At 59.6% G+C, this 104,690-nt stretch overlaps 16 protein-coding genes and 1 pseudogene across 36 annotated transcripts; 8 read left to right on the forward strand and 9 right to left on the reverse strand.

Annotated features, from left to right (window-relative positions):
* The first annotated feature begins 3,666 nt into the window (after positions 1 to 3,666).
* On the forward strand, positions 3,667 to 20,661 carry ZNF335 (zinc finger protein 335). 12 transcript variants are annotated; one of them, XM_079321562.1, is made up of 28 exons: positions 3,667 to 7,831; positions 8,302 to 8,533; positions 8,881 to 9,154; positions 9,532 to 9,609; positions 9,842 to 10,171; positions 10,316 to 10,447; positions 10,524 to 10,679; positions 10,793 to 11,051; positions 11,130 to 11,307; positions 11,387 to 11,499; positions 11,672 to 11,690; positions 11,896 to 12,012; positions 12,099 to 12,175; positions 12,255 to 12,415; positions 12,540 to 12,769; positions 12,845 to 12,953; positions 13,038 to 13,132; positions 13,253 to 13,533; positions 13,640 to 13,781; positions 13,852 to 14,238; positions 14,328 to 14,470; positions 14,816 to 14,949; positions 15,233 to 15,336; positions 15,459 to 15,536; positions 15,731 to 15,814; positions 15,978 to 16,043; positions 16,230 to 16,311; positions 19,925 to 20,661. In XM_079321562.1, the coding sequence occupies exons 2-28, from the start codon at positions 8,333 to 8,335 to the stop codon at positions 20,644 to 20,646; spliced, it is 4,752 nt and encodes a 1,583-aa protein (XP_079177688.1). In that variant the 5' UTR covers positions 3,667 to 7,831; positions 8,302 to 8,332; the 3' UTR covers positions 20,647 to 20,661. The 12 variants fall into 12 exon arrangements, with proteins under 12 accessions (XP_079177688.1, XP_079177694.1, XP_079177684.1 ...); XM_079321568.1 differs by lacking the exon at positions 19,925 to 20,661 and adding an exon at positions 16,656 to 17,376 and having other exon boundaries at positions 13,643 to 13,781; XM_079321558.1 differs by lacking the exon at positions 3,667 to 7,831 and adding an exon at positions 7,863 to 7,952.
* Positions 20,662 to 20,819: 158 nt separating this feature from the next.
* On the reverse strand, positions 20,820 to 22,760 carry LOC306809765 (E3 ubiquitin-protein ligase RNF182 pseudogene; annotated as a pseudogene). Its single transcript, XR_013777846.1, has 2 exons — positions 22,576 to 22,760; positions 20,820 to 22,132 (listed from the first exon to the last, which is right to left on the reverse strand). The product of XR_013777846.1 is annotated as an E3 ubiquitin-protein ligase RNF182 pseudogene (transcript).
* A 1,477-nt stretch (positions 22,761 to 24,237) lies between these two features.
* PCIF1 (phosphorylated CTD interacting factor 1) lies at positions 24,238 to 35,681 on the reverse strand. 2 transcript variants are annotated; one of them, XM_079321572.1, is made up of 17 exons: positions 35,535 to 35,681; positions 35,192 to 35,300; positions 32,402 to 32,540; positions 32,098 to 32,222; positions 31,561 to 31,698; positions 31,271 to 31,401; positions 30,895 to 31,049; positions 30,523 to 30,670; positions 30,276 to 30,359; positions 29,453 to 29,552; positions 29,125 to 29,287; positions 27,828 to 28,000; positions 27,318 to 27,404; positions 26,650 to 26,834; positions 26,461 to 26,554; positions 26,089 to 26,264; positions 24,238 to 25,363 (listed from the first exon to the last, which is right to left on the reverse strand). In XM_079321572.1, the coding sequence occupies exons 3-17, from the start codon at positions 32,523 to 32,525 to the stop codon at positions 25,111 to 25,113; spliced, it is 2,136 nt and encodes a 711-aa protein (XP_079177698.1). In that variant the 5' UTR covers positions 32,526 to 32,540; positions 35,192 to 35,300; positions 35,535 to 35,681; the 3' UTR covers positions 24,238 to 25,110. The 2 variants fall into 2 exon arrangements, with proteins under 2 accessions (XP_079177698.1, XP_079177699.1); XM_079321573.1 differs by lacking the exon at positions 35,192 to 35,300 and having other exon boundaries at positions 35,535 to 35,647.
* A 104-nt stretch (positions 35,682 to 35,785) lies between these two features.
* PLTP (phospholipid transfer protein) lies at positions 35,786 to 42,312 on the forward strand. The gene is made up of 16 exons (XM_079321576.1): positions 35,786 to 37,540; positions 38,294 to 38,409; positions 38,581 to 38,680; positions 38,752 to 38,880; positions 39,007 to 39,162; positions 39,305 to 39,368; positions 39,540 to 39,603; positions 39,707 to 39,798; positions 39,937 to 40,113; positions 40,263 to 40,322; positions 40,421 to 40,582; positions 40,754 to 40,821; positions 40,894 to 40,936; positions 41,090 to 41,153; positions 41,239 to 41,315; positions 41,409 to 42,312. The coding sequence occupies exons 2-16, from the start codon at positions 38,301 to 38,303 to the stop codon at positions 41,547 to 41,549; spliced, it is 1,506 nt and encodes a 501-aa protein (XP_079177702.1). The 5' UTR covers positions 35,786 to 37,540; positions 38,294 to 38,300; the 3' UTR covers positions 41,550 to 42,312.
* CTSA (cathepsin A) lies at positions 42,043 to 55,443 on the reverse strand. 2 transcript variants are annotated; one of them, XM_079321574.1, is made up of 15 exons: positions 55,308 to 55,443; positions 45,883 to 46,046; positions 45,700 to 45,811; positions 45,531 to 45,581; positions 45,159 to 45,245; positions 44,903 to 45,058; positions 44,509 to 44,600; positions 44,126 to 44,210; positions 43,918 to 44,009; positions 43,644 to 43,722; positions 43,357 to 43,505; positions 43,211 to 43,286; positions 43,013 to 43,102; positions 42,795 to 42,896; positions 42,043 to 42,652 (listed from the first exon to the last, which is right to left on the reverse strand). In XM_079321574.1, exons 1-15 carry the CDS (start codon positions 55,413 to 55,415, stop codon positions 42,569 to 42,571), a joined length of 1,527 nt encoding a protein of 508 aa, XP_079177700.1. In that variant the 5' UTR covers positions 55,416 to 55,443; the 3' UTR covers positions 42,043 to 42,568. The 2 variants fall into 2 exon arrangements, with proteins under 2 accessions (XP_079177700.1, XP_079177701.1); XM_079321575.1 differs by lacking the exon at positions 55,308 to 55,443 and adding an exon at positions 46,260 to 46,375.
* NEURL2 (neuralized E3 ubiquitin protein ligase 2) lies at positions 46,879 to 49,312 on the forward strand. Its single transcript, XM_079321579.1, has 2 exons — positions 46,879 to 47,576; positions 48,988 to 49,312. Exons 1-2 carry the CDS (start codon positions 46,901 to 46,903, stop codon positions 49,101 to 49,103), a joined length of 792 nt encoding a protein of 263 aa, XP_079177705.1. The 5' UTR covers positions 46,879 to 46,900; the 3' UTR covers positions 49,104 to 49,312.
* On the reverse strand, positions 50,726 to 54,101 carry LOC306809876 (zinc finger SWIM domain-containing protein 1-like; the record flags this gene model as incomplete). The annotated part of the gene is given in 8 exon segments (XM_079321780.1): positions 50,726 to 52,639; positions 52,642 to 52,741; positions 52,745 to 52,998; positions 53,001 to 53,071; positions 53,131 to 53,174; positions 53,253 to 53,586; positions 53,588 to 53,669; positions 53,891 to 54,101. Coding segments are annotated over 8 exon segments (1,191 nt in total). The 3' UTR covers positions 50,726 to 52,544.
* Positions 54,516 to 57,901, forward strand: ACOT8 (acyl-CoA thioesterase 8). The gene is made up of 7 exons (XM_079321578.1): positions 54,516 to 54,979; positions 55,577 to 55,863; positions 55,950 to 56,086; positions 56,290 to 56,515; positions 56,766 to 56,923; positions 57,233 to 57,424; positions 57,522 to 57,901. Exons 2-7 carry the CDS (start codon positions 55,646 to 55,648, stop codon positions 57,638 to 57,640), a joined length of 1,050 nt encoding a protein of 349 aa, XP_079177704.1. The 5' UTR covers positions 54,516 to 54,979; positions 55,577 to 55,645; the 3' UTR covers positions 57,641 to 57,901.
* Positions 57,902 to 58,257: 356 nt separating this feature from the next.
* SNX21 (sorting nexin family member 21) lies at positions 58,258 to 61,397 on the reverse strand. Its single transcript, XM_079321577.1, has 3 exons — positions 59,935 to 61,397; positions 59,646 to 59,800; positions 58,258 to 59,341 (listed from the first exon to the last, which is right to left on the reverse strand). Exons 1-3 carry the CDS (start codon positions 60,203 to 60,205, stop codon positions 58,670 to 58,672), a joined length of 1,098 nt encoding a protein of 365 aa, XP_079177703.1. The 5' UTR covers positions 60,206 to 61,397; the 3' UTR covers positions 58,258 to 58,669.
* A 511-nt stretch (positions 61,398 to 61,908) lies between these two features.
* Positions 61,909 to 63,792, forward strand: TNNC2 (troponin C2, fast skeletal type). The gene is made up of 6 exons (XM_079321582.1): positions 61,909 to 62,044; positions 62,766 to 62,817; positions 62,915 to 63,058; positions 63,144 to 63,258; positions 63,334 to 63,470; positions 63,549 to 63,792. Exons 1-6 carry the CDS (start codon positions 62,042 to 62,044, stop codon positions 63,578 to 63,580), a joined length of 483 nt encoding a protein of 160 aa, XP_079177708.1. The 5' UTR covers positions 61,909 to 62,041; the 3' UTR covers positions 63,581 to 63,792.
* A 142-nt stretch (positions 63,793 to 63,934) lies between these two features.
* Positions 63,935 to 65,272, forward strand: LOC306809766 (regulator of G-protein signaling 9-binding protein-like). The gene is made up of 2 exons (XM_079321580.1): positions 63,935 to 64,619; positions 64,713 to 65,272. Exons 1-2 carry the CDS (start codon positions 64,427 to 64,429, stop codon positions 65,144 to 65,146), a joined length of 627 nt encoding a protein of 208 aa, XP_079177706.1. The 5' UTR covers positions 63,935 to 64,426; the 3' UTR covers positions 65,147 to 65,272.
* Positions 65,273 to 65,425: 153 nt separating this feature from the next.
* Positions 65,426 to 67,257, reverse strand: UBE2C (ubiquitin conjugating enzyme E2 C). The gene is made up of 6 exons (XM_079321581.1): positions 66,630 to 67,257; positions 66,520 to 66,547; positions 66,294 to 66,380; positions 65,938 to 66,142; positions 65,760 to 65,819; positions 65,426 to 65,617 (listed from the first exon to the last, which is right to left on the reverse strand). Exons 1-6 carry the CDS (start codon positions 66,728 to 66,730, stop codon positions 65,559 to 65,561), a joined length of 540 nt encoding a protein of 179 aa, XP_079177707.1. The 5' UTR covers positions 66,731 to 67,257; the 3' UTR covers positions 65,426 to 65,558.
* Positions 67,258 to 67,401: 144 nt separating this feature from the next.
* On the reverse strand, positions 67,402 to 71,692 carry DNTTIP1 (deoxynucleotidyltransferase terminal interacting protein 1). 2 transcript variants are annotated; one of them, XM_079321596.1, is made up of 13 exons: positions 71,532 to 71,690; positions 71,391 to 71,461; positions 71,164 to 71,260; positions 70,947 to 71,045; positions 70,391 to 70,459; positions 70,052 to 70,108; positions 69,742 to 69,803; positions 69,324 to 69,369; positions 68,800 to 68,858; positions 68,558 to 68,618; positions 68,190 to 68,261; positions 67,907 to 67,962; positions 67,402 to 67,558 (listed from the first exon to the last, which is right to left on the reverse strand). In XM_079321596.1, exons 1-13 carry the CDS (start codon positions 71,616 to 71,618, stop codon positions 67,420 to 67,422), a joined length of 975 nt encoding a protein of 324 aa, XP_079177722.1. In that variant the 5' UTR covers positions 71,619 to 71,690; the 3' UTR covers positions 67,402 to 67,419. The 2 variants fall into 2 exon arrangements, with proteins under 2 accessions (XP_079177722.1, XP_079177723.1); XM_079321597.1 differs by having other exon boundaries at positions 67,408 to 67,558; positions 71,541 to 71,692.
* LOC306809894 (uncharacterized protein) lies at positions 71,445 to 79,220 on the forward strand (the record flags this gene model as incomplete). Its single annotated transcript, XM_079321800.1, has 2 exons — positions 71,445 to 71,700; positions 75,694 to 79,220. 2 exons carry the CDS (start codon positions 71,445 to 71,447, stop codon positions 76,269 to 76,271), a joined length of 834 nt encoding a protein of 277 aa, XP_079177926.1. The 3' UTR covers positions 76,272 to 79,220.
* A 3,796-nt stretch (positions 79,221 to 83,016) lies between these two features.
* Positions 83,017 to 84,304, forward strand: SPINT4 (serine peptidase inhibitor, Kunitz type 4). The gene is made up of 3 exons (XM_079321600.1): positions 83,017 to 83,388; positions 83,599 to 83,772; positions 84,128 to 84,304. The coding sequence occupies exons 1-3, from the start codon at positions 83,283 to 83,285 to the stop codon at positions 84,301 to 84,303; spliced, it is 456 nt and encodes a 151-aa protein (XP_079177726.1). The 5' UTR covers positions 83,017 to 83,282; the 3' UTR covers position 84,304.
* Positions 84,305 to 85,031: 727 nt separating this feature from the next.
* On the reverse strand, positions 85,032 to 90,207 carry LOC306809769 (uncharacterized protein). 5 transcript variants are annotated; one of them, XM_079321585.1, is made up of 14 exons: positions 90,012 to 90,207; positions 88,876 to 89,025; positions 88,456 to 88,599; positions 88,066 to 88,206; positions 87,656 to 87,787; positions 87,414 to 87,557; positions 87,161 to 87,304; positions 86,811 to 86,960; positions 86,578 to 86,724; positions 86,376 to 86,495; positions 86,133 to 86,270; positions 85,726 to 85,860; positions 85,512 to 85,639; positions 85,032 to 85,212 (listed from the first exon to the last, which is right to left on the reverse strand). In XM_079321585.1, exons 1-14 carry the CDS (start codon positions 90,109 to 90,111, stop codon positions 85,045 to 85,047), a joined length of 1,941 nt encoding a protein of 646 aa, XP_079177711.1. In that variant the 5' UTR covers positions 90,112 to 90,207; the 3' UTR covers positions 85,032 to 85,044. The 5 variants fall into 5 exon arrangements, 4 of the variants coding, with proteins under 4 accessions (XP_079177711.1, XP_079177710.1, XP_079177709.1 ...); XM_079321586.1 differs by having other exon boundaries at positions 85,090 to 85,212; positions 85,512 to 85,643; XM_079321584.1 differs by having other exon boundaries at positions 85,032 to 85,643; positions 90,015 to 90,207.
* Positions 90,208 to 94,637: 4,430 nt separating this feature from the next.
* On the reverse strand, positions 94,638 to 96,774 carry LOC306809936 (WAP four-disulfide core domain protein 2-like). 2 transcript variants are annotated; one of them, XM_079321912.1, is made up of 4 exons: positions 96,404 to 96,774; positions 96,025 to 96,159; positions 94,901 to 95,053; positions 94,638 to 94,820 (listed from the first exon to the last, which is right to left on the reverse strand). In XM_079321912.1, exons 1-3 carry the CDS (start codon positions 96,696 to 96,698, stop codon positions 94,902 to 94,904), a joined length of 582 nt encoding a protein of 193 aa, XP_079178038.1. In that variant the 5' UTR covers positions 96,699 to 96,774; the 3' UTR covers positions 94,638 to 94,820; position 94,901. The 2 variants fall into 2 exon arrangements, with proteins under 2 accessions (XP_079178038.1, XP_079178039.1); XM_079321913.1 differs by having other exon boundaries at positions 94,638 to 95,053; positions 96,404 to 96,766.
* Positions 96,775 to 104,690: the final 7,916 nt, after the last annotated feature.

A 104,690-nucleotide genomic window follows, 5' to 3' on the forward strand; every position in this document is an offset into this window, starting at 1 on the left:
TCCCATCCCTTGTTTCTACCATATGCAGAAGCTGCAGCTCCAACAACCTGGGCACTCTGCCAGGGCACACCATGGCATCATGCTGCCTTTGGCCCAGCAGCACAGAGTAGCACTGGCAGAAACAGGGCTGGGAGGGGAGTGGGACCTCAGAGCGAGTGATGGCATGGGGACAATGCCCCACACACTGTGCACCAGTCTCAGCAAGCCCTCAAGCTGGGCAGTGGGAGCTCCAGTGGGGGGTTGCCAGTTGCAGCTCTGCCCCCGTCCTGGCCGCTCCCACTGACTCATGGCCCCGCTCAGCAGCTTCCTCCTGGAACCATCCCGGGGGAATTTCTGGTGACTCTCTGGAGGCTCGTCAGGGAGCAGGGCCAGGGCAGCAGGGAAACCCCTATGTCTGGCAGCGCTGCCTGCCTCTGTGCCAGGTAGGAAATTCTGGCATGAGCCCTGTGCAAGGCAGCCTCAATAAGCCTGTCTATGGGAGCTGGGTCAAGGCACAGGTTCCTCAGAAAGTGCATGTCTGGAGGGAGGCTTGGGGCAACACTGGCTGGTGGGAAAGCAAGGAGGGCAGTGGTGATGGGGTAGTGCCACAGGCAGGAGAGGGCTGTGGATGGCAGAGACCCCAGGAACTGTGCTCAGCTCAGACTGCCCCTGGTCTTTTTCCCTCCCAGAGCCCCTGAAAGGAGTGAGATGGAAAAACCCAGGCAGACATCCTCCATCCCAGACACTGCCCGAGCCACGAGGTTGCCGGTCACCACTGTCGCTGCCGAAAGGGGAAGGAACAGCCACCGCAGCCCCTTCACACACCCTTACTCACGGCCACCCTCATGCAGATCCTCTGTGGGAAACTGCTCCAGGACTTCAAAGGGGGCTGGTGCCTGCCTGGAACCCTCTCCAGGACAAAGGCTGACAGAACACAGCAGCATATCTGAGAGGCTGCAGGTCTCCTGCTGGGAGGTGCTGGTTGGGTCAGCAGTGGAGTTTGGGGGGACTGGACCTCTAGACCGCACTCCCCCTCCCCAGTTCCATTCCCCCCATAGAGGCAGGCATGGTGGGGCCAGCCAGGACAGGAGTGTGGCATCAGACATCCAGGGAAGAGGTCTAAAAACATGGATGCACCAGGTCAACAAAGCTGATGGGGAGCTGAGGTACAGGTATGAGGGAATACACAGATGCCACAGTCACTGCTTCACACCCAGGAACCCCAGGCAGGGGACAGGAGCAGAGGACAGGCACAGGCGTGTGGATGGCATCAGCTCTCCCAGCATAAGTAGGAGTGTGGTGGCAAGGGGAAGTGGGGTGGGAGAGAGTCAGCATCTTGTGCGGGTGAGACAGCACTGGATTGGAGAGAGCAAGTGCTGGTCGCACTGGGAACATGACCTGTGCAGAGGGAAGGGAGCACTTGGATTTGGCAGAAGCCACAGGAAGAGCCAGTGCCACGGCCACCATGGCACAGCCAGACACCCTGAACAGTGGACAGGGCATTACTGCTGAGCAAGACAGCCACTGGCCTCACTGCCCTGAGCTACAGTGCCTGAACCCATCCCTGCTCCCAGTTCATGGGCTCTGCACCAGCCCATGCCCAGGGAGCAGAGCTGACACCCTGGCACTGGCTGCCATAGCCAGCACTGGTCCATGGTTACAGTGATGGGAGCACAGAGACACTTGGCATGGGAGCAGGACAGGGCACAGGGAGCAGCTCTGCGTCAGAGGCTCGGAGCCCCATCACTCCTGCTCGAGGGCTCCAGACAGAAACAACATTCCTGCACACACTTCCCGTATCTGCCGTCCCAGCGCTGGGCCACGCGTGGGCTGGGGCTGCAGTCTCCAGCTGGGTCCAGGACCCTTCCTGGCAATCCACTCTGCATGCCACAGACCTGCAGCTCTCCAGCACCAGCAATCCCTGGCCCTGCATCCTTTCCCTTCCTGCCCCAAGCTCTGTGGATACACCTGTTCAGCTCCTTGCTTGCCCCTTGCCTCACCTGGGGAACCCCCCACCTCTCAGCATCCCCTGCTTGCCTGGTGTCCTGCCCTCCCCAGCCTCTTACCCCTTAGTCTCACTGTGCCCAGCCCCTCTGCCGCAGACCGAGGCTGCTGCTCCCGCACCTCTTGTCTGGGTGAGGATGACGCGGCCGCTGTCACCGGGAGGCTCACTCCTCCCTGCAGGCGCTGAAACCAGCGCTGCCGTGTCACCACCCATCCCAGCTGCAAACCACACATGACGGATGCCCTGCCTGCAACACCAGCTCCCGGTGTCCAGGTGGGTGGCACAGTCACCTCCATGTCTCGGGCTGGGACATCCCCCTCCGTGCCCGCCCTGGGAACCCCCCATATCTCCCTGCTCCAAACATCCCACAGCGATCTTGTGCTTCAGGACTTTCTTGTTCTAAACTCCATTCCATCCCTTGACCCTCCTCCTTCCTCAGCTTCTGCCTCCAGCTTTGACTAACCTTTCTTCTCCAGAACTTTCCCACCTGCTGGGAGAAAGAGCACAGGGTATTCAGGCAGGTGAGAGGGGCACAGGGTCCAGATCACCTGGGGAGCATTTGGGAAGGGGTATCTATGGGCAACCTCATGGCCATTAGCATCCCCTCTCGGGTGACCTGCAGGATCAGCTCCGTAGAAGCATCTCCTGAGCACCACAGGAGTGAGGCAGGAGCTTGGAGGGGAGCAGGGCAGGACAGAGCTGGGTGGCTGCCAGCTCTGGGGGGCACAGCTGCTGCAGTGAACCATCAGCACCATGGCACATATGGGCAGCACTTTGTTCCCGGCGGTGACATGGGCACAGCAGCTGCCTGCTAAAACAGGAAGAGCAGCAATTGTGACAATGACAGGGAACCTGACTGTGTGCAAGGGGACAATGTGCTGCCAGTAATCCATGGCTGTCAGCAATGGAGCGGCTTGAGAATAAGGAGCGGGGGTTTGTGGAAGGTGGAATATGGGCAAAACTGGTGGTATTTAATTGTAAACTGCGCAAAGCAGAAGGAAGGGCGGTAGATGCAACACGTTCGGATTTCAGTAAAACATTTGACAACTGTTCCAGCACTTGCTGCCAAATTAACTCAGAGCAGCTCAGTTGTCAACACAGGCATATGGACAAAGCCCAGGCAGCCCAGGAATGGCACACAGCCTGGCTGTCCGCCGGGAGCTGCCCCGGCCACACGACCTGAGACCTTTCAAAACTGGGCATCGTGTAAGCAGGGGAAAGCACTCCCTGGGCTGAAGTAACACCAGGATGGACAGAGCCATCCTGCTCAGGGAGGAGAAGGTCAGGAGAGCACCCAAGCAAGAGTCAGCAGACCTGTGGGAGCTGCTATGCCCCCATAGGGTGGGGAGCAGCCCCACAGTCTGCCTTCTCTGCCCTGGGGTGAGCAACCTTTCATTTGAGGGGCTGGAGCGAGGGGGATTGAGCCGAGCAGCCTTGCAGGACCAGCTGTGGGCAGGGTCAGGAGCCCCATGGCAGTGCCAGGTACTGACCCCCTGTTCCAGCAGTGCTCATCCAAACACAGGCCCTGTGAAGGGGACGAGTGCAGGGGACAGACAGAGCCCAACACACTGCACACCCGAAGCCTTTGGGGCCCTGCTACATACACAGTTCTCTGCCCACCTTGTTTATTTTACTTATATTTCAGTAATTTGCTGATTACCATTTTTTAACTAACCAGCAGTGATGAATCAGCAGCACGGGAGAGGGTGGAAACTGGTGGCCTTGGACCGTGGCTCCAAGGTCTCAGGGTCTGGGAAGGAAGCCACAGGATCCCTCCAGAAGGGGAAAAAAAACACTCAGCAGTAGCAGCAGCAGTTCTGGCAGGCGCAAGGGAGCCAGCTGTTTGCATCCAGCAGCTCCAAGCACATCCTGGAAAGGCTGTAGATAGCCCCAAAAACTTTCAGGAATGGCAGCCATGGCACTGACCTGGGTGTGGGACACAACACATGAGAGAAGGAATGCATGGCTCGGTGCCACCATCGCTCCATCTTGGGGTCAGGGCAGTCACTGATGGCACAAGAGGCACCAGGACACACCAGGACAGCCCCCACATGCCTAAGGCACAGCCACCAGCAGCACCTCCAGGGCCAGTGAGCTGCCTCCTGCCAAGCAGGCTGTGTGAGGCTTTGAGTGGTCTCACCATCAACTTCATGGGCTCCTCTATTGGGAGTGGCTCCTGCCTGTCCTGAGAGTGCCCTGCCTGAGCCCAAGGGTGGCATTATGGTTGAGGTCATGGGTTCAGCCACAGCTTTGGTGGCCACGGAACACAGGCATTATCCTATTGCACTCCCACTCACGCCAGCACTCTGGGAACTGGGGATCCCAGCAGAACAGCCAGCACCAGGGGAAGCTGCTCCTCACAGAAGCACCACCCTGGCACAGGGCACAGGGGCCAGTGCCTAGCAAGAAGCTATCCCAGCTCTCAGGGCCACCCTGGCATGGAGCAATCCCCCAGGAGTACCCCAGGAGCCTTCTCCAGGAGCCAGTATTGCTGGGAAGGCACAGAGCGGTGAGGCAATCTGTTGTAAAGAAAAACCATTTCCTGCAGCAAGGGCTGCTTTGCTCAACGTTTTGCAAAATGTGCTGATGCAACTGCCCTTCCCAGGTGGGACATAAATACAAGTCTTGATGTGGATTCGTGCCCTGCAGCTACACAAACATCGCAACAATGTTTTCTTTGAAAAGAAAAAAGAAAACAAGGCGGAACAAACAGCGCGGATGACAAAATCACTGGCAGTGGAAGTCCGGGGTTCGGGTTGCACGGGGAGGGGGGGAAACTGAGGCTCTGCCTTGGGCACCGTGCTCAGCACAACCATCTCCTATTTTGGGACAGTGACCGGGGCCATGAGCTCACGGAAGGGCCATTGTGGGAGCGGCACAAGCCCGCTCGGCAGCTCCGCAAATTGTATGGGGAGGGGGCAGCTCGGCGTGGCCACAGGGCAGCAGCAAGAACGGGCCCGTGCCGGGGTCACCCATCGCTGCGGCTCACCCTGCCCGAACGGCAGCTTGTCTGATGGGAGCTCCTTCCCAGCGCTGCACCGCCTGAAGAGCTGGGAGCTCCCCGGGCGTGGGACAGCCTGTCAGTGCAGCCCATCAAGCAGCCTGATAAAAACAGCCTCATACTCCGCCCAAGCCTGAGCTTTGTCCTCCAGGCACAAGCGCTGCGTTGTCTCCTTCAGCCTGTTCCCAAAAGGCCTTTAACCTGCTGCTCCCCCCGCTAAGGTATTTGGACACACATCCAACACGTGTTGCAGCCATTTTTGGATTCTCTTTAAGCGTCTTGCTGAGATTTCTTTGTGTTTTCTTTGGCTCTGAAGTGACTCCAGGCTCATAGGCACAACAGCAGAGAATTATCAGCAAAGAGCTGTGCCTCTGGAACTGAGGACGGGAGCCGTGCTCTGCCTGCCCTGGAAATCCCCCGCTCACCCCGCTTGGGGGCACGCAGCATTTTTAAAAATAGCAGGTTACCCATCACAGCAAAGCTCTGCTTGGGACAATTCACCGAGACAGAGGACATGGGGCACCTCTGCAGGGTGACAGGGAAGCTTGACGCAACTTTCCATCAGCAGAGCCAGCACCAGGAGGGTTTGTATGAGCCCCTGAGGCCCCTGGAGCTCAGGCTGTTTTGCTCTGCAGCCATCACCCGTTGGGAAAATCCTTCACTTGTCTCACACAGCAGCTGACTGAAGGCAAAAAGAGGAAACCTACGGGTCTGACACAAACCCACCCCGCTTCCTCTACCTGCAGGCAACTTTTGCCAGGAGTTCCTCTGACACCACTCCCCCTCCCCAACAGATACACAGAGCTTCCCCCAACAGGGAGCACAAGGGCATTCCAAACCCAGAGCGAGCCGGTCACAGGCAGTGCTGGGCTCTCCCGGTGTGAGCTACAGAACTACAGAGAGGGGACATCAGGCACAGGAGCACCTCCCTCCCATCCTCCCCAACTCCACTTCCCGCACTGAACTACACAGGGCTGCTTTAAAAAGCAGTATTGGAAGAAAAAAGCTCAAGCCCTTGCTCTTTCTGGGTTTCTGACATGAGAGTGACGGCAGCAGCCGGGCGCATGTGGGGACTCAGCCCTGAGGCACTGGCAGCAGCGCTGCGGCAGAGGAGCTCACACAGCCAGCCCGGGGATGGCTCTCACCGCTGCTGTCTGCCCATGATGGATGAGGGCATAAACCTTTCAAGGATGCATTTAATTAGCTTGAAAAAGAGCCGGAAGGTGCACACGCAGCAGCTGGCGGTGCAGATCCTCTGCTGCCTCTGCCGGGCACACGGTGCCTCCTGGAACTGTCACCTGGGGCAGGACACAAGGGACCCGCAGAGCCCCAAGGAAGAGGCCCGGGCTGCGGGGGCTGGATCCAGGCCCCGCCTGCCTCCCCCCGGAGCAGAGGCACAGAGGCACCACAGCCAAACGCTGCAGAGTGCTGATCCAGCCCAGCACCCATCGGCTCGGATTTCTGGCAGGCTACGTCCATCTCAGACTGCGCCAGATGAGACACTGTCTGTCCTTCTGCAGCTGGCACCATGTCAGCACTGGCTCCAGACTGGCCATCTTGGCTAGTGACATGATGGCACTGCCGTCCCCAACCTGCACTGCGGGCTGGCTTGGTCTGAGTGGTCCCAGAACTGGCTGGGATGCAAAGCCCTGTGTGTTAGTTCCACAGGGACCCAGAGCCAGGGTCAGCCCACTATGGCCCAGCCCCACAGTACAGACACAATGCAGCTGCATTTCCTCCAGAAAATAAACGGGATAGAGCCATTCTCAATAGAGCACTGCAACATGAGAAAGTATCAGTGGGACCAAGGATTTGAGCGTTTGTTAAAGCCATCACCACGGAGCAGAGGCCAAGTCCAGGCCATGCACAGCTGAGCTCAGCTGCAGGATCTGGAACAGCACCGCGATCAGCAGTGCTGAAGGAGCGGGGAGAGCAGCAAGGTCCGAGTGCATCCCTGCAGGGAATGCTGTGGCATCAGGAGGTGCCAGCAATGCCCCACCGCCGGCAGTGCTGTGGGAGCCCTCAGTGAGGCCAGAGCAGCCCCCAGACTGTGCACTCCAAGCGCGGGCACAGCCCGATTTGGTAGCCAGGGCTGCTAAAAATCGGGTGCCCGTCGCCATCCGCTCTGGGAGAAAACCATCCCGCAGGGCAGAATTTGGTAAGCGAGAGTCCATCGGAAGGTGGCTGCTGTTCAGATGCAGAGCTGCCATCGAAAGAGGAAAGTCTGGCGTCAAGGAACAAACCGACAGAAGATCGATAGGAAAAGTGCCCGGCAGCCTGAGGCTGGGCCGCGGCCGGGGCTGACGGCGGCAGGGCACCGGGACTCGCAGCGAAGGGCGCGGCGGAGCTCCCGCGGCTCGGCCAGGATCACTCCGGGGATGGGCGCCCCAGCCCACACAGGTCTCAGCGCCCACCGCGGGCTGTGGAACGGGAGCTGGAGCGCCGGGGCTGCACGGTTCACCCGAGGTAAGGACCTCGGCTGGGGGAACGCGCTACCGGGTCGGATGGGGCCGGGCGGGAAACGCAGAGAGAGAAGAGAACGGGGTGACCGCCCGAGCCCCGGCCCCGGCCCCGGCCCGCCGCCGCTTCCGCCTTCCTGCCACGTGACCAGCGCAACCCGGCGCGACGCCGACGCTCAGGGCCCGGGCGCCGCTGCCTGACGCCATGACGCAGGGTCGCACCACCGCCGACCCTTCCGCGGGTAAAGTAGTCCCCGGCGGGACGTCGAGGCCTCTCCCCGTCCGCGGGCGGCGGGCGGCGCTGAGAAGCGCCTGAGGCAGCGGTCGGGGCGAGGAGTGTATCTCCGCCGCGGTGAGCGCGGCACGCGGGGCAGGAGCTGGGAGCCGGTAAGTAGTTCCGGCGCGGGGCCAGCGCCGCCATATCTCTACGCTGCGAGAGGGCGGGGGGGTATGGCGGCCGCCGTGGTGCCGGCTCCGGCGGGGGCGCGGCGGGGCCGCGGCGGACCAGGTAAGGGCGCGGGTTGGCGGGCGGGCAGCGGCGGCGGGACCCCCTCCCCTCGGCGTGGTGGCGTCTCCCCTGCCCCGGCGGCACCGGGGCCGCCCCGCCGTGTGCGCGCGCGCGGAGGCGGCGGGGGGGACCCCGCGGCAAGATGGCGGCGGAGTGCCGGGCGGGGCCGCGGGGCATGACGGGACCGGGGGCGCCAGGCGGCGCCGGGACCCCCGCGAGGCGGCTCGAGACCGCCGCGAATGAGCGCGCGGCGGCTCCGGGGCCCCGCGCCCGCCCGGCCTGGGCCCCCGCCGTGCACGGGGACAGCGGGGAGCGGGCGGCGGCCCTGATGGCAGCGCTCCTCCCGCAGGTCGAGTGTAGCGGGCCCCGGCTGGGCGGGCATGGAGGAAAATGCGGTGGAGAGCAGCAGCGACGCGACCTCGCAGGCGGCGCTGGAGGAGCCCACCGAGAGCGGGCTGGGCGTCGGGAGCTCGGACGCCGTGTCGGCGGACAGCAGCGATGCCGCCGCGGGGCACGGGCTCCTCTCTCGGGCTGATGACTCCTGCGTGGGGCAGAGCTCCGACAGCAGCGGAGTCTCCTTGGTAGGCGCTGGTAGGAAGGATGGGGTGGCAGGGAGGGCAGCCGTGGTTTTGGTTCCTAGCAGTTTCTGTAGATATTTCTGACAGACTGAGCTTTGCAGCCTTGGTACAGCACTGTTATACCGCTGGTCTGGCGTCTGCTTGTCAGTGTGAGGAGTAAAATTCCCCTTGATGGCAAGAGCAGCCCTGGAGGTCCAGGTTTTTTGTCAGTACCAAAGGATTTGCTCTGATGCCTTTCCTGGAAGTTTTGCACTGATACACCGGGTCATTTGCATAAGCTGGCTGCCCCAAGGGCTTGAGCTGGCAAAGGTGTCTCACTTGAGCTCTTCTGGACTCCTTTTATCTGCCAGGAAGAGGTCTCAGAGAGCAGCTCCAGCACAGATGCCATTCCAAGGATTTACCTGCCAGACTCATCTTCTATTGCCCAATCCACCTTGGTCTCCAGTGTCTCCACGATGAGCCAGTCCATCATGGTGTCAGAATCCCCACAAGTTCTGGTCCACTCCAGTGTCGTTACCGATGGAGCCACAGTTGTGTCAGACTCTACTGCATCCACTTCCTCAGACCTGGGTTCTGCCATTGACAAAATCATCGAGTCCACAATCGGGCCTGACATTATCCAGAGTGAGTGTGTGCTCCCATGTGGACATGGCTTGGTGGGCTGGGGAGGGAGCTGCCACTGCACCAGGCCTCAGGAGGTGGGAGAAATATGGACATTAAGGCTGGAAAAAACCTCTAAGATCATTGGGTCCAACTGGTCAGCAGGATTTCCTCTTCTTGCCTTGCTGCGGTGTCTGGAGGGTTTGGTGAGGAGGTTGTGTTGGTGGACAGCCTTCCATTCTGTCCAGCTACTCCTTTAGTCCAGGGCATGTTCTATTCCCAGAGCCAGACCCTCCTCACACCTTCTGGCTTCTGTCTGAACTGGAAGAGCCCCAGGGAGCCCCAGGACTCTGCAGCCCCTGGATCTGGCAGTCATCACTTTGCTTTCCTCTCCCTGCCAGGCTGCATCGCTGTGACCAGTGCAGAGGATGGAAGGGCAGAGACCACACAGTACCTCATTCTGCAAGGACCTGATGATGGTGAGGGAGCTCCCTGGGCTGTCCATGGTGGCCAGCTCTGCCTCTGAGCCTTGTGCCTGTGGAGCATGGCCTGGAGTGGGTGTCCCAGCTCTTATCAGCCACAGTGCTTGTATCACAGTCTTGTTGGAAGCCTGTTCCTGAGCTTGTGTTCAGCCCTGTGATCCCTGTACATGTGCAGCCTTGGATGCAGGTGAGAGTCTACCCCTTGGCTGAGTGGGTTTTGGTGTTTCAGGTGCCCCCATGGTGTCGCAGGTGGCCACTTCTGCTCTAGCCAGTAGCTTGGCAATAGAAGCTGTTGCTGATGGACCTACCTCCACGTGCCTTGAGCAGCCTGGCCCTTCAGAGCCTTCCAGGCAGTTGGAAGTGCTGAAGCTGCCTGCACAGCCAGACCGAGCCCAAGAGGCAGATGGTGGGGAGGAGCTGGACCAGCCAGACTTGGAGACCCTGGAAGAGATGATGGAAGTGGTGGTGGTGCAGCAGTTCAAGTGCAAGATGTGTCAGTACAAGAGCATCTCTAAGAAAACACTGATTAACCACATGAAAGAGCGTCACTTCCAGCCAGGTGTGCGTCAAGGGTTTGAGGGAAATTCATCTCACTGCACATAGGCTCTGCACTCTCCTGGGAAAAAACAAGAGAGGAGCTAGAGCATAAGGGCCTGTTCTTGCACAGCCTGATAAAGAGCTTTCATCCTGTTCTCTGTGCCAGTGGGTTCAGCTCTGGCTCTGAAGAAAGGACGACCACGGAAGGTGGGAGCTGCTCCAAAGACAGAGGATGAGGAGGCCCAAGAAGAAGAAGATGATGATATTATGGATGCTGGTGCTATTGATGATCCTGAAGGTAGGACTCGCCCTCCCCACACTTACATAGGTTAGTCTTTTCCCAGTCTCTGATGTTTTGGGGCACTTGCTTGCAGAGGACAGTGACTACAACCCAGCTGAGGATGAGCCCCGGGGGCGACTGCCCAAGTATGGCCGCACTGTCCCCACGTCCAGCGAGGAAAGGCCACGTCGACGCCCAGGGAGACCCCGCAAGCTGCTTCGTCTGGACATGTCTCAGGACATGCCGGAAGGTGAGGGAGGTGAGAGGCAGCAGCCCTGTTCAGGGGTAGAGCAGGGAGTGGTGTACAAGCTCCTGGAGCTGCAGCGAGGATCTGACAGAGCTGTGCTGTGTTCTGTGGAACAGGCGGGGAGGTGGAGCCCATGGTGACGTCCCAAAGCACACCAAGCCAGGAGCTGCAGAACTCAGAAGCAGCCAGTTCCTCCGGCCTGGAGAATGGGAGCGGCGAGACCCTGGCAGAGCCTGGAATCAGCCAGTCGGACTCTGAGAACAAGGACCCTTCCTCCAAGAGCGGTGCTGAGGATGCAGACGTCATCCCCCGGCGGCGCGGGCGGCCCTCCCGCCGCTTCCTGGGCAAGAAATACCGCAAGTACATGGGGCGCAGGTGAGGGGTGTGCTGGGCCCTCTGGCCGGTCCAGCCCCTTTGCCACCACATCTCTGAGCCCTGTTCCTGTTTCTGCAGGTACTACTACAAGTCCCCCAAGCCCCTGATGCGGCCCTACCTGTGTCGGATCTGTGGCTCACGGTTCCTCACACACGATGACCTGCGCTTCCATGTCAACTCGCACGAGGCCAATGACCCGCAGCTCTTCAAGTGTCTTCAGTGCAGCTATCGCTCCCGGCGCTGGTCCTCCCTCAAGGTGAGCTCATCTGCCCTGCCCTGAACCCACAGGCTGCCTGGCAGCCCCAGCTCTCATGGCCCTTTTCTGCCTCTCATAGGAGCACATGTTCAACCATGTGGGCAGCAAGCCCTACAAGTGCGAAGAGTGCAATTACACCAGTGTGTACAAGAAGGATGTCATTCGGCACTCCACAGTGCACAGCCGGGACAGGTGAGGGCAGCATAATCCTGGGGACTGGACAGCACTGACACTGTTCTTCCTGGGAGAATTGGCCATGGCTGCCCCATCCCCTGATCCTTCCAAAATTGAGAGTTTTGGTGTCTGGGTATAAGGCAGCTTGGGCTTGGGGTGGTTGACACAAGGGGCTTTTATTCTTTTTCAGGAAGAAAAGAACTGATCCGGTGAGTTTGAATACTCTGTTGGCTTGAATCTCAGCACTGTTATGTGGGAAGAGGCACATCTGGGTCTTCCACAAAACTTGGTGGCTTGTTGAGGGCACTGTTTCTGGATCTCTTGAGGAAAGGCAGCCCAGGTCCTCCAGTGGGGAGAGGGTAAAGAAACTGGTGAGCTCATCCAGGTGATGTCATCTTTATGCTCTCCATCCAGCCACCAAAGCTGAACTCTTTCCCATGCCCTGTCTGCAACCGTGTCTACCCTATGCAGAAGAGGCTTACGCAGCACATGAAGACACACAGTACAGAGAAACCACATATGTGTGACAAGGTAACTGGGACACAGCCTGGGGAGGAGCTGGCAGTGGGTGAGGCAGAGCAGGGGATGAGCACTGCTTCACTTTTGTTTCACCACAGTGCGGGAAATCCTTTAAGAAGCGTTACACCTTCAAGATGCACCTGCTGACACACATCCAGGCCATTGCCAACCGCAGGTAGGAGCCCAGCGTGCCTGGGCAGAGCCTGTGTCCCACTCCCCCTCAGCAGGTGTGACAGGTGGTTTTGTCCTGGCAGGTTCAAATGTGAGTTCTGTGACTATGTCTGTGAGGACAAGAAAGTCCTGCTGAACCACCAGCTGTCGCACATGAACGACAAGCCCTACAAGTGCAGCGTCTGCAAGTATTCCACCTTCCGGGAGGACTTCCTGGTCTCGCACATGGCAGTCAAGCACACAGGTGAGAGAAGCTATTTGACCAATGTCCTGCTCCCTCCCTTCTCCCAGAGACAGTCAGAGTCTGCCTGTTCTCTCTGCCATCCCCTGGGGCCCTCCTGCCTGACTCCCCCTCCTGGGCCATGCAGGAGGGAAGCCGTTCGCTTGCGAGTTCTGTCACTTCACCACCAAGCACAAGAAGAACCTGCGCCTGCACGTGCAGTGCCGCCACGCCGACTCCTTTGAGGAGTGGGCACAGAGGCACCCCGAGGAGCCGCCCTGCCGCCGCCGCCCCTTCTTCACCCTGCAGCAGATCGAGGAGCTGAAGCAGCAGCACAGCCAGGTGCAGGCACCACCTGAGCCAGAGGCCAGCCCACCAGTGAGTGCCATGTCTGGCCCCAGCTCCTCCCCCTGCTCATTGCCCACTGTGCCGTCAGCTCTCTCTCTCATGCAGGCACCCCTTGGCCCCGTCACCTGCCACACTGTCCAGGCTGTCACAGGTACAGAGCCCTCTGTTCTCTCGCAAGGTTCCCTGGAAGGGGCCACTATCATCTATGAACAAGGTAAGTGAGCATTCGGGAAGGGAGGGTGGATTGGAGAGGGAGGTAGGTGACCTCCTGTCTGACCCTTCCTATCTGACCCCCCAGATGTGGCTGGATCAGCAGAACTGGCCACGCAGACTGCCCTGGATCTCCTGCTGAACATGAGCGCCCAGCGGGAGCTGGCTACCAGCTCACTGCAGGTAGGCAGAGTCAAGGTGAGCAGGCCTGCTGGGGTCTGGCACGAGGCTTCCCAGCCCTGTTCTGCTGCAGGGGTGTCTTGCAGAGCCTTGCCCTCTTGGCTGAGCTGGTCTATTGCACAGGTGGCAGTGGTGAAGCCAGATGATCCAGGAGCGACACCAGGCCCCTGTGAGCTGCAGGCACAGGACGAGGAAGTAAAGGTGGACTCTAAGGAGCAGCAGCAAAAGTTGGTGATGCTGCACATGGCAGAGCCTGGGCAGACACTTGTGCAGGAGGCTTATGGGGAAGCGAGCCTGAGTGGCTCGGAGCTGCAGCAGATCACCATCCCCTTCAATGGAACAGCAGAGTACAGCATCATTGCACCCATTGGCGAGGAGATCCAGGCTCCTGCCACGCTGTACAGGTCAGCTATATGGGAGGAGTGGGAAGGGAGAGGCACTTCTGGCCTCCAGTGAGGAGGCTTTAGTGGTGAGGGGGAGGTGGATCCTCCCTGAACCTGTGCTCTCCAGCAGTGAGGAGGAGAGTTCTGTGGAGACCTCCCACACAGTTGTGGTGAGTGGAGATGTGGTGACAGAGGAGACGCTGAAGGACCATAGCAATCACTACATCATGTCATCCAGTGTCCCAGGAAGTCAGTTCCAGACCATGGAGGTAAGGATCTGTGCCTGCTCCCCATCCTGAGCAGCAGTGTGAGCAGATGTGACTGGTGTTTCTCTCACAGCCCCTCAGCGGGGATGCTGCCTTTTCCTCACCTGCGGAGGGCCAGGAGGCACAGCCTGCCGACGTCAAGTGGCCCCTGGTGCAGTGTGTCAGGCAGCTCCAGAAGGACTCGTCTTTATCCCCAGCGTCCGAGGGGCAGGAGGTCTCATCCCCCAAGGTCAAATGGCCTGCACTCCCAGGCATAGCCAGGAAGTTCTCCTGCAAGATTTCCACAGGCAAGAAGTTCTCATGCAAGATTTCCATGGCCAAAAAGTTTTCATGCAAGATTTGCACAGCCATGTTCACAGGGAGAGCGGAGATGGAGAGTCACAAGAGAGCCCACATTGGGCCCAGCACCTTCAAGTGTCCTGACTGTCCCTTCACTGCCACGCTGTGGCCAGAGGTCCGGGTAAGTTCCCTGGCACAAAGCAGCCCTGGGAACAAGGGGTTTGGAGAAACAAGGGGATTTCTGACCCGACACTTGTCCTCCTGCCCCAGAGCCACATGGTTCAACATGCCAACCTCCGGCCACACAAGTGCCCCCACTGCAGCTTTGCCTCCAAGAACAAGAAGGACCTGCGCAGACACATGCTGACCCACACCAATGAGAAGCCCTTTGTCTGCCAGGTCTGTGGACAGAGGTGAGTGATGGAGCTGGGCTGATCCTGCTTTGGGGGATCCCATAGAGCTCTACAAGGCTCGGGAGGAGATAGAATCTTGGCAAAGCTGTCTGCCCCAAACCTTCCCCGGGATCAGCCCATTGGAGGGGACAGTGCCCTTGGAAATGGTTCCTGCTGCAGATGGACCCAACTTTGTCTCCCATGAACCTCTGCATAGGAGGATTCAGTCCCTGGATACTGATGGGAACATGCTGGGAGAGGGGACAGGCCATGTTGTAGAATGTGCTTAGGGAGTTCGTGGCCTGCAGAGAGCACAGACTCCTGTGCTGCCTGTGGCAAACTCCACCTCACTCTGCCTCTCCATAGGTTCAACCGTAATGGGCACCTCAAATTCCACACGCAGCGTTTGCACAGCTCAGAGGGCAAAAGGCCAGGGCCGGCTGCTGCCCAGCAGACCATCATCCTGAACAGTGACGAGGACACCCTGGCCACCCTGCACAGTAAGACATGTCCCCAGGACCAGAGTGACTGGGGAATCAGGGGGTCTGTGTTCCCTCCAGGCAGGTCCTGGTAGATCAGTGCATGTGGGAGCAGAGTTGAGGGTCTGATGTGGAGGGTGTTTTCTGCCCATAGTTTAGCTCTCACCTTGTGTGAGCAGAGCCCAGAGACTGCCCTGTGCTTTTCATTGGGGAGCTGTCAGGCAGTGGCCACTGGGGAGCGAGGCCATTGGTAGCCCAGACAGTGTCCCCAGCAGCATCCCCACTGGCTCTCTCTGCATTGCAGCTGCTCTGCAGGCTGGCCAGGCCGTGCTGGCTCCCGAGCGGCTGCAGCAGGCTCTGGGGCAGGAGCACATCCTTGTTGCACAGGAGCAGAGTGTCACCAGCCAGGTGAGTTGGGTCACTTGGCCTCAATTGATGTCCTGTGTGGCCGCTCCTCACAGTGGGAGCCTCCTGGGAAGCTGTGGTCAGGCCCAGCCCCTGACCACACTGGGCACTTGCTGATGTTGCAGGAGGAGGCAGCCTACATCCAGGAGATCACGACTGCTGATGGACAGACAGTACAGCACTTAGTGACTGCTGACAACCAGGTGAGGGGATGTGGCCCACAGATGGGAGACTGCCCAGTGGAAAGAGCTGGCAGCAGTGGGGAGAGCAGTGCTCCACAGGGAGAGCTTGGAGGCACTGGGGTGTGGAAACAGACACAAGAGAGAGACCAGATCCTGCTGTTGTGGTGAGGGATGGGTAGTGGTGACCTTCTGTGTCTGAATTCACATGTTTTCAGGTTCAGTACATTATTGCCCAGGAAGGCGTCCCGCACTTGCTTCCCCAAGAGTATGTTGTTGTCCCAGAGGGACACCACATCCAGGTGAGCTTCAGACTGACTGCTCCCATCAGTTGTTGATTGGGATTATGGTGTGTCATGTGCAAGGCTGGGCCCCCTCCTGCTCCCTCTTGCTTACTCTGGGTCACAGCATTGTTGGGGGCCTGACACCCACAGACGCTACCACAGCTTCCCTGTTTGTCCCCAGGTGCAGGATGGTCAGATCACCCACATCCAGTACGAGCAGGGTGGCCAGTTCCTCCCGGAGTCTCAGGTAAGGAGCCAGGCATGGTGGCAGGAGCTGGGAGGGTTGGTCTGAGCCTGCAGCTGGAGAGGGATATGTGAAGTAGAGGGAGCTCTACTTCAGGGAGGGAGGCTAGTCCCTAAGTGCAGCAACCATGGCTGGAGCAGCTCCAGGAGGAACCCTCTCCTCAGGAATTCCCTGTTTTCCCCTCTGTAGATCCAGTACATGCCTGTGTCACCTGAACAGCAGCTTGTCACCCAGGCACAGCTGGAAGCAGCAGCACACTCAGCTGTCTCAGGTAGTAGCAGGGCCCTGTGTCAGAAGGGCCAGTCCTCACAGGGTTTTGGGGTTCCAGTCCTGTCAGTCTTCTTGTTGGGGTTGGCAGCAAGTTGTGCAGCAGTCCTTGGTGGGTGGGCTGGGAAGATCAGCCATGGTGTCCAAGGGCAGATACTGGCTGGTCCCACCCTGTCACTTCTGGAACAGGGTTAACCGGAGCTGTGCTCCCTGCTGTAGCCCCACATGGGCAGCGTGGCTTTATGCTCCTTCCCCGGGGGCAGGTGAGGAACATGAGGGGGAGCCCTGAGTGGCCCCCAAATCCCCCTGCCCTGGGTCAGAGGCAGCACTGACCCCCCTCCCCTGCAGCAGTGGCGGATGCGGCGATGGCCCAGGCACAGGGCGTCTTCACTGCCGAGGCAGCAGCCGAGCAGCTCCAGCAGCTGCAGCCGGGCATCCACTACGATGTGATCACGCTGTCGGACTAGCAGCGGGCGGGGCCGCACCGCTGGGCAGGCACGCCCCAGCCAGCATTGCCTTATTGTGCCGGGGCTGCAAGGACACGCCTGAGCTGTGGCAGCACAGACACAACCAGGGACCCGCTGCCGCTCAGCCCTGCACCGTGGGGGTCCTGCACCTTCCCCCAGACACTGCTCGGCAGCCCTTGTGTGGACAGTCTCTTTGCCTGTTGCACTTGGTGGTCTGAAATCCCTTTTCCTGAACGGTCTGTGTGGGTAGCCATGCATCAGCATCTGCCCAGCACATGAGGATCCCGGGGAAGCCATAGGGCTGGGCACAACTTTGTGGTGCAGTGTCAGAGGTGAGGTATGTGCAGCCACAGTTCCCCACAGCCATGGGGCCAGTGGCCCTAGGGTGCCAGCAGCCAGCCCTCCTGTGGTATCTCCAGCCTGCGGGCAGGCAGCAGCAGGGCTCTGGACTGGAGGAACCCAAGCAGAAGGAGGCAGAAGATGCTCTATTTTTATTCTGAAGAGGAATGGACTCTCGTGTTAGTCCGTTGGTGGTTGTTGGAGGGGTTCAGCTGTGACATTCTCAAGCTCTGACTATGCTTATGAATAAAAAGGGATGGAGATCCGTGTGTGTGCCTGCCTGGGGGTCCAGGGGACAGGGATGCGACAGCCCAGCCTCGACACGGCCCTGGGGCTGAGGCTCACGGGTCCAGGAGCCCAGTGTTGTGCTGGGCCAGTCGCTGCTGGCAGAGGCCCTGGGCTATCAGCTGCCTCACGCCCGAGTGACCTTGACTCCTGGGAAGCAAGCCGGGCAGCTGGGACAGCGGTGGGTTTGGGGCTGGAGTCATGAAATTAATCAAGTGGTAAACAGCCTAAATCCCGTGTAACTCTGTCCCGAGCCACACACCGCCCTCCTGAGCGGCTTGTCTGGGCCTATTTACATGCGATTATAACAGCTAATCGCAGAGTTTTAGTTCTCTGCTCCTGCATTAAACTGATTATCCACGGAGGGGAAAAAGGCTGGGAACCACCCTGGCTCGGCGGGAGCCTCAGTGAAGCCTGAGCCCCACGGGGGCGGGGTGATCTCTGCCGGGCTCTCCCTGCCCTCATGCAGGGTAGGGCGATGGGGCCCCGGGCTGCTGTGGGACACCTCCCTGACCTCCAGGGCAGGTGTGGGTGGTCCCACACCTCCCCTGAGGTGGCTGATGTGGCTCTCCCAGCTGTGGCTCCGTCCCTCTGCCTTCACACCAGCCGTGCCTGTTCACAGTGGTGCTGGTGCGTGGCTGTGCCTGCCCAGCTGTGGCTCGCTCGGTGTCCAGCTGTGTCTGCCCGCTGTGCCGGCTGCTGGCCGTGGCCCTCCCTCTCCAGCTGTGCTGTGCAGGGTCAGGGTGCTGCGCGCAATCCCCAGGCGCTTTCCTAGATTACAGCCCCATTATCTAATCAAGTAGATCCACCGTGCTGATTAGGGCTGGACAAGTCCTGTGGGGACAAGGTTATGGGGCCACCGCAGGGCGGTGGCCAGGGCTGGTCCCAGCCAGCAGCATCAGTGTCCTGGCTTGAGGCTTCCACACTTGTGGCTGCCCAGAGCACAAGGTCAGCCCACTGTGGGATGGATGGGACCAGAGCTCTGGCTGCTATGTCAGGAGCTCCAGGTGCTACTCACTCTCTGGCCATAGGGTAGTGGCTTGGGACCTCTGGGCACTGGCACTTCAGCCCTGGGACCTTCTGCTGTCACCAGGGCCCGCAGGGATCCAAGGATGTGGCCGGGTTCATTAGCACTGGTGACCTTCGCCTTCCTGTCCTGGCCAGCGCTAAGCGGGTTTGTTACATATTTAATATCCTGAGAGCGTTATTAGTCGGTATTTAATGACGGATACAACCTGTGGGATAATCCCAGTCTTAGCGGGGAGGCGTGGCGGCAGGAGCAGGCAGCTCAGGGGGTCGCGGGCTCTCGGGGCCCCTCACACAGCCGCCCACCACTGCCCTGCCCACCCACTGTCCCTGCTGTGCCAGCCACAGGAGCCCCCCAGTGCCTTGCAGGGGTCCCCACTATCCATGGGGCTGCGGGACCCTTCACCTTTGCCACTCTGCTGCCGGGAATCCAGGGGCAGGTGTGGCAGTGGGTGAGGATCTGGCCAAGCCAGAGGAGGAGCAAAATGGGGCAGCATGGGTTGCTGTCCTCCCACCAGGCTGTAGTTCTTCACCCAGCTGTAGTTATTCCAACCACCCCTGGCCCTCCAACCCGCCCTTCCACAGCATAGGGGACTCTGCCACCCACAGCCCCAGGTCAGGGCTGGGGTCACGGACAGAGCTCAGCACTGCAGTAAAGCCCCAGCTGGGCTGTGTGCTTGTGGCTGTGGGTGTCGTGGGGTTCACAGTGGGCCCCATGCACCAGCCCCGGGGTGCCATTGCACTCCATCCCTGGGAGTGTGTAGGCTGTGCAGGGTTGGGGGGCTGGGAGGGACCAGGGCTCTGGCTGGGGGCAGGCAGGCGAGGAGGACGGTCCCTGCAAGTCCCTGCCCAACAGTAGCTGGGGAAGGGGGGGTATCAGGTGCCCCAGATCCTGCTGCTGCTCTCGTGGGTGCTAATACCCCCTAATCAGCTGTCAGTCACTGCAGACCCCAGCAGCTATAAAACACCCGGGAGCAGCTCCCCAGCTCCTCTCCTTGCAGTATGGCAGCACCTCGGGGCGAGAGGAGTCCAGGGCAAGAGCTGGGGGGCTGCGGGGGATCTTGGGGGACCCTGCGGGGGCCGCCCCAAGCCCTAGTGCCCTACTCCTACTCCTGCCCCTGTCCCGTTTTGGCCGGGTACAGCTTCCTGCCACCCCCTCTCAGCCTCGTGACGCCCCTGGTAAGTGCCGCGCTGCAGCTCCGGGGAAGGAACGGGATGCGGGGCTTTCCCAGGGCCAGCATGGGACTGTGTGGGGTGGTTGGGATCGGGGCTGGGGACTTGCTGTCCTGAGACCTTTGCCCCTCCTCGGCATTCCCCTGGCCCCACACACATACCCTCCTGCACTTGGCACTTTGGGTGTGCATGGGAGAGGAAAGCAGCGGGCAGGACACAGCTCTGCCTTCTCCAACACACGAAGGGCCGAGCCCTGACATCCCATAGCCCCTCTCGTCTGGCCGCCATGCCCACCCGTCCCACCGTGACACCCCTCTGCCCCTCCAGGTCTCGGCAGCCTACGAGGTGCCGCTGGGGCTGCCCACAGAGCCGGGGCGGGCGAAGGCGGCGGCGACGCGGGAGAGCACCGGGGCTCTGAAGGCTTGGCTGGCGCGGCACCCCAGGAACCCCTATCCCAGCAAGGGGGAGAAGGTGATGCTGGCTGTGGTCAGCAGGATGAGCCTCACCCAGGTCTCCACCTGGTTCGCCAATGCCCGCCGGCGCCTCAAGAAGGAGAACAAGGCGAGCTGGGCCACACGCAGCGCCTCAGATGGCGAGGACAGCGAGGGCGAGGGGGTCCCATCGGGCGCCATCCCCGTTCCCAGTTCCAGCCCCGTGCAGGATGGGTGTGGGGGCAGCCCCGAGGTGAAGACAGGCCCTGGGCAGGACAAGCAGCCCCAGAAACCCAAGATCTGGAGTGTGGCAGAGATGCTGGAATCTCCCCCCAGCAAGAGCGGGTGTCCCCCGGGGGTGCCAGTGCTGCTGGAGCAGGTATAGGGCTGGGACAGTCATGTCCTGTCCCCAAGGACATGGCAGGAGAGACTGCCATGGGACCCAGCAGCTGCCTGGCCAAGGAGTGTGGGAGATGTGGGTGGGGAGGGACACAACGCAGTAATAAACGTGACTCTGTCTTGGGTCTCCTGGTGTTGCCTGTGTGTGGTGGGGGATGCTGGCAGGGGTGCAGGATGCCAGCAGAGATGTGGGTAACTTTACTGCCAGTGCTTCAGTGAGCAGCCCCTGTGGAGCAGGGTAAGTCTAAGGCAGAGATCAAAAATAGACTTTGCTCTTTTTGATAGAGGTAATAAAATGGTTAGCGGTGTTAAATTAATCCTTACAAAACAAAACCCAATGAGGTTAAATAGAGACTGGAGGCTCCGCATAAAAACCCACAATGACTACAAAATAGCTGCAAAGACGTCTTTACACACCAAAGAAACTCCTCCACTCCTCCCCTCTGGGACACAATGTCAGCGAACACGGGACTCACACATGAGAAAGAAACACAGATGCGATGGGAGCAGCCCCACGAGGAGCGTGGGTGCCGCAGACAGAACTATTTACACTATGGACACGGAGCCGTGCTGGGGCCAGTCCGGCCGCAGGAGCCCCCAGGCTCTGCCCGTCCCTCTCCTGCCGGGCCCCTGGGGCGCTCAGCGCTGCCTCGGTCGGGTCAGTGTCCTGGCCACTGCTCTTTGTCTGCTGTGGAGTAGGAGGACAAGGAGCTGAGGGTCTGGCCCAAATGCTTGTAGGCTGCAATGAGCTCCTGCAGCCACTCCAGCCGGTGTGAGCACCCACATGGAAAAGACAGTGCTGTTCTGCGTGGGAAGGCACCAGGCACTGTTCTCCCCATGGTCCAGGCAGAGCATGCTGTGGGTCAGAGGACACGTGTACCTCAAGGGACAATGCCCCAAGGACCCCAAATCCTGCCTGGCTCAGGCACAGCGGTTGGCTATGCAGGATCAGGAGTGGGGGAACCCAAAGACCTCCAGGCACAGGCACTGGCAGAGGCTGTAGACGATGCAGAGGAGGAGGGTGGAGGGCACAAGGCTGACCAGGATGATGCCCAGGCTGTGGTGCTCGATGAGCAGGAGGTAGATGCCGAAGGGCAGGGAGCTGAAGTAGAGGAGGCAGAGGACGCCCAGGATGAAGCGGGGGATGGCTTGCCACCCCCAGGAGCGCCACTTCTGCCCGGGGCCGTGGCAGGGCAGCGCACCCAGGCTGGTGGGGCGGTACAGCCGCACCACCTCCAGCCTGCCCAGGCTCTCTGGTGGGGTCACGTCCTCTGGCACCTCCAGGATGGTGACAACCAGACAGTCGGGGCTGGACGTGGGTTCCAGCACACTGGGGCAAAGGAGTACCTCAGGAGATCGGGGTGGCCCCCGTTTCTTGCCCCGTTCACGGCCTGTCAGCAGTGCCAGCGCCTCACCGTCATCCTGCAGCTGCTGCACGTCCCCGCCCGGCACTGGGCTGTGCTGGCGGCAGAAGGGGCAGCGGAGCTGGGGGGTTGAAGTGTCCCCCGGGGGGACAATCCTGCGCAGGCAGCGGGCACAGAGGCGATGGCCACAGCGGAGCAGCTTGGGTCTGCGGGCACGGGCATCGAAGCGGCTGTAGCAGATTTGGCACTCCAGCTCGGGGGACGAGGGTGCCGCCGGCAGGGACATCAGCCTGCTCTCTGGCTGGGCCATGCTCCTGGTGGGCGGCTGGGGGCTGCCCGGACTGCAGGGAGGGGGCACCGCTGTCAGCCAGGGCTGAGGGGAGGCCCCGGGCCCGCTGCCTCCCACGGTCGTTGTCCCGGTCAGACCCCGGGGCTCGGGGAGAAAACGGGGCAGGAGAGCAGAATGGTGTTGACAGCCCCCTCCCCTCCCCGGCCTCGACTCCAGCCCCCGCCCGGTGCCACCGGCGCCGGGACTCGCCATCATCCCGGGCCCTGCTTTGCAGGGGAAAAAATCGCTCCCAGGGCCGGCACCAGCGGAACGGCGCTCCCGGACACATCTTTGGCCCTCACTGTGCGTGCCGGTTCCCTGGGGCCGGGACGGCTCCGAACACCGGCTGTGCCGGCGGCGGGGTCCCTCCACCCCGCACCCCGCTCCCGGGGCGAGCAGCTCTCTGTCCGTGCTCCCCGCCCCCGCTCCCGGCCCGCACCGCATCCTCTCCCGTACCTGCGCTCCGCGCCGCAGCTCCCGGCGGGGACACAGCGGCGGGCGGGTCCCCGCCGCCGGCGGGCTCGGTGGTACCGGCGGGCTCGGCGGCGGCGGGCTCGGGCCCGGCAGCCCCATGGGGGAGGCGCGGGGCGCTGCCCGCCGCGCTGCGGGGGCGAGCGCGGCGCAGGGGCCGCCGGCAGCGCCGCGGCGTTGGCCCGGTAACGGGGAGCGGGGAACGGAGGGGGAGCTCGGACGGGCTCGGTGCTGGAGCCCTGCGGAGCCGCCTCTTGCAGCACCGGGCCCCGCCGGCTGCCGGGGGGTGGTAGGCGCAGGGGTCGATGCAGGGGGCGGTGCGGGTTTTGGTGCGGGATCGGTGCGGCTCCCGGTACTCCAGGGTTCCCCGTTCACGGGCAGCCCTGAGGATGCTCCTTCCCGACGTGGGGCCTGCAGTAGCGGCGCTTGGGGTTCAGCACCTCCGGGGAGTCGGGTCGGGGGCACTCGGGGGACACAGCATTTGATAGGGTCAGGCTGGGCACAGCCAAGCCCCCTGCACATCCCACACTGCAGGTTCTATTCCCCAAACCCAGACAAATCCACCCCCAGCCGCTGCCCTTGCAGGGCGTTTCCTGTAGCCCCGGGGGGTGCAAAAGCACTCAGGGATCCCCTCCTTCCGTGCAGACAAGAGTGGCAGCACTGCCCACCACAGGGACAATGGTAGTGAGAGCCTTTCAAATCGTTCAGGCTTAGTACAGCCTGTAGGAGCTTTTATGGGAGAGCTCCAGCTCCTGGTGTGCCTCATTCCCACCAGTCCTGCTCACCCACTGCTTCCAACTCTCCCACAGCTGCACCTAGTCCTGGTTATCTGCCCTTGAAACGCTCCCAGTATCAACCTGATGTGCCTCGTCGACCATCTTTTGCTGTTAGGATAAAGACTCGAGAAGCAGCCCATGCCACCAGGATTCTGGCCACTGATGACACTTACACATCCCCTGTGAGACCACAGCCACTGGATACTTAACCAGGTAACTGTCCATCACCTGAGGGAGCACACAAAGGGCTCAGCGTGCACTGGCTGACCAAGGGGTGGGTTAGGGACACTCCCAGCATCTGCCCACGTCTCACCTGTGCCTTGGGAGCAGGCAGTCTTGGCTCAAAAACAATGATTGAAGGGGGAAAAACGCTTTACAAATTGCCATTTTCACACTTGACATTTCCACCTGCCCTCACTTAAAGGATATTAATGATCTCTTTGCCACCATCATAAGCATTTGTGGAGAGCTGTGATGCCTCTGGGTCTGGGCAATTCCTGCCCACCTCAAGGTGGCACTGTCACTACTCTGGCTCTGGCACTGGCACTGGCACCAGCAGTGCTGTGGCACACCATAAGAGAGGTTGGCTGTGCTGCCTGCTCCAGCGAGTCCACAGGCAGTGAACTTGCCTGCACTTCTCCAATGGGAGAGCACCAAAACCTCTGGAGCAGTGAGGTGGTCAGGCTGCTTTACAAGCTCACAGTGCTTATTAGGAAACAAAACCCACCAGGAAGGCAAGGCTGACTGGAACAGTGCAGATGCCACATAGTTCTGAAAAACCAAACCCCAAAATTTTTCTATCTTCCACCCAGATATAGACCAGATGGGTGAGCACAGAGCCCAGACACCAAAGAAGGTAAGTGGACACAAGCAGAGCTGTATGCTGGTTTTAATGTTCCTAAGAACTAGGAAACAGAAATCAAAAATAGACTTTGCTCTTCTTGATAAAAGTAATAAAATGGTTAGCGGTGTTAAATTAATCCTTACAAAACAAAACCCAAGGAGGTTAAATAAAGCCCGGAGGCTCCGCATAAAAACCACGACTACAAAACAGCTGCAAAGACGTCTTTACACACCAAAGAAACTCTTCTCCTCTGCTCCTCCCCTCTTCAGGACACAATGTCAGCGAACACGGGACTCACACATGAGAAAGAAACACAGATGCGATGGGAGCAGCCCCACGAGGAGCGTGGGTGCCACAGACAGAACTATTTACACTATGGACACGGAGCCGTGCTGGGGCCAGTCCGGCCGCAGGAGCCCCCGGGCTCTGCCCGTCCCTCTCCTGCCGGGGCCCCTCCAGCCGCGGCGCTCAGCGCCCAGCACTCGCGCTTGCCATCCATCCATCCATCCATCCATCCATCCATCCATCCATCCATCCATCCATCCATCCATCCATCCATCCATCCATCCATCCGTCCCGCTGTCCTTCTGCCCGCGCGCGTCCCAGCTCTGGCTGTCCCTTCCCTCGGCGCTCCGGCGTGGCGGAGCTGCCGGCTCCTCCTGCCGCGCCACACTGGGCCCCCTCGCCCCTGCGGAGGGCTGCGGCTGAGCCTTCTCTCCCACTGGCCGCCGGGCGCTGCTGGCTCCTGGGGGCTGGCGTGCAGTTCGCAGAGGAGAGCAGGTGCCGTGGAGCTGCTGCGCACGAGTCCCGGGCCGGTGCTGCGCAGCCAGCAGTCTCTGCTGCCCCGGCCAGCCTCCCCCGGGGCCGCCGGCACCTCCCCTGCTGCCTCGCACCTCTGCCTTAGTTGGGATTAGTCTCTCGGCTGCTGCTCTGCTCTCGGCCCAGCTCCCGCTCTTTGTCCGCTGTGGAGGAGGAGGAGGAGGATGAGGATGAGGAGGAGGAAGACGAGGAGCTGAGGGTCCGGCCCGAGTGCTTGTAGGCTGCAACGAGCTCCTGCAGCCGCTCCGGCGTGGGCTCCCACTTGGCAAAGCCGGCGCTGTTCTGCAGGAAGAGGACGGCTGTGTTGTGCACAGCCTTGTAGTACATCTCCTCCCTGCAAGGGAAGAGCACAGGGCATCAGCACCTCCCCTGGCCCCTGCCCAAAGCCCTGGACACCTGTTCCTCCTCTTCCTGCCCTCACTAGGACAAGTACTTGTCCCCTTCTTTATTATTCTGAGGAGAAGGGAAGTACAGAGCAGCCTCAGACAGTTCTGAGTACAGTAGAGGCTCCTGAGCTTCCAGAGGGAAGAAGCACTCATGCTGCAGAGCCCAATTTTACCCTACCAGTACACACACGTGCTGGAAACTTGCTGTCCCTCCAGAGGGGACTCATCACACTGAGGCATCAGTCCTAAGCAGCTAAGAACTTCGGTGTTCAGGCACCCGTTGCCCAAATCTGTTGCCTCAGCAGCAGAACAGAGGCCAGCCTGTCCCACTGAGGACCAAGCCCCCAATTGCCTTTGGTCCTCTAGGCACATCCAGCTGCTGCTGCACAAGCTACCAGGCTTGAGGGCAGAGGCATCAATGAGTACCACAGGTGTGACCTGTTCCAGCTGGACTCATGCCCAAGGCATACACCTCTCACAAGCTAAAGTTAGCAATCATTAAACAGAAGTTGAATTCACCATACTGTCTGCCCATCCTAAACACCCAGAGTGATGATGCGCTGCGCTTGTCCTTGCCTGCTCTCTGCTTCCCACTGATTTCAGTTTGGGAGAGGATATTTCTGTCACACAGCTTCAGAGCCGTGTTCCCAAAGGATCCAAGAACAAAGCCTACTTTTTGCAGACGTGCTGGGACCCGCTGCGGTACTCGTGATCGAAGGCCGGCAGGATGAGCTGGTGCCGCTTGAACTTGCTCTGCTCCATGCGCGTCAGGGCTGGCGTGGGGGGGTCCCGCCACTCAGGGATGAAGACAATGAAGGAGAGCGGCTCACTGGAGCTCTCCAGCAGTTTCTAGTGCAAGAAGAAAAGAAGCAATCTCAGCAATGACGTCTTTAATGAGTCCTACAGAAAGGAAATGCTTCTGCTTCAGGAGCAGTGCCCAGCCGTCACTGTCCTCTGTCCCTGCCCTTAGAGTGCAGGAGCGTGGGGAGCAGAGGATGGACTGCACAGCTCCATCCCAAACAACTCCGCTGGTGAGCAGACATACCTCAAAGTGAGAGACCATGGCATCCATCAGCTCCTCACAGAACGGAGGATTTGCCTCAAAAGAGCCACTTATAGGGAAGAAATCCAGGCATGGGCTGGAGAAAGAGGCAAAGATCCCCATCAGCTCATCCTGAGTCATCTCACGGGCATGCACCCACACCCACACAGAGCAAGGCAATGTAATACTCACCCCCTGGATCCAAAATACCCGTCTGTGTCCAAGAAGGCCGAACAGTATTGTTTAAAATAGCAATTCAAGGGCGAGGCAAAGCATTCAAAACTCACTCCAAAGAGCTTGTGGAGGGCTTCAAAGATGTGCACGGGAAGTGCCCCTTGCAGACCAGTCCCCTCATACAGCCCCACACCGAACATCATCTGAGGAGAGCAAAGCCTGGTGAGCCGTGCCTGCACTCGCTGTTCCTGCTGCTCCCTTCACTGACCACGGACCCAGGGTCACATGTCCATGCACCTACTCCTCTAGGTATGCAGGGCCCCCTCGTCCTTTCTCAAATTCCTGTGGTCCCTGCATGTACCCAAGAATGCTCTTTAGAGATTTTATCCAACTCTGACCCCACAAAATCATCAGTTTTCTCTTTTACCCAAGTGAGCCTTCAGTTGCCCCTCTGAAACAAGAGCTACTGAAGCTTCACAAAAATCTTTACCCACACCAAGGTCTCATGTTAAGACCACAACTGCTCCCCAGTTAACAGTCCTACCTCAGCATAGCATGAGCAGACTACAGACCCAGTTTAAACCCTGTGTTGCCCCAGGTTCCCAAAGTTGTGACCCCTTCCCAGACAAAGCCAAGTTCCCAGTGCTGCCAAGGTGTTCTGATGTACAGCTGTGGTGAGACCATACCTGGTATCGACGGAGAAGGCACCAAACCCTAGGCAGGAACTTTTCAAAGCCCGAGTCGTCGATGCAGCTGTACCGATAGAGAAGCCACTGGAAGAGAAAGTCCAGCCATTGAAAACACCAGGAACAGCCAAACTGTGGTTATACATGCACATTGTGACAGGGAGAGGGAGCCTGATGAGCAGGTGGGCTCTGCAGGGAGCTGTCAGCACATCTGCTGTCACTGCGTGAGCCACCAGCTTGTCACTAACATGAAATGAATGAACCACCACAGCAGCACGTGTCTCTCAGCAAGGATTGTCTTGGTTTGACTACAATATTCTGGCAGCACACTTATTCAGAGCACACATCCAAGACCTGGGAAATACTCCCAGCAGAGCCTGGCTCCAGCTAAGGTGAGAGTAGCTGTCCTCATGGCCGTGGCAGTGTCTGACAGCCCTGGAGGATCAGCTGGCCAGCCTCTGCCCAGCCCTGCCCAGGAGAGGGGCAGCAGAGTCAGCACCCAGCCCTTACCAGCTTGCTGAAGTAGTTGCGGCTGACTTTGACCATCTCCCCCTTGTAGCGCACACACGCCACGTTGTTCTCCATGTGCATCTCCACGCTGGGGAGCGGCGGCGAGGGGATGGCCAGTCTCACGGGGTAGCAGTACACCAGCCTGTCCTGGACCTCAGGAGCTTCCACCTCAGCTGTGCAGAATGAACAGAAACAGCCTGTGAGAAGCCAAGATTATTCAGGATCACTTCAAAAGACAGAGCAAACCAAACAGCGTTGAAGAGCAGGGTGGTCCTCCCAAAAAACCACCATGGTGGTCTCTCACAGATTTCATAGGCAGCTACCTAGGTTCAAAGTTGATTCCCCAAATCAATTCAGTCTTCCATTGCCAGAGCACAGAGAGGACTCACTTGAAAGCATTTCTCTACTTCTAACCCAGCAGAATTGCAGTCAGCATTGTTCCAAATACACAAAACACTCTTTTGGTTGTTACTGTTTCTAATTTCAGTTTGCCCCAAACTCATCCAAAGCACAGTAACAATTCACAGGCTGCCAAATGCAGGAGGCAAAGGAATCTCCCTGCACCTTGTGGTTATCCACTGCCTCAACTTCAGGGAGAGCTCACAGATCAGCTGGAAAGAACCTCTCACTTAGTGGGGCTGGAAGACAAGCATCAAAAACAATGGCAAAAGGCAGACATTGGGACCTGAAGGGAGCCTGAGGAGAGCCAGGACCCAAAGGTAAAAGGACTACAGACAGTGGTAATGAAAGGAGCAGACCCCAGGGAGGAAGGGAAAGCTGACTAGAGGCAAATGTACAGAAGTAAATGGAAGAAAGAACAGAGAAAGATCAAGAACACAAACTCTGCCAAGAAATGGTGCACAGTGACAAGATGGGAGGCAGGGGGGTGCAGGAAGGTGTTCAGAACACAAGAAATGTGTCAAATGAGAATAAAAGGAGACCACTCAGCATTACTAAGGGGGTGTCAGCTGTCCCCAGGAATTAATGAAACAGCAGAGCAAAAAAGCATGGTCCAGTGAAATGAACGAATGCCCTGCTCAATGTGACCTGCTGCTAACAAGCTACTTCATCCTGCCAAATCACATATTTATAGTATCTGTCACTGCATAGACACTTGACTGAAAGCTGAGGCCTATGCTGGACTGGCTATTTCTTACTTTGAAATACAGATTTTCTGACTTTTGGAGACAGAGCTGTCTTCCCAACAGGTAACACTCTCTGAATAGGGACAGGCCAGACCGCAGGGGCCTTTAACTGCAGTGCTGTAACTCTACAGCTCTTCAAAGCTGGTGCATACCAGAGATATTGTTCTCTTTGAGTATGGCAAGATGCTTCTCCCGGATGCGCTTGACGTATTCCAGGGATATGTAGTAAATTTTACTGCAGATGCCTTCGACAGAGTCCTTGGCTGCAGCAGACACGTGGGGCCCACACTGTTTGCGTAAGTGCTCCAGGCGGTCCTGTGGAAAGAGAGAACCAAAGTCTCTCACATGGCCAACACTGTCTCTCCAGGCTTCTTCAGTGTCTCCAGGCTGCCCTCCCATGGCACACAGTGAGGGGAGGCAATGGCAGCAGTCTCCAGAAGGCCCTGTCCCCACATGCTCCCACATGGGTGGTACACTGACCATGTAGTCCTCCTTGGAGGCAGAATGGTCCCGTCGCAGCCAGCTGAAGGTGTCCTCCACATTCCACTTCACCACCTTCCTGCTGTCTGGGGAAGCACTCCTGCAAAAACAGAGGCAAAATTTAACTTATGGCTGCAAAGCAAGATACTTCACCCCCCTCTAAAATTTTCAGTCAGTGGGGAATGTGGATGCTGACACTTCCTCAAGGCCCATCCCTGTCACTCCTCTCCAGCTCTCTGGAAAGGCCCTCTGGACGTTTACATGATTGCCAACTGCCATACTCTCTCCAAATCTTGGTGTAGCTGGCTGCTGTTCTCATGTAATAGGAGAGGCCCACAAAGCCTTTATTTGTCATGGCAGTGGACCATTTTGATATTGACTCTAATTTTCAAGTACTGCTAGGGACTTGTGACTGAGAAAATGATCGTGTTTACAAGCTTTTCCTTTCCCCCACAAGGCTCTCCATCCCCACTATCTTCCCCAGTTCTGTCTCCTGTGGTAGTACTGGTCAGAAAAACCCTACCTTGTATGCAAAATGCCCCTCTCTAAGCTTGTTGTTCTGCAACAGCAGTGAGTGCTCAAGCACTCCTGATTTTATTTCAGGGATAACAGAAGACATTCTACACCCAGTCCTTCATTGTCTTCACACACATTCAGTTTCCAAGAATTAGATCAAAAGATGGCTCCAGCACTACTGTTTTTCTTCTGTATGTTCCTAACCTTGCTGTCCCTCAATAACATTATGACCAGTGCTGGATAAGGCAGGATGAGAAGCCCCTCTAGTCCTTTTCTGAACGTGACAGCACTGCAAGAAGAGTCTCACCTGGATTCAATCAGTCGTTTTGCAGCCTCAGCATACTTGAAGAGCAGCCTCTTGGCTTCCTCCCGGAACTTAATTCTGGATAACCTGAGGTAAGTTAAATTCATATGCATGAGTCTCACAAAGGCATGAAAGCCAGGTTCAGCTCCCCAGCTTTCCTTCACCAGCATCCAACCACTTCATTATCACCAAATCACCAGATCAGACCAACCCAGAACCACCCCAACAAGGTGCTGTCTGTGAACAGTACCTGATGGGAATGTCATTCATGATCTCTCTGAACATGGAAGGAGACACTACTGGCTCGCAGTCACTCGGTAAAAGAGGATCTGTCCCTTTATCAACTACTTTCCTCTCCAACATCCAGCGATTAAATGACTCCCTTGGGGGATCAATCCCTGGAGATGCACAGAAGGGTCTAATCAATACAACATAGAGATGACCAGTAACTCTGATAAGGATCATCACACAAAGTTCTGCCTAATCAATTAACCAACAATGTCACAGAGTATAACCATCACAAAATGAGAACACAGGGACTAGACAGAGATGAAACAGAAGGCAAATCACCACAGCACTGCAGAACTGAGAAGGAAATCAAAGGAATCCAACAGAAACTCACCTTCTCGCTGCTGGCAGAGCTCACGGTAATGCTGCCGCAGCTTGAGAATGAGCTGGGACCGGAGCAGCTCCACCTCAGGGTGTGGAGAAAGCACTTCTGATGGTGCCCTCTGCTTAATCACGGCATTTGTCTGAATATCCAGGTCCCAGTATACTCTGTGGAAGAAGCAAATGTCATCAGGATAACCAGATCATTGGTTAATTATCAAATGTTACTTTTAAAGATGGTTCCTTGGGCTGTTTCACAAGCCAGGAAACCAAACTATCAAGACTCCTGGCAATGATTTATCCATCAAGTTTCATGAAAATATCTGGAAACCTCTGTGTCTCAAACACTTCACTGAGAAAGGAACAGAAGACAAATGGAGACAACTCACTCAGTTGGTCGTAGAAGAGCTGCCTGCTGTTTATCTTCAGGTGAAACGCACCATGCCTTCAAAACAGAGGTTCCTGGAATACTGGGAGAGCTGGGGACTGGCTGAGCAGCTGAGTTTCCTGGGATATCCACCTGTGTGTGAGAAAGATTAATTACTGCACCAGAGAGACAAGGAAAGGAGAAGCAGCCCAGTGAAATCAACAGTCCCACACCGGAACACCATGCAGGAGAACCCTGTGAGCCCTCCAGTCCCACCTTGGCTACACATTTGTTTCGGAGCACCACACCCACCTTGGGCTTCTTCACACTGTTGCCAGTCGGTGGAACCTCCTCTGAGTACCTCCTCTTCCTCTGCTTGCTCTCCACAGAAGCATCTGCCACCCCACCTTCCAGTGGCATCGGAGCTGCGTTCAGTCCCAGAGGGTCTGACTATGAGAGTCCAAATGACAGCACACGTCAAGCTCACCCACTGCCACTGCAGCATCCTATTGCACTGCTCCCACCTCCCATGTGGATGCAAATAAGGACACCGCTAGTCACACCTGCACAAAGCTGAAAAAATCTCTTCTAGATATCTGTATATTTTTTTAAAAGACTTTAATGAACAAAACTCATCACAAATCCCCCACGCTGACTGTTCTTTGAGCGGTGCATGACTCCTGAAACAGCATCACCTGACAGAGATGACTTCCCCACAATCATGCCAGACAATGGACCAAGCAAGGAGTTCTGAAGGCACAGAAGACCCTCCCACACCTGTAATCTGAGGTCCACAGACCATGAACACCCCAGCACTGGCACAGTCCTCCCTGAGGTGAGTGAGCTTACTATGACATCGTGCTGTCCCAGCACAGGCATTTCCCACAGAGACTGGTTCGTGAAGCGGTTGAAGTAGTACGGGCGGTTCTCCCGCTTGCTCCAGCACTTCTCCCAGCCAGCCTGCACCAGCTCATCTGAGAGGACAGTGAGAGTCAGGACAGGAGCATCCTGCACCACAGACCTGCCCTGCAGGTGCCCAGCACTGTCACAGCACACTCTGAAACACGCATCATTCCCAGCCTCCCTTGGTAGCTTTGCTCCACCCCCTCCCCACTCCCAGGGCCCTGCAGAATTCCCAAAGGCAGAGTGGTACCTGGCAGGTCCTGCACCAGGCGCATGGGTTTGGGGGAGCTGGGCTGGTTCTGGTTGGAGGTGCCAGGTGAGTGACTCATGAGAGACGCTTCCTCCGCAGGGCTTCTGTGATTCTCATTGGCCATTTCTCAGCAACCACACTAGAAAAAACAGAGTCAAATCCAGTGTTACAGCAGGAAAGGTCCCAGATCTGCTTGGCACACTTAGGTGTAGCAATACAAGTTCATTCTGATAATAAAACAGGGATTGAACCAGTACACACAAAGAGCACCTCAGCCCTGAAAAACAACCGTTATTCGGGACACAACTAGCTATGAGGAATGCTCAGTGTTAAATGGGGTTAGCCAGGGTGTTCTTCAGGCCAGCATTAAAAATAGTCCTTTTTCAGCTAGATGCCTTCAAAGAGTGAAGCATCAGATTGTAAAAAATAACATATGCTCCTCTGTGATTATATGCCACCTTCTGCCACACCAATACCACCAGCCAGGTTTGATCTGTTATCCTCAGAGACAGTTTAAATCAACTCACACACACATAACTGCACATCATTTCAACTAAAGGCTTTAATTAAAAAAAACCCTCTGCTATATAAAATAACCCTGAAGGTTCACTAACAACTTCTGTGGTTCAGAAAACCACAGGCTAAGAGTCAGGAGCTCCCGAATTATTACCCTCTGCATGTCTCAGGCTGACATGTCCTAGTCCTAGTCTTAGTCCCACAAGTAGGGCCTCAGCCAGCTGTTTTGGCTCTTGCTGCTTTTTCATCTGCATAACAACAGTTATGCAAAAGAAGGTCTGTTGGAACAATAAAGCTCCTCTTAATCATAATTTAATGTTGCCAGCTGGAGAGAAACAGCCAGGCTTTTCCTCTCTTAGTCACCACTCTTCCCCTGGGGAAGTTTCTGAAACAGCGCCGCAGATTGCTCTTCTCTGGCAGCCCGAAACACATTGGCAATGAACTGGGGGGAAACAAGGATTTTACATAATTCCCAGCTATCTCAGACACTTAACTCTATTCAGGCTTCGGAGACACCCAACAGCACACACCAGCACTACAGGGCAGCAGCAGTAGCAGCACAATGCTGTGCATAGTGTGCTTCTCACCTGAGCAGCACAGCACCTGGCAGCACAAGCCATGTATAGGAGCTCTTCAATAAAAACTCTGGATTTTTTTTGGGCTAAGTCACTTCGCTACCCTTCCTGTGCATAAAGGCCAGTGGCTATTTCAGCAGAGCAGAATGGCAGGAGCAAACATTGGTCAAAAGTGAATGGGCAGCAGCTCAGCTGCCCACAGCATTGGCTGAGATTAGCACTGAGGAACTCAACCCCTTCAGCCCCTAGGAGATGCTTCCATCCTTCCAGGCAGGGTACACAAGGGAAGGTGTGGGACACTATGGACACCCCGAGTCTGGGTCTCTGCTCCAGAGCAAGCAGGTCACGCCTCGTGCCTGCTGCAGAGTGCAGGGCACAGCTGGGAACCTTTAATGCCTCAGCAGTGAGCATTGAGCAATCTCACACTCCCTCCTGAACTCCAACCCCACCGTGTCCTTACAGCCACTTCACAAAGGTGCCAAGGTGAGCTGGGCCAAGGGCAGCAGCTCAGGCTCCTGCCAGCCTGTGGGTACAGGGACCCCACAGACCGCAGGCCTGCAGAGCAGGAGCACAGGGTACCTCTGAAGGATCTTTAGTCCCTCCTCAAACTAAGGGCACACTTGCACATGCAGCTGCTGCTGTGTCCTGCACGTTACACAGAGCACATGCTGGAGTGAACTGGTGTGTACTGGGGGGTCCAGAGCATCCAAAGTGATGTATGTCAGGATTCAGACAGTGCTGGGCACAGAGCCCTGGCCAGCTTGGATGGCACGTGCCAGCTCCAGTGACCTGCCAGTGTTTTTCACCACCCATTGTTCAAAAGAGCTGTCAAATAGGGTCACTGGCTCTGCCTCCTCCCATTTATGGATAAACTGGAATGGTGGAAGTAGCCAAGAAACTTTATCACTTGATCAGTGTTAACAAGTATTAAATCCAAGTACCCTTAAGGTCTGGGAAAATGAAACAGCCAAACTAACAGGAATCCTGGCAGAAGCCACTCTACTTTTATGTAACTACACTGGGACTTAGACAGTGACAGGGATCCAGAGGAAGCATTTTATGGTGATTACGGTATGTTTTTATACACCATGGCAATGCATACAGTGCTTCACAAACACGGTACAGCGCTGTCCCTGCCCAGAGAGCTTACAACCTAGAGCAGCAGCACAACCAGAGACCACAGCGAGGGGTAAGGAGACACAGAGTAAAGAAGTACAGCAAACAGGACCGGTATTTGTTTCCATTTCACCGAGGTAGAATTTTGTACAAGACAACAGCAAATGCAGACAAAGGAGATCAGCGACAGCCCCCCGGGACAAGCCCGCGGTTCTCCCCCATCCCAGAACCACGGCTGCTCCAGGAGGCTGGGAGCCAGGCCACCGCCTCCCCCATCGGTACCATCCCCTTCCCGCGCGGCGGGCCCGCAGCTGAGCAGCGCAGCGCTCCCGGGGCACACGGGCACTGGGGACCGAGGCACCGTATCTGCGCGGGGAAGCGGCCGGGAACCTCCTGGGGCTGCCCTGCCGGCGGCGAAGACGGCACGGAGCTCCTCGGCGCGGCGGGCCGGGGCCGGCGGGCGGCCACGGGCGCCCAGCGAGTGCGGAGAGGAGGCGGCGGCGGCGACAACTCTGCAGTCCGGCCGGGAGCGGTCCGGGGGCGCGGCCTAAGCGGGGCGGCGGCCGGCCGGGCGGGTACTTACGGTGGCGGGCTGCCTGGCGGGACGCGTGGCCGTCGCTCCGTACTCGCCGCTGGCGCGCCGGGGCCGCATCCTCATAGCGGGGCGTCCCGCGCCTGGCCCGCGGGGGCGGCTGCGGAGACAGGAGCCCGTTACGGCGCCGCGGGGAGGGGCCGCGGGACGCGCAGGCGCGGCGGGGGCACAGCGGGGGCGCGGCGGCGGGAGCGCGGCGGCCGTGGCGGCAGCGCTCTAAGATGGCGGCCGCGGGCCTGCGCCGCCTCCCCTCCGCCGCCTGCCCGCCGCCGCTGCCCGCCCGCGCCGCCTCCTCCTGCACGGCGAGCCGCGGCCACGCGGTTGCGCCGCTTACCTGGGCGTGAGGCCAGGGGCTGCAGGCACCGGGCACCGCTGCATCTGCCACCGCCGCCGCCCCACCTCCGCCTCGCCCGCCCCGCCGCCGCCATCTTGCGCCGGGGCCGCGGGTGTGGAGCGCTTGCGCGAAGCAGAGCCCGCGCTTGGGGGATTTCCTGGCGCACGCGCAAATGTTACGCGGCCATTCCCGCCCACCCGGCGCCATCTTTGTGGCGGGCACCGCCCCGCCGTGGGTGCGGAGCGGTCGCGGTCCCGCCCGCGCTGTCGCGGAAACGCTTAAAGCGGAGCGGCTCCGCCCTCTCGCCCGCCGCGGGCGGTTCCCGGTACTGACAGGGCGCGGCCGCAGCGGTCGCCACCAAAGGGCCTTTGAAGAGCGGCGGCGCCGGGGCGGGGCGGCAGCTGGGCCGGGGGGGCTGCATTGATGTGCGGGCGCGAGGTTTCCGCCGCCCGCCGGGCACAGCGGTGGCTCCTGCTGCGCTTTAACCCGGGCCGGCCCGGGCAGCCACGGCCTGTCCCGGCGCTCCCTGGGGCGCATGACACGTTCCTCCCCACATTATTGCCGTACCCTGGCCCGCGGGTCCCGGTGCCAGGCGTGGGCGCTGGCAGTGAGGGACACGGTGCAGTGCAGGGCACAGCCTGACGGTCGCTGGGGTCGCTCCCTTGCTCCGTGACTGCTGCTGCACAGCGTAAGCTGGAGGATGATACGGGACGTGGAAGGAGAACGCGGCTGTTACTGGGGGTTCCTGAGGGCCTCAGTACCCTCTCACAGCCGGTGGAGTTTCTGCCGCATCCGCCTAGCGGAGCCCCCGTCCTGCCTCGGCCCCACCTCCCTGAGCAGCCGATGGCCCTCTATCCCGATGGGGAAACCGCGGGGCCAGTCCTGCGCTTTTCCTCTGGGATATCCCGCTGCCCAAGCTTTCCAAGGGGTTTCCCATCTCCCGGAGTCCTGCCCTCTGCTCCGGGAGCACCGGGGTCAGTTTAATGAGTTAACGCTGGCGCAGCAGTTCTGGAGGGTAAGTGCTGTGTAAGCACTGAGGCTCCCGTTTTGGGCTTCCAGCAGCCCGGCTCCGCTGCCCAGAGAACCGATAACCGCCCGGGGCACAAAGGGCCGGCTCAGACCGACCCCTGAGGGCAGAGGGGACTCTGAGAAGGGACAGTGAAACTCCTGCCTTGGAGCGAGGCAGCTCAGGTGGCCGAGGGGGTGGTGAGGTCAGGGGCAGGCCCTTGGCATAGCTCGGCCAGGCAGGATTTGCAGGAGGGAGCCCCGGGCTGAGCAGCTGCCCATCTTTCCCATGACGGGAGCAGGATGGGGACACTCTGGCAGTGCCCATGCTGCCACCCCGGAGCCAGTCAAGCTGCCGCTAGCACACGGGACAAGGCCATCCAGAGGCATGTCCTGCGGAGCCAGTGGTGCCTGGCTTGGAATTGGGGCAGAGTCTGTGGGGGAAGTCCTGAGAGTCCACTGCCTCAGCATCATCTCTGCTTAGTTCATGTCACACAGATGGGCATGAAACAGCCCCGAGCAGCACCTCCGGCCCGGGGCCGCGGAGTCTGCACTGAAGCTGGGATAGATCAGCACTGGCAGAAGCTTTGTAATACAGATCGGGAGTCCCCAACCCTCCAGGATGCCGTTGGCACATGTGCCCCTCCCACGGCGGGTGCCAGAGAGATCCACGGCCGTGGCTGCGTGTGCAGGACGCGGGGAGCGGTGTTTTCTTGGAGAGGAAGGCTTCGTGTCCAGCCTGGAGCTGGGGTGGCCAGGCGAGCCGCTGTCTGTGCTGGTGCTGGCAGCCAGCCGGGCTCGGCGGGACACAGACCTGCATCCTCCCCGTCCATCCGTCCCGCTGTCTCCTCCCAGCTGTGAGCCCACAAGGAGTGGCAGCTGGGGGCTATATAAAGACAGGGAAACCTCAGCCAGCTCAAAAGAAAGTCTTGGAGCTGGTGGTGTTCTCCCTCCCTCCTGCCTTCACGTGATTCAGCTTCCCCACGCCGGGAAGTCTCGCTGTAAGTACCCGAACTGAGCTGGCATTGTGTGGGGGAACCCCCCAGCCTCTGGGCACGACGGTGCCTCCGGGTCCTGGGGAAGGGGAACCTCCATCCTCTCCCTACACAGAAGTGGAGGAAAACGCTGTGGGGAAGCCCTGTCCCATCACACAGCCCCGGGGAGGGGATCAGCCATCCTCTCCCTTCAGAGAACCGGGGGAAGGTGTGGGGGTGCCCCGTCCCATCCCACAGCCTCGCACGGAGCTCTGCCTGTTGCTGCGGGATGGACAGACTCCAGCTCTCATCTCAAATCAGCCTGGGGGCAGGCGGCACATCTCGGGGGGGCTGTGAGGGTTGCGGGACGGCCCCACGGGCGAGGGCTCGCTCCTCTGCGGAGTGCTGGGGCTCCCCGCTGCTGCAGCACGCACGGGGCTGGCGCCTGTCCCTGCGGTTTGGGGAGCGGGGTGTGTGAGGGCGGGGGGAGTACTGGAGTGCGCGCTCCCAGATGCGGGACCCTTGGGCTCCAAAGGGCCAGTGCTGGGGCTTGAGCACAGCACCCTAGGGTGGGGGCCGTGCCCCTCATGGGCTGCTGGTCCAGAGATTTTGGGCAAAGGCAACCTGGGCAGCACTGCGGGCTTCCAGGGAGAATAGTGGAACCGCGGGGTGTTCCTTGGAGCTACCCCCTGCCCCGGGCAGGCTGGACACCAGCTGCTTCCTTTCCCGGGAAGGTGTCCTCAGGCCAGTCCGTGCTGACCCTGCTCTCTGCCCCCCCAGGTGCGAGATGGCTGCCGGGAGCTGCCTCCTTCTCCTCCTTCTGCCCTCGCTGGTCACAGCCTCACACAGCCCTCCTGGCTGTAAGATCCGGATTACTTCCAAGGGGCTGGACCTGGGTAAGGGACTGGCCAGGGTGGGAAAGAAGGACGTTGGTACCCTCCTGGGGTCTGTGCCTGTGTAGGGCTCTGCCTGCAATGCTCCACCGTGGGGTGGCCGAGGAGTGGGGGCTGTCAGGGGCGATGCTGCCAGGAGGGCATATCCCAGCCCAGCCTCGTTTTTCCCTGCAGTGAAGCAGGAGGGGCTGCGCTTTGTGGAGCAGGAGCTGCACAACATCACAGTGTCGGACCTGCATGGGAGTGAGGGGCAGTTCCAGTACAACATCAGCCAGTGAGTGCTGCCTGCTGCCCACAGCTTCTGATGTCCATATGTCCGTCTAATCACCCCTGTCCCCTCTGCAGAGTCAAGGTGACAGACCTGCAGCTGGCCTTTTCAGACCTGAACTTCCAGCCCCAGCAGCACCTTGTCTTCGACATCAACAATGCTTCCATTAGCCTACGCTTCCGCAGGCAGCTGCTCTACTGGTTCTTGTGAGCTGCGTCCCCTTCCTGCTGCTCAGGGTGCTTGCCCACCCCACAGCTGTGCCTGCTGGGTGCCTTGCTGTCCTGCAGCTGGCAGGAGCTGTGTGCTCCTCTCATCCTCTTTCTGGCTTCTAGCTACGACATTGGGTCCATCAATGCTTCTGCGGATGGTGTCCACATCTACACAGTGCTGCGGTTGGCCAAGGATGAGGCTGGGCGCCTCAAGATCTCCAATATGACCTGCAATGCCTCCATAGCCAGAATGCATGCTGGCTTCTCCGGCACACTCAGGTACACCGGACCCCTCTGCCTGTGCCTGGCTCTCTGACCCCCTTCCCACACCCTCAGTGCTTCCTTAGCCCAGCTATTTGTTGGAATGGGTATAGAGCCACAGGGAGAACAGGCAGTGCAGAACCACTCTTGTGTCCTCCAGGAAGGTCTATGAGTTCCTGAGCACCTTCATCGTCACGGGCATGCGTTTCCTCCTCAGCCAGCAGGTACAGCCAAGCGTAGAGGAGAGAGGGGCTGTAGAATGTTAGGGCTTGGCCCTCTGTCAATGGGAAAGGGCAGAGTTGTATCCCACCCATCTGCTGGGCCTTGTCCTGCCTCTGCAGCTTCTCATCCAGTCCTGGGAATGATTCCCCTCAGCCTGGCTCCTTGCCTTGCAGATCTGCCCATCCCTGGAGCATGCCAGCCTGGTGCTGCTGAACTCTTTGCTGGACACAGTGCCTGGTGTGTGTTGCCCTGGGAAAGGGACTGGATCCCATTCACTGTGGGGCAGACAGTCTGCCAGGCAGCTCCAGGCTAAGTCACACCAGCACATCTTCCCTGGCAGTGAGGAACTATGTGGATGAGCATATTGGGATTGACTACTCCCTCCTACGGGATCCGTCCATCTCCACTGACACCCTTGACCTCGATTTCAAGGTGAACACTGGGTCCTGCCTTGTTGGTCCTTCCCCATCCCTGGGGGAAAGACTGTGCCAGCAGACACGGTGGGCTCCATGGAGCAGGTGAGGTGGGCTGCCCCCGTGGCCGTAGGAACCTCTCCTGCTCTTGGTCCAGGGCATGTTCTTTCCCCGGGTGAGAGAGGACCAGGAACTGGAGAACCATGCAGTGGAGCCGGTGATCAAGGAGACTGAACGCATGGTTTATGTTGCCTTCTCTGAGTACTTCTTCGACTCAGCCATGCACTCGTACTTCCAGGCAGGAGTGCTGACCATAGAGCTCCAAGGGGAGAAGGTAAGGAGCACCAAACACTCGGACTGTGTGCAGGGAGGAGGGAGGGGTGGGCTGTGTCACAGAGCAAAGGAGGTGCCAGTCAGGGAGCAGCTTTTCTGGGACATGCAGCAGCAGCCCCCTTTCCCTCTGATGGTTTGTGCTCTCCACAGATACCCAAGGACCTGGAGGTTTTGCTGAGAGCCACATTTTTTGGGACCATCTTCATGCTGGTAAGGAGCCTCCAGACAGGGTGGAAGGCATGGCAGAGCCCCAGGGCAAAGCACAGCCCTGCCCTGCTCCAAGCCTCCAGCTCACCTGCCTTCCCCAGAGTCCTTCTGTGGATGCTCCGCTGCGGCTCGTGCTGCAGGTCTCTGCTCCGCCTCGCTGCATCATCAAACCCTCGGGGACCTCAGTCTCTGTCTCTGCTTTCCTGAACATCTCACTGGTGCCCCCGGACCGCCCACCTGTCCAGCTCTCCAGCATGGCCATGGTGAGGGAGGGGTGGGGCTCCTCGTGCAGTTACTCCAGTGTACACAGGAGCAGTGTCCCCCACCCTGTGTTGTAAGCCACCAGTGTCTCCGAGCAGAGGGACACTGGACCTGTGGGTTGTGCTGGCCTGGTTGTCCTCTGCCTGCTGTGAGTCAGCCCTCTCCCTCCCCAGGAAACCAAGCTGAGTGCCAAGGTGTTCCTGCAAGGGAAGGCGCTGCGTGTGCAGCTGGACCTGCGACGGTATGGCTGGGGTCTGTGGGGGCAGTGGGAGTCCCCTCCACACCCTACTCACAACTGCTTTCTTCTGTCCAGGTTTCGCATCTATTCCAAGCAGTCAACACTGGAGTCGCTCGCGGTGAGAGCATGGTGATGGCCTGGGAACCTTTACACCCAGCCACAGTGTGGGGTGGGCTGGGGAGAGGCTGTCCATTCAGGATCCTAACTTACAGCCCTCCCTGCCCTGGCTGTCAGCTCTGTCACTACACTGACCCCAGCTCTTCTCCTCCAGTTGTTTTCACTGCAGGCCCCACTGAAGACCCTGCTGCAGCTGACTATCATGCCCATCATTAATGGTAGGCATCACTGCTCCCACACAACTGGGAGTGTAGGCAGGGGCATAGCAGGGTTCAGCCTCATCCCAGCTCTCCCTCTCTGCAGAAAGGACAAAGAAAGGGGTGCAGATCCCACTGCCTGAAGGCATGGACTTCACCAGGGAGGTGGTCACCAATCATGCGGTATGTGGTGGGATGGGACAGCCTTTGCCTCCATGTCCTGCTGGGATGGGAATTGTCATCTCTAGCCTTGAACTGACCCTCTTCCCCCTGCAGGGATTCCTCACAGTGGGAGCTGATCTTCACTTCTCCAAGGGGCTGCGGGAGGTGATTGAGAAATACCGCCCAGTGCCGACTGCCACTGCCTACTCCAGCTCCCAGCCTGCAGAGCCCAGCCTGGACCCCAGCTCACTCTAGCTCTCTTCTCTGGACCAAGGGCAGATCCTGGGCTGGACCCATAGACTTTAGGTAGGAAGCAGCTTCCCTGGTACCACCAGCACATTGTCAGGGCATCCAGGCCCTGGTGGGGTGCAGCAAGGTGGAGAGGGTGCTCTGGGAACCCCTGCTGCACCCCTGCTCATTACACTAATAAACCAACTGACTCCAACTACATGGCCTTATTGCTTGGAGTACATGTCCATGCTGGGGTACCTGGTTGGGAGAAGTAAAAGAGGCAGCTGATGCTGCTGCCCAGCTTGGTTCCTTGGGAGCCGAAGCAGCTTAGTGCAGTGCCAGAGGGCTCAGAGTGACTGTGCTGCTGCTTAGGTGGGTCACTGATTTCCAGGATGCAGAGACCCCTGCAGAGAGGGCACAGCTCACAGAGCCCAGGGCTCCCTGCCACAGGGCGTTGGCAGTCACTGGTGTTCCTCAAAGAGCAGAGGAAAGCGAAGCAGGGGCTGGCACAAAGGTGTGAGGAGGAGCAGAACCACCTTGGTCAGAGTTTATTACAAGTTCCTGAAGCACTGTGTGCCCTGGCAGTGGGATTGTTGTGGTAATGGTGTTAAGTCTCCTTCAGTGGGAGCAGAGGTGGTGGGAGCCAAGGTAGAGGTAAGCAGGACCCAGCTGCCCCCTGCTGCTGCTCCTCAGAGCCTGCCCAGGCTGTATTCATGTGGGGCTGAGGGGAAGTGCTGGTGATTGCTCCCTGCCTGACAGGGAAGCAGCTGCCACCGCAGACAGGGAGGAGGCAATACAGGAAGCCACAAGGGAGGAGGTGACTGCAGCAGGTGCACAACACCTTTCCCACATGGCCAGAGTCCCCCAGCCCATGACCCCTACCCATGGCAGGCAGCCCTGTCCAGCTGGGGGGGAAGGCTGCAGATGTGACAGGTCCGTGGTGTAGCTGAGCAGCAGCGAGGACAGGCTGTGCAAGGTGCCGGCGGTGAGGGCAGGTGGGATGGCGAGAGCAGCTGGAGCGCCGGGCACTACCTCTGCAGCTCTTAGTAAGGCTGGTTCTTAATGAAGCGGCAGAACATGGTGAAGGCAGCAAGCGGCCGGTCTGTGGGCACCATGTGGCCAGCTCCCTGTAGGAAAGGGGCAGTGGTTGTCAGTGTGGCTGGGGTGCTGCCACAGCCCAGTCAACACCACACTACTCTAACTGCAGCCATGGTGTCCAGCACACCCACCCACAGCCTCATCCCTGGCTCTCAGAGCCTTCAGCCCTACCTTGACAGTGAGGAAAGCGATGTTGGTGAATTCCTTCACAAAGCCACCGATCTGGTTCTCACCATTTTCAGTGTAGAGCCAGGGCCGGCGAGCCATCTGCACCTGGGAGTAGCAGCAGTGCCTTCAGCACCTGTAGCTGGCCCTGCCCATGCTCCTGCCACAGCCAGCTACAGCACATAGCCTGGAGCCAGTGACTGGCCTGGGCTCTGCCCATTTACCTTCTGGCACAGGGAATCCACAAACCACTCATCCCCAAGAAAGTTGCAGGCCATGTCGACGTCCCCATTGTACACCAGGATCCGGTATTTCTGTGTAGCAGACAGAGACTGAGCTGTTGGCAGGGCAGCAGCCTCAGCCAGGTAGGAGGCTGAGCTGGCAGAGCCACTCCCAGGGTCTGTGGGGTCCCCTGTACACACCCCAGTTCCAAGCAGCTTGAGGTACTGCTCATTCATCTGCGTGTACAGGCGCTTGTAGTTGCGGTTCACGTCGAAGCTGTAGAAGAAGGACTGGCATCATGTCTGCTCCTTCTGAGTCTCCTCCTCCCTGCCCACAGCATGCTCACCTGCACACCTGCCACTCTGAGGCCTCAGGGGAAATGTGCAGAGCCTTCCGCACCTCGGGGGAGTTCAGATACACGCTGGGGGCTGTGGAGTTGGTGCAGGGCGGGTCCATCCGCACCTTCTTTCGGGCTACTGGCATCCGGAACAGGTTCTGGGAGAGTCAGGAGAGTCACTGTCACAGCAGCACCTGCCCCATGGAGCAGCTGCTTTCTGCCCCTCCTGCCCACAACTGCACAACTGGCCCAACAGAGGCTGCTCACAGCCCAGCAGCATGGGCATCTCGGCTCACCTGCCGCCAGGAGAACCTCAGTGGCATCCGGATGAAGGAGTTGCCTAGGTCATGTGTGATGAGATAATCACCTTCATACCTGTAGCCAGAGCGAGTATGAGGGCAGACTGAAAACCCTGGAGAACAAGGGCTAAGGGCTCTCCTGGGGGGGTCCTCAGCAGTAGCCACACACCATCCATCTATCCCAGAGGGGCCCCCTGCCCAGCCCACCATGTCCCTCTGTGCCAGTGCAACAACAGTGAGCTGGTGCCAGCAGAACCAATTTCACTCTTACCTCATGCTCCCTGGGACACCTCCATCACATGGGGCATAGAGGTTGTAGATATTGAGGCCAGACTCCTCTACAATCTGAATCATCTCCCCCATCTGCAAGGAACCGCAAGAAGGGTTGGGACTCAGTAGGACCCTTGTGGAACTGTGGGCCCACCAAGAGCCAGGCATGTGCTGCCCAGCACACAGATAGGGGCTCTGGCTCCCCTCACCTTCAGTGTGCAGTTCAGGTTGGAGTTGTCATGGAAGTTGCACTTCCCCTGGGAGCAGCAGAAGGCCTGCAGGTCTTTCCACAGCCTGTGGGGAGAGACCAGGACCACTTGGACCAGGTGGCAACACTGACATGACAGTTGCCCTGCAGCTCTCTGCCCAGTGGCCACAAGGCACACAGCTTGGCCCCATGCTCTCTTTATCCCACAAACAAATTCACCTATGGGAGCCGCCTGGGATAAGGAGCTACAACCCAGCTGCTGGCCCAGAGCATGATAGGTGCTGCCCTTTTCCCAACACCACCAACCCAGACAGCCCCAGGCTCAGCTGTGCACCCATCCTGCTTGCACAGGGATGGCACATCCAGCATTCCCTCTGCTCTTACTCGGTCCCCAGCAGCCCGTGGTAATAGGCAAAGTAAACCAGGGAGTTGTCATTGATCTCATAAGATGAGAGGCCGTTTCCCACAGCGATTCCCTGCGAGGCAAGAAGAAAACAACCCTGTTGTGTTCCAGCTCCCCGCGGGGCAGTCACAGCTCAGCAGCCGCAGGCAGGAAGCAGATGTGGAACTGTTTACTCTGCAGAGGGAACAGGGAGGGTTGGGGGTGCCTGAGGACACTCCCCCGGCAGCAGCAACAGACACGTCCACCAGCAGCTGCTGCCAGAACCCCAGGAAGAGATCAAAGGCTGCAGGGCCAGGCGTGCCCTACATCCCGGCTGGTCCCACCCGCCTGTGCCAAGCCCTCTGCTCCCCGGCTGGGCAGAGCCAAGCTGCCCACCTTCAGGTTGAGGCTGGGGTCCTGCATCACCCACTCTGCCAGTGTGGGAATGTAGATCCCTCCATAGCTCTCCCCTGTGAGGAACAGATCATTCTTGGAGTACTCAGGGAAGAGCCGGAGGAAGTCCTTCAGTGCCAGGTAGTTGTTATGAGCAACCTACAGGGAGAAGGTGGCATGGTCAGGTGGTAAGGCTGCACCCCATGCCCAGGAGGGGGCAGGCAGGAAGCAGGGTTCTCCCTGCACCCCAGTTACTCACCTCTGTGTCATTTGTGCCATACTTCTTGTCATCGGAGTATGAGAAGCCAACACCAGCAGGAGACTCCACGTAGAGGATGTTGGCAATCTGCGAGGAAAGCAGTGGAGGCAGCAATCAGGGGAGACCCTCTGGCTCAGTGGAGCCAAGGGCTGCTGGCCCCACCCACAGCAGCACCCACAGGAGCGTGGCCCGCCCCAGGGCTGTGCTGGGGTGGCCACATTCCTGTGCTGCTCTACAGCAGACTCAAGAGGAGGGTGTGTTGGGGGGGGGGGGGGAACGGTGGAAGGGTCAGCTCCACGGAGAGGCAAGAAGAATTGGCTCAGGGCCATTCCATCTCAAAGCCACAAAGGAAAGCAGCGCCTGTGCCTGTACCTTATTCCATGCGTACTCATTGTACTTCAGTGTGGCCCCATCGGGCTGGATCTGAGGAAGAAGGTGGTGACTGATGGGCAAAGCAGGGCAGGACACAGCGGGATGGCTCGTGCTACACAGCCGGTCATCCCCTGAGTCCTCGAGGCATGGGATAGCAGCGACTACTAACCAGGAAGGGGCCATGCTCCTTGAGGAAACCCTCCATGGAGCTGCAGCCAGGGCCCCCGTTCAGCCACAGCACCAGGGGACTGCTCTGGGGATTACTCTGGGCCTCCACGAACCTGTGGATGTGCAGCTGTGAGTGCCCGGTGCCAGCCGATGCCCCCCCATCGCCAGGAGCAGTCCCACGTACCAGTAGTGCAGGTACTTGCCCGGCCCGGCGCAGAGGTAGCCCGAGAAGTGGCGGAAGGAGGGCTGCTTTGACAGCCCGGGCAGGTAGGTCACCTCATGGTCCGGGGGGGCGGCCCGGCCCAACCCCAGCAGCAGCAGCAGCGACGACAGCAGTACCGGCCCCATCTGCGGTGGGCGGAAGGGACGGTCAGGGGCGGCCCCCAGGAACGGCCGCGCCAGCGCCCCCGCGAGCGCCCCGGCCCAGTTGCCCCGGCCCGGCACCGCACTCAGGGCCGGCCCCCGGCCCGGCCCAGTCGGCTTTCCTGGCGCCGGTCCCGGTCCCAGTCTCCCCATCCCGTCCCCCTGCTCCCGTCCCGGTGCCCTCCCGGTCCCGCTGACCGCGGCCGCTCCCGGCGCGGCGCTCGCAGGCGGCGGTCACGGCGGACACATGACACGCGCCCATATGACCTGCGACTCTCACGTGAGCGGGGCGGGGCCCGGCGACGGCCAATCAGCGCCCCGGGGGCGGCCGGCCCCACCCAGGCCCCGCCCGCGCACGTGGGAACGGCCCGGACCGGGACCAGGACCGGAACGGCGGGGGCAGCGATGGAACTCCCCCACCCCAGCGGGGGCAGCCGGCCGGAAGGGCTGCGCGCCGGTGGGCACTACCGGGCACCACCGGTTACAGCTGGCTAAAGCCGGGCATCACCAGGCACTGCCAGTCATCACCCTGTGATGACCACTGGCCACTGCTGGCTATAGCTGGTACCGCTGGGCACCACCGGGCACTGCCAGGCACTGCTGGACAGCATGGGCACAGCCAGGCACCCAGGCCCAGGTGGCAGCGCTGGACAGTGCAGTGGGGAATATCTGTAGGTCTGTTTTGGGCCCGGTTGTGCCCAGCAGCCACGGGGCCACCCCCCCAACCTCCCCCCATGGCACTAGGATCCTCCTTGAGCCCTCTGGTTGTCCCTCCCAGCTGGGCTGTCACCACCTCACAGCAGCTGTGATAGGGACAGTTAAAAATAGCTCCGGCAGCAATGGCTGCCCGGTGCCGGCTTGCTGCACGCTTCCACCACATCCACGGCTCCAACATCCGCCTGGATGCCTCACACACGCAAGCCACACGAGTGGAGAGCTTCGCCAACGGGCTGTGCTTCAGCCAGGAGCCTCTGGCACCCGGGCAGATCTTCCTGGTGGAGATCGAGGAGAAGGAGCTGGGCTGGTGTGGGCACTTGCGCGTGGGACTGACGGCCCACGATCCCCAGAGCCTGGAGGTAGTGCCTGAGTACTCCCTGCCGGACCTGGTCAACATGGGGGACACCTGGGTGTTTGCCATCACCCGGAACCACAACCACGTGGTGGTGGAGGGAGCGGAGGTGCAGGCGCAGGGGCGGCCCTGGGAGCCCTTCCTGCTGATCGAGCGGGTGCGGATCCCCCGCGACACGCTGGTGGGGCGCAGCCGGCCCGGCCGCTACAGCCACATCCTGGATGACCTGTACAAGATGAACGTGCTGCCCGCCACCGCCCGGCGCAGCCGCATCGGGGTGCTGTACGCCCCGCAGCCCGACGGCACCGCCGACATGCACATCGTTATCAACGGCGAGGACATGGGGCCGAGCGCCAGGGGCCTGCCCGCCACCCGCCCGCTCTACGCCGTCATCGACGTCTTTGCCTCCACCAAGAGTGTCCGGGTCATCCCGGTGGATTATGGCTGTAGGTACCGGTGCCCCTCCCTGCGGCACGTGCTGCGGGGACCAGGAGTGGGGGAGCTCTGGTGGGGTCGTCCCATAGTCACCAAGAGTGGGAAGGTTGGTGTGTGCCACTGGGCAGAGGGACACGGGGTAAGAGGGCACGGGAAAGCCTCTGGTCCCTGTGGAGCACAGGCGAGATTCACAGTACGGCTGCTGGGCAGTGTCTGATGAAAGCTCTTCCATGGGTGCTGTGCTGGAGCCAGGGAAGAACCCCCAGCAGCTGCAGCAGTCAGGCAGAGCCCCTTGGCCACCCTTCCTAAGCAGAGTGATGGAGTTGGGTGTTTGGGGCTGTCCCCAGCTGTGAGGCCTCACTGTGCCCAGTCTTGCCTACAGCACATGGCAGCCAGAGCCAGCCAAGATCCTGCCCTGGCATCAAAACATCCACCTACACCCACTAGGGCTCAGCACACCACGCCCACGCACCTGCCACGTGCCCCAGACACGATGTTCCCTGGGCAGACATCCTGTGATGCCATCGGAGCCTGGGCATTATCCCATGTCCCTTGGCTTGCTGGGAGGGATCAGGCTAATGACTACTTATTAGCACCACGCTGGAAAAATGAGGAGATGGATCAGGTGAGACAGAGCCAGAGGAGGAGCTAGAGCCAGAGTACTGGCTGCCCCCAGCACTGGGAGCCATTGCTTCACATGCTGGTGTCAACAGCAGCTGCTTCTGTCCCAAGGCTGGAATCTGGTATTCTCCCTAGTGTAACACCTGAGGAGAGTGCAGGCTGCAGCTGTCAGTACCCACACTGCTGAGCCACCCATGGCTCTGGAGAGAGGTATCACAGGAGCAGGAACCAGGCAGGTTCTGTGCAGATGCCAAGGGGATGGTTCTCATGGTGGTCTGCCCCAAAGACATGACAGGCACTGTCTCTGCAGGCAGTGCAGCCCCAGCCTGGTGCTGGGGCTAGTGCAGGCAGACCAAGGGAGTGGGATGGAAAAGAAGCACAGCATGGGTATGTGAGACCCTGGGGCCAGTGCAGGCAGACTGAGAGAGTGGGATGGAAAAGAAGCACATCATGGGTATGTGAGACCCTGGAGAGTTGCTTGACAGCTGCCAGAGAAAGAAATGCAAACCAGGCACAGACACACACAGCTTGGGCACATAACTGTCTCTCAACCTTCCTCCTAATAACGGGAAGAGCTTTGCTGCCTGGGGCCCTTGAGCTTCCAGCCCTGCTGGAGCAGCCTGGCACCAGCCCCCGCACAGCCAGTTCAAGCCCAGGGCAGGACAATGCTACAGAACAAACTCACCTACCACTGCCTTTAACCACAGTGCCTCTGAGAAGCTCTGCCAGTTCCTCCACCCCTCTGTGCTCAGCCTCACTGCCGACTTGCTCAGCTCAGGTACACTCTCTGTTCCCTTCCAGTTCCTTCCCTGCAGACGCTGTGCCGGCTGGTTATCCAGAAACACATCGTGCACCGCCTGGCCATCGATGGCCTCGACTTGCCCCCGCTACTCAAGAGCTTCTGCCAACATGAGTGAGGTATTGAGGGTGCTGCTGGGCTGCCCCCACATCAACAGCCCCACAGTGATGGCTGCCCAGCAGGCTCTGTGCCCCTCCCTGCCCACTCACCCCAGTTTGTGCTGCTGCAGGGCTGCCATGAGAGCAGGGCAAAGTGGGGTTGGGATTTTCCCCACACTGATGGTGGCATGCCCAGAGCATGGGCAGGGGGATTGATGTGGGTCAGAGAGAGCAATAAAGTGCTTCCAGACAAGACTCTATCAAAGGAGGCTTGTGGGGCTGGGACCCCCTGTGCTTCAGCAACCCCTCGTGGGAGCAGTTCCCCTACCAGTGAGGAAGGGAGCACAGGCCACACCCTGTGGGGTTCAGGACATGTCCCCAGCCCTGGAATTACGCTGGGACTGTCTGGGTGGATCAGAGCGAGTACTGGGGCTGGTGGAGCGTGGGAGGGCACGGCACAGCACTCACGTGGAGGTAAATTACAGCTGGACGCTCATCCCGGCCGGGCAGTTTCACTCTTGGGAAAGATGTTTACCCAGAGAACGATGAGTTATTTCCTGTGTGCTCAGCTTAGAGGGGGACGAGTCAGATGCTGGAGCACCCAGACAGCAGTGCTGGCAGCAGCCACTGCTTGGGCACGTGTCTGTGGCCACAGAGCCAGTCACAGTGACCTGGTGTGGGGCACAGCCATCCTGACTGGGAGCTCCATGCCCTCGGCTCCGTGCCCTCAGCCAGACCCTTCGACTGCTGGCAGGTGGGGATGGCAGCTGGCATCCTGCAGTGCCTCCATCAGGCACTTTGTAGCTGTGCAAAGGAACAGGCTGGAGGGGAGAGCTCTGCTAAAATCAGAGGGGTGCCCATAGGAGCCAGAGAGATAGCATAAGGGGCTGGCAAAGCCTTCCAGGCCTCTTCCACAGCACAACAAAAGCGAAACAAGCAGCTTTAAGCTTACAGAAAGGTGCTTTAAAGAAACATGATGCTATATTTAGGCAGAGACTCGATAGTATCAGATCATGTTACAAAACTCGTGCTCAAAGGAAATCCCCAACCCACAACCACAGCCAACTCCATCAACAGCAAAGTGTTAATGAAGGAATTGCTAAATGGAGAAAATATGGACCAAACCACAGCAATGGAGTGAGGTCTCTGACATTCCTTGCTGTGTCCCAATAACCGGCTGGGAGCTGCTGGGGCTGGAGCTCATCTGGCTGCGATGGGGCTGGGGAACTCACCCACAGCAGAGCAGCACCCACAGCGCAGGGCGTTTACTCTGCAGGCTGTTTTCCCTCCCCCACCCTTGCGTGAAGCTTTGCTCCCCACCTCCCTGCAGCGTTATCTGCCCGGCAGTGACCCCCGCACACGGGGGCGGGTTCCTCTTTCTTGAGGAATTGAGAGCAGCTGCTGCAAGCAGATAAACAACACCCCTGCTCTACAGTGGGCTGCAGCACAGTGGGATTGTCACCTTCAGGAGCTGCCACCTCCTGCCACCTGAGACAAGACCACCGAGGAGCACTGCCCAAATTCCTGCCCGGTTCCCCATGCCCTGCTCCCTGGGCAGGGAAGGGTGGCTGCAGCTGGCACAGGGACAGACTCGGCTCCCAAACAACACAAGGGTGATTTATTGGCTCTGTTGCACAACACCTCACAGCTGGATGCTGCAAGGACCTGCGGGTGCTGGCCACAGATGAAATAGTTTTGTCACATGTTGTTGTACCTAGATCCCTAAAAATCTATGGGCTCTTATGGAATTAATTTAAGAAACCACAAAGAGCTGGCTGATGTAATCACAAAGACTCTCAATGATTTTTCAGCAGTTTTGGAAATCTGGAGAGGTCCCACATGACTGGAAGCTGGGGAATGATGTCCCAGTTTCAAGCAAGGCCAAAAAGTAACCTGGAAGCTATAGGCCTGTCAGTCTCACTTCAGTGCCCAGTAAAATAATGGAAAAGATCATTCTGTCAGGCACTGGAAAACACCTGGAGGAGAACAGTCACCAGTCACAGTCAGCATGGCTTCATGAGGGGAAAGTCCTGCTTGTTGAACATGATTTCCTTCAACAACAGGATAACCCACGTAACTGATGAAGGAATTCCAGTTTTTGGGTTTCAGCAAAGCTTTGGATACTGTCTGTCCCAGTTTTCTTTTGGACAAAGTTTCTAGCTTGCAGCTGAATAACCCTGATACACAAAGGATGAGCAACTGGCTCACAGGTTGGGCACAAAGAATTATAGTGAATGGGGTGACATCAGGCTGGTGCCCAGTCATTAGAGGGGTTCTGTTGGGCTCCATCCTTGGCCCAATTCTCTTCAACATCTTCATTAACAACTTGGACTCAGGACTCGAAGGAATACTAAGTAATATACTAATGTTTAGTGCTGACAACACTAAATTGGGAGGAGCTGCCAACTCCTTTGAGGACAGAGAAGCCCTGCTGAGAGACCTTGACATATTGGAGAGATGAATAATTAACAAGTGTATGAAATTTAACAAGAGCAAAGGTGCATTCTGCACCTTCTACAGGGCAACCTGGTTGTATATATAGACAGGGAACAAGAAGCTGGAGAGCAGCACTGAGGAAAGGGATCCTGGTTGATGGCAAGTTGAATATGAGCCAGCAGTGCCCTGGCAGCCAGGAGGGCCAATTGTCCTGGGGTGAGTCAGGCACAGCAAGGGAGAGGATTGTCCAGCCCTGCTCTGCACTGGTACAGCCTCACCTCAAGTCCTGGGGGCAGTTTTGGCACAGCAATATAAAAAAGACACTGAGCAATTAGAGTTCAAAGGGGGCATGAGGATGGTGATGGGACTGGAGGTGAAGTTTATGAGGAACAGTTGATGTAACTTGGTCTGTTCAGCCTGGAGAACAAGAAACTGAGGGAAGACCTCACTGTGGTCTTCAACATCCTCGTGAGAGGAAGCAGAGGGGCAGGCAGTGATCTCTTCACTGCCATGACCAGTGACAGAACTCGAAGAAATGGTATGAAGCTGAGTCACAAGAGATTGAAATAGGATATCAGAAAAATATTTTGCAGCTAAAGGGTGGCTAAGCACTGGAACAGGCTCCTGTGGGCAGTGGTCATGGCATCAAGCCTGTCTGCGTTCAGGAAGTGTCTGGACAACGCTATCAGGCACATGGTGGGATTTTTGTGGTGTCCTGAACAGGACTGGGAGTTGGACACAATCCCAATGGGTCCCTTCCAACTCAGCAGATTCTATGTTACCAACACCTCCCACATTGCACCACCCAGAGCTGGCCCCTGGCCACAGCTTCTAGCCAGGTCAGTCACTGTTACCCTTCCTGCAGGATCAGGAGCTCCCAATCCAGTTCCTCTGCTGCCCTGTGCAAGAAGTGATGCTCACTCAGCAGATCAAGGACCCAAACTGCCCCTTCCACACCGAGGAAATGACAGGCTGAGAGGAATGAAGGTGCAGGACACAGTGGAAGCACCCAGCTCAGCTCCCACTCAGTGCTGGAGCTTCACCTCAATGTAGAGCCTGATCCAGCTATCAGCCAGCTCCCACAGAGTCCTGTGCTCAAAGTCCTCTCTACTGCAATGGGGAGCTGGCTGATCTCTGCTGTGAGAAAGGACACCACCAGGGATTTATCCAAAGACTTGTTCCAGGAGCTCTTTAGGACCTCCAAGAGGCCATCAGCACTGTCTCACCCAGCCTGATGGGCATCACATCCCCTCTCCCATGGTGTACTGAGCATCTCCCTCAGCAAGAGCCTCCTGTTTGAGTTCAGCACAGCAAAGATGTGCCAGCAGGGCAGCTGGAAGGCTTGGGTGAAGTGGCAAGTGTAGCTACTTGGGCCTTCGTGGAAGATGCCAACAGGATGGGCATCCTCCAGGATGATCTGTACACTGAATTTGTCCTTCCTGGTTCCAGTCAGCTGCATGGACTTCTGAACCACTGCCACTCATTCAGGCACAGCCTGGCAGCAGCTTCTGTGCAAATACCACTCAAAGACTGCCTGATGCCATCTTCAGTCCTTTGGGTAATCTAATCTTCACTGTAATCCTCTGAGGTTTCTGTGGCCTCCAGTCTTACCACAGGATACAGGATCTAACAGGGACTGAGCTTGCTGACACACTCTGGGGAAGAGCATGAGGTGTTTCAGGCTGACACTGAAGGGCCTCGGGGAGCCGATGGACACTGGAGAACAATCATACGACTCTCAATGGCTGCAAAAGAGGCTGACACGGGCTGCTGCTTCTGCTGAACTGCTGCCACAGCCCAGAGCTCTGGGATGTGTTACCCTGGCACACTGAGGGGCAAGAGGTGAGTCTGAAATAGGCAGATTTTTGTGCCTGAGCAGCACAGTGATTGGTATGGGGAGCAGAAAGTGTCACAGCATCAGGAGGGATCTTAGAAACACACTCGTTGTAGTGCTGGGCCAAGGTGGTTATGCAGCTCTCCAGAGAGAGCCCAGCACTGAAAATCTGACTTAACCCTTGGATGACAATCTCCAGCTCCGTGAAGGAGCCACTGCTGCCCCCGCAGCTGCTCTCGGTGCGTGGCCCAGATCCCGTCCTCGAGCAGCCAGTGAAGGTGGAGCAGAGGCAGCCAGTCCGGACGGTGAGCAGCTCCTGCCGGTGGCTCTCAGCGCCTGCACTCACGGCTTTCCCGGCGGCGATCACGGCCGGCACTCGGTGCGGGGCTCCAGACACAGCAGAGGGTGAACACGGGGAGCGCGGGGAGGCCAGCGCGACTCGGGCTGTCAGTGCGGGCTTCTCCGGGCTGCCGCTACCGGCGGGGTCACCGCGGCATGTCCCGGTCCCTGCCGCCTCCCCGCGCGGTGCTGCCTCACTCGGTACCGCCCGCGGCGGCACCGGAGCGCTCGAGCGCCGCCCGCAGCGTTCGCTGCGCACCGCAGCGGGCCGGGGCCGCCGGGAGCGCACCGCAGCGGGCCGGGGCCGCCGGGAGCGCATCGCAGCGGGCCGGGGCCGCCGGGAGCGCATCGCAGCGGGCCGGGGCCGCCGGGAGCGCATCGCAGCGGGCCGGGGCCGCCGGGAGCGCATCGCAGCGGGCCGGGGCCGCCGGGAGCGCACCGCAGCGGGCCGGGGCCGCCGGCAGCGCACCGCAGCGGGCCGGGGCCGCCGGCAGCGCACCGCAGCGGGCCGGGGCCGCCGGGAGCGCACCGCAGCGGGCCGGGCCGCCGGGAGCGCATCGCACCGGGCCGGGGCCGCCGGGAGCGCATCGCAGCGGGCCGGGGCCGCCGGGAGCGCACCGCAGCGGGCCGGGCCGCCGGGAGCGCATCGCACCGGGCCGGGGCCGCCGGGAGCGCATCGCAGCGGGCCGGGGCCGCCGGGAGCGCCCCGCGGTGCGGCCGCTGCCCCGTGCGGGCACCGATCCTGCCTGGCTGCCTCCCCCGCCTGCAGCTGCTCCCCATCGCTCGAGGCTCAGCGGCTGGACTCTCTCGCATGTCTCTCTTTTCAGCAAGTGCACCACTCTCCGTCCTCACTCCTTGCTCTCCACAAGGAGGCAGGACAAGTAGAGGACTTGTCCTCCTTTGCCCGGCGCCCAGTGTAGGAGAAGACTCTCAGCAACTGCTTGAAGAAGCACTGCATCGTTGGTGAGGAAGCTGATACCCATGTGTTTGTGCCTTTATCCCTAAACCACAAGGTTCTGTAGCTCTGGAGGAGCAGGCTAGAACATGACAAGAAAAGCTTCAAGGAAAGAGGTTAAACTGTATTTTAAGAAGGCAAGTTGTATTTTAAAAGGGCAAAGGAAGCAGTTGCGCAACTAGTGAGTGACCTTGCAGCCTTTCTGCACACAAGCAGATCCACCAGCTAAGATGGAAAGTAAACAGCGTCACTACACCCGCTTGGAGAAGTGAGGGCCGTGGAATCGAGTGCTCCCTGAGGAAAACCTGATATCACCTTTCCACTGCAGTGAGGTAAGGACAGCTGGAGAATACTGCAGATGTCGATGCTTGGAGTCTTGAGCTGGAAGAGGCAGGAGCTATACACTGAATACGACAAATGTGTGGCACAGCTGGCGGCGCCCCGGTACCGGGGCGTCACACTACCGAGATCGGCCCGGTTATCAAAGCCAGGTACAGGACAGAGCCTGTGCCTCGGGACAGCGCTGGGCTGGCCCCAAGTGACGGTCCACGGGGTCTGGCGGTGCTACACCGGGGAGCAGCTCCTGCCGGTGGCTGCCGGGGAACCCCGGACGCACGGGGCTGCTGCGAGCTCCAGCCGGACGCGGCGGGCGGGCCTTACCTGACGTCCTGGCGGACAGCGGTACCGTGCCGCCGGCTGTGGCTGCGCACCGGGACGCAGCTCCACTGCCCGTAGAGGCAGCCCCTGTAGGCGAGGAAGCGGGCGCATGGCGAGAGGGACGCGGGGGGATGCCCGGACGTTCTCCGCCCGGCCGTCGGATCCACGCCCCCGGGACCGGCCCAAGCCCACCCGCCATCCCTGTTAAACCAGCCGGGCACCGCCCACACTCTGATCTCGACCAATCAGCATTGTCTTCTTCCGATTGACAGGAGGCGAACCAACCAGCCTAGAGCATCCTGACAGAACGAGGGTGACTGACGGCCCTACCGTCCAATCATATGGCGGCATTCGCCCCGCGGCTGGGCGGTGCTTCCTGGTCCGCTTTGCTGATCGGGTCGCGGTGCCGGTCCCGGTTCGCGGAGGTGATGGCGGCTCCGGGCGACGCCAGCGGGGCTGGAACGGGGTCGGGATCCGAGCCGCCGTCGTCCGGGGACCTGCGCAGCGTGCTGATCACCAGCGTGCTGAACCTGGAGCAGCTGGAGGTCGACCTCTACAGGTGCGCATGGACGCCGGGGCAGCGGGACCGGGCCGCCGCCTCCTCCTCCGCCGCCACCCCTCACCGCGGCCGCCTTCTCCCCGCAGGGGCCGGCACCACTGGGTGCCCGCCACGCAGCGTCTCTTCGGCGGGCAGATCGTGGGGCAGGCGCTGGTGGCGGCAGCCCATGCCGTGAGCCGCGACGAGCAGGTGCATTCGCTGCACTGCTACTTCGTGCGGACAGGTGCGCCCGAGCAACCGGGGAACCGGGGCGGGGACGGGCTGCAGGGGCTCGGGACGGGCCCGGCAGTGGCTGGGACGCTGGCAAAGTTCACAGGAGTGAGGAGGCGTGTGAGTGGCACTGCCAGGCTCGGCCCCTGCTGGGCAGGTTTCGTCTGTGCGTGGTGCGCCGTGGGCCAGCGGCAGAACGTCCCTTTCCTGTCGCAGGGGACCCCAAGGTGCCGGTGCTGTACGAAGTGGAGCGGACCCGTACAGGGAAGAGTTTCTCTGTTCGCTCCGTAAAGGCAATCCAGCATGGACAGCCAATCTTCACCTGCCAGGCCTCCTTCCAGCTCTCCCAGGGAAGCCCAGTGCAGCACCAGTTCACCATGCCCACCGTGCCACCCCCCGAGGAGCTGCTGACACAGGAGGAGCTCATCCAGAAGTTCCTGCAGTGAGTGGGGTGGAAGGGACACGCTGGGGATGCCCTTTGCTGCCTGGGGCATAGGGGAATGTAGAATAGGACTATCTGAGGAGTTCTCAAATATGCCTGGGAGGGGAATAGAGGAGCAGGACAGGATAGGAGCTCTGCCCCTCTTGTCTTTCTTTGTTCCTCTGGGTACCTGGGCTGGAACTGCTGCCAGTAGGATGTGTTCCAACCTGCCTGTCTGGCATTAACCTCGCTTCTCTGTGCTGAGCTGCAGGAATCCTAATGTGGCCGAGGGATACAGGAAGCGCCTCACCAAGATCCAAGCTCAGGATGTGCCTATTGACATTAAACCTGTGAACCCACCAGATATATTCAGCTCAGAGCCACAGGAGGCAAAGCAGCTCTTCTGGGTGCGAGCACGAGGCTACATAGGTGAGTCCTGCTGGGTGCAGGTGCCTCCCAATCCAAGGGCACCAGCTCATGCTGTGGAGCACTGTTGCAACAGAGTGGGTTGGGAAAGCTGTGATTAAGGTGCTGCCTGTGTCCCAGCCTGGGCACTTCAAGGCTGTAGTATAGGTGTGGGTGCAGAGGTGGTGCTGTGAGCCATGCTAGGACATGGCATGGCAAAGGGAGTAAGTCTGGAAGAATCTCAGCTGTGCTTGGCAGCTGGCTCCAGGGGAGCAGAGCCCCAGGCGCGTCCCACGGGCCCCTGCAGGATGGGCAGCACTGGTTGCTCTGCAGGGGAGACTGACATGAAGGTGCACTGCTGCGTGGCTGCCTACATCTCTGACTACGCCTTCCTGGGCACGGCCCTGCTCCCACACCGGCAGTACCGCATCAAGTTCATGGTGTCCCTTGACCATTCCATGTGGTTCCATGCGCCCTTCAGAGCTGACCACTGGATGCTGTACGAGTGTGAGAGCCCCTGGGCTGGTAAGTCCATAGTATGTTTTTGGGAGATCTTCATGGCCAAGGCCAGCCCTGGCTGTCCTGGGGCAGTGGGCTGCAGTCTGACTGTCCCTCTCTGCAGGTGGGTGCCGGGGCTTGGTGCAGGGACGGCTGTGGCGCAGGGACGGGGTCCTGGCTGTCACCTGCGCACAGGAAGGTGTCATCAGGGTGGAACAGACACCAAACCAGAGCAAGCTCTAGCTGAGGAGACCTTGATGCTACTCAGTGTGGGCTCAGGCATGCCAAGGGAGGGACCCTGAGATCAAAATAGGAACCTGGACAGGAACAGGAAGGAGTCCAGGTGGGATCAAGCACTGCAGGAAGTCCCGGTGCCAGAGGTGTCGGCGACAGACAGTGACCAACAGAGCACCGCTGCAACCAGCTGCTAGCTGAACAGCATGTAACTGCACACTGCCATCAGCTATCCTTCACCCATCTTAAAATAAAGCCATTGGGTGAAGAGCTGGACACTCTCACTGGAGTTTGTCCCCTTGGACGTGTGACTGTGCACAAGGGCGGGCAGTGCCAGGAGCACAGTAGATCAGCTCTGCCCCCACGGCAGGCTGGGTCACAGTAAGGGAAGGTGCTACTTTGGCACACGTTGCTTCCTCTTCTCACTTCTGCACTGCTTGTGCCCTGGCTTCTCAGTTGCTGCTTCTGCTTGCCCTTGGGCTCCTCTCCAGGACTGGGCTTGGGCCCAGCTGGGAGCTGGGAGAAGGGAGTAAGACAGCTCCCACCTCTGTGTGGAGGCTTAAGGCCTCCCACTGATGGTGCCCTGGGGTAGTGGGGCTGAACAGACACAGCAGCAGGCGTCTTGCTCTTCTTCCTGCCAATACTTTATTTAATAAAGTCCTTTCTATTGTGTAAGTTTCATGGGAAGTTCCCAGCAAGAGCCCTGGACCCTGCCAGAAGCTTTCCCGTTCCCTTGCAAGGTGCCAGTACGTCCCAGCTAAAGGCTCAGCCACTCCAGGATCCCCTGCAGAGGGGGAGCAGCTTCTCAAAGCACCAGTGTGGGTGGTGGACCCCTAGAAGTCCCCAGCCCTGCAAGACAGACTAACCAGAGAGAAAGTGCATTCAGGAGGCAGCTCCAGGCATGGGCTGTGGTGCCGTGGGACTGCAGCACTGCTCTCCTGCCCCATTGCTACCCACAGCTGCTCTCACTGTTCCCAGTTGCCACAGGCATGAGCCCCCCACAGCCCTTGCCCTCCCACCCATGTGGGCACAGGCAGCTCATTCCAGAGGCTCCTTGATCAGGCATTCCTTCAGGGAAGGCTGCTGCTGCAGGGGCAGCCCAGCTTCCCGCAGGTCCTGCAGCCGGGCCTCCGAGCGCCGCTTGTCCTTGCCCACCTTCCAGGCCAGGTGGACGTGGGCCTGCAGGAAGGGTCCCAGGAGCGGGTGGCTGCCCTGGGCCTCCAGCAGCTGCAGCGCCTGCTCACAGCAGCCATGGGCCTCACTGAGCTGGTCCAGCTCCTGGTGGCACACGGCCAGCCCGGCCAGCGTCAGCAGGAAGCGGCCGGAGTTGCAGACCCCCAGGCGGTCCTGCAGCCGGTGGGCATTGGCCCAGGTGGCCAGGGCCTCGCGGTACATGCCCGTGCAGGTCAGGCGCTGCGCGGCCTGCAGGTCCGGCAGGAAGAAGAACTCGAGGAACTCAGGAGAGCGGCGGATCTCATCAATGGAGTGCAGATGGGACAGGAACTGTTCGAAGGCTCGGCTCCGCTTGGCAATGGTCTCAGCAGTGAAGTTCCGGCGCAGTCTCTTCCTGGGGAAGGCAACGCTGGCCATGTCGCAGCTGAAGCGGCAGCGCAGGCGGCGGTTCAGCTGCTCAAAATCTGAGTAGCGCCGGGCGATGGTGGCAGGGGCCTTGTCAAACTGGCCAGAGCGGATCAGGTAGATGGTGTAGAGCTGAAGGGGGGCAGGTATCAGGCACTGCTGTAGGCACGTTGCTCCTGGCACCGGTACAGTGGGGTGTGCAGCCACAAAGGGGCTTAGGGAGTTTGCCCACACAGAAGGGAGTGGAACTGGGCTGCTGCAGGCACAGCACCCATCAGCAATACTTACCTGAGGCTCATCTGAGCCGCCAACACCATCCAAGCAGCACGGGGAAAGAGAAAAAAATAAGCACCAGCCCCGTGGGATCCCTTCCCCGGGGAGAGCAGGACTCCTACCCACCCACCCGTGCCCGCCCAGCCGCGCCGGGCTCACTCACCACGTACTTGGAAGAGCGCTCGCTGACCACGCTGGCGCTGGTCACCTCGAAGAGCAGCCGCTGCGGTGCCAGGCTGCCCCGCGACCTCCGCCACAGCTCCTGCAGCTGCCGGGTCAGCAGGCTGCCGCCGGGACGCTCAGCCGCAGAGACCCACTCTGTGCCGGGAGAGGGGTGTCAGTGCCCTCCGTGGGGACAGGGCTCTGACATCTGTCGGGCTGCCGGACGCCACCACCGCATCATTGTCCCTGGAGTCACCCCAGTCCCCCCAGCTCGCCGCCCCAGCACCTGCCTCCGTCCTCCGTGCCTGCTGCCGCTCCCGGTGCCTGCGGCGGCTCCTCCAGCTCCTCGCTAGCTCCGTCTCCTTCCTCCTCCTCGTCGTCCTCGTGGCTGGTGAAGCTTAGGGTGCCGCTGAGGCGCGTCGACAGCCCCTCGGTGTCGTCCTCCAGCTCCGAGCTCTCCGGGCAGTCCTCGGCCTCGCCGCCGCCGCCGCCCGCCGGCTCCTCCCGGCCGCCCTCGCCCGCCAGCGCGTGCCGCAGCCGGTGCAGAATGCGGGCGGCCATCGCTGCCGGGGGTCCGGGCCGGGGGCTGCGCACTGCGGCACGGCCCCGCCGGGGACAGCCCGGCCCCGGGACACCCTCCCGGTGCTGCCCCGGGCCGGGCCGAGCCGGGTGGTGCCAAGCGATGGCCGCTCCGCCACGGCTCGTCCCGGGATCCTCCCTGCGCGGCTCCGCCTCCGCCGGGAACCCGGATCGGGGCGGCGGAGCCGGCACCGCCCGGCACGGCCGGGATCGGGATCAGCGCCTGCGGCGCCGCCCGGGACTCTGGGATCAGGGTCAGAGCTCGGTCTGGCGCTGCCCGCAGTCCCTGCCTAGGAACCGACCCCGCCCTTCCCGCTCTCGGCTCCTCTGTCCCTTCTCCGGGATGTCCTGCTCGGGCCGAGCTCCGGGTATTTGCCCTGGGGCCACAGGAGCTCAACACTCCGGTGCTCGGCGGCGTGGTGCCCCGGGGTGTTGATACTCCAATACCCTGGCACTGCTGTGCCTTGACAGCCAGGTTCCCCAACACCCCTGTATCCTGGTATCCCAGACTCAGGCTCCCAGTCCCACTGGGATGTCCCCTGGGTCACCTTGGCATCCTGCCACCCTGGCCTTAGTCGGCCTCGCCATGCGCCCCATGGCCAGGCTGCACCTCTAGCACTTGCCCGGCCTTCTTTAGTTCCCGCCTGCTCTCTCCTCACCACTTCCTTGGGAATGTCTATAAATATCGAGGAATCAGCCCAGCTGCTGCCATCGCTCTGTCCATTGCTTGTTCATTTCACCCTGTTCCAGTGCTGTGCACCCCACCCGGGCTCAGATGGGACCCCAGAGCTACCCTGGGCAGGGTGGGATGCACTAGGGGCTGGACTTGTTTGCAGTTCCCACCTGGTGAAACCTGGCCAAACCAGGAGCCAGGAAACCCCTGATGGCCCTGGCAATGGGATCTTGTGGAACAGGGATCTGTTACCCTGACCCCACTGCAGACCTGAGGCTCCGAGTACCACAAGACATGGGCTACTTGGCTAGTGCGTCCCAAGAGCCACCAGACCCAGCCGGTCCTGGCAGCAGCGGCTGGCACGGGCTGCGAGTGTGAGGACTGAGCCTTCGAGGAGGCACCGGGCATAATTCCCACTCCTCAGAAGCACGAAAAAATGGAGCCATTTCCGGAACCAGGTGCCAACAGCACTTGGGACCCCAAATCATGGGGCTCATGCTCCAAATCTCGCCAAGGACTTCATGCCCCAGGCCCCACTGGGGACCCCTTCCTTATCTGGGGTGGGGGGGGCTACAGCACTGCTCTGCCTGGGACCCCTGGAGCAGAAAATGGGGGCGCAGGGGGGGACACTACACTGGGGAAAACCAACTTGATATTGGGAGCTTGGCCCAAGAAGGGCTGTGTTTTCAGGGCCAATGTGTGATAGTCCATGCCCCTTGTGCAGGGGGGACCCTGTCCCCCTTACCCAGGTGATTCTGACGGCTCCAGGGCTATTTTTAACCCACTCAGAGCTGAGTTGCCTTGGATGGGGGTGTTAGGGGTGGGCAGAGCTGCGCTGCTGCCGCAGCTTCGGTCCCCCTCCTGAAGGGCTTGAATTTCCATCCCAGCCTTATCCCCACGTTAATCCCAGCCCTTGGCCAATAAAGCTTTGGCTAAATTAGGTAAAGGCATCAGTTGCCAGTGAGAGGGGCTGGGTGCTGCTGGAACTCTGATAGGCTGAGGGGGCCAGGGAGCAGTAGCTGGAGACACGTCCCACAGAGGAGACACTACAAATTGGGGTGCCAGGGGCACCACAAAGCTTCTGAGAGGTCCTGCTGCAGGAGCTGGTGATTCTCTGGGGGTGGGAAGCACCATAAACTCCCAAGATGGTAAGTGATTCTGTGTGCTGTGTGCCAGGATAAGCCCTGACTGGGCAGGAGACAGCAGGGGGATCTGGGCTGTGGATGTGCTTCTGCCAAGGGCAGTAGGGTTATGATCCCCAGTGCTGGGCTGACCCTGGCAGTGAGGGCAGGGAAGCGTTGGGATGGTGCAGGCTGCCCACAGGCCAGATCTGAGGGTGACCCTGTGGCTGCTGAGGGGGTGCAAGTGCCCAAGGACACCATCTCACCCGTTTGAAACTCAGGGCTGTACAGAGGCAGTGGTGGCAGGGGGTGGCTGAAAGTCGAGTGCTGGGTCATGCTGCTGGCTTCATGGCCGGCCTTCGCCTCCAGGAGAAACTCGATCTGGGTTGACAGGTGCCACGGTTATAGCCCCAGCAATCCCTACAAGGGGAGCTGAGGAGATCCCAAAAATAGCACTGCATGCTCAGAATGCCAAGGCTGTACACAGGGACCGTGACCCCTGCACAATGGAGTCCCCCAGACAGTGGGGGACTCGGGCAGGCAGCTGCCTGTAGCCCACCATGTTCATGGATGCCTGGAAGGCATTGGAACTGTTAGGGTTGCTGGTGTCTATGGCTCATGCCAGCACAGAATTGTCCTGCAGCATGGCAGAGGCTCTTTCCACAGCCAGGCACTGTTAGGCCATGCTGTATGAGGGGTCTCTGCTCTGACATGGGAGGCAGGGTGACCCCTCTCCCTTGCCTTGCAGACGGACCAGCAGGCAGAAGCCCGTGCCTTCCTCAGCGAGGAGATGATTGCGGGTGAGTGTGGGGACAGCAGGGACAGGGGCCAGACATGGCCATGGTGCAATACCTGGCTCTGCCCCACTGCACAGAGACCTGACCTGTCTCTCCACAGAGTTCAAAGCCGCCTTTGACATGTTTGATGCTGATGGCGGTGGAGACATCAGCACCAAGGAGCTGGGGACGGTGATGAGAATGCTGGGCCAGAACCCCACCAAAGAGGAGTTGGATGCCATCATTGAGGAGGTGGACGAGGATGGTGAGCAGCCCTTGGTGGTTGGTGGCAGGGCTGGGTACTGGACCCTGGGCAAGCAGCCTGACCCATGCTTGGATTTCTCCCGCAGGCAGCGGCACCATCGACTTTGAGGAGTTCCTGGTCATGATGGTGCGCCAGATGAAAGAGGATGCCAAAGGCAAGTCTGAGGAGGAACTGGCCAACTGCTTCCGCATCTTTGACCGGTGAGTTGGGGACAAAGTGGCCCTTCTTGTCTGTGGGAGCAAGCGAGGTCCCATCCCTTCCTCACGCTTCTGCAGGAATGCGGATGGGTTCATTGACATTGAGGAGCTGGGTGAGATCCTGAGAGCCACCGGAGAGCCTGTCACTGACGAGGACATAGAGGACATGATGAAGGACTCAGACAAGAACAATGATGGTCGCATTGACTTTGATGGTAAGCAATGGCCTCAGCCAAGCACCCATGTTGTGCTCCCAGGCAGGGCCATGGTCTGAGACTGCTGCTTTCTTGCAGAGTTCCTGAAGATGATGGAGGGTGTGCAGTAAGGGACCAGACATTCCTCGGGCCAGCTGTTGCACCCAGCCCTGCTCCCCTGCTGTCCAGGGAGCAGCAGCTCCACAGCATCTGGCCCTCAGCACTGGCTGAGACTTGGCTCTGTGCCAGGGTCCCGGTCTCATCTCACCACCGGCGGCTGAGCTTTTCCTCCCATCTGTCACCTGTGGCTTTGATTCGAGCCTCAATTAAAGAGGAAAGGCTTTACCTTGGTGCGGGATTTCACTGGGGATGCACGGGGAGGGGGCTGTGGCAGAGTATCCCTGCTCAGCTCCCCAGGGAGGGAACGTAGGCGGGCTCACACCACAGGGCAGTGCTGCAAGGGCAGCCCAGAGTTGTGGTTCCCACGGACTCTTGGGCGGGCGCCAGCGCTGAGCTCAGAGTTTCCGTGCAGAGCAGCTCGTTCACATGCTGGAGAGTGAGGGAGCATGGCCCTGGCCCCAAGGGTCCTGTTCCAGGGCAGGGCTGTGGGACCACAGGGATTCTGGAGAGAGCTACCACTGCCTGCCCCACACTGGGACCCACATCTCCTACCCAGAGGACCTGGCTATAAGGTGGAAGAGCAGGAGCAGCCCCCTCCCTACAGGGGAAAGGTGACACATGTCTCTGTGTCTCTCTGAAGAGGCTGTGCCAGCTCCCTGGAGACCAGCTGGGGTGGAGCACAGCGGGGGGATGAGGCAGGGTACAGTCCCCAGCCAAGGTGGGTGGGATCACTGGAACGACACAGCTCAGAGCTGGTCACATACCACAGCACAGCACTGTGGCACAGAGCAGCCAAGCCCCCCGGAGAGCCAGCGACCACCGAGGACATCCTGACCCCACCGTTTTCACGGGGTGTAATGGCACCGGACAGAAGGGATGTGTGCCGTGGGCGGGGGGCAGTGGGAGCGTGTGCCGCAGCCCAGGCTGCCCTCTGCAAGGCCACGGCCGGACACCGGCAGCTGGTGCTGCAGCTCGGGGGGAGCGCTGACAGCCCGCGGCTGCGTGAGGAGCGCCGCAGGAGGAGCGCAGAGGCCCGTGAGCTCAGCATGGGTAAGGAGGGAGCTGCTGCACCGGGCAGCAGCCACGGGGAACCTCTGCAGCCACACTGGGGCCAAGGAGGGGCTCAGCATGCCTGTCCCGCAGGGCTGCGGCAGGTGCTGCTGGCGGGGCTGCGGCAGAGCCCGGCGAGCCCGCTGGAGCGGCAGGAGCTGGAGCGGCTGTGGGTGCTCTTCCTCTCCGCCCTGGAGCTCTTCCTGCAGGACCTGTGCAGAGCCCAGCATCTCTGCCAGCTCTTCTCCATGCAAGGGGGTGATGTTACCCCACTACACACTGGGCTGAGGGGCTGGGGACTGCCCAGCCGGCGAGGAGGGGGGCCCACACAGCCCCCGACCCCCCAATGCTTGGAGGAGGAGATCGAGCAGGTGAAGGCCACACTGGCAGAGATGGAGAGCGGAGCCAACATTCCACCATGGACAGTGGAAGCCACAGAGACCACACAGCCATCAGAGACAAGCGGCACTACAGAGAGAGCGGCCCGGGGAGGCCCCTGTGCTGGGCACTGCTGTGGGGTGCTGTGAGCTAGGGAGGCAGGAGATAGCAGCAGTGGTGGCACCCCGGTCACAGAGCAGGGGACAGAGGCCCTATTTACCCTACAGTCCTCAATCCTTGCCTTTGCAGGTGATAGAGTGGGCTGCTCCCACCCTGCAGAGGGAATGGGTCCACTCTAGGCCCCCAAATATTGATAGAGCTCCTGTTACCCCACAGGGGTAAGTGTCCCTTCCACCCTCCCTGCCCACACTTACAGAGGAGCCTCTGGATACTGAGAGCATGCCAGAGTTGCTACAGAACCCCCTGCAGAAGTTATAAACATGCATTTATTTATACATTAACCGTGGCTCGGACTGCAACATTAATTTAAAAACAGCCTATGATACAGAACGCGGGGGACGGCCGGGAGGGAGTGGGTATATTGGGGGGCAGTGGTGATGGTCAGGTCTCCTGGCTCTTGGTCTGCTTGTTGTACGTCTCCCGCACATATTTCTTGTAGGCTGAGGAGAGAGGGAGGAACATGATGCCAAGGGTCATGAGGCAGCAGTCAGGGCAGCTGGGGGGCCAGACAGGCAATGGGGACTGTGCTGCTGCCCATCCCACTGGGGAGGGGGCAGGAGGGTTCTGGCTTCAGGTACTCACCAACTTGGTTCTTCCAGAGCTCGGCTGCATGTGTGTTCAGAGGGCTGTCGATATTCGGCTCTGGAAACACGGGCTGGGTTAGCTGGTTGGGGAATTACCTGGAAACCCTTGAACTCTCATCTGGGTTGGAGAACGCCACCACCACGCCCTCCCCCAGCAGTTTATCCACAAAACCCACCTGCCAGCAGGCTCTGTATGGAGAGCAGGATGGTGCGGACATCATACAGCGCTGACCACTTTTCCTTGAGGATGTCAAGGCAGATGTTGCCCTGGGTGTCGACGTTGGGGTGGTAGCAGGGGGTCAGGAAGCGCACGGTGGGTGCTGTGTAGGGGTACCCGCTGGGGAACTCCAGCGACAGCTTGTACCGCAGCTCCTCGTAGGCCTGGGGGTGGGAGTCGAGGGGGACAGGAGTCAGGGGGTCCGTAGCCCCAGAGGTCCGGGAAAGGGCAGAGGAGGGCTAGGACACCCTCAGCTAAAGGGAGGAAGGTGGGGCAGGGTCAGGGCCCTCCCCAGCCCGGGATCTTGTCTCTCACCGTCCCGGCGGCGCCGTCAATGGTCCCGATCCACTTGAAGAGGTTGTCGGACTCGGGGAAGGCAGAAATGCCTTTGTCACCGGACATCTGCGGGGGCAGCGCGTCAGGGCGGTCCAGGATACCCCCCCCCCCACCCCAGTTCAGCCCCAAGTGTCTCTGGGACACCCAGCCTCCGGCTTGGTCCCAGGATCCCCAAACCCGGACTCGGCTGCGGGGCCCCACTTACCATCAGCGCCATCAGTTCTTGCTGCAGCCTGCGGAGAAAGCGCACGTTACCGGCCGGCTCACCGGGGCACCCCCGCCCTGAGCCCCGGCCCCGGCCCCGGCCCCGCTCACCTCTTCCCCACCGCTCCTCGGGCCGCCGTGGCCCCGGCCTCAGCCGCTTTGCGGGCGGCTGCGCTGGACACGGCGGCGGGGTCGGCGTTCTGTGAGGCCATAGCGGCTCCCGGGTCACGGACAGGCACACCAGCCTCCGGCCGCCACTGCCGGCGGGTCAGCGGCTGGACGCGGCTCCCGCTCCCGGGCGGCGCCGCACCGGGCCGCGCTGTTCCTTCCCTCCCTCCGCAGTCCCGCTCGGGGCAGCACTAGGGCCCCTCTGCGGCTCTGCCGGTGCCGAGCGCTGGTCGGGGCTCCTCTAGCGGGGCTCCCTAGTGCCGAACTGCGGTGCTTAGGGCTCTCCCGTGCGTCGGCGGTGGCCCGATCCCAACCCCTACTCCAGACGCTCTCCGGTTCAGGAGAGGCTCGGTTCCGAGCCTTTCTTCGGTCCAAGAGCGGCTCAGTCCCGACCCGTTCTCCGGTGCAGGAGCGGCTCGGTCGCAGCCCCGATCCCGGACACTCTCCTGTACGCTCGTCCCGCGCGCCCCCGCCTGCTCCGCGCCCCGTTTGAATATTTCCGCGTGCGACCCCTCCACCAATCAGCGCGCAGCCCCGTTCGAGCTGGCCAATCACCGCCCGCCGAGGATGCAGCTCCCACGGTAACGGCTAGCGGCTGCTGATTGCCCGCCGGCCGCTGACGCACCGCGCTGTGATTGGTCAGCGCCCCGCGGGGGCGGAACCGCGGGTCCCGACGCCCTTAAATGGCCAGAAACAGACGGGCCCAGGAGCAGCGAGCGGCTTTATTGGGGCGTCAGGGCTCGGGGGGCTCCTCGGGGGGCGGCACGTCCCCCCCGCGGCGAAGCGTCTCCATGTGCTTCTGCATCTTCTCGGTCATCCAGGCTGGTGGGATGAAGGGTTTCAGCTCTTCAAGCCGCAGATCAACAGAGTCTCTGGGAAGGAAGGAGGCCGAGATGGAGGGACTCCAGTGCCCATTGCTGGCCCCAAACCCACCATGTCCCCTGGCACCCATCAGTACCAAACCCATCTGGGATCTCAATCAGCACTGAGAGCAAACCTACCGTGAATCCCCAACCAACACCAAGTCCAAACCTTAGCTGCCCAACATGGCCCCCTGGGTACCAAACCCCATCCATAACCAATCCCCTAATTGTCATGGATAGTGTCCCTCCAGCACAGGATGCCCCTGCAATGCAGCAGTGAGGGGGGACACGGTGGGGCCCCCAGGGAAGCAGCCCTAGGCACAGCAGCACCTTCAGAGTGTGTGCTTTGGTTCTCACCTGTAATCCTCACTGGCGGCCAAATCCCGAATGTCCTCTTCAATGAGGAGGTAGGCCTGTGGCACAAGGCAGGGGACAGCTCAGGGTGCCTGCGAGGGGCAGCCAGGGCAGGGCCACACTGCCCAGCCACCGCTGTCCCCGTGGGAGCCAGCGGTGCCTCCTGGCCCACGCCCCAGTCCTGTGACAGTGGATGGACCTTGGCAGCGCTGTGTCCCCACACCCTGCCTACCCTCCTGCCACCACCGCCTGGCCCTGCAGCAGCCCTGTGCCCGGCCGTACTCACCATCTTGCCCCCGATGGCCCTCATGTGCTGCTGCTCTGTCAGCCAGTGCTTATCCTGCGGGTCGGCCGCGTACTGCAACAAAGCAGCGAGGACCGAGCTGAGAACGGGCGACAGACCCGCCCCTAAAATCCCCTTCCTGCGGGACTCTGCCCCCTGCTCCGCCTGCCCTGCTCCAGCCTCAGCCCTGGCTCTGGCAAACCCGCCGCCTTGGCAGGCACGCAACACCATTGGCTGTGTTCTGTGTGCCAGCCAGACCTTGGGAACGTGCTCTAAGATAACAAACAAGGGCATGGGGGAGGAGGTAAACAGGGGAGCTGAAACACACACTCCCAATTCCCATGGGAAACCATCAGGCTGTGGCACCTGACCTTAAAGAGATGGGGATGCTTGATGTAGAGTCGCCCTCTTGTTCCTCCCATCCCGAGAGCTCTGCAATAGGAAGATGAGGGATGTTAGGGCTGTAGGGAGGGCAGCTGCAGTGGCACAGGGACACCCCTCTCCTCCCCAAGCCCTTCCTACTGCTTTTGAGGCAGAGAAGCGAAGTGACGGGAGGAGTGTCACGGGCTCCTGCCTGGGGACACCACCCTCCAGCAACAGGGCCATTCCTTACTTGTTTGCTCGAGATCCCAGCACAAAGGTTGTGGTTTCAGTCAGTCGGGATGGATCCCACTACAGAGCAATTGGAAAAGGGGCAACATTAGAAATGAAGTTGCTGCTGGCCATGCTCCACAAGCCTCGGCTCTCTGACAGGGAATCTTGGAGCTGCGTCCAGACTGGGAGGGTGTGAGCTGGCCAAAGACCTCCAGCCTTCCACAGGGGAGGGATGTTACATTCCATCTGGGCTGATCTAAGAGTTTCCCTTGTGGGAAACACTTGTGGGATTCTCCTGTCTACTCCTGGTCTCCTCAGGTCTCCCTCAGCGGCACCACACCGCAGGGCTACAGACTATGGTGCCTGGGGAGACCAGCAAAGGCCTCCGGGCACTTCGCTTCCTCTTCTTGCTCCACCCCTGCCCAGGGCCCCATCAGGGCAGAGCACAGCCCACACTGTCCTGTGCTCCTGCAGCTGCAGGGCTCTGCTAGTGGGAGCCAAGGGGAGGAGAGAGGGAGCCCAGCAGTGTCGGACAGCTAATACCTTCGGTCCATCCCTTTTCACAGACTCAGAGACTTTGAGCTTCCACCTGAGGGGAAGGAAAATACAGTGGGATCAGCTTAGTCACCACCAGCTGCAGAGACTCAGCCCAAGCCATTCCACATCCACCCTTTTTCACAACCTCCATTCCCCCACAGCCCAGCTTCGGACCCTCAGCTCTGCTGCACATTCTCGTCTCCTGGCAGCCCAGATTCCACCAGCCCCTGTGTCTCACCACTCACTCTGGATCTGGACCTTTTCACCCCTTTGGGCCTGCTTAAAACCTCTTCTGCCCATAGCCAGAAGAACTCCCATCACCTCTCTAAAGGAGAGGAGTCTGTGGGGTTTCTGTGCTCCCCACAGGCAGCCTCATTCCCCCTGCCCTCCAAAACAGGGGCTCCAGCTCAGGGTTTGTACTCACGCTGCCATGCCTGAGACTCCACGGTCATTTGACAGGCTCTGTCCTGGGGGCCGCCCCTTCCTCTGCATGGAAGAAATCCTTCTGTGACTCAGCTGTGCTGGCTGAGGGAACCCTCTCAGCAATCCTCCCTCTCCCAGTGAAGCTGCTTCTTTTGTCACAGGTGAAAACACTGCCTGGCACTAGAGTGAGCACCTCCACTGCCTCAAAAAAGCTGCCTGTGCACCTCCATGCACTCACACTGTGGGAATGGCCATGAAGGTTGTCCAGGCTTCCCAATGCATAAAATCTTGTGTGGGGAAAACCATCCTACCTTTTTTGGAACGGGGCTCCCTCGACGGCTTAGCTCCTCATCCATCTGTCGGGCACGCTGCAAGAGGAAGGGCAGTGGGATGAGGAGGGTCTTCTCCCTATCTAGCCAGGTGAACACTGACCTCAGCCTACCTCCGTGAACAGCACTGAACTGCAACAAGCAGCACCTGCACCTGGGGTTCTCCTTGCCCTGTATTCCCTTCAAGCCAAACATCCCCCACTCTGTCTCTGCACTACTGCACAGGCAACTAAGAAGAGCCAGAGAACAAAGTGATCCCAACTTTTCTTCTCCCAGCTCTCACAGGTCATTTAAACCTCTGTGTACAATCACAGCAATTACCTTTGGCACTGCCTGCTCATGAGGCAACCTGGGAACCACCTTTTTGCCATCGGAGAACAACAGTTTGGCCTGCAGGAAGACAAAGAAGGTTCCATGGATTCTGGGCTGAGAGAGGACCCCATAAGCAACCCCCACCTCTAAATATCTACCTAAAATCCCTGCAACAGCTTTTCTTTTGGAGTGCTACCAGCCCATGCTTCCACAGACAGCCAGATGCAAAAGCACAGTCTGAGCACGATACTCTGGTGAACTGGCAGATAAGCAAGATGTGAAAGGAAAAAATCCCACCCTACCCTGCCAGGACCCTTTGACAGGTGCTGGGGGCCAGTTTCTGTGGGACTCCAGCAGTGTGCAATGCTCCTCCAGCAGCAGTGAGAAGGAGCAGCATGAGCTGCCCAGCCCTGACTACTGCCTTCTTCCCAGTGAGAATGAATCCCAACACAGCAAAGGATGAGGATGTCCCCTCATGGTGACAGCAAAGCTGTTAAGAGGGACACATTCTAACCAGGCTGCTTTGCTTGGCTGGGCACCCAAGAAACACCTCACCAGCACCCACCTGCTCCAGGCAGCTCCTACAGATCTCCTGGATGAGCTGCTCTGGGTCCACCTCCTCCCCAACGTTATCACGCACGTTGATTGCTGCTGTCTGAAAAAACTGGAGAGGCAAAGGCAGGAGAGGGTGACAGCCTGCACAGTGTGGGCTCAGCTCCCACAGAGAGGCACGATGGCCTCGGTGGCAGCCGAGCTGTCCCCAGGCCCCTGCTGCTGCCCACCTTCATGTACTTGTTGAAGATGCCCTGGATCTCCTCGTTGATGCTGGGCTGCAGCACAGCGCGCAGCAGGTCCATGGACACGCTGGGGTCCGTGAAGCTGCGGGTGGAGGGGTCAGGAGGGGGCGCGGAGCCCCTGCCCGGCCCGCTCTAACCCGACCCGGTGCCCATCCCGCTCCCGCTATTCCTCCCACCACGTGCCCTGCCCGCCCATCCCGGTCCCGCCGTACCTGGTGGTCATCTGGGAGCGCCGCCCGCGCCGCTGCACCTGCCGGTGCTTGATCATGATGTTCCAGGGGCTCTGCGGGACACACGCGTCAGCCGCGGCCCCGCCGCCGCCCGCAGCCCGCCCGGCCCGGCCCCCTCCTCACCGTGCTCACCAGCTGCTCCTCGGCCTCACCCGGGCCCTCCTCGCCCGGCGGCCCCGGCTGCTGCTCCGCATCGCGGGCGGCGCCCATGGCCCCGCTCCCGGCCGCGGTGCGAGGCGCCGGATGAGCGGGGATCCCGCGGCTGCATCATCGGGCCCCGACGGAAGTGACGGTACCGGGCAGCGGGGCCGGGCCGCGCCCGCGGCGGGAGCGGGCAAGGAGGGCTGGGGGCACCCGCTGTGTGCTCGGGGAGCGCTGAGAGAACACCCGGTGTGTGCTCGGGAAATCCCGGGGGACACCCTCTGTGTGCTCGGGGAGCGCTGAGGAACACCCGGTGTGTGCTCGGGGAATCCCGGGGGACACCCGGTTTGTGCCCTGGGAATCCTGGGGGGACACCCGGTGTGTGCTCGGGGAATCCTGGGGAACACCCGGTGTGTGCTCGGGAGCCCCGGGGGAACACCCGGTGTGTGCTCGAGGAATCCCGAGGGACAACCGGTGTGTGCTCGGGAGCCCCGGGGGAACACCCGGTGTGTGCTCGAGGAATCCCGGGGTAACACTCGGTGTGTGCTCGGGGAATCCCGGGGAACACCCGGTGTGTGCTCGGGGAGCCCCGGGGGAACACCCGGTGTGTGCTCGGGGAGCCCCGGGGGAACACCCGGTGTGTGCTCGAGGAATCCCGAGGGACAACCGGTGTGTGCTCGGGAGCCCCGGGGGAACACCCGGTGTGTGCTCGAGGAATCCCGGGGGAACACCCGGTGTGTGCTCGAGGAATCCCGGGGTAACACTCGGTGTGTGCTCGGGGAATCCCGGGGGAACACCCGGTGTGTGCTCGGGAGCCCCGGGGGAATACCCGGTGTGTGCTCGGGAGCCCCGGGGGAATACCCTGTGTGTGCTCGGGGAGCCCCGGGGGACACCCTGTGTTTGCTCGGGAGCCCTGGGGGACACCCGGTGTGTGCTCGGGAGCCCCGGGGGACACCCTGTGTTTGCTCGGGAGCCCCGCGCTCACACCGTGCCCGCCTGGAGCTGCCGCCGCAGCGCTGGCCGCAGCCCGCCGGGTTGAGCAGTGCCGGAGGGCGAGGCAGAGCACCCCGAGCCCCAAAGTAATAAACTCACCCTGTCCCACCCAGAGGCGGACCTGTCGCGGGTGGCCTCTGACCCTGAGACCCGAGTACCTGCAGCTGGAGTGGGAATGCTGGTCTTTCCATGATCTGTGTGTTCCTCGTATACATTTCCATGATCTCTATGTTTTGTCGTATAATCCTCTTCCTGGAATCTCATTGCTTCTCTGAGCAAACATCCCGTAACAGCATTTCCTTGTCTAATGTGTGCAGAATAGTCAAAACAACTTTTCTAATCTCACCCCATGCCATCAAATAGAAGCTTTTCTGTTGAATCAGTTGGATAACAATTTGCATTGATAATCCATTTACTATTTTGCTGGTAACATTCTTCCTCATTCCAGGATGATTCAATGGGAGAAACCAAGCAAAGGGGATTTGCCAGAGTGCAGGGTGGGTCTCTGTGCAGAGCAGGGCTGTGCTCCAGCAGCCATCTCCAAGTACTGTCCCTGTCCTATGAGCCAGTGGGACATTCCTGAGCCATGCTGTGGGAAACATGGGATCTGCTTCCCACCAGCTTTGCCAAATACTCTGTCTTGTTTCATTTGTGTTAAAGGGATGAGTGCATGTCACCACAACATCAATATAACTTTATTATCACCAGCACTGGGCTGCTTGTGCGCTTATTTTGGTTGGTCCAAGTTGTCAGCAACAAAAACTGGACATTGCCCAGAGGAGAGGAAGAACAACTATGGCTGTAGAAACCCCCAGGGAAAGGTGAGGAGAGTGATGCTGTTAATCTGTGAGACTGACTTGCAGTCTGTACCCACCTTGATGGACAAATTGTTCCTTGTGTTTTTTGGAATCAAGAGAGACTGAGATCAGATCTTTGGAAAATTTTCCAATTAACAAGAAGACTTAAATCCTGGAACAAATTCTCAATGATGAGTTGATGCTTTTGCAGGGAGAGGGATGTTTTTCAAGAGTGTGTCAGAACAACATCTGTCAGGGATCACCTAAATTTAACTGATGTGATGCCTTATTTGGGTCTCCTCCAGGCCATGGATCTCTGTAGTAGGTGCATGTCTACCAAACATGAATACTGGTTCACAGCTGAGATTATCCACGTTCCTGTTTGATTCTCAGGGAGACTTTGGACAAGTCCCTCTGATTCTCAGTATCCTCAGGCATTTATTTAATCAGATCAATTTGCTTGTCAGACATTCTCCTCCATTAGTTCCCTAAGTATTTTCCAGGAATATGGTCTGCTAAAACAGAAACGTGCCAAAACTATGGTGTTGTTCCCAGAAGGAGGAACCACCAGGCAAGCATGGGGACAGCCACAGTGCCGAGCTCTCCATCGTGCCACTTCTGCGGCTGGAAGGAGCCCTTCCTGCCATCCCTCAGGTTGTTCCAGATGGTTTGCCAGTGCGTGGAAGGGAGTGGGCACTGCTGACACCGGCTGGTCAGCACTGCCTGCTCCGGGATGTCCAGCTCAGGGGTGATTAACAGCCACAGAAACACACGATAAGCACCGGAACGTCGGGTTCCGCCAGGCAGCTGCGAGGTGTGGAGCACCAGATCTCTGGTGAACATGGGTGGCTCGTGGAAGAATTGCATCCATCTTGAGTCATAGCAGGAGGAGAAGGATAAACCTGTACTTAAAGCATTTTTCTTGCCATAAGCCCTCTTCCCACAAAGATTTGCAGAGATTTGTGCAGAGCTGTGCTCCTTCCCTTGCACTGTCCCTGCATTGGCTTGATGTGATCTTGATGGAAAGCTCTTTGATCATGACTTTGCTTTTCCAGTGCCCCTGTCAAGTGCCAGCTTACAGTTGTAGTAATAATGTCAATCTCAAATCAATTAATTTCACTCACTCCACTGATGTAAATTTAAATGTAGTCTGTTATCCAGAAACTCCAATCTATTGTGCTTGGTGCTGATGTGTCCTGGGCAGACCAGTCCTTAAGTTGTCCTATCCTATTGATGCTCAAATGAAGCCTTGAATATTTGACCTGCAAAAATCTGCAAAGAATCTCATGTGTGAAACAGTAGCCTTGAATGAAGGGCATTTTGCATGTGGAAGTAGGGAGCTCCTGGTGCTGCTGCCAGGTGCTCTTGCCCTGTTCCTGTTCCACCCGGGATGGCAGGGCCAGGACAGGCTCCTGCCGGCAGCAGATCCAGCTGGGGTCACTGCTGTTGATAGAGCTCATCTCAACATCGATTCCTGTTGAGAGCAGCAGTGAAGAATCTGCCTCTGTGCAGCCCTGGTTTCCCCTTCCGTCCTCCAGTCCGTGTGCTGTCCTCCTTGGAGTGCAGCCAAGCCTGGATCCTGCTCCTGCCTTGGCTGTGGGTGGAGCTGGAGTGGCTCTTCGGTAAACAGAATTAGAGGCAAATGTGGGAGGTTCCTGAAGTCACCTGTGAGCTGCCTCCTCCCATTTCTGGACCCGGGCTGCCTGCAAGGCACTTTAAATTGCCTTTAAATTGCACAGCCCTGGACACAGACTTCATCAGCATGGCACGAGGCATCCTCCTGCTGGGGCTCCTCGCCCTGTGCGTGCAGCTGCAGGCAGCACCCATTGCAGGCAAGTAGGAGTGGGTGGGAAGAATATTTAAGAATATTTTATCCTTATTTTCATATAATCACAGGTGTTGTGCAGGTGCTGGCAGCTGCCAGGTTGCTGCCTGGTGAGGACCAGGGAAGCTCTGGTGGGAGTGGGGTGGGATGAGCCCGGGGGATGTGGGGATCACTGCAGTGCCACAGTGAGCTGGGGCACAGTGCCATCTCTCCCTGACTCCCCAGTGCATCTGGGGTCACCTGTGGCTGCTGGCCCCAGGGCAGAGGTGCCCAGGAGGGCCCCTCAGGTACCAGCCCCACCACAACACTGCCATGAGCTGGGAGGTACCAGCATGGCCTTGGGCTGAGTTCTCTCAGTCTTGAGGACAGCAGGGGTCAGGCAGAGCCCTGAAAACCCACCAGGAAAAGCTACAGAGGAGAAGACAGCACAGCATCGTGGTAAACTGGGCTGCTGGGTGGGAACAGTGGGTGGGAGGGCTGGGATGGGCTAGCATGCTGGGGCTGATGCTGCTGCTTGCTGCTCTCCTAGAATTCCATGGAATAGCTCCAGCTGGGTGGCCACCACCAGGGCAGCTGGGAAGTGCCCTGAGCCTTGAACCTGAGAAAGCGCCCAGCATGGTGCCTGACAATGATGATGGTGACAATGACAACAACAGCTCCAATAGCCATGAAATGGGAGACTCCAATAGCCGTGAAACTGGTGAGACCAGTAGCACTGAAACTGGTGATGATGGCAACAATGACTATGATGGTGATGATGGCCATAAAAATCAGCTTTGTGATGGCAGTGACCATGATCATGGTGACAACGGTGGTGATGATGGTGACAATTCCAATAGCAATGAAGATGGTGATGATGGTGATATAAATGACCTTTCTGATGGCAAGGACAATGACAATGGTGATGATAGCAGTGATGATGGTGATGATGGCTATGAAGATGGTGATGATGGCATCAGTGATGAAAATTCCAATAGCAATTATGGTGATGATGACATCAACAGTGACAGTTCCAATAGCAGTGAAGATGGTGACTTCCATGACAACGAATATGATCACTCCAATAGCAGTGAAAATGGTGCTGATTATGGGGGGTGGAGATTTTAGATTGTAAAGGATTGTATTGCCCTGGGATTTTCAGAGATTTTTGGTTTCTTCTTTTGTGGCACCCAGCTCAGATTTCATGATTGAACTGTGCCAATAAATATAACTAGTGAACATAAGAGCTTAGTGTCAAAAATTTCTTTAACAGCTTGGCAACTCAAACAAGGCACTTGGCCATTTGCCCTTTTTCTTCTAAGCACCCAAATATCCAAATTTGCAGCAGTGGCTGGTTTCACCCAGGAACTCTGGAGTAAGGAAGGACTGAGTACTGAGTGTCAAATCTGTAAAGGAGGTTCAAGTCCTGCCTTTTTAAAGTTTTAATTTTGTGGGTTTTGGGAAAGATGAACAATGTACCTGGCATAAAGAAGGAGATGCCCTTAGCTGAGGTACTGCAGGACTGGGAGAAGATAGCTGCACTACTAAATTATCTCTAAAGCTCACAGTGATATTACACCAGGAGGAATGGCCATATATTGCTTTATGTGCTGGGGAAAAACCTGCAGAAATGTGGCCCACACAGAGGATTTCAAAGAGATTGTTTTGATTTGGCTTCAACATGGATTACTGGTCTGATATACAGGACAGATGGACTGTTGATATGTGTGGGATAACTGAGCTTGGGAAAAGCAGCATCTCAGGAGTGGGGTTGGTACATGATACCCTGATGTAAATTCTAGCCCAGACCCTGCTCCTCCCTGTGTGCCCACTGGAAAAGATTTTCCACTCTCTGTTCCTGTTCCTGTTGCTTTGCTTTCTGTGCTCACTGCTACTTCATATACAACTGCCCCAATCCAATCTGGACAATTTATGTGAGTGCTGTTATTAATGAGCAGCTAACAATTGTTTTAACTTATATCAATTTGCCTTGGATTACAGGAGATTTAGTGTTGTGGGCTACTAACATGCCAAGGTTGAGGGAAGATCCAGAGCAATGTGCTCAATGATTTTCTTTCAAATTTGTTCTCTACATGATGAAAACTCGCATGATTGGAAAGCTGTGGAAGAAAAAGCTAAAGGTGGTCAGGGACTGTATAAAATATGAAAAGAGCAAAGGAATTTTTTGTAAGATATTAGACACTTGCATAGAAGCTGTTAGGATAGGAAAAACCATAGCAGAGAGAAACAAGATCTGAGAGAGAAATAGAAGGTTAAAAGAAGCTGTATTGTTGTCTTTGAAAATTGAGAAGCTGCATAAACAGGAAGAAAAGCTACAGGAAGAAAAGGGAAAAAATAAAAGTCAGAAGAAAAGATTGCAGTTTTATTTATGTGGTCTCCCTGTCCCCTGACATTGTATAGATTAGAAAACTAGCTGTTACCTCCTGAAGAATGAAATTGGAAACATTTGGGGTAGCCCTGACCAGAGTCAACCTGGAGAAGATGATTCTTTGTTTCCTTCAAATCCCCCTGAATATGAAACCAGACTCATTATAGAAACAGAAGAAACCAGTGGACCTTGGAATAGAGTGGGAAATTATACTCCAAACTGGCCCCATTTGATTTGATTTAGATGACTGATTTGCAGGAGCACTATGGCTGTAAGCCAGGCCAGACAGAAATCTGGCAAGTGAAATCTTATTAATGCAGACATAATAATGGTCCAGACGTTCTGATGCTATTGGACCTCATAAAAAATTAATTCAATTTTTAACAGACACAGGAGCACGAGATTCAATTTTAACACAACAGAAAGCTGTTGGGTGTTCAACCTGGTCAGCAAAGAGTTAAAATTATGGAAGTAAACTGAACAAGTTCCAACTGCCAAACCACCCAGGTTAATTCATAGCCCCTGGGCAAGAAACACATATTGGCATGAAGTGCATGTCAGCCACTTGCTTTGCAGTTAGAGATCATAATGAAAACATTTGGGTTTTGCTGTTCTGAAAGGCCAAGCGTGGTGTCTGCTGCTCAGCAGGGTATGGCCCTTCTGCTCAAATCCCAGCCCTAACCCTGAAATCAGGAGGCTGCAGTGTGTGCTCTGTGCAGCACCTGCACTCCCTGATTCAACAATGTACCACAATACCCAACTTCTGCTGCAGCACAGATGGGATTTCTGCAGCCACACACCCATGGATGGCAGCACTGGATATGAAAGATGTGTCCTTTGTAGTCTCCATAATAGAGGAGAAAAGAGAAATTGGCTTTTCCTTGAGAAGGGACAATCTACCTTTAACAAACTCCCACTGGGGTGTAAACATTTGCTGAATGTTTATAGTAATTCCCCTGACAAGAAACCCAGTTAAAAGAAAGAAACCCCAGAATGGGAGGGAAGACTGTGACTAGGGAAAAGCTAGAGGTTGTAACAAAGTTGGAGACTGGTGGGAAACTGGCATCAGGGGAGAGATCTGTACCAGGGGAAAAGCCAGGGATGGGAGAAGGCAAATGGCTGGAGGAAAGCTGGCAGCTGGAGAGAACCTGAGCTGTGGGAGAAGCCAGAGATCAGGGGGGAAGCCAGAAAAGCCTGAGAAGGGAAATAATCCTGGATCTGACCATGGTGACAGGGAGGCAGATGATAACAATGATGATGACGACAGTGATGGTGATAATGACAACAGTGATGATGGCTGTGGTGATCACAACTGATAGTTTTCTATTATTTGAAAGTGGCTGAGTGCTCATTTGATATCAGGAACTGGACCTGTTAGGTGCAAATTGAACTTTATCTAAACCACATTGGGTGTGTTGTGTAGGTAAAAGAGAGTAGTGAAACCCAGGGCTGACAATCTGAACATTATTACTAGAATAGATTAAGCTGTTACTTAATGTTACTTAAAAATTAATAGCTGGTGTGGACAGCCCATAGATCATTGTGTAGGAACTGTGACAACTATATTGTAACATGGACCACAGAACTGAGTGAAATTCTCACCTACACTGGCCTCAAGAGGGTGTGAAAATGACCACATGGCAACCACTTGGTAACAAAACAGTGAGGCAATGAAGAGTGAGAAGAACCCAGAGCCTAACAAAACTCTTGATTTGGACTGTAATGTGAGGCATGAGGAGTTTACACTATAAGGGTATAAGTGCCCAGAGATTTCTTAGTTTGGGGTCCTCCTTCTGAGGCTGCAGCTCAAGCTACCAGATTTTGTGATGGATCTGTGCCAATAAATCTATCTGATGGAGATGAGAGCCTGGTGTCAAAAATTTCTTTGACACTGGTGATGAGATGATGATGATGGTGTGATGGTGACAGTGATTACACTTGCTGACTGATGCCACAAGGTAAATGAGAAACATGTGAGGAGAGCCCACAGTATGTGGGTGCAGGGGCCTCTTTCTCTGCCTCACTCTACCAGGGCTGATCCTGGGCACAGTGGTGTTTTGGGCAGGACCTTTTCTTTCCTCATTAACCCCACACTGGCCACTGGCTGGGTGTAATAAGCTGTCCTTGGTCAGTGCCTGGCACTGCCAGGTCATTGTGGCTGCCCCATTCCTGTCCCTGCACAGGGACCCTCTGGTGCTGCTCCTGCCCAGGGTGGGCTCAGCAGGGCCCTCCACACAGGAAAATCCTTCTGTTCCCTGTGTGAGACCCTCAGAGACAGCCCCAGACACGCACCCACCCAGGACCCACAGAGCATGGCTGCACCAGAGGAAATCTCCCTGTAGGGTCTGTGGCACCTGAGGCTCCCCAAGCATCCTCCAAAAGCTTGACCAGGAGTCACAAGGACAGGTACCCCATCCCTCCCACAGGGACTGAAGGTCTCTCAGCAGCTGGTGGGGGCTCACCAGGAGACAGATGCAGCAGGAGTCAGACATTGTTCATCACAGACTGGGTTTACTGAGGGGTGGGGGGCACAGAGACCCCCATGGTAAGCACCAAGCTGAGTGTGCTGAGGTGGGATTAGTAGGCTGGGTGATTATCCAGCAGCTGATGGAGCCCTCCATGGCTGGCTGTCCAGCTGTCCAGCTGTCCAGCTATTGTCTGGCTGTCTGGTGTGGGCTGGCTGCACAGACTGGGTCCTTGGTCCAGGTCCAGGTGGGGGCTAGGTGAACTCTGGGAAAGACAGGAAACCATGCTCAGGCCCTCACACTGCAGCATGACTGGGCACATCTGCCAGCCCCAGAGTGGGACGCTGGGGGTGAGGGCTCCAGAGACCCCAGACAGCTCTCCCAGAAGCTGTGGGCAGTTTGGTAGTTATTTTTGCAGCATACAGAGATGTAGGGGAGAGGACATAGGTGGGATGCTGCACTCCTAGACGCATTGGTGTCTATGCCCATGGCCAGTGGTGTTCCACTGGCTCCCACATCCACCTGTGCCCACCTGAGCCCACCCGTGCCCACCCAGACTCACCTGGGGAGACCAGCCGGGCCCAGAGGCAGCAGAGCCCCAGGAGCAGGAGCAGCGACAGCAGCCGCATGGCTCAGATGGGCAGCGTGGGGGCTGCCCCGGGCACAGGCAGGGCTTTAAATGCTCCTGGGGCAGAAGGTTGGTGCCCATGACCTGGCCCATGCCCCAGCATCTGACAGGCTCCATCCGAGCGTGAACCCTCCCGTCCCCTCCCTCCCGCAGGCAGCTGCTGCTGGACAAGCCTCGGGGGAGGCAGCAAGGCGCTGCTGCTTGGTGCTGGGCTCCGTGCAGCCCCAAGAGAGCCACGCTGTGCATAGCACAAGAGCAGCCAATGCAGCTTCCTGCTGCAGGAGAAGGAATGGGGCAGGCAGCAGCAAAGGGCGGGGGGATCCCGCCTGGAGCTGCCCTGGTGGAACAGTGGAGGAGGTTCCCCGGGCCGGGCAGTGGAGCAGTGGACTGTGGAGCAGCCCGTGGTGCCCTGGCAGCTCTCCGGGCATTGTTCTGCCTGTGAGAACAATCGCTGGTTCGCGAGGGACGTCCTGTTACGGGACACGGTCCACAGCCCCACGCTGCCACCGGCCCCTCAGCCCTGCATCTCTTGGCCAGCGCTGGCCAGCTGCCCCAGCACCTGGAGAGCAGCAAAGGTCCAGGGCCACGGAGTCCTGCAGCTGGGGACAGGGGGATGGGGCTCTGCCAGGACTGCAGGGCTGGAGCAACGCGTCCCGTGTCCTTGCCGGAGGCAGAGTGGGTGCTCAGGTTCCCGGAGGTGCTCAGGCTGCCTCTGCCCCTTCCATGGGTTTGGCTACACCGGGCACCGCAGTGTCGCCAGGACAGCACGGGAGCTGCGGGGGCTTCCCTGCCTGTCCCTCCCGGGAGGGCCTGTCCCTGGGAGAGGCAGGAGGGTTCATCCGCTCTGCATGTGTGTGTGTGTGTGCGCACGTGGAGCCAGGTGTGGACACAAGTGTGTGAGTCCACGCTCCCTGTGCTCCCTCTGCCCCTCGGCACCGCTCCTGCCGTGCGCTTGGCCTGGCCAGGAGCATCATCCCAGTGGCACAGCGCCGCCTCTGTCCCTGTCCCTGTTGGGTGCCGCATTCCTGGGAGGTGCCGCATTCCTGGGTGTTCCCTGGGTACCCCATAGAAGAGGTCAGGCTCTGCCCTCACGACTGCATCTACTGCTTACCCTGCGGAAACCCTGGTGTCAGGTCAGACCGGGGGTACGACACACATCCTCCTCTGGGAGTGGTTTTTTGTCATGTGAAACATCAACATCTACAGGGAGCAGCTCCCCCCTTCATCTCTGGGGCCGTTCATGTCCCTGCATCCACCGTGGTGTTGTCCCAGCCTGGCCATGATGTTATTGCCAGTGCAGGGACAGGCAGGGCTGCCCTGGAAGATGCCATCAGTCCGTCCAGGGATCACCCGGCCGCTGCGATTCCCCAGGGAGACAGCACGAAAAGTTCAGCTCCGGTGGATTTTGGCGCTGTGGCCACCGACGGTGGACAAGGGTATCATTCCCACTGCCCACCCTGACTCTACATCCCCGACCGCCTCCGGCACGTCCCTCCGGATTTGCTCCCACCCCTGCTCAGGACTGGCCATGTCGCCGTGTCCCACTCCAGGGACACTGCCAGGACCTCACCCTGGTGCTTCGGAGGAGAGGCAGGAAAAGCTGCGGCGGGACGCGGGCGGGGGGCGAGGGCGGGGGAGGCACCGCCCTCCAAACCCCACCCCGACTCCGGCTTCCCTGGCCCCTCCCCACGAAGCTTTCCTCGCCCTCCGCTTCCCCCTTGGGACAGTAATTACGGCAGTAATTAGGAAGACAATTATTCTTGCTGAATGGGAATATCTTAATCTGTTTCTCCCTCCTTTGGCAGGTTTCACCCCACGCCCGCCCACGGGGACCGGCGGTGCCTCCCAGCTCAGCGCTGCCTGGGCTCGGTTTCCCCCGGGAGCTGAGGCTGCGAGCCAGGAACCGGGCCCGGGGCAGCCGCTGTACCCCCCCTCTGCTGCCAGGAGGGCACAGGACACGGCTCTGCACTGGTGTTCCCCGGGAATGGGGCGGGTGAAGGCCCCAAACCCAGGGACAGAGGCGTCCACAGGGTGGGAATGGGTGGGAGCATTAATGTCCAGCGGGACCTGCCTTTCACAGCCACAATGGGAGGCAGCGAGGTGGCAGCCACAGACTCAGCCCTGTGCTGGGCCCTCCTGCCCGGGATGTTCTCTGTCAGACACGAGGGAGCACGGGCGAAAGCGATGAAGGGATACAACCTTTCCCCAGGACTTGCACCACAGGGAGCGCAGGGAGAGTGGTGCTGCAGTGTGCCGTGCCCCCGCCCTTCCCCGGCTGGCAGCTTTCCATGCCCTGGCATGGCACTGTGACGATCCCTGGCAATGGAGAGGCCAGTGCCAGCCTTCCCATGTCTGTCCCCAGCTTGTCCCCAGGAGACTGTGGGCTGTCCCCAGCCCAGCCTGGGCATGCTGCTGCCACCCAGCTAGGCTCCCCAAGGGCTGTGCCGGGACAGCTGTCCTGTCCTACCGGTCCCCCCAGCTCGAGGGCTGTGGCCAGGATGCCACCAGGGAGACCAGGCCCTGCCTGGGTGTGGCTCATTACCTGCATGGCAGGAATTAGCTGGGTTTAGGCACCAGCCCTGCTCCCTCTGCCCCGCCTCCACAGTTTAAATCCCAGCCCACCACACCCAGAGCCAGACCCGGCCATCCAGGGCACCATGGAGCTGCCACCTGGCTGTCTTCTCCTCCTTGCTGCCCTGCTCCCGCTTGCCAAGCGCTCCAGCCCGGCCCCGCACATAACTGGACAAGAGGAGCTGGGAATGGGTGAGTCTGGCTGGGTCTTGGCTGGGAATGAGGATGCTCTGGGTGCTGCTATTGCTTCCTACAGTGCTTCCCACTGCCCCAAATGCTGCCAGGTGCCCACAAGTGTGGGACTGTGGTAGCCTGGGATCTGACCCTGGGGCACTGGGGGGCTGCTGTGGCTGCTCTGGCCCCTGCTCTGTGCCTCTCACCAGCAGCCACTGTGTCCTGCAGCTAAGCCTGGGTACTGCTACCACATCCCAGAGGTAGAGGACCTGCTGGACAAGGACTGTGGCTCCTGCCACATGGGTGCCTCCTGTTCACGCTGCACCAGCGATGCCGACTGCCACGGGGTCACCAAGTGCTGTCCCAGCAAGTGTGGCTACACGTGCCAGGAGCCAGTGTGGGGTAAGGAGTCAGTGCTGTGGTGGGGGGGCTCTGGAGTGGCAGTATGCCATTCACAGGGGTGGGTGACAGGAGGGGTGTTGGCTGACATGGGGCAGCAAACTGGGAAGGGAGGTCCCTGGGGTGCTCCCGAGCTCTTGGTGGGTCTTGCAGACCCTGGGGGTCACCACATTGTGCTATGGGGAAGCTACTGGTGTGTGGGGCTGTAGGCAGGTGGGTGCAGAGCTGTGTGCTGACACAAAGGGTATAGCAGTAAAAAGGGACCAGAACTGTGCAGAGCTGTCTGAGGGCCTGAGAGTGCTGAAGCGTGGTGGTGCCCCCCTGCCCTGGCTCAGCCTGTCCCCTTTGGATCATGCAGATTTCTGCTACCTGCCCTCAGTCTGTGGGAACTGCAAGGCGCTCTTCCGCCGCTTCTTCTTCAACGCCTCCAGCCAGCAGTGTGAGGAGTTCATCTACGGCGGCTGCGGCGGCAACAGGAACAACTTTGAGACCAAGGGCGAGTGCTTCCAGGCCTGTTCCCACGTCAGTAACTAGCACTGTGCTGTGGGCCACACATGGCAGCTGCTCCTGGCCCCTCTCCTCATGTCCCAGCTCTCAGTTCCAGGTGCTGGTAGTGCTGGCCTGGGAAGTGGGGGCTTCTGTACAGCCCTGCCTGGGGGAAGCTGCTGCTGGTGGCCACATCCCTGACCCTACAGGGAGACCATGGGGCTGGTGGCAATGAGGGCTGTGGGCCAGGGTGGCCATGCTGGGGGCTGTGGTTTGCCTGAGATGCTCACTGGCTGAAGGACAGGAACATGTGCCCATGCCAGCATGGATGCCCCCTCCTGTGCGTGGTGCCTGACCCAAGGAGCCTGTCCCTCCCCTTGGACTGTGACAATACAAGGCCGGGTCCCTGGATGAGCAGGTCTGGGTCTGGTCCTTCCTGCCTGTGCTGGCAGGAGCAGACAGCGCCTGTCCCTCTGGGCACTCCTCCCTCATGGGGATGGGCGGTGGGTGCCTCCAGCAGCATGGCATGGCAGGGCTCACCCAGACACCACCCTGCAGCTCAGATTGCCACCGATGGGCTCCCAGCCCAGCCCTGTCTCCAAGCTGCTGACATGACCTGACTGGGAGCTGAAGCCACTGAATGGAGGAGGAACAGCTCCTGCCTCAATGGATGCCTGGGGATGGATACCTGTCCCCAGCCTGCCCTGACCCGGGTCTGTCTGCACTGCTTCACTGGCCCTGTGGCACCAACTCTGTCTGAATCTCCTCCCCTGGAGGCCTCAGGTGATTTCAAGGCCACTCCAGGACCACATGGGGCAGCTGGGGGCAGATAAACACACACTTTATTGCTGGAGGTGGTGGGGAGGGGACAGGCCAGCTGGGGCTCATGACTGTCCCATGTCTCCTAAAGAAGGCATCTTCCTGCTGCAGAGGAGCTGCTCTCCCATCACACAGCGTCTGAAAAGGAGGATGTGCTTTTAGGGAGCAAGGAGACTGCAGGAGTGAGGGACCAGTGGCCATGATTGCAGCCATGCTGGGCAGCCCCATGAGAGCTCCATCCCACTCCATATCTCCATGCCCTGCAGATGAATCTGCTGGGAGCAGAGCAATGGGGCAGCAGTGGGAACTGGCCTCACAGTGATGCTGACCTGGGAGCATGCTGAGGGCTGTGCCCTCCATGTAGGTCAGCTGGCACTCTGTATGACCTGGTGTTAGCCCTGATGCTGGCCCCTTATGCTGGCCATAGGCCTCCTTACCACCAGACACCCGCGTGCAGACGTGGCCACAGCCGTTGCTGCAGCACTTGTGGCCCCAGGGACACTCCTCATCGAGGCTGCAGAGGTCCAGGCAGGTCCCACCCCCAGGCCTGGGGCACGCTCCACCTCTGCCTGCAGGGCAGAGCACCCTGCCATGGACCACCCAGCTGAGACACCCCACATGTGGGGCAACACTGGGTCTCCTGTGCCTCACCTCCAGGAGTGTCCACACAGACACGGCCGCAGGAGGTGCGGGTGCACCTCTGTCCCCAGGGACACTGTGAGTCAGCTTCACACTCCTCTGGGCATCGCTCAGCACTGGGCTGGGGCACAGCCACGGTGTCATGCTCTGTGGGTAGGGTCTCCTGGTGACTGAGCCGAGGCTGTGTGTGCTCATCATTTACACAGAAAAAGGGGAGGCATGGAAAGAAGGATGGGGGCAGATCATATCTATGGAGGGTATGAGATCCCCACAGGTACAGCTGCCTTGGCAGCTCAGGGTTCCAGTGTGGTCATGGTGGGGGATCCTTATTGGGGATGAAGGGCCAGAATGCCCTGGGGTGGGTGCCAAGGGGGCCTGGGCTCTACCCCTGCTGGGCTGGGTGGGTGTGAGGGGCTGACCTTGCAGAGAGGCTGGCATGCAGACATGGCCACAGCCATTACTGCAGCACTTGTGGCCCCAGGGACATTCCTCGTCAAAGTTGCACAGGTCCAGGCACGTGCCCCCCTCCCTGGAGATGGGGCACACTCCCACTCTGCCTGCAAAGTAATCACCCAGCTGAGGGACATCTGGTCTGGGGCACCTCACCATGAGGCACTCAAGGCAGCCACACATGGCTCCTGGAGGGCCTGGCTGGTTCTCACCTCCAGGGATGTCCATGCAGACGTGGCCACAGCCGATGCTGGTGCACCGCTGTCCCCGGGGACACTGTGAATCAGCCTGGCACTCCTCCACACACCGGCCATCAGCTTTGTCCCCGCTGCCTGCAGTGGTACCAACTTGCGGTCACCTGGCTGCCCTTGGGGGCTTGGGGCCACCTCCCCCCAAACAGGCTGTGCCCTCTACCTCTGGGCACGGCCACGCACTCCCAGGCACAGCCGGTGTCACAGCACTTCTCCCCTCGCCGGCAGACGCTGTCATCCAGGCACTGGCTGCCGCGCCGGCGCCGCGGGTCCCAGCACGGCTCCGCCCGCGGGCACTCTCCGGGGTGCTCTGCCGGAGGAAGGGACCCGGGTGAGGGCGGAGGTCCCAGCCCTGCTCTCACATCGCTTCCCTGTGCTGGGGGCCGCCACGCTCACCTTGGGCAGGGCGGGTGCAGCGCATGGCGCAGCCGGAGAAGCAGCACTTCTCCTGCCGGGAGCAGTCCCTGTCGTGGGTGCAGGAATCCGTCTCCGTGCACGGCTCCGATGTGTGCTGTGGCCTCACCTTTGGGCAGTCACCGGGTTTATCTGAGAGGGGCAGGAAGAGACAGCAGGAGGAGGGATCACCCTGTATTGCAGGCACCACCTTTTCTGCAGCCTCCGGTGCCCCGACAATTGCTCCCGGGGATCTGAGTGCCTGCCCTATGGCAGCGCCGCCCCGCATCCTGCGCCCAGCAGCTTTGACAGCGTTCCCGGCGGGATCCCTGTTCTAGCGACCATCTCCTCACCTGCTTCAGGGGCTGAGCACACGTAGCCACATCTGCTGCTGCTGCAGCACTTCTCAGCCCCCGGGCACTGCCAGTCCTTGGTGCAGGTGGTGCCACACGGAGCCAGCGGAGCCTCCTCAGCCAGCGGGCAGATGCCTGGTTTCTCTGGGGGCAGGAGGCAGCGGGGCTGGAAGCGCAAGCAGCAGCAGCGGATCTTCCCCACCCAGTCTCACAGTCCCTGGAGTTGGGGGACACCCCTGCCCGTATCTGGCACCTCGGGACGGGGGCAGGCAGACATAGTCGCAGCCGCGGAGACAGCACTTCTCCTCGTGGGGACACTCGCCATCGTGCCAGCACCAGGCTCTGCAGTTGTAACTGGGGAACAGCCCGGCACGGACTGGGCAGAATCCATCCTTCCCTACAGGCATGGTGTGGGGTGGCTGCAGTGCCACTGCTTGATGGGGATCAGGGCACGTGGGGCTGTCAAATATTTGGGGAGGCTCCCATGCCCCTCACCTTGGCTGTTTTCCACGCAGTCCCTGCTGCACAGCTGGTGACAGCACACGTAGTTTGGGGGACAGTCCTGGTCATTGAGGCATCCCCACTGGTGCTGCCGTGACCTTTGAGTGACTGGGGCAGGGCTGGTGTCTGCACCGTGGAGCAGGATCAGAGCATGCTGGTGGCCTCACCAGAGGGCGGTTGCGCTGTCCCCTCCTCTCCCCTTCCCTCCCCACTCCAGTGCCCACCTGGGGGCTGTGCAGTGTGCTCCCACCCCAGACCCGGCAGACCCCACCCTGGCGAGCATGGGGTGAGGAGTCCCGATTGTACCATAGCTCTGTGCCATGGTGGCTGGTACTCCCGGCATCATTGCCGGTCTCTCGGCCGTGTCCCCGCCCTCACTGCCCATCCTGTCCCATCCTGCTCACCGGCCAGCGCTCCTGGCGGGCACTGGTGGCCGCAGCTGCTGTTGCAGCATTTCTGCGCGTCGGGGCAGTCGCCGTCGCCTCGACACCGCTCCCGGAATGATCCTGGCTGCACCGTGGGGCCCTCGCTGGGCTTGGGCTGGTCTGGCAGGGCAGAAGCGGTGTGAGGATTCAGCACCGCCCTACCTGCCCCGGGGGTCCCTGGTTCCTGCATGACCCGCACATCCCTGATGCCTGCAGCCACGTCCCGGCGCTGGATTTTCCCGGCAGCTGTCAGGAGCTGCCGGTGCAGGGAGAGCTGAGTGTGCTGCCCCAGGGGTCAGGGAGATAACTATGACACAACAGGGTCCCTGGGGTAAGCCAGGGCTCCCAGCCGTCCCGCCGAGTCCTTACCCTGCGCCGGCTCCAAGCAGGCAGAGCCGCAGCCCAGCGGGCAGCACTTCTGCGCTCCCAGGCAGTCCTTGTCCTCCAGGCAGGGGAAGGAGCAGGGGGCAATGAGCCCCTCGGGGGCTGCTGCCGGGCAGGCACCGGGCTTCTCTGCAACGCCGAGGGGCCGAGAAGTGAGGCTGCACTGCAGTATCCTAGGGCAGCCCCAGGAAACTGCCCCTGCCAGACCCCTCTGCCTCGCCCTGGCTGCACCCCTCCCTGTGTCCCATCCCATCCACATATTCCAGCAGCGTTCAAGGAAGCTGCTAACAGCACACAGGGAGCTGGTCCATAGCAATGGGGATTGCACAGGGAATGGGGCAGGGAGAAGGGTGCCAGCTCTCCCGGGACAGAGGGGGTGTCAGCGGCTGGATTGCGGTGCCGTACCTTCTGCCGGGGGGATGCAGCGCAGCCGGCACTCCCAGTGGCAGCACTTGAGCCCGGCGGGGCAGCTGGAGTCATTGGCACAGAGCGGGGACTCCAGGCGCAAACAGCGCGTGAAGTCCCGCGGACACCTCCACGGTTTCAGGGAGTCCCCTGCGTTGGGATGGCGATTTCAGGACAGTGCCAGAGCCCCTCATCCTCCATCACGGGGAAGCAGGATGTGGGTCTCTCAGCAGGGGCCAGGGAACTGGAGCAGGGACTGCAGCCCAGGAGCTGCAGACTTCTCTGCATCATGGCCTGGAGCTGCTGGACACATCACAACCTGCACAGTGTGGCCCAGTGTAGCATGTCAGGGTACAGTGTGGCCCGTGTGTGCCCTCACAAGTGCCATGAGGAGTGTCACTGGCCCTGTCAGGGTGAAGCCAGCATCAGCTGGAGGTCAGGGTTATTCTTGAGCATCCTGCTGCCACGGGGATCCTCACTGCAAGCAGCACGCTCCTCATTGCTGCTGTCTCCTCCTCTTCCTTCTCCTCCTCCTCCTCGTTGGCACACTCCTCTTGGCCACGTTGGGAAACCCTGGACAGCCCTACCTCTGGTACAGGCGAGCTCCAGCTGGCACCTGTGCCCGGCTCCTGCTGCCAGCTGGGGCTGTGGCAGGGCCGGGTGTTTGGGCTGCAAACAGACGCTGCCAGAGTTTCACTGCAAACAGCAGCTGCTTGGTGCAAACAAAGAGGCACCGGCTGTGGCCTCGCTGTGGGCAGAGCCCTGCAGCTGCTGGGCACCACCATCCCAGGCATTGTCCCTCGGAGGGGCTGGCAGCAGGGTTTGTGCCCAGGGTGCAGCACAGACCCTGCTGCACCTGGCACTGCTGGGAGCTGACAGTTGCTGTGTCCGTGGGGTGCAGGGGGTGCCCACGGGGCTGGGGGCATGCACACAGGCCCCTGCACCCTGAGGTGGAGACAGGGTCCCCCAGGCAGCAGGGCTGCAGTGCAGGTGCTGCAGCCAGCTGGGACAGGGTCCCTGTCAGCATATGCTGGGCAGGGACAGAGGGACACAGAAGGGACATGGGACTGGGATGGAGGAGCTGCTCCCAGGCTGCCTGTGCCTGGCAGCTGCTGGGTTTGGCTCCTGGTACTCACCACCCTTCTCTGGTGTTACGCTTGCCTCTGCCCTGAGGATGAGGAGGCCCAGGAGGAGAAAAACTCCAGGGTTCATGGTGCTGCCAGGAATGTTGTGCATGTCTGGAGCTGAGCTGGGACTTGGTTTAAAGTCTGTGGCAGGGGTGCCTGAAGTGCCAGGGCAGCTGAAGTTGTGCTGTCTGCCGTGGCAGCTGGTTGTGCTATGGACAGGAGGGACAGGAGGAGGAGCAGTTCCCAGAACCTGCTGGTGCCCTGCCAGCCATCCTGCTTATCTCTGCCCAAACCCTGCTGTACGGTCAGGGTGACCTGTGGGGCTGGGAAGGCCAAATGGGGTCAGGCACTGCTGTCCCCCATGTTGCACCGCCCCATCCTTGCTGGAGCTGGCTGCCACTCCCTCTCTGGGTTTCCTTCCAACCCCACTCACCCCTCTACTCCCTGGAGTGGGGTCTGTGGATAGACCCCATAGCTTGATCCTGGCATGGCACTGGGAGCAGCAGGAGGGGTTCTAACAGCTTTACTGACATGCTGCTGCTCCTCAGCCAGGTGTAGCTCCCATGCATGGGACTGCTTGAGATCCAGCACCAAGAGTAAGCAGGTCCTGTCATGGCCCCTGCCACGGCTCCTGCCACATGGGTGATGCTCCCTGCCCCCTTCCTTGTCCAGGTGCTCCATCTGTCCTGACCCGTGACTGCTTTTCCCACCAGGTTTTCACACTCTGGGATGCAAATGAGCCCTTCCTCGGCACAAGGAATCTGAGGGAACTGGTTTTCCAGTTCATGACTGCTGAGGGAACATCATGCAGCCTCCAGGCCCATCAGGATGGTTACCATGGAATGATGATGGCTGGAAGTCACCTGCATGGACCTGGGACCCTCTCCCTCCCCTGGGGCAGCGCCTGCGTGCAGGGATGGCTGCCTGCACCTCCCTGCCTGCACGCAGCCCAGGCTGCCAGCACCTCTGAGAACCCGAGCACAGAACAGGGATGGACCCAGAGCAGAGGTGGCTGTGGATGGTTTATTCTGTCTCAGTGCTGTGGAGCAGCTGGGGCCATTGTGGATGCAGGGTTTTGCCTCATGCGGAGTCACTAAGAAAGAATCTTGGCCATGGGGTAGTGCAGGCAGCATGCAGCCCTTAATGGTGCTGCTGGGGGTGCCAGGGACCCAGAAGCATCAGAGTCAGTGCTGGTGCCATCCTGCCAGTGCACACGGAGAGGTGTGGGGTGCAGCAGCAGCTCTGCTCAGCCTGCAGGAGCAATGGCAGTGGAGTGGGGGATGACTATGAAATGGCAGCTCCTGGTGCAGCCCTTCCTGGCCATGGCTATGCTGTACCTGGAAGAGGCAAGTGAGGTGGTCAGTGAGGATGCCTCAGTGCTCCTTCTCTGAAGGAGGGGGGGCCCTGTGGTGTGCCCACCCTGGGCCCCCCTCTGTCCCCTCCAGGCTGGGCTCAGGAGGCAGCAGGCTGGAGGGGACGTACCCCACAGTGGGTGGGTGCAGACCCAGCTGCAGCCCTGCAGGCAGCACTTCTGGCCAAGGGGACAATCCTTGTCCTGCTGGCATAGGAGGAGGCACTTGGCTGTCCCATCACCCTCTGCTGCAGGGGGACAGAGACCTGGCTCCGCTGGCACATGTAGAGAGAGAAAGGGGTGAGGGGCTCAGAGCACCTTTCCAGGGTGGGGGAGCCACCCTGCCTGCAGGGGTGAGCTCCTCACTGAGCTCCTGCCTCACTGGACAGCAGCTCAGTCCCCAACTTCCCATTGCCTCTGGGAGGGTCATGGTGACAGGTAGGGAGGGGGCACAGGGGTCTTGGCCCCACAGAGTGCTGATGGTTTACCCTTGGGTGGTTTGCAGGTGTGGCCACAGCCAGTGGTGCAGCACTTGTCGTCCCCAGTGCAGTCACTGTCGGTGTCACACAGCTCCAGGCAGGGCCCCAGGGAGCCCCGCAGCACCTCGGGGCACACGCCAGGCTTCTCTGCAGCACGGTGGCTCTCTGCTGACAGTGAGGAGTGTGGCTGTGCCAGGTTTCTGCCCCCAGTCCTGCTCCTGGCACAGCCTCAGTCTCCATCCTGTTTCTGTCCTGCACCTCCATCTTCCTTCCCAGAGCACCATGCTCAGTCCCCAGCCTCCCAATCATACCAGTCTCACCCAGTGAGACCAGTCACAGCTCAATATGGGATGCCAGCTGGTAGCTGGAGTGGTGAAGGACAACCCTTGCTCTGGTTGCAGCAGCACATAGTCAGAGAGAACTGCAGGAGGGAGGGTCAGGAGGGGGTTCAGTCTTTCATGAACTCAGAGCCATCTCCCACCCATCACAGAGGAAATGGGGATGGGGATCCCTTCCCACAGCACCCTGAGGGCCAGCTCTTGGCAAGGGGCTCCCGAGGGCTGGGGCTGTGCCCAGAGCAGGCGTGTGGCACCGGGAGCTGCAGCCAGCGGCACACACTCCCTGGGGCCTGGATGGATGCCACCAGCTGCACACTTGGCCAGGCATATGCTGGGCTCTGCCAGCAGGGAGCTGGGCTAGCACCAGTGCAGTGGTGGGCTGCCCATGGGGATCAGAGAGGGCTGGCAGGGCTGTACCTGTGTCTGGAGGGGTGCAGGCCAACCCACAGCCAGAGAAGCAGCACTTGTGTTCCCCAGGGCAGTCCCGGTCATCGGTGCAGCGGTTGGGGCAGGCAGCAGCTCTCCTCTGGGCACGTTTCCAAGGGCAGAACCCAGGTTTGGCTGGAGAGAAGGCTCAGGGTTTGGCATGCAGCCAGCCTGGCCCCACTGCCCACAACTCCCCTGCAGTGTGATGGGGGCTGCAGACCCCTGGGGCTGTCCCAGGGCATCCTCAGCCTGGCACGGGGATCTCCAGCTCATCTCACCTGGCTCAGCAAGAACGCAGCGGGTGCAGCAGCCGCGGGTGCAGCATTTCTCCCCCGAGTGGCACGTGGTGTCGTTGTGACATCTTGTCCCACAGCTTGGCCCCATGGCACTGCCAGCACGGGGACAGTAGCCTGGGCTCTCTGCAGAAGAAGATGCTCCATGCAGCCACGTCCCAGGGAGCAGGGCTTGCTCCAGGGGCACCAACACAGGCACCAGCCCACACCCCCCACCATTCCCTGATCCTCATACTGGCATCCCTTGGAGTGAGCAGGTACCTGTGGTGGGCAGGAGGCAGGTCCAGACCTTCCCAACCTGGCAGCACTTCTCAGCGCCAGGGCAGCCATGGTCAGAGAGGCAGTACAGCCTGGGAGGCCACGGGGCTCCGCTCGGCCCCGCTGGGCACTCACCCACTTTGGGGGCAGCAGGTGGGGCAGTGGAGGTCCAGCGTCCCTGCAGGGCCCCGTGTGGGGATGCAGTGAAGGTCAGGGCAGTGCTCTGGTCCCTGGGGCTGTGCTGCTGGGCCAGGGCCAGCAGTGCCAGGAGCAGCAGAAGAAGGGTGCAGTGGCCCAGCATGGTGCTGCAATCAATGTGCTTCTGGGCAGTGGGCTGGGATTTAAACCCTGCTGGACTGGGGGCTGGCCAAGCCAAGGCGCTCCTTCTCATGGCAGCACAGTTTTGGGATTGTGGGAGTGCTGAGCACGAACAATTCTGCTTGGGGGAGACTCCTAGGGCAGTGCTGGGCTCATGGCCCATGGCTGACATATCTGCAGCTCTCTTTCCAGGTCACTGGTGACCTGTGAGCAGCTGGGCCAAGGGCTGAGCAGCACTCCCAGAGCCACACCATTGTGAGCATGGATGGGACACAGGAGCAGTATCTTCTCCCAGTTTTCAGTGCCCACTGGATCCTTCCTGGCACATGGAGCAGGGAGAGCTTCTGCAGAGCTGTGGTGTTGGCACAGCCTGCACCAGCATCGAGAGAGAGAGGGAACCAACACTAGACACTGGGCAGTGCTGGGCAAGGTACGGGGCTCACTCAGTCCCAGGGGATGCCTCTGCTCTGTCCCCTGCCAAGAGTGGGAGCTCTGGGGGTGCCAGCCCCTCTCAGGCAGGAGGGATATGCTCCAATCCCAGGGACTGGGAGCAGGAGCAGGCAGGTACAGAAGCAACAGGGCCCTTGGAGACTGTGGAGAGCAGGAAGTACCAGGGGAAAGCACAATAGGAGCAGGAGCCCAGCTTTGAGCAGGTGGGAGGGATGTGGCAGAGGCAGGCATGACACCAGGGCATGTGGGTTGCACTGCTGAAAGCTCCTTCAGGCTTCTGCTGTGGGCAAGGTGCCACAGCCAGGCTGGGAGGGCGGGGGTGAGGAGGAGTTTGGGTGATGCTCGTGTACGGGCACGTGCTGCAGCCTGTGTGTCCCCTGGCCATTGCAGAGCAGGGAGCAGAGAGCACCTCTGCTCTGATGGGACACAGACACAGCTGCACCTTGACAGCTGTGCTCTGAGCATGGTGGAAGAGCCAAGGTGGAGGAGCCAGTGTGCACAGACAGCTGGGGCCATGGACCCAGGGGACAGACCCAGGCTGGGCATAGACTGGGGACTCTTGGAGGTATGACAGAGTCACTTGATGCTGCTGCTTGTGTGAAGCCCTTCCAGGTATCCCTGGCATAGGATGGAGAGGCAGCCATGCTTTGTGATGGAGAGGTGGCCACAGCATGGAACAAAGACATAGACATGGTGTGGGATGGAGAGGCAGCCACAGCATGACAGGGAGAAACTGCTTTATTGGTGAGAGTGCAGGGGGTTCACCCCAAGCAGAGAACCCCAGGGAGAAAACTGAGGCTGAAGGCTCCAATCCAGGGGGACGGTGCAGGGCCAGGACCAGGGTATGTGGGATGGGCATTGGGTAGCAGCTTCCCTGTGGCTGGGCTGGCAGGAGGTGGCTGCACCTGCAAAGAAGCAGAGCCTGTGAGCAGGATGGGTGCACAGGTGCTGTAGGATCCCTGGGGCTGGAATGCACCCAACTGACCTCAGTGGATGGGTGTCACACAGGAGACCTTGCCACAGCCATTCCTGCAACACTTCTGGATCCCGGCACAGTCAGCATCGATCTTGCACTGGTTGGTGCAGAGGCCCAGCATGGGGATGCCTGGGTTGACAGGTGGGCAGGTGCCAGGCTTGTCTGAAAGGCAAAGGAACACGGCTGAGACCTGCTGGCCCTGGCATGGGGAGCAGGGCCCACCCTGCAGCTCCCAAAGCTGTGGGCCCCTATTTGCCGTGGAGGAGGGACCACCATGGTACCCAGCATTTCCCCCATCCCATAGCTCTGCTTGTTGGTGTTCCTTGCCAGCTGCACCTGATGGGGACACGTCAGGGAGGACACAAGGCATGGTGGTCCCCAATGGTCCCTATGCCCAGTGTTCCTGCTCAGAACACATGGCTGGCATGGGATGCACAGCTGCAACATGCAGATATGATGGAGACCTTGGCCCTGCTGTCCTCTACAACTGCCATGGAGGGCCCTGGCTATTTGTTCATGGCATATGGGCCATAAACAGCCAAGGCCTCAGCCAGGATCATGTGCCCCCAAACAGCCTATGCCTGGCAGTGTGGGGACCCTGCCCCGCTGTCCCACTGCCTCCACTGGCATTGAGCTCTGGCTCTGCACCATGCTGCCCTCCACTGCAGTGCAGCCAAGCCAGCACTGTCCTGCAGGCAGCCATGGAGGCACTGGAGCCTCCAGGTCACATCCATCTGTCTGCAGCTGTGAATTCCAACTCCTGCACCCATCTCCTTGAGTTGCTGTCCAGAAGGACTGTTGTGGTGAGCAACAGAACAGTGCCCACATCCTGGGCTGGCAGCTGCTCACAGGGCTGAGCAGGCAACAAGGGCTGCAGTGGGGAGCGGCGCAGACCCCACCCTCCACCCAAGCTCCAGCATCTTTTGGGGGTGTCCACTCCTGAGAGGAGGAAGGGTGAAGGTGGCCCAGCAGGAGCACACCCCGAGCCTGCTGGGCTTCCATGCAGCCCCCAATCCCTGTGCTGCAGTTGAACATTCATCGGGCACCCAGCACTGCCGGCTGGGACGGGCTGCTGGCTCGTGGCAGTGGCACCGGCGCGGGGCAGCACGGCCAGGAGCAGGAGGGAGTGTTACCGTCAGGCTTCTGGCAGGCCCTGCCGCAGGCTGCCGGGCAGCACTTGAGGGTGCTCTCGCAGTCGCCATCGGACTGGCACCCCGCTGTGCAGTTCACCGCGTCCGTGGCGGGGCTGGGGCACACGCCGGCTTTGGCTGCAAGGCAAAGGTGGGGGCGCGGGCAGCGCGGGGCGCCGGGCAGGGCGAGGGCTGCGTCCCTTCCCGGGAGATGCTGCCCCGGCCCCAGGCTGGGTCCAGGGATGCTGCCGAGCCCAGCCGAGCCGGGCACAGGCTGCCCCCACGCCCGCTGCCCTGGGGCTGGGAGGGAGGGAGGGAGGGATGCTGGCCGCTCGCCGGGCGTGCCGTGCCGAGCCGTGCTGGGCCATGCGCTCATACTCACTGGTGTCATTCTGGGCGGATGCTGCCGGCAGCTCTGCCCACAGAGCCAGGAGCCCCGCCAGGATGAGGACGCTGCGGGCCGCGGGCATGGTGCAGGAACCGGCTGCGCTGTGGCCGCCCGGCCGGCCTTTAAGCTCCTCTCCAGGTGGGGCCGGCGGGCTCGGCCTTCCGGGTGGCTCCCAAGGGCCGGGCAGGGCCAGGCTCCCCCTTCGCGCTTGCACAACCCGAGTATCAGGTATCTGCTGCTGCTGGCTGCCGACCAGGGAGGGGGAGCCTCGAGGAGACTGCGCGGCCATGCTGAGAACTCGCCCGGCAGGAACGGCAGCCAGCCACCCCTGGCCACGGCCCCCGCCCGCCGGACAGCCCCGCACTGAGCCCACCGCGCCGCTGGCTCGCCCTGGCCCTGCGTGGCGATCGGCCGCGGAGATGAAGTGGTACCGCTGGCAGGGAGGGAGGCAGCCGCAGTGCGCCCTGGACGGGGCATGACCCGTCCCTGCCCCGACTCAGCCCGCATTGCACAGTTGTGAGCCTGAACGGAGCCCCTGGCCTGGGTCGCTGATGCCCCGAGGCTGGGAGAAACTAGCAGTGCAGACAGGGTTGTGGCTGAGCTCTACTGCTGCTACCCAGCTCCTGCTCCTGTTCCAGCCACTGTTCTCCTCCAGCTCTAGCTCTGCTAATGAAGAGTCCTCCAGGCTGCCGGTGCCTTGGGCAGGTTCCTGCCCCGGGGCTGCTCTGCTCCTTCCCACGGCCGCGGGAGCTCCTGCCCAGCCACAGCTGTGTCCCATAGACCCTGCCAGCCTCTCACAGCACTGGGGATGCGGATGGACCGTCCGACAGGATCATTTGTGCAGGTGGCTGTCAGGGAGTGAGTCACTGACGCACTCCCAGTGCTCCGGGGCATGGTGGTACTGGGGCTGTAAGACCCCAGTCCCTCCAGCCTGTCCAAGATACCCTTCCCATGGCACGTCTGCTGGGTCAGGACAGTCCACAGCCCCTGGCAATATCAAGCTGGAGATGGTTTCAATGGGCCCAGCTTGCCCACCTGGCATGGTTGCCCTGCTCACATCAGCGTTTGCCACTCTGCCAGCACCCATCTCCACAACCTCCTGCAGGAGGGTGAAACCTTCCCTGTTCCTGGTGATGTGCCCTTGCTCCTGGCAGGGGCATCCCCAGCTCCAGGCATCTTGTAAACTTGCATGGGCCAAAGGTACATGGGGCCGGACATGATCCCTGCCTGAGTCACGAGCTGGCGTCTGCTCTGCCGGGGTCCGTCTCCAGGTAATTTAACCCCACAGTCAACAATGTGGCACGGCGATGTGGCAGTAAATCAGTAACTATTTGCCTTTGCCTGTGGTCCCCTCCCTGCTGGGTGTTTATGCAGGAACAGGAGCCGGCGCTCACCCGCCTGCCCCACTGCCGCACCTCATGTCACCGCTGTCAGCAGTGGGAGTGACACCTGGGCTGGCAGGGAGATCAAGGCAGCCTTTTTCCCTGTGCCCTCCAGGATGGTGACTGCTGAGGAGCTGCTGGGACCTGGCCACGTTCAGGCTGGCTGGGATGCTCCCACAGTGGGCCCAAGGCCAACGTCGGGATGCCAGGAATGAAAACAACCATCTTGCACCAGTGGCCCCTGCACCAGGGCTGGAGCATGGCCAGAATGGGATGGGAATGGTAACAGCTGGGAGGTGAGCACACTGCCCACCTGGATGGAGATGAGGGATCTGCACCATCCCTACCTGTGCTGCACAGGGACAGAGCCCACCTGGACCCAGAAACAGCTTCTCTAGAGCAGCAGCACTGCTGCCAGTCCCCCACTGCCCACACAGGGTCACTGGTGTCCCGCTGTGACTTGGCTGTGGCCTTGTGCTGGTGCTCTCTTTGAGCATCATCGCCCTGATCTGAGCGTGTAACAACTCTGGCCCAGCATGGGGTGACCCCAGCGTGGGCTGGCCTTGGTGCTGGCACTGAGCAGCCAGCACTGGGAGGCTGGGAGGGTAGAAGCCAGCAGCCAGGACACACAAGAGCAGCTGGATGACAGGAGATGGGAGCCTGGAAATGGAAAACTCATGGCATGAAATGAGGGGAGAACCACAGGGGAAGCAGAGAGCTGGCGGGAGCAGTGTGAGCACCAGTGATTTTGCCTGCAGCTGTGCCTCAGATCCAAGGTGCCCAGCTGGCTGCTGAGGGAACAATCCAGCTGAAGCTGCCCCCAGCCAGCTGGGGCACCTGGAGAGGGAGTGAGCAAGCTGGCAGCAGGGCCAGCAGCTCCAGCCCACGCAGTTGGCATCGCCTTCTGGGACACAGGAATGCTTTGGCTCCTGTCCCCAGTTTATGGCATTCGGGATATTGGTGTCCCCACCCTGGCTCTGCCAGGTGCTTCTTCAGCAGAGGATGGCTGTGGGGAGTACAGGGGTCTGCCAGCTGTCCCCATGGCCAGGGAGGATCCTGACTGAGCACATGGGATCAGCAGCCTTAAGCCAGACCCCAAAGGCTCGTCTCTGCTGCGCCCCTCAGGAGCTGTGCCCGCCACCACTGAGCCTGGTCACGGTGGCTGCGCCCGAGCCTCGCAGGTGACCGTGGCTCCTCCATGGCAGCAGGGAAGGTGCTGGAGTCACGTCTCCTGGCTGCTGAGGGAACGTGGTCAATGATTAAAAGGGGCACACTGAGGTGCCCCTGAGCAGTGAGCCAGCCTCCCACTGAGCAGGGTCAGCAAGTTCAGGGATCCAGAGGGACACCCCATCCTCTGGAGACGCCGGGCCCCTCAGTCAGCAGCACAGGGTCCCCAAACCGTGGACATGGACTGTGCATGGCCCCTCAGGTCCAGCTGTGCACCTGCTGAGGGCTCCTGCCACACTGCCACATCCTGCCACTGCCAAGCCCCCACTCCCCACACTGCCCCACACACCTTGGTGGCCCTGCTCTGTGGCATGGCCACGGCTTCAGTGGTGCTTGGATGCTCCAGAGCTTGGGACGTGCCTTGCTCTGTGCTGTGGGATTGTTCCTACCTGCTTGTTCCATGTGGGACCCCAGCCCAAATCAGCCCTGCAGTGCTCCAAGAGCTAGCAGAAGGCATCCACCCCAAGCCCCCAGCACTCACTTGCTTCATTCCGAGCAGCATGGGCAGGGGCTGCCTGCAGCTGGGCACACAAGGCCAGGATGCCCAGGAGCACAATGATGGTGGTCTTCATGTTGGTGAATGCCACAGGTATGGATGGGCAGTGCGGTTTGGCAGGGTTTATATCTGTGTGGGGCTGGGGAGGGGCCATGCACACAAGCTTCGTGTGCCAAAACACTCAGTGCTGCCGCGTGTCACAGTTGTGCCCGAGGCAATGACTTCCTGAGAAATGATTTACCTGGCCCTGGCAACCCAGCTGCAGCAGGGAGAAGGACCCTCAGCACCCTCATGGGGAAAGGGAGGTGAGACCATGGGCTGGGGTCACTTTACAGCCAAGTGGAGCCCAGAACTACCCAGCTGTGACATGTGATTAGATGAATTTGTGGGATAGGAACCCAGAGGGGGCTGCTCAGGAGGATGTTCCCCTGGGGGCTGCTGTCCTGGCAGTGTGTCACTGTGGTGACACAGGGCTGTGGGTCTGCTGAGCTGTGCCCATCCCAGAGGTCCAGCACCTGCCTGTCCCAGTCCTGGCATGATGCCTGCATCATGCCACGTCTGCTGGTGAGCCTCAGGGGACAACTGGCTGGGTCCTTGCGGGCAAGCATGGCCTCAGGGGAGCAGAGCGTGGGAAGCCTCCATGAGACACAAGGCTGGGTGCACCCGTTGCTGAGCACCATTCCTGCGTGGGGACAGGCTGGTGGCTCTGTGCCAACACGCCGCTGGCTGCAGACATGTCCCAACAGATGGGTGCTGTGGCAGGGTCAGCACTGCGGCTGCCTCTCACCTCCCCATGCTCCCAGACTGCTGAGAGGTGACCCTGGGATGCCCAAGGTCAAAGGTGTGGGGGGTCACAGGGAGCCCAACTGAGCATGTGAAGGGTGACTATGCCAAAGTGAGGTGTGCTCCCTGCTCTTGGGGACCCCATGATGCTGCCACTGCTGTATCTGAGACCCTGCCAAGCATGACCTTTGCTTCCTGCATCCCATTCCATGCAGGCAGGGGCGTGGTCAAGGGACTGCAGTCCTGCCAGGGGGCTGTTCTGTGGCTCCTCTCATTGCTGAACTGTGGCCTTGCAGGCACAGCTCTCTGTATCTCACTGAATGGCAAAGGGAACCTGCAGGTCCTGCCAGCAAGTTGGGAAGAGGCAGCCTGGCTTGGAGGGCAGAGCAGTGGACTGGCAGGGCTGCAGCAAAGCACAGGGGACAGCTGGGGCCGCAGTGAGTGGAGAGGGACAGAACCAGGCTTTTTGAGGGGCTGGTGGAAAAGACCTGTCTTGTGCTGGAGCTGGAGAATGGCCTCAGCTGGGGTCCCAGTGTATGGAGGGACACCAGGGACATGCCCTAGCTGGGAAGTAGTGACAAGGCGAGCCTGCCAGGATGCAGGCATCTGTGACCTCTATGGACTCATCCAGGGTTTTACAGCCTAACCATTGTACTTTCCCACTTGGAAACTCCTGTGTGCGTCATCCCTGTTCTGAGCAGCCGAATGCATTTATTGTTGCCAGAAACTCTGTGTCTGAAGCAAAAGGAAACATGAGGCAGAAACCAGGGGCTTTGAGAGCAGCCTGCTCACATGCATGGGGACACCTTTGCCCCGATGTGGCATGTACCGCAGTGCAGTGGTGGCCATGTGAGGGTCACCTGCCTCTCCCGAGCATCCCTTTTGCTGGTGCTGGCCGCCCCGGGCCCTGCGGAGACCTTCACTCTTCCTGCCCGGCTCCCGTGTGCCCGATGCGTGTCACGGCGTGCAGCGGCATCAGTGCCAGTCCCTTCTCCATTGGGCTGCGGGGCATGGAGCCCTGGTCCGGGCAGCCCCTTCTCCACCGCAGTTCCCCCGGTGCCGGTACCTCTGCCGGTTCCCCCGTCCCCTCCCGCGGGCTCGGTGCCGGTGCCGGTGCCGGTGCCGATCCCCCACGGCGGCCGGCAGAGGAGGCTGTTGCTCCGCCGGAGCGGACCGGGAGCGGGCCCGGGCTCTGCCGGGCTCTGGCAGCGCTGCCCCATCCCGGCCCCGAGCACAGGAGAATGTGGAGCTGCTGGAGCAGGTCCAGAGGAGGCCACGGAGATGCTCCGAGGGCCGGAGCCCCTCTGCTCTGGAGCCAGGCTGGGAGAGCTGGGAGTGTTCAGATTGCAGAAGAGAAGGCTCCGTGGAGATCTTCTGCCACCTTCCAGTGCCTAAAAAGGCCCCAAGAGAGCTGGAGAGGGACATGGGGCAAGGGCATGGAGTGATAGAACAAGGCAGAATGACTTCCCACTGACAGAGGACAGGGTTAGATCAGAGATTAGGAAGGAATTTTCCCTGGGAGGGCAGTGAGGAACTGGAACAGGCTGTCCAGAGAAGCTGTGGCTTCCTCATCCCTGGAAGTGTTCAAGGCCAGTCTGGATGGGGGTTGCAGAAACCGTGTCCAGTGAAGTGTCCAGTGTCCCTGCCCACGTGCAGTAGGACTGCTTGGCCCCGAGCTGGCACTGTGGCTGCTGCAGCGTGCTGACATGAAAGTTCCTGTGTGTGGGAGGCAGGGGGCTGGCACCTCATCCCCAGCACACTGCTCCTAGAGCTGGGGGAGCTGAGGGAGATCAGGCAGGACCACAGCTGACCCCCAGCTCAGGGTGGCCGCACAGGCTGGGTACTGCCTGCTGCAGCCCCGCCTTGAGCTGTCCTTCACAATCTGGGGGTTAAACAGCACTGCCTGCCTGGGCACCCGCAGGCACTGCTGCTCAGAAGCAGCTCTAATAGCCCCTATCCATAATGCAGTGAAGCCAAGATAAATGCAGGGGTCTGGGCTGGGCTGGTGCTGGCTGCTCACGGCTCTGTGCCACGCGTGGCACCCGGCTGGTGGCACAGGCACGCGTGGCGCCCGGCTGGCGGCGCGGGAAGGCGGCCGCCCAAAATGGGGATTTTATTACAGCCATACATCACGGCGGCGGCCTGATGCGGGCAGACGGCGGTGATTTTTCTTCATGGTTTACAGACAAATGAGGGGAAGGAAAATTGATGTGAACTTTGCTATAGCGAGAGGTCGGGCGCGGGCAGGGAGCTGGTTATGGATGAGGCTGGGGCTGCTGGGGCTGCCTGTCCCTGGGGCCCCTCCCGGCCCCCTGCTCCAGGCAGGATGGATGGGAGCACTGGCAGCAACAGGACTGGGAGCATCATGTCCAGCATGGAGACTGTGCTGCTGCTCCAGGGGGTTGGAAGAGCGGGGGCTCCCATCCCTGTGGAGGGATGCCTGGAGGGATGCTCTGCTGCTCAGGGGGACCATGTGAGCAGAGTTATTAATTCCAACATGGTTTGGCCGTGCAGTGACAGGTGGGCTGCTGTCACTGGCTGCTGGCGAGACCTTGGCTGCTCTTACCACAATTAAAGTTGCCTCCAAACATCACAGTCCTGCCTAGTGTAAGATAACAGCTAATACCCTCCAATAGCAGTTATCAGCTGCTCCATATGGTCCATAAATATTAATACATTTCTAATTAGTTCCTTTAAATACATTGCCTAATTTCCAGGGCAATAAATCAGGAGCAGGTTGTCCACTCACCCTGCTCATGCCCATTGCACAGGGACTGATAAACCCCAGGGTTTATCATTAACCCCTCCCCTTAGATCCAAGGAGAAGAGGGGCCCAGGTGCAGTGTGTGAGTTCAGAACTCCCTGTAACCCTCATCAGCAGTAATTCCTTGATGTATTTTCCCAGGTGTGCCTGGTTTGCATTCCCAGTGATTTGCTCAATACCAGTACTGCCAGTGTACTCCTCTGGAAGATCTGGTCCAGCTGCAGCAGTGCCATGTGTCCTCCTGGCACAAGGCAATCCCTGACCCATGAGGCAGGAGGGTGCCTGGGGGGCTCTGTGCAGAGTCTGGTCTTCACTCCCACCTCTGATTCTTCCTTCTCCTGGGAGGTGACAGCAGTGACCATCCTGCTCAGAGCTCTCCTGTGAGCTGGAGGAGATGGGATCCTGTCAGAGGTGATGTGTGTGGGGGTGAGTATGTGCCCAGGGTGACACTGCTCACAGGGGTGCAAGGGGCACAGAGCACCAGCTGGGGCACAGGCATTAGGTCTGAGGGGAGCATGGCATCCATCCTTCTGGTGCTCTGACTTTGGCAGTACTGGAAAAGAACAAATACCAAACTCATTTGCTTGAGGAGGAATTAATACGGTGTGAAGCCTGTAGTGGATGATTTAGGAAGTGAATTTAAAATCTCAACACAAATAGATTTTTTTATAAGGTCAGAGGAAAGATTAAATGCTACAGACAAGCACAGCACTTGCCATTTCCAGCATCACTTTCACCATAAATATTTTGGGCTTGCGCTGTCCACGTGGGTCTGAGGCTGCTCAACAAAGCAGTGCTGGGTGAGCAGGGATGTCTCCATGGAGGGCAGGATGCCTCACCCTGCCCTTCCTTACCAGATTGCTGCCAGCACGTGGAAGCAGCCAGTGATGCTCCATGGTGAGAGGAAGGAGAGGTAGTGTATGGTGGTACTGGAGAAACCAGCTATAACTGCTCCAGCTTGGGCAGGATCTGTTCCCAAACCCCTCCAGTATTCCTGCCAGTGGTGCAGGGGGAATCCAAACTGTGGTGCTCACCTGGCATGGTGTGTGCCCATTGCCAGTGCCTGGCTCCTTCCTAGTGCCTGGCAGTGGCCAGGATTGATGGCAAGAGATTTGAAAGGCTCCAAATGTGGAGGTTATAGCATTGAGCCACCCCCATCCATCACTGGCCATTCATTACCAAGTAACACCCTGCACGCTGGGCTGATTTCACACCTTATCTGAACCCAGCAGCTGTGCCCTAAATCCTGAGTGCCGAGACTGTCTGGAGGAATTCGGCTGCCTGTGCTTAAAATTAGTGTTAGCATCTATCATTTCCCTACACCAAATGGCTTTTGTGTCGGCACTTGGCAGTGCTCATCTGTCACCAGGGCTCCAGGCTGCCCAGCACCATGCCCTCTCTGTCACTGTCACAGGACCCCTTGTTGGCAAAAAGTCACCCAAAGGACAAGTGCAGCAGCTTGGCCTCTCCTTTCAGCTGGCCTGGTGGCACTGCCAGCAGTGAGGGTGTCCTTTGTCCCCTCAGCATGGCAGGCGCCAGCTCTGCTCTAGCCCCAGCCCCAGGCATCTGGCACAGGCACAGCTTCACACGTGTCCTCTGGCATGGTGGCTCACTGCCTCAGGTGCCACC

This window comes from Erithacus rubecula (assembly GCF_903797595.1).
Source record: "Erithacus rubecula genome assembly, chromosome: 18".
NCBI classification, from domain to species: Eukaryota; Metazoa; Chordata; class Aves; order Passeriformes; family Muscicapidae; genus Erithacus; species Erithacus rubecula.

Coding starts and splice junctions, on each gene's coding strand:
- ZNF335 (XM_079321562.1), top strand. CDS start 8,333: ATGGAGGAAAATGCGGTGGAGAGCAGCAGCGACGCGACCTCGCAGGCG. Junction 13,133..13,252: donor TGGCTACCAGCTCACTGCAG/GTAGGCAGAGTC, acceptor TCTATTGCACAG/GTGGCAGTGGTGAAGCCAGA. Junction 16,044..16,229: donor AGTTCCTCCCGGAGTCTCAG/GTAAGGAGCCAG, acceptor TCCCCTCTGTAG/ATCCAGTACATGCCTGTGTC.
- PCIF1 (XM_079321572.1), bottom strand. CDS start 32,525: ATGGCCAATGAGAATCACAGAAGCCCTGCGGAGGAAGCGTCTCTCATG. Junction 30,360..30,522: donor ATGAATGACATTCCCATCAG/GTACTGTTCACA, acceptor AACTTACCTCAG/GTTATCCAGAATTAAGTTCC. Junction 26,555..26,649: donor GGGTATTTTGGATCCAGGGG/GTGAGTATTACA, acceptor CTCTTTCTCCAG/CCCATGCCTGGATTTCTTCC.
- PLTP (XM_079321576.1), top strand. CDS start 38,301: ATGGCTGCCGGGAGCTGCCTCCTTCTCCTCCTTCTGCCCTCGCTGGTC. Junction 38,881..39,006: donor CAGCTGCTCTACTGGTTCTT/GTGAGCTGCGTC, acceptor TCTGGCTTCTAG/CTACGACATTGGGTCCATCA. Junction 40,822..40,893: donor GTGCAGCTGGACCTGCGACG/GTATGGCTGGGG, acceptor TCTTCTGTCCAG/GTTTCGCATCTATTCCAAGC.
- NEURL2 (XM_079321579.1), top strand. CDS start 46,901: ATGGCTGCCCGGTGCCGGCTTGCTGCACGCTTCCACCACATCCACGGC. Junction 47,577..48,987: donor CATCCCGGTGGATTATGGCT/GTAGGTACCGGT, acceptor GTTCCCTTCCAG/TTCCTTCCCTGCAGACGCTG.
- CTSA (XM_079321574.1), bottom strand. CDS start 55,415: ATGCGCCCGCTTCCTCGCCTACAGGGGCTGCCTCTACGGGCAGTGGAG. Junction 45,246..45,530: donor ATGAGTACGCATGGAATAAG/GTACAGGCACAG, acceptor CTTTCCTCGCAG/ATTGCCAACATCCTCTACGT. Junction 44,010..44,125: donor ACCTGAACTGCACACTGAAG/GTGAGGGGAGCC, acceptor GGTTCCTTGCAG/ATGGGGGAGATGATTCAGAT.
- ACOT8 (XM_079321578.1), top strand. CDS start 55,646: ATGGCGGCATTCGCCCCGCGGCTGGGCGGTGCTTCCTGGTCCGCTTTG. Junction 56,087..56,289: donor CTGCTACTTCGTGCGGACAG/GTGCGCCCGAGC, acceptor TTCCTGTCGCAG/GGGACCCCAAGGTGCCGGTG. Junction 56,924..57,232: donor GCGAGCACGAGGCTACATAG/GTGAGTCCTGCT, acceptor GTTGCTCTGCAG/GGGAGACTGACATGAAGGTG.
- SNX21 (XM_079321577.1), bottom strand. CDS start 60,205: ATGGCCGCCCGCATTCTGCACCGGCTGCGGCACGCGCTGGCGGGCGAG. Junction 59,801..59,934: donor AGCAGGCACGGAGGACGGAG/GCAGGTGCTGGG, acceptor CTCCCGGCACAG/AGTGGGTCTCTGCGGCTGAG. Junction 59,342..59,645: donor AGCGCTCTTCCAAGTACGTG/GTGAGTGAGCCC, acceptor GCCCCCCTTCAG/CTCTACACCATCTACCTGAT.
- TNNC2 (XM_079321582.1), top strand. Junction 63,059..63,143: donor TGAGGAGGTGGACGAGGATG/GTGAGCAGCCCT, acceptor TTTCTCCCGCAG/GCAGCGGCACCATCGACTTT. Junction 63,259..63,333: donor TGCTTCCGCATCTTTGACCG/GTGAGTTGGGGA, acceptor ACGCTTCTGCAG/GAATGCGGATGGGTTCATTG.
- LOC306809766 (XM_079321580.1), top strand. CDS start 64,427: ATGGCACCGGACAGAAGGGATGTGTGCCGTGGGCGGGGGGCAGTGGGA. Junction 64,620..64,712: donor GGCCCGTGAGCTCAGCATGG/GTAAGGAGGGAG, acceptor CCTGTCCCGCAG/GGCTGCGGCAGGTGCTGCTG.
- UBE2C (XM_079321581.1), bottom strand. CDS start 66,730: ATGGCCTCACAGAACGCCGACCCCGCCGCCGTGTCCAGCGCAGCCGCC. Junction 66,548..66,629: donor CGAGGAGCGGTGGGGAAGAG/GTGAGCGGGGCC, acceptor CTTTCTCCGCAG/GCTGCAGCAAGAACTGATGG. Junction 66,143..66,293: donor TTGACGGCGCCGCCGGGACG/GTGAGAGACAAG, acceptor TCCCACCCCCAG/GCCTACGAGGAGCTGCGGTA.
- DNTTIP1 (XM_079321596.1), bottom strand. CDS start 71,618: ATGGGCGCCGCCCGCGATGCGGAGCAGCAGCCGGGGCCGCCGGGCGAG. Junction 71,261..71,390: donor CGCTCCCAGATGACCACCAG/GTACGGCGGGAC, acceptor CTCCACCCGCAG/CTTCACGGACCCCAGCGTGT. Junction 71,046..71,163: donor TCTTCAACAAGTACATGAAG/GTGGGCAGCAGC, acceptor TTGCCTCTCCAG/TTTTTTCAGACAGCAGCAAT.
- SPINT4 (XM_079321600.1), top strand. CDS start 83,283: ATGGAGCTGCCACCTGGCTGTCTTCTCCTCCTTGCTGCCCTGCTCCCG. Junction 83,389..83,598: donor ACAAGAGGAGCTGGGAATGG/GTGAGTCTGGCT, acceptor TGTGTCCTGCAG/CTAAGCCTGGGTACTGCTAC. Junction 83,773..84,127: donor GTGCCAGGAGCCAGTGTGGG/GTAAGGAGTCAG, acceptor TGGATCATGCAG/ATTTCTGCTACCTGCCCTCA.
- LOC306809769 (XM_079321583.1), bottom strand. CDS start 90,111: ATGCACAACATTCCTGGCAGCACCATGAACCCTGGAGTTTTTCTCCTC. Junction 86,961..87,160: donor GTGCTCAGCCCCTGAAGCAG/GTGAGGAGATGG, acceptor TGCCCCTCTCAG/ATAAACCCGGTGACTGCCCA. Junction 85,861..86,132: donor CATGCCAGCCTCTCTGCAAG/GTCAGCCCCTCA, acceptor CCCTACCCACAG/AGCATGACACCGTGGCTGTG.
- LOC306809936 (XM_079321912.1), bottom strand. CDS start 96,698: ATGGCCGCGCAGTCTCCTCGAGGCTCCCCCTCCCTGGTCGGCAGCCAG. Junction 96,160..96,403: donor ATCCGCCCAGAATGACACCA/GTGAGTATGAGC, acceptor TTTGCCTTGCAG/CCAAAGCCGGCGTGTGCCCC. Junction 95,054..96,024: donor GGCCTGCCAGAAGCCTGACG/GTAACACTCCCT, acceptor TTTGCCTTTCAG/ACAAGCCTGGCACCTGCCCA.